General features: G+C 44.3%; 5 protein-coding genes and 1 long non-coding RNA gene across 8 annotated transcripts in view; 1 reads left to right on the forward strand and 5 right to left on the reverse strand.

Moving 5' to 3' along the window:
* Nucleotides 1-21032: 21032 nt before the first annotated feature.
* ASB9 (ankyrin repeat and SOCS box containing 9) lies at nucleotides 21033-47461 on the reverse strand. Its single transcript, XM_032331332.1, has 7 exons — nucleotides 46733-47461; nucleotides 38887-38966; nucleotides 31329-31436; nucleotides 28119-28269; nucleotides 25703-25837; nucleotides 24336-24527; nucleotides 21033-21252 (listed from the first exon to the last, which is right to left on the reverse strand). Exons 1-7 carry the CDS (start codon nucleotides 46821-46823, stop codon nucleotides 21128-21130), a joined length of 882 nt encoding a protein of 293 aa, XP_032187223.1. The 5' UTR covers nucleotides 46824-47461; the 3' UTR covers nucleotides 21033-21127.
* Nucleotides 47462-54852: 7391 nt separating this feature from the next.
* On the reverse strand, nucleotides 54853-79533 carry ASB11 (ankyrin repeat and SOCS box containing 11). Of its 2 annotated transcripts, none has more exons than XM_032330355.1 (7): nucleotides 78922-79533; nucleotides 70204-70283; nucleotides 66628-66735; nucleotides 62867-63017; nucleotides 59885-60019; nucleotides 58341-58532; nucleotides 54853-55211 (listed from the first exon to the last, which is right to left on the reverse strand). In XM_032330355.1, the coding sequence occupies exons 1-7, from the start codon at nucleotides 79100-79102 to the stop codon at nucleotides 55087-55089; spliced, it is 972 nt and encodes a 323-aa protein (XP_032186246.1). In that variant the 5' UTR covers nucleotides 79103-79533; the 3' UTR covers nucleotides 54853-55086. The 2 variants fall into 2 exon arrangements, with proteins under 2 accessions (XP_032186246.1, XP_032186247.1); XM_032330356.1 differs by lacking the exon at nucleotides 78922-79533 and adding an exon at nucleotides 77842-78894.
* Nucleotides 70562-72587, forward strand: LOC116582688. The gene is made up of 3 exons (XR_004282493.1): nucleotides 70562-70730; nucleotides 71330-71410; nucleotides 72067-72587. It is a non-coding gene; the product is annotated as an uncharacterized LOC116582688 (long non-coding RNA).
* Nucleotides 79534-81604: 2071 nt separating the features above from the next.
* PIGA (phosphatidylinositol glycan anchor biosynthesis class A) lies at nucleotides 81605-94603 on the reverse strand. Of its 2 annotated transcripts, XM_032330353.1 has the most exons (7): nucleotides 94236-94603; nucleotides 91438-92212; nucleotides 87077-87209; nucleotides 86040-86172; nucleotides 85667-85873; nucleotides 83731-83934; nucleotides 81605-83298 (listed from the first exon to the last, which is right to left on the reverse strand). In XM_032330353.1, the coding sequence occupies exons 2-7, from the start codon at nucleotides 92153-92155 to the stop codon at nucleotides 83254-83256; spliced, it is 1440 nt and encodes a 479-aa protein (XP_032186244.1). In that variant the 5' UTR covers nucleotides 92156-92212; nucleotides 94236-94603; the 3' UTR covers nucleotides 81605-83253. The 2 variants fall into 2 exon arrangements, with proteins under 2 accessions (XP_032186244.1, XP_032186245.1); XM_032330354.1 differs by having other exon boundaries at nucleotides 81605-83934; nucleotides 94236-94602.
* Nucleotides 94604-100597: 5994 nt separating this feature from the next.
* Nucleotides 100598-137851, reverse strand: VEGFD (vascular endothelial growth factor D). The gene is made up of 7 exons (XM_032330888.1): nucleotides 137288-137851; nucleotides 121302-121512; nucleotides 113685-113875; nucleotides 110028-110176; nucleotides 107800-107897; nucleotides 102082-102277; nucleotides 100598-101255 (listed from the first exon to the last, which is right to left on the reverse strand). The coding sequence occupies exons 1-7, from the start codon at nucleotides 137375-137377 to the stop codon at nucleotides 101129-101131; spliced, it is 1062 nt and encodes a 353-aa protein (XP_032186779.1). The 5' UTR covers nucleotides 137378-137851; the 3' UTR covers nucleotides 100598-101128.
* Nucleotides 137852-138317: 466 nt separating this feature from the next.
* Nucleotides 138318-143683, reverse strand: part of PIR (pirin) — a 127960-nt gene continuing 122594 nt past the window's right edge. Inside the window, 3 exon segments of the mRNA XM_032331689.1 lie at nucleotides 138318-138474; nucleotides 138477-138543; nucleotides 143237-143302. Of these exon segments, the coding sequence (XP_032187580.1) occupies nucleotides 138428-138474; nucleotides 138477-138543; nucleotides 143237-143302 (180 nt within the window). The 3' untranslated portion in view covers nucleotides 138318-138427.

Below are 143683 nucleotides of genomic sequence, written 5' to 3' on the forward strand. Positions count from 1 at the left end.
CCCCAGTACCCAAACTATGGAAAGAACCTAGATGTCCATCAGCAGATGAATGGATAAAGAAGATATGGTCTACATATACAATAGAACTGGAGGGTATTATGCTGAGCGAAATAAGTCAATCAGAGAATGACAATTATCACATGATCTCCCTGATATGAGGAATTTGAGAGGCAGGGCAGGGGGGTTTGTGGGGTCAGGAAGGAAAAAATGAAACAAGATGTGATTGGGAGGGAGACAAACCGTAAGAGATTCTTAAACTCACAAAACAAACTGAGGGTTGCTGGTGGGTGGGGGGTAGGGATAGGGTGGCTGGGCGATGGACACTGGGGAGGGTATGTGCTATGGTGAGTGCCATGAAATGTGTAAGCCTGATGATTCACAGATCTGTACCCCTGAAGCAAATAATACATTATATGTTAATAAAAATAATAAAGTAAAAAAATTAATCTCCCAGGCCCCTTACACTGTCTCCCCAAAGCCTCGTAACTCCTGCAGTATCAACAGCTTAGAAACTGGCATGTTAAATAATAAAGGATACCCTCCCTCGGCAATGCCTAGAACCAGCTGACAGGTTGGAACAGTAGAGACTGGATATCAGCATTTGGGACTCCCAATGGCAGCCTGACTCACAGGACAGTCCACAGAGAAGAGCTGTTAAACACCTAGCTTGGGATCAACATATCACAGCTCTGTCTTACTTAAGAGTTGTCTGATCTTGGGCTTGGGCAAGTCATCTGATCTGTCTACCCCTTCTTTCCTTCATCTCATGTGATGACCACGATGCTTACTCCATGGGGCTTTTGGTAAGATTGATGGATATGATGTGTCTAAGGGTTCATTATATCTCCCCCAATAAAAGTTGGCTGAAAAGATGTTTTTAAGAGTTTACATTTAATTTTTTCAGCTTTACTGAGGTATAACTAACAAAGGAAATTGGATATATTTAAAGGGCAAAATATGGTGATTTTTTTCCTTTTGGCAAGATTAGTGGATATGATGTGTCTAAAGATTCATTATATCTCCCCCAATCAAGTTAGTTAATGCACTCATCACCTCGCATAGTTACCATTTGTGTGTGTGTGTGTGTACGCGTGCGTGCGCACGTGTGTGTGTGTGTGTGTGTGTGCTGAGCATACCTGCACAAAGTCTTAGCAACTTTCAAATACACAACATTGTATTATTAACTAGAGTCACCGTGGTGTATATTAGATCTGCAGACTCCCATCTTACAACTGTGGGCTTACAAGCCTCTGGCCAGCATCTCCCCATCTCCCCCACCCCCAGGCCCTTGTGGCTACCATACTACTCTCTATTTCTATGAATTTGGCTTTTTTTTTTTTTAGGATTCAACATATAAAAGATTACACAGTATTTGTCTTTTTCTGTCTGGATAATTTCACTTAGCATTATGTAATTTTTCTAATACGTTGATACTAAAACAATTACCTTCATGCTTAGGTTCGAATGTTGGCTTTGCTGCTTTGAGAATGTGGAACTATGTCTTCCTTTTCTAAGACTCAGTTGCCTTGACTTGAACCTCATAGAGTCAAGAAATTGGTCTCGAGAGGTCACCATTAGAACCGGTTCTCTGCACAATGTGAGCCACACATTAAGTTCTTCATACACAGGAGCTCTTTTTATAATGGACTCATGTGACATTCAAGTGACATTATTTCTATCCTGATGTTTTAAGGAATGGAGATTAATTCTAAATGACATTCCTGGAGGACTGTTCAACCAGGCACAGCATACCTCAAACTCTTGAAGATACAGTAGAAATGACCAACTGGTGACCTTTGGACATAAGGCACTTCACTGATTTTGAAAGGAGCTGATGAGGACAGTGCCGGAGGATATGGAATCTTCAGACAGTCCGATCGGAAAGGTGAGTGTGGTCCAGCCCTCGCCTATGGTCCAGCAGCCTCCTGGGGTGGACACTCCCCCAAGCATGCCCTGTCCATGGTCGGCAGCCTCACATTCTGTCACTTGTCTCTGCCATTTCCGGTCTCAGAGGGGCATCTGCTCACACCACTCAAGGTGCATTCCATCCTGACCCCTTTGTCCCCTTGCCAGCTTAACCCCCTTGCTCTCTGCCTGACCCTGCTTGCCATGAGCACAGTATGAGCCCTGGGTGGATTTTCTTCCAGCCCCCTTAGGGACAGAGTGGTATTTATTTCCGCAAATCGAATTTATTACCTGGGTGTCAGGAAAGCAAGGAGAAAGCTGCAGGACAAGAGAGATCTTATCTCTTTGGCTTAAATTAAATTTGTGCCGCAAATGAGCAAAGGCTGGCATGTGGTGACTGATTTCAATCTATCCACAGTGTTCCCTGTGTTCTGTTGCCCCCAGAATCTCCAAAAACGTCAGTGCCATTAGCCATGAAAATGCGTCTAGCAGAAGAGCAGCTTGTCAGAGGACAGCGACAGCAGGAGGTACATAAAATGCCTGATAAAAAGCAGGCTCCTCCAAACAGAGGGCTTCCCCTGGGGACACGAGGGCTGGCAAGCTCAGGAGCACACTCCATATGCCTCGTCTGCCATCATCAGCCCCGGCCACCTGTGACAAAACGTCCCCACCTTGTCGTGCGCCTCAGGGCTAGGTTCTCCCCAGCTGTTTCCTTCTTCTTTCACGTCTCCCCACTTGCAATCTCATTTTCGCTCTCCCTTCTCCTGCTCTTCGTTCATTTCATTATTCATTGGACAAACATCCCCTTAGCACTGCGAGAGACCGTGTTCGCCCCGTTTCTCCAAATAGTCTTCCTGGTCTACCTGCATCCAAATCTGGTAGGCTGCCAATTAAAATGCATATTCCTGGGCCTCTGCCCCACTCCACTGAATGAAACCCTCTCGTGTGCAAAGCTCAGAGACTTGAATGTGTGACACAGCCTCCAGGTCACAATGGGATACATGGGTGAGGGAGGAAAACATTCACAAGGAATTCCCTTCTGTTCTTTCTCCCATTGCAGAATCCCTCCAGCATCATTCAAGTCTGCGCAATGCCTAGTTCTGCATTGCATCGACTAGACGCATGATCTTTAAGGTGTCACTCCCAAAATGCCCTCCACACGGTGCCCTCCATTCCAACCTACCAGAAGAGGAGTACGGAGGACCACAATGGAGGTTTTTATGAGTTGGGGCTGGAGGTGGCATTTTCCACGTCTGCCTATATTCCGCCGGTCATGCTCGGTCACATAGCAACAGTTAACTTCAGGGAGTGGGGACAAGTGGTCTAACGTGCACAGAGAGCAGAAGATTTTGAAGAAAATGTAATCAGTCTCTACTTCATGCAGCTCATGAAAACAAATGTTTTTCAGTATGGAGTTTCCTCAAAACATTAAAAATAGAAATAGCATATGACCCAATAATTCCACTATGGGGGTATCTACCCAAAGAAAACAAAAACACTAATTTTAAAAGATGCATGCACCTCTATGTTTATTGCAGCATTATTTATGATAGCCAAAATATGGAAACCACCTATTGTCCATTGATAGACAAATGGGTAAGGAAGATATGATACACACACACACACACACACACACGTATATATATATACGGTATGTATATGACATGGCATGTGCATATATATATACACATATATAAACATATAAATATATACAATGTAATATTATGTACCTATAAAAAAGGTTAGACCTTGCCATTTGCAACAACAAGGATGGACCCAGAAGGAATTCTGCTAAGTGAAGTAAGTCAGACTGAGAAAGACAAGTACCACATAATTTCACTCAGAGATGGATTTAAAAAAAATGAATAAACAAACCAAAAGCAAAATCGGACCTATAAATCCAGGGAATAAGCTGATGGTTGCCAGAGGGGAAGAGGGAGGATACTGAGCGAAATGAGTGAAGGGCAGCGGAAAGTACAATTTCTAGTTACGGAATGAATAAGTCTCAGGGATGAAAGTTACCAGCGTAGGGAATGTAGTCAGTGGTATTGTAATTGCGACACATGGTGACAGATGGGAGCTACACCTGGGGTGAACACAGCGTAATGTGTAGAGAAGTTGAATCACTACATCGTATGCCTGAAACTAATGTAACATTGCATGTCAGCTATACTCAAAGAGAAGAATTTGTTTAATGTTTTTTTTAACACCCATTGAGAGTGGCCTTAAACCTACAAACCACAGCAACTCTTTCAAGGTATGTCTCCAAAGGCAAAGGAAACAAAAGTGAAAATGAACTTTTGGGACTCTATCAAGATCAAAAGCTTCTGCATAGCAAAGGAAACAGTCAACAAAACAAAGAGGCAACCCAGGGGATGGGAGAAGATATTTGCAAATGACAGTACAGACAAAAGGCTGATATCCAGGATCTATAAAGAACTTCTCAAACTCAACACACACAAAACAGATAATCATGTCAAAAAATGGGCAGAAGACAAGAACAGACATTTCTCCAATGAAGACATACAAATGGCTAACAGACACATGGAAAAATACTCATCACTAGCCATCAGGGAGATTCAAATTAAAACCACATTCAGATACCACCTTACACCAGTTAGAATGGCCAAAATTAGCAAGACAGGAAACAAAGTGTGTTGGAGAGGATGTGGAGAAAGGGGAACTCCCTTACGCTGTTGGTGGGAATGCAAGTTGGTGCAGCCAATTTGGAGAACAGTGTGGAGATTTCCTTAAGAAGTTAAAAATAGAGCTTCCCTATGACCCTGCCATTGCACTACTGGGTATTTACTCTAAAGATACAGACGTAGTGAAAAGAAGGGCCATCTGTGCCCCAATGTTCACAGCAGCAATGGCCATGGTTGCCAAATTGTGGAAAGAACCAAGATGCCCTTCAACAGACGAATGGATAAGGAAGATGTGGTCCATATACACTATGGAGTATTATTCCTTCACCAGAAAGGATGAATACCCAACTTTTGTAGCAACATGGATGGGACTGGAAGAGATTATGCTGAGTGAAATAAGTCAAGCAGAGAGAGTCAATTATCATATGGTTTCACTTATTTGTGGAGCATAACAAATAGCATGGAGGACATGGGGAGTTGGAGAGGAGAAGGGAGTTAAGGAAATTGGAGGGGGAGATGAACCATGAGAGACTGTGGACTCTAAGAAACACTCTGAGGGTTTGGGAGGGGCGAGGGGTGGGAGGTTGGGGTACCAGGTGAAAGGTGTTATGGAGGGCACGGACTGCATGGAGCACTGGGTGTGGTGCATAAACAATGAATTCTGTTACACTGAAAAGAAATTTAAAAACAAAAACAAAAACTAAAAACAAAACAAAACAAAAAAACAACCCTATAAACCAGAAGGAGCTATCCAAAGACATGAGAACTTCAGGAAGATGAGCTGCACCTGCTGAAGTGAATCATCTAGTCCATCCATTCTCTGTCTACTCCATCCCTCTGCAGGCTTCTGGGAGCATGTTGGGCCCTAAAGGTGAGCCACAGACTTCTTGGGAAGCTCAGGACCAGAAATCTCAGGTGTCCTCCAGCTGCCTTGAAAATGTTACCAGTGGGAAATCTGACCAGAGTTGATCCATACACTAAGAATATTCTTGTCAGACAGGGCTATTCCAGGGAGTCCTGGTCACCAAAAATATAAGATCAAGAGTCTTTTACACTGATAGAGATCCCGAAGCAAATCCAAAGCCCAGACCCCTGGAGAGCAATGATAAAATGAGCAGACATAGTGACAGAAAAGTCAGAACTCGTTATCTGAGCCCCTTCACTCTGAGGAGCATGAGAGAAGTGAAATCTTTGGACTTAGTGACTTAAAACGAAAGAGAGAGACCTACTCTGGGTGACTCTTCCCAATGAGATGGACAGTCGGTAACAGTGAGAAAGGCACCAGGGAGCTGCTGGTTCATGACACTGTAAACTGGAATGTTCTGGAAGGAATCTGTTGATAGGATCACTGGACACAAAATGATGCTACAGCTCCATTTGGGCAGGACACTGAGGGAAACGGTCTTTATTTAAACCCCATCAGAGCCAAGAGTTCGCTCAGTGCTGGTGATGACAAGCTCTGAGCAAGAACATCAGGCAATAATAATCGGGAATGAGGGGCGCCTGGGTGGCTCAGTGGGTTGGGGCCTCTGCCTTCGGCTCAGGTCATGGTCCTGGGGTCCTAGGATTGAGCCCCGCATCAGGATCTCTGCTCAGTGGGGAGCCTGCTTCCTCCTCTCTCTCTGCCTGCCTCTCTGCCTACTTGTGATCTCTGTCAAATAAATAAATAAAATCTTTTAAAAAAAACAATCAGGAATGAATGAGTGAGTGAGAAGAGTGGGACGGGGAAGGAGGAAAAGCCAACATCAAGGCACCTTACTGAAGTCTCCACTGTGTGAAATGGGGGCTCCATTCTGCAAGAGAAGCTGGAAAAAATGACCACCCTACCAGTGGGACGTTGGCGCACTTACACACTAGCTTCCTTCCCTTGTGGTGAGGGTACTTGCCTCTTATTTCTGGGCTGTGCTTGTACAAAGGCCTACTCAGCTTCCTGCAAATCTAGACTGTCCATCTGGGCTGCCTCTGAAATCAGAGGCAGGCCCCGTGGATATGATGCTTGTATCAAGTGCCATCTTCCTAAAGAGATCGGTCACAACCTTCCCTTGCCCTGAACTTCATCGCTGGTTGCTTCTTGAAAGAGTGGCCATCTCTATTGACTTCCTCACCTACCATTTTCTTTCAGCCATCATAGTCAAATTTCAAACTCAAAGCTGAGCTACTGCTTAGTTATGAATCAGTGATGGCCCAATCAGAGAGTCACTTCCTAGTACTTGTTCGGGGGTATTGGTAAAAAAAGGCGGCATTGACAGCTATGGGACTGGATAAGGGCACCCAGGACATTCCACATCAAAGGGAGGGGGAGTGCAGGACACGAGAAAGCTGTGTGGCTTCGGAGAACGGAGACGGTACGCCCTACGGGGTGATTGAAGGGGTTCTCTGAACGCCCCTCTGAGCTCCAAAAGCAATTTCTTGGTGCCTTGAGGACTTTTCTGTTTCCCAGAATCTCTAAATACATTGCTAGGAAACATTTTAGGCTTTCACCAGCAAATATCAGAGCAGGAAGAGTGAGCAGCCAGCCGACCCCAAGATGGCCGAATAGCTGGGTGACAGATTCTGTGGCAGGAAAGGAATCACAGGAGGGGTCCCTCAGGATGATCCTTGCCAGAGGGTCGTCCTTGCCCATCAAGGATGGCACTCATTACCAGTTTGCCCTGCTTCTCAGTCGGCCTGGCCTGAGTCTCATCCCCACGTCCCACAGCCGAAGGAAAACGTGCTTCCTTATGTCTCTGCCACCATTTCCAGCGTCCCTCCATGGCCTTTCTTCTCCGTGGGGTTGGACAGAGTGTCTCTGAGCCCCCGTTGGGGCAGGGTTGGAACAGGGCTTGAAAACCCATCTGTCACCATATGAGGTATGACTGCACTCAAGTTCTTTCTTTGGGCAGGAGCTAAAAATAATATTCATTTGGAGAAGGATGACATATCTCACTATGCAGGATATATTATGACTGATACAGAATAGACCAATATTCATTGATACTGTATTGCTGTTTCAGTATGAGTCACTGAACAACGGAGACCCCAGGGCGGAGGCTTTTCTGGGGGGGGTTACCAGGGGGTTGCCGGAGTGTTGCCGGAGCCCTCCCTGGTCTGGGCTGCCCCGTTTTGTCCACAGGAAACATGAAAGCAGGACAGAAATGAGTGATTTCTGTGCCACAATCAGAAGTCCAGAACAGAGCTGTTTTTGGAAAATGTGTCCAGGCAGACGACATGGTGCACTTTCTCTTGTCTTCTCTCCGTGGCCACTCTGCTCCTGTGTCAAGCCCGTGCTGTCCGTCAGCCTCTCTCCCAGGCAGCTGTGCCCCCCATCCTTGAAACCAGGGTTTCGCACCCTTGCTGCCGCTCACATTCTGGACCAGGGTTCTTTGTTGGGAGGGGGGAGCACAGAGCAACAACCCTGGCTTCTACCCAGTAGATGCCAGCAGTGTCCAGTTCTGACAACCAAAGAGATCTCCATATGTGGTCAAATGACCCTGGGGAAGGGGCTAAATCCCGCCTCGCTCCGGTGTCAAGGAGCCCCCCCACCCTGGACTCCAGAAGATTCCATAGCACAGTGCTGGGTGGAGAAGGGGCTGTTGGGGGAAATGGGGGACATCAGACATGCTGTGAGCCCGGACCCACAACCGAAACAGAACCGAGGGGCAAGTCGGAGTGGACCTTTTGTTCTTTATTGAAATGGAGCCCTGGGCCAAAAGCATCTCTGGCTTGCCAAGCCTTGTCAATGAATTTCCGGTTACCTGGGAGGGAAGAAGCAGGAGAGGTGCCGGCCCCCCGCTGTGTTCACACACCTCCCGGAGCTTTCATTCCGCCCTCAGCCATAACGAGCCGAGGCCAGGCCATCCGTGACCTGCTAATGGGGTGCATTTTCGGATTTATCTGCTCACACGTTGTCTGGGGCCTCTTTGGGAACGCTCCCTGATTGCTCTCCAATCATTTCCCACCCCTTTCAAGAACATTAGGTATTAATTCAAGCTTGTCAAATCTTATATGATATATTCCATTCAGGAGCTAATACCTCATCAACCCTACCTGGCACTGGAAAATTCAATTTCTCAAGATACCAGCTGTTATTCCGGAGACCCTGCATATCTATTTGGAACAGCTAATAGGAAATGTTCTTGCTGAGCATTTTTTTTTTTTTTTGCAGCTGGTAAAGTTTTGTGAATTGGATATGAAGTGTACCTCCATGAATCTAAAACAAATAAGCAAAATGAATACATTTATGGCCTGGTGACTTGAGTGCTTTTTTGTTATCCCCCTAAATTAACGACAAATAAAATAACAATACATGTATGCAAGTTACAGGAGTCTTCAAAAGATATTTTTGTGTGAAGGTGATTGTTGCTTTGCTCCAGAAAACAAAAACAAAAAACCGTGGACTGTAGGTAGTGTTTGGGAAGAGGGAAGGCATGTCCTGTTTAATATCCAATCAATATCATTTTTTTGTTTGTTTTAACAGTCACCAGTATTGAAAAGAAAATCCACAGAGTAACACTCTTATGAACAAAATTAAACTTCCATAGCTCATTTTCCAGGGGGAAGATAATCTCTCAAAGACATCAGAATTCTCTAGAGCTTTTTTTAATAGGAATTCTAAGCTATCATTATTATTATTATTATTATTACTACTTATTTGCTTTTGTAGTGATGCTGTTGGGGTCTTTTCTTGAAGTATAATTGCCATATAATATTATATTAGTTTCAGGTGAATATAATGATTCACTATTCGAATAGATTGCAAAATAATCACCACAATAAATCTAGCTATCATCCTTACTGTACATAGCTTTGATTTTTCTTTCTCATGATGAGTACTTTTACGATTTACTTTCCTTTCAAAAAGGTCGGGGGTAGGGCACCTGGGTGGCTCTTTCAGTTAGGCAGCTGACTCTCGATTTCAGCTCAGGTCATGATCTTGGAGTCAGTCATAGGACCATACCCTGTGCCATGCTCTGCACTAAGCACAGCGTCTGCTTGTCCCTCTCCCTCCCCCTGCTTGTACCCTATCGTTCTCTAAAATAAATAAATAAATAAGTAAATTAAATCTTTAAAACCTAGGGAGATTTACTTTCTTAGGGGGAGCCCGTGTGGCTCAGTCAGTTAAGTGTCTTGATTTTGGCTCAGGTCACTATCTCAGCGTCATGGGATTGAGCCTAGCGTTGGGCTCCCCACGCGGCAGGGAGTCAGCTTAAGATTCTCTCCCTCTCCGGAACGCCTGGGTGGCTCAGTTGGTTGGACGACTGCCTTCGGCTCAGGTCATGATCCTGGAGTCCCGGGATCGAGTCCCGCATCAGGCTCCCAGCTCCACGGGGAGTCTGCTTCTCTCTCTGACCTTCTCCTCGCTCATGCTCTCTCTCACTGTCTCTCTCTCTCAAGTAAATAAATAAAATCTTTAAAAAAAAAAAAAAAGATTCTCTCCCTCTCCTTCCGCCCCTTCACACCCTACCCTCTCCCACACTCTCTCTCTCAAATAAATAAATAAATCTTGAAAAAAGAAAGATTTACTCTCTTAGCAACTTTCAAATCTATTCTCTTAGAATGTTCTGAGTACAACTCCACTTGTGAAAATATTCATTTCCCATTTGATCTGGAAACAGGAAGATCATGGTCATGTGTAATCTAGCAGCAGGTTAATAACTACAGCAATTTCAAAGATGTGAGGAGCATAAAAGATATTTCAGAATATTTGCTACAACTATAATGGGATATAAAAATATCTGTGAGATCCATGTAGAGCCGAGTTAACAGGTACTGTTAATACTACTTTGGTTGCCTGAATTCCTAATTAAAAGAAATGTTTTATTTCCATTTCATGGTATAAAATACGGATTTTTAAAAAAATTAAAGATACCAGCCTCTTGAATTCTAGCCATTGACTCTTACATTAAGAATTCCTGCTCTAATGGACTGACATAGTCCATGGCAACAGGAAGGGGAAAGCAAGGCAGAGTCTGAAAATAATGCAAAGACCATGTGATTCAAGAGTTCCACTCAGCTTCGGTAACTTACCTATTTGATATCATCTACTAAGTTTCCCCATCATTCATTCAGCCTTGACCTCAGAGACCCCTTTGCTTTTCCCTGAATACAACCCTGCCTCAGGGCCTTTGCACTTGCTGATCTCCCTGCCTGAGTGGGGAGAGGAGCTGCCTTCAGATTTGTAGATAGTTCTAGTATCTGCACGTAGTTCTGCCACTACATTGAGATTCTGGCTTAAATGTCACTTTTCAGGTAAACTCCCTGACTTCATATTTAGAATTGTAATCTGTTCTGGGAGAGTTCATTGTAGTATGCCCAGAATTGGCCCAAGCTATTCTGTTTAAGTGAGAAGCCTGTCTATAGGGCAATGACTCCTGGCCAAGGCATGAGAACTATTAGCTAATTGTGCTGCTGGGTGACTGTGGGATGGGGGAGTTTGAAGCAGTCTGTACCAGCTTGTCAACATTATTTATTGATAACAGCAAGACTGACAATCTGCATCCGATCAGAGTGAGACCCTCAGAGCTCTCTGCTGGTAACTGTGGTTACACAGCAGAAATATGCATACATAACTGGCAAAATAAAAAAAAAACTCCAAGCCAAGACTCCATTTGGAGGTTCCTGGTTTCCAGGGGTCCCACGTCCCATGTACACATCTATGGCTCCTGATCGGAAAGCAAGAATGCATTCCTGCCACAGCTCTTACAGACGGAGGGCAATAAAGCCCCAGCCCTGACTTCTCCAGACCCCTTGCTACCAGACGGTCTCCGGTTATGATGCCTAGCCTCGCTTTAATGCTCTTTCTCCATTGCGCCCTCTTCCTGGAATAAATTCCAGATTTGTCAGCACTGTCATTAAAGGTCTTGGGAGTCATTCTTAGCAACCAAACCCTGTTTAAGAGCCACCAATAGTGCACAATCCTGACCCAACTGTCCCTCTTCTTCCTTGTATCTGTGACACTAAGCACCATCTGATATATTGTAAATTTTACTTAATGATTTTGTTTACTACATTACCATATGTATTTGTTATTATTTTCCTTTTATAATTTTTTAACTGTCCTCCCATTAGGGGACTCCAAGAGGGCAGGGTTTCTGGTCTAATTTTTTTTTACTGCTGTATCTCTGGACCATAGTGGACCTTCTGCATTTATTATTTGATGAATAAGTAAGTACAGAAGGAAGCAGAGTAGAATTATCACTTTGAGTTCAAGGCTGTTTTGGCCCAGCTCTGAGGCTGGAAATCAATATACAGAAGCTTAGAAAGATGGACAGTGATAAAGAGCATGTTCGCCTGCTGATTATACTCAAGTCAGTTATCATAAGGCACAGAGATGCTAACTCATGGTCAGTTGCAACAGCAGTTGACGTACCTAATCTACATTGACTCAAAGTCCAAAACCTGATGTCCATGAAAGGCCACAAGTGGCTATTAAGAACTTGCCTTTCTGACAGCTCTTCCAGCCTCTGAAGACAGAGTCACCCAGATGGGGTACAGCTTTCAGTTTCCCTAGTACTTCTAGAACCTTCTGTATTTCACGGACTTTGCTCTAGGGGCAGAAAGAGGAAATGGCCAGCAGCTGGTCAACACCACAGTGAGATCCATTGCCAAATTTGGGGAGCCCGAGGTTCGATGGGGAGCCATTTTGATGGGCCACTGATACAGAAGTTTGACTTCTTATCACCGGCAACATTAATATGTAATTCCCTCTGTCTTTCTAGGCTCCCATATGAATTGCTGATCTAGAAAACACCACATAACTCTCAGGGCTGCTTACCTGAGCACTAACCGAGTCCTTTTTTGAAACACAGGGTCTGCCCTTCCTCTCCACGCCCCACCCCTGCTGGGATTCTCAAGCATCAGGTCTGAGGTTGGGAAACCAGTATTTTTAGAAGTTCTGTGTGTGATTTTACGGTTGGGGAATATCTTTTCTAAACTATACTGTAAAGAATTAGGGAATTCAAAAGTGATGAGTGATTTTAATGAGCAAAGTATGTTCACTTCTTTTGAATTATAGGAGAAAACTCCTTTTTAATGTTCATTTTTCTCTCCAGAAATCTGTTCTTTATTTTTTCCCAGTTGTATGAAGGTATAATTGACCTCTAACACTGTATTGGTTCCAGGTGTACAACACAGTGATTTGACATGTGTGTATATGACAAAATGTACACCACAACTGTAATTCACATGCATCGTCTCACGGAGTTAAATTTTTTTTTCTCGGGATGAGGATTTTTACAATCTACTCATAGAAACCTTCAAATACACAACACTGTGTTATTAGCTACAGTCACCATGCTGTACGTTATATTTTTCAGAGTCAAAATGGTGACATCTTTTCAGAGAAGGCTGCACAGTTTGCTCTGGGCTTGGTGAGTTCGCTGACATCTTATTTCCGTCTTTCATCTACCCCCTTACTGCTTGAACTTGCAGAGGGAGAGTACAGAAGATGAATGTAAAGTGCACAGCCCCACAGACTTGCTTTCGAGTTGCTTTGGAAGAAGCTGGTGCCTGGTTGTTATTCCTAAGTTGTTGGGGAGGCAAGGATGCGGGTAGGCGACGTACGATTTGTCCCAGAGGGAAATGGTCAATTATGGGAAAATCTGGGGAGAAAAGAAAGATCTCTTGCCCAATGGGCCCCACACCCACTCGAACACAAAGTTCTCTCCACAACCCCACACCTTCATGATGAAAACATGAAGTTGGAGGCCACCTACAGCTTACCTGGAGGAGACCAATCAATCTGTATCATTAGGCTGCTTCTCCTTAGTTTGTGCTTAAGCCATCAAGGTGAGGCACTGGTAAAAGGGACAGTATCAAAACACAGGCCCTGAACTCTCCTATCCAGCAGATCTTCTGGAGAAGAAAAAGTCAGTCAACAGGAGCCAGCTTCGTTGTACAGGGTTTAACCATTCCTACAAAGCACGGATGGCTGAAGCCAAGTGGTACCGGCCCCACAGAATCAGGTGGGTGGGCTGAAATGGGCCACGGTGGGCGTATTTCTAGCACAGAAATTGGTAAACACTACAAATCAGATGTCTCTATATTTTTTTTCTGAAGACTTGAATCTTAAAAATTTACCAAGGTACAGCTACTCAGAAGCTATCGTCCGCGCCAAGACAGGCACACTAAAAGGTCGTTACGTTGCCTCCATAAGTCAAGCAAGGTGTTTGCTACAGTGGGTCCTCCACAACCGGAGCAGCGAAACATCAAATCTTGTCCTGTTATTCCACATGGCGGGGGTGGGGGGGTGGACACAAGCCTCCTCCCTAATCTTGAGTCACTCTTTACGTAACTAACACTAATTCAGAGGAGCTCATTATTCCATGACTCTCCACTTAAAGAGGGACTTCAGTGCCCTATGACAAGCCTAAGTGCTTCCATCACTTCTTCCAGCAGAGGACAACCGGAAGTCTCATGTCAAACTGTAGTTTTTCACCCTTCCAAAGTAGCGGGCTGACTCGAGTCCTGTCCTACAGTGGAAATCCCATGAGACACAAAAATTTGCAGCCCAAGGAAGACTACCTGCCAGCCTCATTTGACAACTAATTTGGCATCGCCCACACTGGTGGGGATTCACAGTAGAACGGCTGCCTTCGCTCCCCAGTTTATTGAACTAAAGACAGAGAATGGCTTCTTCATTAATCAGAGGGAAAGGAGTCGCCATTGACTAGGCATGGCGAAGACTGTCCACCTGCAGCCTGGGAACCAAGGCATCAGTAATTCCACTCCTCAAAATCCTTCCGGATCGCTAATACCATGATTTTATTTTGTAACCAGTACTAGCACACGGATTTCTTTCTTCCTCTCTTCTACTGCTAAATCTCCCAACAGCAGAGTGCATTTTCACTCAACCCAATGAACAAATGAAGTGATTGGATCGGAGAAAACATTAAGGAGCCAAAGGGCACAAGAGGGCCCAAGGAGACCATTTGCACCTCCGACGCTCTACAGGCTGTCTCTGGGCAGCAAATAACCCATGGCTCTTGCTACTTGATTGTCAGTCCTTCCTACGAAGACTAGAAAAGTACATCTGTCACAGAAAGTGCACCTAATTGACTCGGCTTTGGCGGTGGGGGCGGGGGTGAGGTGGGGGGCGGTTCTGACTATCAGTGGTTTTCCCAAGAGTCAAGATTGATATGCATTTGTGCTGTTCCCTCCTGAATCCTTTGTCCTCATGACGAACGGCATAAAGCACTACTGGCCTGGGGAACACATCTGATCTGAAACCCTAGAAGAGACGAGGCGAGACAACAGGCCCACTTATAACCCCAATCGTGGCACTCAGACTCCATCAGCAACCATTTAGTCCCAAGGACTAGAAGCTACTTGAGCTAACTGATATACAAGAAGAAAGCTCTTGTGGAAGAGGCAACTGTACAGATTCCGGGTTCCAAAAAGAGTGGAAATGTTTTAAAATAGCTTCAGGAACCCTTCCTTGCAGGTTCTGGGCAACAAAAGACCCTGGAGATCTCTGCTTAACTCTTCAGCGGGGGTCATTTTATGACCACGGTGGAATTTCCAGCTGGGCTGATGGTGGTTTGGGACCAATTAAATCCACTTTAGAGAACTAAAGTCAACAGGGTGCTCCTTACATCGTATGCTGAGGAATAAAACCCACACCTAGCACATTCAATTCTGCACACCGCAACTCACAGGACTACATGTATTGGGTGAAAAGCACAGTGATACCATCACCAGTTTCCGTGGTCATAACCCAATGTTTACAATATAAATACTTTGGCTTCCAACAGCGGTATCTTCTAAGCCCGTGAGGCTTAAACACCGAGAAAAACGTTGCATTAAAATTCCCACACAGGCCTGTAGAGCCACCTGATTTCACTGTACTCAGAAAAAAGAAAAAAAAAAAACCCAAGCTTTCAAAAGGGTATAGAAAGTTGAAAAATCTCATATCGCCCGAAGTGAGCTGAGAGGCCTTGGGTGGGGAGGAAAGTGAGCGGAAATCAATTTTACTTGCTTCGGCCTCACAATGGATTTTGCAAAGTAAAGGGTAGAAAATCAATCTTGTCAAATCAGTGAGAATTTATACACTTGAAGGAGTCCAAAGGTTTTGGAGGGTATATTGGGCTGTAGGACCTTCTCCATCACATGGTGGTGAATATAGCCTCAAGGTGGGACCCATGCCTCAGTGAGTAGGGACTGGTCACTCCCAGTGACATCACCAGGGACTCAGACAGGAAACCAGAGCATGGAAGGTGGGCCTTGAGCAGAAAGCAGACCAGGGGGCTAGTGTCTGTCTTGGCTTCCACTCTGCTGTGGGTGGGGGAGACGTCACAGAGAAATGCTTCAGGGAAGTCAGGTGACGTAAGGGACCCACATTCTCTGCTCAAGGGGAGTTGGCCAGGGGCTGGGCCAGCAGGTGCACCAGCAGCAAACTTGTCCGTGTTACATAAGCATGTTCCTTGGTTCCCTTTCGGTTTTTATAAACTTCAGTGAAGACTCCTGTAAAAGGTCTGCCTGGGGGCGCCTGGGGGGCTCAGTGGGTTAAGCCTCTGCCTTCAGCTCAGGTCATGATCTCAGGGTCCTGGAATTGAGCCCCGCCTTGGGCTCTCTGCTCCGCGGGGAGCCTGCTTCCTCCTCCCCCCCCCCCCCCCCCCCCCCCCCGCCTGCCTCTGCCTACTTGTGGTCTCTCTCTCTCTCTGTCAAATAAATAAATAAAATCTCAGAACTCTGTGAGGTCTCTTTCATAAGAGCACTTAACCCCAGCATGGGGCCTCCACCCTCAAGATCTAATCACTTCCTAAAGGCCCCACCTTCTAATATCATCACCTTGGGGCTTAGGATTTCAACATGTGATCAACATACGTTTGGGGGGACACAAATATTCGGTCCATAACATACCTAGACTTACAGAAGAGTCATGAAGACCAGCGTAGGAGAGAATAGCATGCTCCCACCTCACCCTTCAGGCAGGCACGCCAGTGACCTTGTAGTTAGTAAGCAGATCCCAAAGAAAATGGAGTCGAGGCTGAGAAATCCCACCTCTGGGTCCCATCTGGACCTTCATTTGTTATTGCCAAACTTGTTGATGTAGGCTTGATGTGATTAAAGGAATAGGTGGCTGTGTGACCTTAGGAAAGTTACTTGACCTCTCTGTGGCCCTTTCTTTAGCTGTGAAGTGGACATAACAACACACCCGTATCAAAGAATTATTACACGGATTATAGGAGTTGATGTTTGTGAAAACCTGAGAGCCACGCCTGACATACAGTAAACACCATACACGTGTTCGACTTGACAAAAATAATCATGATCATGTTGTTATATATTGGACTTCAACACAAACCTGATGGCAATGAGCCATCAGCGGTGTGGTAGGCAGAATTCTATGATGCCTCCCAAGATTCTGGGTCCCCGGTATCCACACTCCTTCTGCCAGTTTGCAGATGTGACTAAGGTCCTAAATCAGGAGATGATCTGGGCAGTCCTGACTTAATCAGGCAAACCCTCTAGAAGCAGAGTTTCCTCCGGCTGGCCACAGCAGAGGAGCTGCAGCAAGGTCAAGCCACCTGGCCAGGAAGGAGGTCAAGCCACCTGGCCAGCAAGAAAGCCGTATTGGCTTCCCTCCTGTGAAGTTCCTAGGGAGGGGGCCCTAGAGCAAGGGACTGTGGGAGGTCGGTAGATGCGCAGGGCAGTTCTCAGCTGAGAGCCCGCAGGAAAGCAGGAAAGCAAGGGCGTGAGTCCCGCAGGTGCAAGGAACTGAATTCTGTCAACAACCAGTGATCTTAGAGGAAGACACAACCTTCACCCCAAGCCCCAGAGAAGAATTCTAGCCTCGGGCAGCACCCAGATTTCAGCCCCATGCGACCCTGAGCGGAGATTCCGGTCACACAGGGCCTGGACTTCTGACTTTCAGAAATTAGGAGATCGTAGATTTGTACTGCTTTAGGCCACTACGTTTGTGAGAATTCAGTATGCGGCACTAGAACACTGGTATAGTGAAAAATTAAAGCAAATAGGTACACGTAATACATGATCAGTTAGACGATTTTGTTCAAAGCCCAGGCAGCCTACTTTTCCACCCTGCCACATTACAGGTGAAGATTTTTGACGCTGACCGAGTTATTACAAAGTACTCTCCCCGTTCAGGAAAAAAAAAAGGACTTTGCCGCTCCCGGGGGAAGGCACTGTTAGGTACTCACCAGCATCCCTGGCCCCGCACGGCCGAGCTGCCTGCACCAAGAGCAACAGGTCTGGAGCCCCCCAGGCGGGTTTCTTTTGGTTGGGGAGAGGGCTAGGCAACCTCCACCTTAGGCAGGTGCAACCTCCTACAGGTGTGTCCCGACCTTTGACCTACGGATGAGGCTCCACCTCCACTTCCAAGGCCAGCCTAAAATGGGCAGGCGGTTTTAGGACCCAGGGATCAGAGCTCTGGGATTTATCAAAGAGGAGAGAGTGCTTTGCAGAGGAGCTCTGGCCTATCTATGCCCTAACCCCCCCCCCCCCCCCCCCCCCCCCCCCCCCCCCCCGCACAACCACCTACTGTGTGAACTTTTGTAAATTCCTTAACCCATCTGCACCCCCATCTGGAAAATGGGGGTAACAGCGGTGTGAGGGTTTGAGGTAAGGCTTACAAATCACGGCTCTGTAGGGCCCAGCCGTTAGCAAGCCCACTAAAATGAGAGGTGGTGTTTAATTGCTTTTGATGCTGCCTGAGTCTTATACTCAAGCTCTAAGGCTAAGCGTTCGTCGTATTATAAATACCCAACCCAGCACATCTCCGTCCCTTGTCCCAGAGCCCCAAGTGTCTGCTTAATGACTAACCACTCCAACCCAGTACACAGAGTACCGGGCCACATCAGTCAGCCCCAGTACAAACCCAGAGTCAATCAATTGTCCTTCCCCGCCGCCTTCTCTTTGCTCACTTGTTTCATTAGAACAGGAACTGTGCTACAGATGGGTACCAGACAGTCAGCATTTTCTACTGGAATAAAACCAAGGGAATGCAGTCACCGACAATAGGAAACCGGGCTACAATAAAGAGAGGAGTTAAGTTTGCACTCTAAAAACAGACAAAGTAATTACCATTTTTAAAAGACGGTTTCCTGAGGCTAAAAATCTACATCCCTCGTGCACTGGGGGGAGGGGGGATCTATTAGATGTCATCGAACCAGTCTGATGACAGAATTTATGAGGCTGTGCCAGATTGTGATCAAGTGTTCAAAGGTATACGCCACTTATAAATATAACCACATCTAGACTCATAAAAATAGACTCCCTATTTAAATTGAATCTTCTTTCTGAGCATTGCTAAGCGAGGTAATGTGAAATTTTCCCAAACTGCAATGAGGGAGGTGGTGGTGGTATTTTTCCCATTTGTGGAGATGACCATCTATTATACGGATTTGCAAATTGGTTAATTGTCTGGAAGATTTAAGAAGAAAAAATGCTGTTCTAGTAATTCTGTGCAGCCCTGCGCTCAGAGGATTTTGGCCGAGGGAAGATTAACATAAGCGAGAGTTTGCCTGATACATTTTAAATGAGAAACCAGGCTATTTTTTGAACTAATGTTTTCTGAAAGAAAATTATAGCAAAGAGTCTATCATTCCTTCCTCCTTAGCCAATGATTCCCCCAACTACAGTGTTAAGATCCGGAAAGTCAATATACTATCTTCGCCTGTCTCCTTTGCTGTGGCTACCGTGGGGTCTAGAATAGGGCCTGGCGCAGACACGGGCATGGAATATTCCCTGAATAAATGGGTTAGAGAAATTAAATGAATTAGCAAGTAGCAGGATGCTGATGTTCTCTTTCAGTCTGAATTCTGAGCAGTTATAAATGGCAACGTGATCAGATTGAAAAGGAAAACAGAGGAGCAGGGAAGTGGGGTTCTGTAGAGTCATATTTGCATTTGGGGGTACACGGGAAGGGAAGAAGGAAACCCAGTGGCAACAGAATTTATCACTACAAAGTTTTTGTTCCTGGATGGAAATTTCCAGAGCTCGTGTTGTAAACTGTCTTACAATGGGTCGTTTATGAGGAACAAGCCTTTCTGCTGAAGTCACTGTGGCAGCAGCGCCATCTGCTGGGGTAACTAGTTGGGCATTTGAGAACAATATTCTAGTCGGCTTTTTTTTTTTCCCCCAAAAGCAAATTGAATTTAGAATCACAGAAATTATCTCAGAAATATCTTTAGAGATAATCGAGGCCATGTGTCATCTTACAGGTAAGGACTGGCTTTAAGTAGGTACAACATTTTCTATCTTTCTGTTAATACAATGGAGCCCCAAATTCATCTCCCCGAGACAAGACTAACTACAGCTATTATTACTAAACTGTATTACAGGTCTCGTGCAAATCAGAAACTGAAAGGCAGTTAAAATCCACTTGTTAAGCTCCGAAGAAGAGTGCTGTCCAATACAAACGTCCACAACAATGGAGCAACAGAACTTTCTGCAATGATCCGTATCTGTGCGTGCTGTCTGGTACAGGGGCCCCTGGCCGCGTGTGGTTATTAACATCTGAAATGTGGTCAGTGACACGGAGGAACTGGATTTTTAATTTTATCCAATTTTAATTAATTTACGTTTTTAAAATTAGCCAGCCACAGATGGCTAATGGAGCGGTTCTTAACCTGGGCGCTCTGTGCATTTTGGACTGCCTGCCTCATTCTCTGTGCTGGGGGCCTGCGCCGTGCCCTGTAGGCTGCTTTCGCAACAGCCCTCCTCTCTACCCACAAGATTCCGGGGGTACCCCCACCGCCCCCCCACAAAGTTGTGATGACCAAAAAATTCTCCTAACATTGCCCCAGAAATGTCTCCTAGGGGGTAAAATCACCCCTGGTTGAGAACCACTGGGCTAGTAGCTGCTGGAGGGGATGGCACAGTTCTAGAACATGCTTAACATATATATGACATTTTGATTAAGAAAATGAAACGGCCCCTAGGTTGTACTATAGCAGTAGTGGTTTTGTCATAAGAATGGGGAAGCTTAAAAAAAAAAAAAAATAGTCAGGGGCGCCTGGAAGGCTCAGTCGTTAAACGCCTGCCTTGGGCCTGGGTCGTGATCCCAGAGTCCTAGGATGGAGCCCCAAGTGGGACTCCCTGTTCAGTGGGAAGCCTGCTTCTCCCTCTCCCCCTCCCCCTGCTTGTGTTCCCCCTCTCACTGTCTCTTTCTCTTTCTCTGTCAAATACATAAAATCTTAAAGAAAAAGAGGCTGAGGTAGACAAAGAAATCTCTTTCTTGTTTATCCTCCTGCCCACGTAATGGATGGAGCCCAGAGAGTCGTGTCTGAAAATTCGGCCTTACACCCAAGTCCCCGGGTTAGCCTCAGAAAACCCATCCTGGAATCTGGCTTCCCTGAACTCAGCGTGAGGAACTCCACAAACGGACCACAGGTCCTGGCTCAGCGGTGGCTCGAACAGGAGTTGGGATTACCCCCACCCTCTACTAAGGAGCAGGGGGAAAGGTCTCAGGCCTCCCAACCAATAACACAGAAGTTCCCAGCGGGTCTCCATCAAAAATAAAAATCTAATTGACAAACCGGCCAAGCTCTATAAACCTGATTTTATTCCAAAACGCCAGCGGTTGCAACACTCCGGAATCTTGGTGGTTTTTTTGTGACTCTGGTCCCTTGACATGTTTACATATGAAGGAGAAAACGTTTCAGCTCCTCGGGAAGGATGAGTCCCTTGATCTTGTGATGCTGCTGGGTCCTGAAGCACTTCCGGATTCTAAGGCGACAGAGCTGCAGCAAAGAGGGGGGTCCTGGAGAGAGATCGCAAGACAAGCCACATGTTGGTGTCACTGATCTAAGGCTACTTCTCCTTAAAAGCAGACAGGAGGTAACCCTGTCATAGGGAAATAACGTAGTTCTGCTTAACACCATTTTCAGGGTTTTGTAGTAGGAGGCATTTTTAGGGTATGTTCGCTCTTTTCTGGTATCTCGCTAAAACGAGCTTATTAGCTTTTGATGTAAAGCAGACTGAAAAAAAAATCAAAGCTTAATCTCACTAATGGAGGCTTAAGGCAGCTAATTTTGGAATTAGGAAGTCACACAAAATTCCCAATATTGAAAATAAAATTCACGTTCAACAGCTTTCTTGTATTTTCCCTTTAAAAATAAGGTACTTCTCAAAAAGTAAGGCATGTCTAGATACAAAGACTTTTATAATGAAGCCATTTTAAGATATTCAAATCTAATGAGCCATCAGTGAAGCCCAAGCGTATGTTATCTTAAGTCCCAGTTGTTTTTTATTCTGCATTCAGAGGAGCCCAGTGCTTCTACTCAGAGCTCAACAGTAAACCAGCACAGACTTCGCGCCCGGAACCAGCCAACAGTCCACATTTTAGGACCGTGGTTCTCAGCAGGGGGTCGGGTGGAAGGGAAAAGGTGGGACACTTGGCCAACTGTAGAGACACTTCTGCTTGTCACCACTTGGGGGAGACGTGCTACTGGCACTTGGCGGGTAGAGGCCAGGGACGCCGGGAAACGGGCGGCCCCAACAGAAATAAATGCAGTCTTGTCAACGCGGACCTCGGAGCACATTCCCAAGGCCCCCCGGGTCGGGATCGGGGGCACCTTCTGGACTCTGCTTAGTAGACTCGAGGCATCTCCTAACGAACTTCCCCAGTGGACTCAAGGCACATGTTAACCAGCTGTAAAAAGTAGCCGGTGGGAAAACTGAACTTGAGTCCCTCTCAGTAAGGAAGGCCAAAGGACGGGGCTATAACCTATGCGCTAGGCACGCGACCGGGAACCACTGTGGGCGCTGCGGATAGAGAAGTGTCCAACGAGGCAGAACAGCAGGACATCCGAGCAAGCTCAGCGCAACTACTGCTACCAACTGGCTACCTGCTGTCCACTCGAGGTGGGGCGACACACGACAACCGCAGCCTTAAGTCCACAGGATTAGAGCTGAAAACCCGCTATAGCTCTGCAGCCGCTTCCTGGCACCTGCAAGTGTTCAGGAGTGGGCTCTCCTCCATTACAAAACGGGCAATTCTTTATCTATGAATTGGCCTATTGCTTTCATCTCCATGTCTTTTTTTTTTTTTTCTTTCCCCCAGCAACACTCGTGAAGCTTTAAAGCCAAAGCGGGTTTGAGGGTGGCTCCGGCCATGCTGGGCGGGGGGTCATCTTTCGTTTTCATGGTGAGTCATGAGTAAACACTGCTTTAGACGCTTTTTGAAGCTACTGGGGTAGGAATACTCCAGAACTCCTTTCCAGGGATGATCGGAGATAGAATTTGCTGGGTTGAATCTGCAGGTCTGGCTCTCTCTGCCCTTGGCTTGGCCCCGTGTCCTGTGGCCTTCTAGACTGCTGAGACGTGACCTCACCAAAAACCCCAAAAATGAATCATGGGGGCAAAAGCAGCAGTAATTCTCTGGAGGAGAAAATGACATTCTACAAGCCAGTGGGATCACGGATCCCACTGTCGCCAAAATGCGAATGAAAGGCAATGTAGGTGCCAGGAATGGCCTGGGGACATCAAGTGGAAGGGAGGAGTCAGGGGAGGCAAACTGAAAATCCAGTGCGATTATTTGCTGAGGCAGGGGATGAGGGACTGTAGATAGAGGTCGAGATAGATACACACGTGTGTGTGTACATGACACACATGTAACTTTGTAACTTTAGGGGGCCATAAGGCACTTTTGCTTTTGTGGATCTCTTTCTCAGTTTAAAAAAAAAATGGTATTTTGCCACCATGTTGGTATAAAGGCAAACCTAATCCAGGTTGAGTTTTATCCCTTTCTTCATTCGGATTTTAAAAGAGATGAACATATTTCTGTGGGCCCTAAAAACATCGTGGGCCCCAAGCATTGTGCCGTCTGTGCCTGCTGGAGAAATAGGCGATAGATAGATAGATATAATTTTTTAAAAGCAAATCATCACAATGCAGGAAGAGCTGCCTGGAGAGGACCGCACAGGCCGCACCTGCGGGCCCCAAAGTCAGGGCTTTGGCTGCAAGTACCCTGGGCAGTCAGAGTAGGAGGAAGAAGATTCTGCAGCCACTTTACAATTCTACCCAGGGCGAGGCCTAATTCTCAGCAGGCGGAATATAACCCGGTAACCTGCCGTCAGAACCCGTCGGGCAGGGAAGCCTGCTTCAAAGTCCCACCACCTTGAAAAACTTAACAAAGTCCATACTCTAGTAAGAAAGCAGGTCCTGAGCTGGCTGATCTCTGTCTAGGGACAGATACGAATACCATCTGAGGGGTCTCTGCTTCTCCCCCCAGCCAACCCCGACCTCACAGCCCTACCCCCTCGCACAGCACTCAAGGATCACGTTTAGTTGTTTGGGTTAGAAGTGTCAGCTCTTCTTTGTGGAAGACTTAGGTGTCGATGGACTTGCACCAGTAAATGCCCTCAGACTGCTGTCGATCATTAAAGGAAGACTTTCTAGCACTATCTCGAGTAGCAACCTTGCTCCCAGCAAGCAAGCGCCCAGTAGTCTGGTCCATGCGTAGGGCAGTTAAGGCACCCGAGGGGGGCTTTGTCCAACCCCGAAGAGAATTCTGGTGCATTGTTCTAAACCATATTCTAGAAAACTTTCATATCAAAAGCTGAAGATCGTGTTCATTCTTTCAAAGCTGGCGTACCTCACACGGAGTATTAGATCAACCAAAACAACTGGTCTCCAACATTGCAAACCACAGGTGGTTCCTGACCACGTGACCAGGACCATACCTTGTTGAATAGTCAATGAGCCCAGCTCCCCACATGCGGCGAGGGCAGAGAAGGATCTCATACAGTCTCACAAGTCAGAGCTCGGTCAGCACCTGCCTCCCGCGAGAGTCCGCAAGAGCTGCTACGGATTAGGGCTTAGGTTCGGGCAAAGGAGAAGCACCTTCTCGCTGCAGGAAGAGCCGCGTCAGAGGGCTCTCAGGGGGCACCAACTCCAAGGGGCGTTTGCCTTCGGCGTTCTTGGCCCGGGTGTCCGCTCCAAAGTCCATGAGCAGCAGCGCCAGCTCGCCACTGGACACCCTGGCCACTGCATGAAGGGGGGAGTCCAGACCTCGGCCTTGGTTCACACTGGCTCCTGAAAAGTCACAAGAAGGAGAGAGTCATCCAGGGAGCTGAGCCCAAGTGTCCCCCTTCTCGAAGCACGCTTCGACAGTGGGCCGGGCAATCCTGGGAAAATGGGAGATGTCTTGATTCCATCGAATACGATGGGGAAAGTGCCATGTGACAACACGACTGAAGGTACAACACGAGCTATGTAGCATATGAGGTTATATATATATGCCTCTGAATGCTGACCATAGGTGTGCTACATTCTAGAAAAATCCTCCTCTTCTAGGACCATCCCAAGCCAACTCCATCCCTACGCTCTCTACAGATCCCCACCCTAGCCAGATGGACTGGATCCCACCGTGACAGGTGGGGACAGATGGCTTTGCCTGAGCTGCTGTTCCCCTAGGAAAATGGAAACCTATGTCCACCTAACACACAGTAGCCAGATTGTTCCGGCACTCTTCTTGGTTTTGTGAGGAATGGGAAACCCTGCCCCTTCCTGACTAAAACTTAAAATCTACCTAGAACATGAGGGGAAAGGGGTGGGCTGAGGGAGAGAGGGAGAGAGACAGAGAATGACTCTCCTAATCCGTGACCAATGGCTGTCACATGAGCAGAAGGCAACAAGCACCACAGGACAGTCAAGGGAAGGGAAGGGTTGCTGGAGTTTTAAAGAATAAGCAGGACTCGGGTCATTACAGGGGTGACGAAGTGGTGTTCCGAGGTTGCAGAAGGTTCTGGATAACACCAAGGAGGTGCAAAAGAATGATGTGACATAGGCCTTTCCGAGGAACACAGAAGATCAACAATGAGCTAAAAACAGGGCAAGTACCGGAGAAGAAGTTCCCAGGGGGGAGACCGAGCCAGGCCCCAGCAGCCGGGCCCGTCCTGCTGGCCTCAGACATGACTGGCTGCAGGAGGAGGGGAGAGGGAAGCGCGGAGAACAGATAATCACCGAGCACCACCCTGGGAGCAGATGGGCTCACCATCCTTACCCTCACTGCGAGCGACAGAGCGGGAGCGGAAGTGCCAACAGGGTCAAATCTATCCCCCCCCACCCCGCCCCAGAACACAGCCTCCGCGAACCCTGACCTTGCCTGACTCCACGGCCCACACTCTTTCCCATTACAATACAAATGGCTTTTAAAAGACCTTCCATTTCTCATTCTCTTTCCTTGTTTCGTGTGCTTTTAGCTTTACCTGACTCCAGAAGCTTCCTGGCACAGGCTATCTGCTGGTTTTCACAAGCCAAATACAGCGGCGTGCCCAGGTGGCTGATGTTATGGTCCACGTCACCCCCGTGGGCCGCCAGGGTCTCCACACACGCCGCGTGGCCTGCAGCCCAGGGCACAAGAAACATGGTTGCAGCACACGTTCTCTGAGCCAGGGGCACAATACCTTTCCTCTCTCCTGCAAGCTTATGTTTGCCACGGACCAAGAGCTGCTCTACTTAGCCCAGGGAAGGACTTTACACACTGCCGTCACTTGATGCGCTGACCGTAAGGCATGATCCCTCCGCAGCTCCGGAAAGAAGCCCGCTTGGGTTTGTGGGCCACGGAGAGCAACCAGCAGCCTGCTCCGAGGGTCTGTGGCTTTGCAACCAGACTGAATACAGAAATGGAGGGGACAGTGAGGAGGGGGTGGGGAACAAGGACTGCAGGTAGGCCCGGAGAAGAAAGGGCATAGTAGGAGCCATGGGCCCGGGGACGTAGCCCAGAAGCTTGCCAAGGGCCGGCCCCGGGAAGAAAGAGGCCACCGTGGACACAGGCGAGGCTGAGAAGCACCTGCCCCATCCAATCCAAGTGGGGCCTGTTCTGGCAAACTGGGTTTGGTGAAAGCCAAATCATTCTTGCTTGGTCTAGAATGTCATACTTTAAACACTGCTTCTTTGCTTTTCTCTCTCTTTTTTAAGATCGTATTTATTTATTTATTTCTGAGAGAGAGAGCACGCAAAAGCAGGGGGAGTGGCAGGCAGAGAGAGAAGCAGGCTCCCAGCCGAGTAAGGAGCCCGACTCGGGCCTCCATCCTAGGACCCTGGGATCATGCCCTGAGCCAAAGGCCGACACTTAACCCACTGAGCCACCCAGGCGCCCTGCATTTCTCCTTCTATAAAATCATTTGAGTTCCACGCACCCAGGGAATATGATGAGTTGACAGGTCTCTTAACAAAGAAATGTCAGTGCCTTGGGAGATGATTATCATATGGATGGATTCGGTCAAATAGGGCTGCTGTGGGGAGGGCTCATGGGGAGCCATTCTGGGAAAGCCACTGAGGAACTAAAAACTCTTCCGTCAATGTGGGCTCACAATAGTGACAATGACGGTCATGGGCACTGGGGAGAGGCAGAACTTGCCATTGTATTTTTTGTACCAGAGTTAAGAATATCAGGAAAACTGTGGCTTTATGAAAAGAATTACCCCGGCTGAAGGAGTTCTGGGGATCTAACGTACAGTATGGTAACTGTACGTGCTAATGCCATATGCTTGAAATGTGCCAGGAGAGTGAACCTTAAGTGTTCTCCCCACACACAAAAAATGGTAACACTGTGAGACAATGGATAGGTTCATTAATTTGATTGGTAACCCTTTCATAATGTAGGTACCTATCAAGTCATCATGTTAGTACACCTTAAATATATACAATTTCATTTGTCAGTTAAATCTCAATAAAGCCAGGTGTGGTAGAGAATTACCCCGAGCTGTATGTAGCATCTTGTATTTCCAATAAAAATGGAAAGTTTGTTTCACTTAGAAAACCTAGGTGAGGAAGGCGCCTGGGTGGCTCAGTTGGTTAAGGGTCTGCCTTCAGCTCAGGTCATGATCCCAGGGTCCTGGCATCGAGCCCTGCATCAGGCTCTCTGCTCAGCGGGGAGCCTGCTTCTCCTTCTGCCTCTGCCTGTCTCCCCCTGCTTGTGTTCTCTCTCTCTCTCTCTCTCAAATAAATATAATATTTTTTTAAAAAAGAAAACCTAGGTGGCCATGAGACAATATTCTTTAAGGCCCTAAAACAAAAGAATAGAATTTATTTTATAAAATAATTTGAGAGGCGCCTGGGTGGCTCAGTCCATTAAGCGTCTGCCTTCAGCTCAGGTCATGATCCTGGGGCTCTGGGATGGAGTCCCATATGGGAGGTCCCTGTTTAGTGTGGAGTCTGCTTCTCCCTCTCCCTCTGCCTGCTGCTCCCCCTGTTTGTGCTCTCTGTCAAATAAATAAATAAAAATCTTTTAAAAATTAATAAAATAATCTGATTTTTCTGGGGTCATGTGTCTAACAATGTATTTCACAGATCTTGATGGACAGTCTACCATAGGCCAGCCCCCATTCCAGAACCTACAGCAGTAAACCACATTCCAGATGCTCTGAAAGGGTGGTTCCCAAACTTTTTGTGTGCATCAGAATCACCGGGATGCTTGCTAAACAAAACACAGATGGCCCGGCCCCACCCCAGAGTTGCCGCGTTAATGTGCCTGGCGTGGAGGCCAAGAATTTGCTGTTGCCGGCCAGGCCAGGCCCGTGTTTCTGGTCCCAGGGCCCCACACGGAGGAAAGATCCCTGAAAGCTATCCCTCCTCTTACAACAGTGAGATGTCTGGACGACAAATTCTCAGCAGATTTACCTCTCTTAGCTGCTTCGTGGATGGGGGATGCCAGATCGCTCACAGCATGGGGGCTGGCCCCATGTTGCAGAAGCAAATTCACGCAGTCACGGCTGCCACTGACACACGCGTTAAACAACGGGGTGTGCCAGTCTGTAGTGACCCCATTCACCTGGAAAAAAAAAAAAGCCCCAGGCTAAAGGCAGGTAATGGGCTGTCCTGGATTCAAATCTAGACTCCACTACTTTAAGCTGCTTTCTAATGTCTCTGAGCCTTCTATTCCACTGCTCTAAAATGAGGACAAAAATACCAAACATCCACAAGGCTGTGAAAAGCTGAATGATGTAAGGCCCCGAGAATGTTACCGAATATTTTATCACTTCTACGCCCCCAGGAATATGAACTTCGAAACTAGTCAGGATAATCCTATAGGGCTTACAAACTAATCTCCCTGCTTTAAACATTCCATTCCAGACCCATCCCGCCCCAATCCAGAGTCTTGTCCAGCAGCGAGAGTAACCGTTTAGAGTTGTTTGCGTGTTTTTTTTTTAATTTTAAAACATGACTTGTACAGAAATATAGGGTTAAGGTGTGCCAAAGATTTTCTTCAACTCGTTCATGAATTAGAGAACCTGTAAGATGGTAAGGCTAGCTCAAAGGAGAATTTATATCGTCAGTCAATTAAATGCTGAAATGATGCCACTAACAGTTACAAGACTGGTTAACGTCCTAGAAAACTAGAGTCTTTGGCGCTGTCTTTCACACATTGGAAATCTGACTGAAACTTACAAGTTCACATCTGACTTCACAGTGTTTGGGCTATAAGCAAATAGGGAAGAGCAAAGTCAAAAGCACATTTTCTACACTGTGAAGCAAAGATATTATGAAGACAATGAAATCATTCTCACAAGCCACCTACAAGGAAAGCGACAACCAGTGAGGCCCAGATGTCCAGGGCACAAAGTTTAAGGAGACACTCCCTCCCGGGGGTACGCAAGTACCCCACAACCCTGAGAGGGAGTCACTCGCTATAGATGGTACTCTCGGTGCCTCTCAGCCTCTCCATCATCCTGGCCCTGTTTCCACATGTGGAGTAAGTTTTCGTAACCCCAGTATAGACCCGAATGACCGTGTTCACCTACAGCTCTCTACTACTGCTCTCAGGACAAAGCCCTTTTCTTTGCAGGGACATTGAGGCTATTTAACTCGCCCCAACCCACAACTCGGCTGACAGATTTCAACAGGTCCTTCGCATTTCAGCTTACACATCACTCCTCCTAGGAAGTGTCCCTTCGTGACACATCATTGCAGTTCCTGCCATCAAACATGGAGACTCCTTTCTCAGTCCTTGAATCTGGGCTTGTCTACGGGACTTGCTTTGCCCAATGGGATGAGAGCAAATGGGACGCAAGCCAAGAGCTTGCCTTCTTTTGCTACTCTTGGGATGCCTGCTACCACGGGCACCAGGCTAGGCTGCCTGGGAAAGGATGAGAGACCACATAGAGATTTCCTGTCTGCCCAGCCACAAAGCAGGATCATCACAAAGCAGCCTGCCCCAGCGAACTTGTCAGCTAACCTTGAAGGCCTAAGGAAGCCCAGCCAAGGTCAGCAGAACCAGGCCAGACCTGAAGAACTATCTGGCCAACATGAAAAACTGTGAGATAAATAAATGGCTCTTGTCTCTATCAGATAAAGGGCTAGCATCCAAAATCTATAAAGAACTTATCAAACTCAACACCCAAAGAACAAATAATCCAGTCAAGAAATGGGCAGAAGACATGAACAGACATTTCTGCAAAGAAGACACCCAAATGGCCAAAAGACACATGAAAAAGTGCTCCACGTCACTCGGCATCAGGGAAATACAAATCAAAACCACAATGAGATATCACCTCACACCAGTCAGAATGGCTAAAATTAACAAGTCAGGAAATGACAGATGCTGGCGAGGATGCGGAAAAAGGGGAACCCTCCTACACTGTTGGTGGGAATGAAAGCTGGTGTAACCACTCTGGAAAACAGTATAGAGGTTCCTCAAAAAGTTGAAAATAGAGCTACCCTATGACCCAGCAATCGCACTATTGGGTATTTACCCTAAAGATACAAATGGAGAGCTCCGAAGGGGCACATGCACCTGAATGTTTACCGCAGCAATGTCCACAATAGCCAAACTACAGAAAGAACCTAGATGTCCGTCAACAGATGAGTGGATAAAGAAGATGTGGTCTATATATGCAATGGAATACTATGCAGCCATCAAAAGAAATGAAATCTTGCCATTTCAGTGACATGGATGGAACGAGAGGGCAATTATGCTGAGTGAAGTAAGTCAATCAGAGAAAGACAATCATCATACGCTTTCTCTGATATGAGCAATTTGAGAAGCAGGGCAGGGGCTGTGGGGGGTAGGGAGGGAAAAAATGGAACAAGATGGGATCAGGAAGGAGATAAACCCTAAGAGACTCTAAATCTCACGAAACAAACAGGGTTGCTAGGGGGAGGAGGGTAGGGAGAGGCTTGCTGGGTGATGGACACTGGGGAGGGTATGTGCTATGGTGAGTGCTGGGAAATGTGTAAGCCTGATGATTCACAGACTTGTGCAATTATATAACATATAATACAGTATATGGTAAATAAATAAATAAGTGGCTCTTGTCTCAAGTCACTAAGTTAGGGTGGCTTGTTATACGGCCAGACATGTAACGGGTAGGAACAGTGTTTGGTCGTCGCCCGCTGAGGCAGACATTCCGTGCGTGCCACAAAGCTCGTTCCTCTCTCCAGGGCACACAGCTTCATTGTTATCTTCCCCCCTCTTCTCAGACATGGACTCTAAAGCTCAGAGCCCAAGTAACTTATCCAAGTTTCCAATATTAGCAAATGGTAGACATGGTTTGGAACCATTATTCAGGTCTCACGGAGCCAAATGTTCCACGTTTTCTGTAATATTTCATTACCTTCCAGCCACGGGAACGAAGGCAGAAATCCATTTCTGGGTATTTATTAGGAGTGACTGCTAAAGAAATGGCTGTAGACTCAAACCATTCCTTCTTGGCTAAAAATTCGGTTCCTCCTCTATCGCTAAGGCAAAGAAGCTTGATGGATGTCATGCTTTTGAAAAACACCCCTCTTCGACCTTCCAATCAGACTAGTCAAAAATGCCGGAAATGACTCAAAAGGGATGGAAACAGGCCTTTGTCACGGTCCCTAAGACATTATTTGAGCTGCACTTACCTGAGCTCCATGCTTTAATAAAACGTTTGCACAAGAGGGATGACCTCCGAGACAGGCCTCATGGAGTGGGGACACGCGATCGGCCGTGATGAGGTTCACGGGCCAGCCCTGCAGGAGAGGAAGTGAGCAGAGACACGGATGTAAAGCCACAGTCCCATACGGTGGGGATTCAACCCCGATGCAGCCCTACAACAATTCTCTTTAAGTTCACTTGGCTCCCGGTCTGCCAGTGTGCTGAGGTGTTGCTAATGATGTCAAGTAAACAAGGAACCTTCATGCAGCCCCTGGGGAAAACAGCTGGAGAGTGTCCACTAGAGTTGACGAGATGCGTCCCTGTGACCCAGCCATTTGACTCTTGGGGACACACATTCTAGACTGACTTTTCTCTCATTCTCACTCTCTCCCGTCCTCTCACTTGCTCGCTTTTTGTCTCGAGGAGGTCCACGGCAAGGGACAGAGAGCGGTCTCCAGCCAACAGCCACCCAGGAGCTGAGGGCCTCAGTTCAAGAACCAGGAGGAACCGAAACTTGCCAACAGCCATGGAAGTGAGTTAGGACCGAGGTCCACCTCCAGTTGAGCCTTAAATTGTCTCCGTCTCTGGCCTTCACCTTGACTGCAGACTCATAGGAGTCCCTGACCCAGGTTAACTGTGTCTTGATTCCTGACCCACAGACACTGTGAGCTAATACAGGTCTATTCACGAAGCTTCTGAGTTTGGGGGTAATTGGTTACACAGCAAGAGATGCCTAATCTAGGGCCAAAGCATGAGGTGAACTTGCACAGACAGAGGCAGAAAAGTCCTAAGACAGAGGGGAATGACATCCTCACTCTAGGTACTCGAGGTCCGAAGAGCCAACAAAGTTGTCAGAAGGCCATGCGTTTCATCAAACTGTGGGGAAAAATTGCTCTCTCCAGGAGATGGATTATGAGCCCCATCCACGCAAAGCAGCAAAAGAACTCCAGGAGAGACACCCCGAGATGCCCTGATCATGGAATACATTATCCTCGACAGGAGGAACCTGGGTACAACAAAAGTTGTTTTTCTTGGGACACATTAGGTAACAATACGGTTAACTTAACTAATGACTTGGTAATATGATTGTACCTTTTCTTCCCACAATAGTTAAAATTTGCCTAAAATCATTCCCATGAACTGCCTCCCCCATCATCATTCCTAACCATTTGTAAGTCAGTCAACCTCCTGATCATCTGATCCTGTCAGCTTTTACACTCTGATGGGTGTGACCTCACAGATTTCAAGAGGTCCAATCGTTCCGGACATACACCTGAGTCAACTGGGTCCTAAATCTGGAGCCTTTCTTTGGGTGGTTCTGGGGAGGGGTTCTGGAAGACTCACTTGTAAATGAGAAGTTCTGACATCCCTTACAGTATTTTGCCCCCCACCCCCCCGCCCCGGGCCTGCTGTTCCCAGGGAGGGAAGTGACTACACCTTCCCCTCCTTTGTAACCTCGCATCCCATCTGTACCCAAAGAGTACTCAATAAATGCTTACTGACCAGCGACTCAAGAAGAGCTGAGTTACTGCATAGATACCGTCACAAGTTTTGCCCATGGACTTTAGTGTGGCATCTGTTATTTTATTTTATTATTGTCATTATTATTTTATTATTTAATTGGAGGCATCCCCTCAAAGATGTGCTCTTAGATCCTTTCTTTGCCCCCCTCAATGCTCTATATTTGTGCAATCGCTTCCCCTCACACTACTAGAATACACATAAAATTCATAACTGGGGGTTCCTTTCCCTTCAGTTTCACTTTGCCAATGTAGGACTGTGCATACAGTTCCTCGTTCAGCGACGGCACTACCTTAAATGAACGATGGCCATCAGTCAGAATTATCTAGGATATTCTAGAATATCTTGAGGTAATTTTTAACCCATTCCTTCACACAGGGTCCGTCCCCCGTGGGTTCTCAGGTTTTGAAAACATGGATCAATGGCTTCTCTTTCATCTTTCTGTAACCAATTGTCCCTAATCTCGGCTCATCCTCAGACCCTCTTTTAGACGGGGCCTCGGGGCTGGGCGATGTCAGGGCGCCCACCGTGACACAGTGCTCAGCACCTGGCAGCTTTCTGTCCCAGCTTCAAACCACATGCCCATCCCCGCATGAACCAACCTGAAGACTACAATAAGGTTCGGCTCTGTCCTTTGTCCTGTACAGAACTGACGGGTCATTCTCTATACTCAGGGCAGAAGGAGGTCACGAGCAGCCTTCTCCTGCATGTTCATCAAACACATCATTTCCTTCTACTGTAGCAAGGAGACCAAAGCCACCTGATGTGAGTATTTCACACATTCCCCTCTCCCCGCCCCTAAAATCTCTCTGCACGTCGCCGGTCCTCTGTTCTGCCATTGCTCCTTTCTTGGAGAAAATCCTCTGAGCTCGCCCCAACAGCCCGGGACCTTAGGCCGCCCCTCCACCACTTCATGACTTGCCTTCGGCCACCTTGTCACATGCATTCTCCACCTCTCCCCTCCTCTGCGGGCGCACTGTCCTTTGGTGTCCTGAAGTCTTCCCGTGGTCATTCCTGACCCTCTACCACCCCGCACTCCCATCCAATCCTCTTCTCGCCTTTGCTTGCCCTCCTTTCTCCTCTCGTCCGAAGCAGTCTGTCCCCACTGTCTCTGCTTGTCGCCTTTCTCCCACCTACCAACCCAGTCCTGCTGAAACTGCTTTTAAAGATCACCAGAGACTTCCTCCTTACTGAATCTAATATACATCGCTCCTTCTCCCGTCTCCGTCCACCTCTGAATTGGCTCTGTAGTCATCTCAAGCTCACGAAACCTCTCCTCTGGCTTCGCAAACCAAGCTCTCCCTGAGAAAGAAGTCCGTCTCTGACCTCCTACTGTCCTTTTCCTGTCTCGCTCACGAACTCTGGCCTTTTTCCTCCTCACAGCTCCTAAGTGCAGGCGTTTCAAGGATTTGTCCTCAGATCCTTTCATTTTTCTCTCAATACTCTCTACATACTGTATTTGGCTTTCTCTGCCCCCGATGCATGTCTCCAGTTCCCCGCTAAGACGTAACCACCAAGAGAAGCAACTCATAACATAAACGCAGCCTCTGCCAACAAGCAAACTCTCCCTGAAAAGGGCTCCTTGTCTTGCTGGCCCAACTTCTCTGAATGGCCCCACTATCTTGTCTCATACCTCGGATGGAGACCTCAGAGGGAGGGTAAGCAGCGTGATTCCCAAGTTCAAATGCCGGTGCCATCACCTAACACGCAGCGTGACCTCGAGCCAGTGACTTCTCTCCCTAAGCCTCAGTTTCCTCATTTGTAAAATGGGGACAGTTGTAGCTACTGTACAAGGTTGTTACGAGGACTAAGAAACAATGCGTGCTTAGCAACCTGTAACTTGCAGGGAATCATGATCTGAGACTTCTTATTCATTACCACTTTGCCTTCAATTAGCTGCCACATCAGAAAGATCTGATGTTTCAGAACACCGGGGTCTTTCCTTATTTCCACTTGGTAGGGACTTAGCCCTTTGAGGATTTCAGAGGGGGGCTGCTGCATAAGGAATTTTATTCAAGGAACGGAACGGCTGGTTTTCACCACTTGCTTTCGGCCATACCTTATTGCTAAGGTTCTCGATCTCAGCTGTGCCTTTGAATCCCTTGGGGAGCTTTTAAAGGCTTGATACCCAGGCTGAACCCCAGAGCATTTGCCATATAATCAAAGGAGGCTGAAGTCAAGCACCAGGATTTTTAAGAACCCCACCTTATCCCAGACAGCTCAAGGCAATCCTAACGTGCAGTCCACATTGAGAACCACCACATTAAGGTCCCACTGTGGTCAAGGAGTATCAGGATTGCTTTCGGCTGACCTAACAAACACTACTACTTTTTAAATAAGTTTTATTAAAGTGCAATAAAGTCCATAGAGCCTAAGTGTGAATTTCGGTGAATTATCATGAAGAAAACATGCATATTATCACTACACAGGTAAAGAAACCTGGTCCTATCTGTCTCTTCACATTTAACCCCTCTGCTGGGAGGAGCTGCTAATACCATCTCCTACTTGTAATCTGAATTACCCCAATTACTAATCAGCATAGTTAGATAATTTTATTGAGCATTTGCACAGCCCTTTTTATGAAGTGCCAGTCCAAGTCTCTTGCTCATTTTTCTGCTGGCTTACCTATCCTTTTTGTATTGATTTTAGACAAGGAATATGGGCCCTTCATTGGATGGATGGACAGATGTACAAATATACATAGCAAATATTTTCTCATCTGTGGCTTGCCTCCTTGCTTTTTAAATATTGCCTTTTGATGAAGGAGTTTTTAATCTTAATGAAATCCAACTTATTTGCCTTTTTGTTTCTTTCTTCCTCCTATTTGTTTCATGTCCATTTGTCTTTCTCTCTCACCTACACTATCATACAGTTCTCTTTTATTTAAATAAATCCTTGAATGCAGTGGTTCTACAGGAGCGTTTAAAAAACTACCAAAGCAAGGGGGCACCTGGGTGGCTCAGTCGGTTAAGCATCTGGCTCTTGATTTTGGCTCAGGGCATAGTCTCATGGTCTTGGGATCGAGCCCCGAATTGGACTCTGTGGGGAATCTGCTTGAGATTCTCTCTCCGTTTCCCTCTCCCTCTGCCCTCGCTCCCCCCATTCGCTCTGTCTCTAATAAATAAGTAAAATCTGAAAAAAAAAAAAGTAGTAGTGCATGAAGACTGCCCTAGTTAAAATTAGACTGTCTGGCGTGAAGCCCAGGCATTGTTATTTTTTAAAAACATCCTGGATATTTTAATGTGAAGCCGTGGTGAAGAATAGTTATGGAATGAGTTTCTCCCTTCTTGGGCCAAAACAAATTTCTTTTCTCTTCTCTCTTTGTTTTATAGACATTTGAATGTTGGTCTTATTTCCCTCCCTAAAATAGGTTTGGTTTAGCAACTGTGTTTGTCATTATTCTTTGATTAGCCAAAGTGTTATTAGTGTAATCAGAAAATAAATACCATGAGTGATGACGGTAACTGGAGTAGGTAATTTACATGTCACCTCAGTTAATCCTCGCAGACTCGCATAAGGTAACCTAATAGACAATTTTGGGTCTTAATTCTTCACTCTCCCATAGCAGTGCAATACATTCACACCTTTGCCATCACCTCATACTTGAAAAAATGTATTTCCTTCATCCTTGACTTCAGACGTGGTCCTCCGACTTGCTTTGGCCAACAGGATGTTGGTAGATGTGACATGAACAGACCAGAAGTACTCCTGCACGGCTGGGCTTGCCTGCTGTGCTCCAGCCTTTCGGCATGAGGACAAAATTCATTTTATGAAGGCAGAAACTGAGGTTCCAAGAAGATAAGTTGCTCAAATAATGTCACAGAACTTAGATAAAGATAATAGTTCCATCTGATGTGCAATAAACATAAATACTGAATATAAATGAATATCGGTCCATTTTAATAAGTGATATATAAAAGCTACAGTGATCATGTTTCTTCCCATCAAAATAGGTAAATGTTTCATTTTATCCGAGAAGCAGCTTAACTGCTTTTAGCTAGAGTTATGTGTTACTATCTAGATTTCGATTTATAATAGGGCTGGTGCTACTACAAACAGCTTAAGATAGTGGCTTAGGTAGTCTGAAATTTTTCTTTAGAAATTGTTATCTTATAGGAGGACTTCTTAGTCTAGATAGGTCCATGAAATTGGAAATTTTTAAAATGTAAAACATTTATTTTCACTAACAACCACCTAAAATGTCTGATGTCCTTCCATTACAAATCCAGACAACAAACCACAGTGGTAATAGCAGTCCATAGGACTAACACTGAGGGCAATCGCAGACACTTTTCTTGTATTACAACTGTTATAGACATCTCAAATATCTCAAAATACGCACTCAACCTACCTACAAAATACAATAGTTAAAGGAATCGCCACTAAATCTCATTTAATGCAGTTTATATCACCATGTCACATTTGTTCTTTTACTAATTTTTTTTCAAGATTTTATTTATTTGTCAGAGAGAGAGAGCACAGGCAGGCAGAGTGACAGATAGAGGCAGAGGGAGAAGCAGGCTCCCTGCAGAGCAAGGAGCCCGATGTGGGACTCGATCCCAGGATGCTGGGATCATGACCTGAGCCGAAGGCAGCCGCTTAACCGACTGGGCCACCCAGGTGTCCCTCTTTTACTAATTTTTAAAAAAGATTTTATTTATTTATTTGACAGACAGAGATCACAAGTAGGCAGGGAGACAGGCAGAGAGAGAGGAGGAAGCAGGCTCTCCATAGAGCAGAGAGCCCGATGTGGGGCTCCATCCCAGGACCCTGGGATCATGACCTGAGCCGAAGGCAGAGGCTTTAACCCACTGAGCCACCCAGGCACCCCTGTTCTTTTACTAATTTGATAGGTCTTCTCAGTACTGTGTTCCATGCATTTAAAACGTTCATCCGAGAAGGGATCCATAGACTTTGCCTGACTGCCAAAGGGTCCATGGTCTGAAAAGAGTCAATAGCTCCCACCTGGAAAAATCTATAGTCTTTTCAGAAAACAGAACATTCTGAACAAAAACTTTTATTAGGATTTTGAATGGTGATTTCAACTGCTTTTTTTTTTTTACAAGTATCTTAGCTTAAGTTCCCAATAATTTCAAAGAAGCAAAACTCAAATTAATGTGTACTGCAAATTACACCCGTAGAGCAGAAAAACTGATGTCAGACTGGGCAGAGCCACTATCAGCTAGAGGTTCCATAAGACCGAAAATATCTTTGAAATGATAAGATGACATATTTAAAAAAGACATCTGCAAGCATTTATTTTACATCCAGGCTTTTGAACCTCAGTGCTACTGGCCTTTGGGGCTGGGATAGTTTCCTGAGGTAGAGGGCTATCCCGAGCAACGTATGATGTTCAGTGATATCCTTGGTCTCTATTCACTCGACGCCAGCAGCACCCCCTACCCACCTCTACTCCCAGCTGTGATAACCAAAATTGTCTCCAGACATTGTCAAATGTTCCCTAAGGGGCAAAACTGCCTCAGTTGAGAAAAACTGTTTAGTGTGATAATTTTCAAGAATACAATCTATCGAGTAAAACGAGGGCAACTTGGACACACTCATCTGCCTATTATTCACCTAGGAGGTATAATAGTGCCGATCATGTACACAGAATTGCACTAAATTCTAGTATTTACACCAGCCTCCAGATAAAGAAATGGTTAAAGGGGACAGGATTCACCTCATTTTGCCAAAGAGGAAATTTCGATCTTAAAAAATCAGACTATGATTTTTTTTCTCAGCGTGGTGAGCGATAGGATATTCTTTTTTAAAATTTTTTTATTTTTTAAAGATTTTTATTTATTTGACAGACAGAGATCACAAGTAGGCAGAGAGGCAGGCAGAGAGAGAGAGAGAGGAGGAAGCAGGCCTCCTGCTGAGCAGAGCCCAATGTGGGGCTCGATCCCAGGACCCTGGGATCACGACCTGAGCCGAAGGCAGAGGCTTTAACCCACTGAGCCACCCAGGCGCCCCACGATAGGATATTCTTAATGTTTGTCTTTTTTTCCCCAAAAAGCCACGTACCTGGCTGATGAGGTTCCTCAGAGAGAGAAGACGTCCGTGGATGGCCGCTTCATGCACAGGAGACCAATCAGACACAACATCTGCATGGAAAGGGAGGACCGGGTTACATCCTGTCACCGTGCTAGAGACCCGAATGACAGCCCTGCTGTCCGTAAGAGCCTGAGGGGTCTTCCTGGATGGAGACATGGGAGTCCATCAGTCAAGACGCCCACGAGCCCTTCAGCATCTCTCCCCTCCATCGATGCTCCCAGTACACATTTTATTTGAAATGTCAAGGTAGCTAAAGAAAGAACTACAGCCAGTCTCCGGCCTGAGGACAAAAGAGGTAGACTGGGGTGATGGACCGCATGGCTTTCAAAGGCAAATGGTCCATTTACTTCAGTGAGAGCTTCACTAATCACCAGCATTCGCGTGTTAAGCTGCGGTTGCCAGTCTAGCTTCCTGCATGGACTCCAAGTTCAGTATCTCAGCAAACAGCGCCATGTACTAATAGCGGTGATCACATCATTACGTACGCCATTAGGTTTAAAATCCGAGCTAAACTGAACGGTATCTATTTCTGGACTACCGCCCATCCCAGTATCAAGCACAAAGCAGAGTTCAGTCTGACCTTGTAACAGGGACATTATTTATCCCAAAAGGCAGCATGGCAGTGTGGTTAAGAGAGCGCTGAATTCAGACGCCCTTGGTTGCTTCGAAGCTGTGGGTCCCCAGACAGGCTCTGAGCCTCAGTTTCCTTCCCTGTCATGTTAGGACAGCAATGAACTTACGCACACGTCAATAGCTACTAGCTACTATCATTATCCTGCCCTCCCCTTAAGCAGAGTCTTAATTACACCCCATCACTGCTGCTGTTGCAAATAGCAAATGTGTTCCACGACCACGCAGGAAGAACACACGTTCTTCGGAAGAAACCCTATAAACCCTATCCCAACACATTAAATGTTTTCCTCTCTCTGATTGAATGTGGAGGTAATGTGAACGAGGCAGAGACCTGCATTTTCCTCATCTCACGCTGTGACTGATTTCCAGAACAAGCACAGGAAGTCAGAATGTGACAAGGCAGAATGGTCTGATGGCAGGCATTCCTTGTAAGGAACCAGTGTCTCCTAAAAACTAGGGAGACCTGGGGAACCAGGGAATTTACTAGTACCTTATCAACCAAAAAGCCAGAAAGGAGGAGGCTAGAATACTTTGTACTTAACACAGTAGCTGAGGTCCACCTTGCTACCTGGGAGCTATCAAGACCCAGGAAAGTGTGTCCCATGGAGCAGATTACTATCATTCCAGATGAATGCCTAAAGCATTTATGGGGAAGAGGAAGCCGAATGAGCCTATCGACACGCAGTCCATCCAATGCTCTCCTCCTGGGGTCATTACGAGTACCTTACATGAAACAGCTTTTCTTACCTCCCAAACCTTATGCTCAATCAATAGAAACCTCATGGCCGCACAGAATTCTCCGAGGTTCCTGATTCTCTCAGGAAAAAATTGCTGTTTCTAGTACTTAGAGCCTACCCTCCAGATGGTAGCTATGGAAAGATTTCTCTCCAAATTAGAATTAAAAGGGCAACTATTTCTATACCATCGGAGCAAACACAAAATGCAATCGGCACAAAATCTTGGATGCAAAGGAAGAGCCAAAAATTAAGATTTTGGGGCTGCCTGGGTGGCTCAGTGGGTTAAGCCTCTGCCTTCAGCTCAGGTCATGGTCTCAGGGTCCTGGGATCGAGTTCTTCATCGGGTTCGGGCAAGCAAGCAGGGAGCCTGCTTCCTCCTCTCTCTCTGCTTGCCCCTCTGCCTACTTGTGATCTCTCTCTGTCAAATAAATAAAATCTTTTTTAAAAAAATTAAGATTTTGAAAATCCATTTTAAAAGAAATTTGCAAGTGTATCCTAATGGATCACCATGTGTGTGATGATTAATGCATTTTTTTTTCCCTCCAGGTGTTCAGGGGCTAAGAAACATAGCTGGCACATTCCCCTTTCTTAAAGCGAGCTCGGATAATCAGAGCTGACAGCCTAAACAGTCCGGGCAGGTAATCTGGGTTCTAAATTGTAACTCTGTTCAGGTTTCATAAAAAATGATGCAATTATACTATCAACTAGAGACAAAAACAGGCTTCACTTTCTATTCATTCGTCTTGAAACCATTCCTCCTTGCGCTTACGGTAAATCAAGAATTGTGTACTCCCCTAAGAGGAATAAAAAAGGCTACCTGCAGTGGGGTCCCCGTGCTTGAGAATGCGGCATTTACAAAGCAGACACAGTCCGTGTCACTGAGAAGCACAGGGAACTGTCCAGGTGCACGTGGTGGGGGGCTGAGCAGCCACGTCTGTCTATGCGTACAGTTCATGTAAGTGGAATCGTATGGAACATGGTCCTTTGCCACTGGCTTCTTCCACCTAGCATCACGTCTCAGGGTTCATCCTCGTTACAGGAGGGAACAGCACTTCATCCCTTTCCACGGCCAAATAATACCCACTGTAGAGACAGACCGCATTTTCTTTATTCATTCGTCAGCTGATGGACACCTGGCTTGTTTTTGCTTCATGGCTCTTATTAATGACGCTGCTGTGAACATTCATGAGCAAGTCCGTGGGGGGCTGTTTTCAGCTCTCCTGGCTTCATACGTAGGAGTGGAAATGCTCTAGGACAAGGTCATCCCATGTTTAGACTTTTGTGGAACTTCCAAACTCTCTTCCAAAAGGGTCATACCACTTCATATTCCCATCAGCGGTGTATGAAACTTTGCTTTCTAATTTAAAGTCATGGGGGGGGGGCACCTGGGAGGCTCAGTTGTTAAGTGTCTGATTTCAGCTCAGGTCATGGTCCTGAGGTCCTGGGATTGAGGCCCGCCTGGGGCTCTCTGCTCAGCGGGGAGCCTGCTTCTCCCTCTCCCTCTCCCCTGCTTGTGTTCCCTCTCTCGCTGTGTGTGTCTCTGTCAAATAAATAAATAAAACCTTAAAAAAATAAAGTCATTTTAGACTAGGGTTCGGTAAGCCTATCATAATGTGTCTATCACTCCCGCCCAGGAGAAAAACCTGGGTCCCGACAAAGCCAAAATTCATCACAAATTTCCACGAGGATGTCAGCCTCGCAGGTCTTTGAACAACTGAGTGATTATGGAAAGACTTAGAATCGTGACCGTGGGTAGCGTGACATTTTTCTAGCATCAAGAGCATGGAGATAGGAATCTTCATGCATACATACACACACGGTTGTAAACACCATACTTTGCAACAGGGACTAGTCCCCACACACTCTCTTTAGCTCTTGAAAACACTGAAGACACGGCTGAGACATACATCTTGTGTGGATCCTGCCTGGGAAGATCAGGGAGGGGGCTCTCCAGGGTTTTCCAGAGCCCACACCTAAGCAGGCAATGAGCTACCGACAGCATGTGCAATTCCCCCCAGGGGGAAGCTTTGCCTGCCTTCCTGCTAAGCACCAGAGCGAGCAGACAGGGCAGGAAAGGGGACCTGTTGCCTCCAGAACACGGAAATGCTCCCAGTAGGAGACTGGATGAAGACGGGGCTCAAGGTCACCATCCCCTCCTCCACTGACCCCACCACCACCTTTGCAACTCAAGGGTCTTTGCCTGTACACAGCACACCGGCCAAGCCCTGAGTAGGCATTAGGGATTCTTCCCCAACACTCTACTGGTTTTCCTGCCAGGAAATCGATGCCAAATGGGGTCACTGGCAAAGCCTCAGACACAGCAGCGGGGCTCGAGGTAGAAATGGGGCAGGCATCTGCCAGTCCTCTGATGACTGCCATTAAACTCACCTTTCTCTTAAATCGAGTGTCCGGCAAACCCTGCAATGCATTAGGAAGGTCGCCGTTTCATTCTTCTTGCTGTTCTGGAATGATTTTTTTTTTTTAATTTCCATTATTTCAGAAGATATTTTTAAAGGCATTAATTGATACATTCTGAGGAGAGCTGCTAACAGAGCTCTGGGCTCTGAGGCAGTGGCATAAATCTGTCTCCATCCTGGGAAACACTGTGTGAGGGGAAGAAGGGGAGGTTGGGTGGCCGCGGGAGGGCAGGAGCGTCTGCCTTCGGCCTACGGGACGTGGTAAGGGGAGGCCCAGGGGTGTTCACCGACACAACAGAGGATCTGGGGGCTGGGGTCACAATTACGATGGACCCTGGTTGGATCCTGGGACAAATGAAAAGAGGAGGAAGAGACACAGAGCCTCATGGTCCGAAACAGGAAACAGAAAGGCCCACTGAGGCAGCTGTTGGGCAAGTCCGACCTGTCCCCTATAATTCTTTCTCCAGCCTCTTCTTTCTCGGTCTCTGTCTGTCTCTCTCCACAGGGACCTCACAGCAGCACCCATTCTGTCTGGTCAGGCAGGTTTCCCCGGAAAACCTGCCCCTGCCAAGGCACCCCGATGTCTCAAAAGCCACCATGAACACACGGGCTTGCTTCCTTTCCGGGCCTGTTCGTGCCTGTCTCCTCTTTAAATGTGAGCCCACTCTCTACCGGGTGGGCTCGATTTTGTGAGGGAAGGAATTTCCCTACACAAACCTGCAGGAGGGGGGGTGGTGGTTAGTTTCTCCTTCAGCACGTTCTCCTAAGCTGCTGTGGGGAGGTATGCGTTGGTTTCCTAGAGCCGCCCTATCCAAGTGGTCTCAAAACGACGGGAATCTATTGTCCCGTAGCTCTGAAGGCTAGAAGTCCCACAGGAAGGTGTTGTCAGGACCAAGCTCTCCCCGGAGACTCTCAGCAAGAATCCTTCCTTCTCCGCCCCTTCTAGTTCCAGGTGGCAGCCGTCCATCTTTGCTGGGGCTTCTGGCTTGCTGGACGGGTTACCCCAGTCTCTGCCTCTGCCGTCAAAGGCCTCCCCCTTTTCTACCCTCTTCTTCTTCTGAGGACACCGGCCATCGAATGAGGGCCCACCCTACTCCAGTAGGGCCTCATCTTAACTAACTACATCTACAAAGACCCCATTTCCAAGTAAGGTCACATTCTGAGGTACTGGGGGTTGGGGCTCCAACCTATCCTGTGGGGAGACTCAATTCACCCCATAACAAGGTGTTTTCAGGAAGAAAAAAGAAAGATACTCTTTTTTTTTTTTTTTTTGCTGCTGGCAGAGGACTGAAGCCTTAAACCCATCTCTCCGAAGAGCTGGTTGCCATCTGCATAAGCTTTGCTCCCTTCCTTCAGAGGAGGAGGCGAGAGAGGCCCGCAGGCGAGAGCGGGAGCCGCTGAGCTGCCCCAGACGAGCGGCACCCGGGCCCCTCGTTAACCCCTGCCGAGCCCCGGTGCCCGGGACACGCTTCACCTGAGCTGACTCTCTCGGGGCTGTTGGGAAACGGCAGGCGAGTACTCCGCCTTCCACACCTCACCAAGGTCAGGCGTTCAGAAGCATAAACAAGGGCAATTCGCTTGTGCCCCAGGGGCAGGGCTGCACAGAGCAGGGGGAGCCGGGCTCCGCTCAGGAAAAGGTGCATTGGAGAGCCTGGGAGGGCTTCATGGTGGCAGCGGCCAGGCTGGAGGTGGCAGATGAGGGGGACCTGACCAGTCAGAGGTGCGCGACAAGGAAGGAGGGGAGCAGAGGAGTCCTGTCTTCTGCCCTTGCGACTTCTGCTTCTCTGGAAACTTCTCTTCTTTTAGTTCCTGGGGAATGACAACATCCGAAGCTCTTTCGGCTTCTCTAACTCACTGGGCCTACGTGCTCACCTGCAGGCCGGGCTCCATGCCTGGCTCTCAGCTCTGGGCCATCGGACTAGCTCTCCTTTCCCAGGATTTCAGCACAGCCCCGGCAGAAGGCTCGGAGGTCTCAGCTTCCTGACCTGTTGCTCTCCTAGTCTGGGCCACGTGGGCGCGCTGTGCACTGGGCACGGCCACTGAAACTCTGATGTTCACAACAGAAGCCTCCGTTCCTCGGTGGCTCCCAAGCCAGCTCCCACCCCCAGCTTCTCTCTCACCTACCCCCTTGGCTGACATTAATTTAGACTTCAAAACGTTACAGTTTCGGCTGCCCTGCCTCTTTCAGTCCCAATACTGAGTCAAGCAACATAGACGGACTGCGCTCTCCTTTGAAATTGTCACCCATGTCCCCTTTCTATGTCATTCCCCAAGTTCGATCCAAATGTAAGCTCCATGCTTAGACAGTGAGTGCACGGTTCTCCCAGCACCATCAGCCTCACCTGGGAGCTTATTATTAGGAACGCAGACTCCCAGGCTTCACCCAGAAGCCCGGGGTTGGGGGTGGGGGGACAGCCATCTGCATGTGCCCAAACCCTCCCTGCACGAGACAGGGCTCCCACCCTCCATCCTGACTGCGGCGACCAGATTCATCTGCTTACAGTCTTCCTTACTGCCCGAGCTCCACTCCAGAACCATCAATGGCTCTCAACTCCCTGCCTCATGAAGGCTTAATGCCACCAAGCCTTTTGCAGCTCCATGACCAAGTTCCAGCTCTCCAGACTTGTCCTCAGTTGACTCCCTAAGCCCCGCCGCCCCCTTACTCTTCACTTACAGAGTGTTCACTTTCTAAGCACCAGACCTTTGAGGATATGGGCAGCTGCTCACCTTCACCCAGCAAAGGATCCTGCCCCAAATGGGAGTTAGAATAGGACCCTAATCAGTGAAAAGAGGCTGCCACCCCACTTTGGAGTGGAAATAAAAATAAACGTCATACCATGTGGAAATCACCCAGATTACTGAGACTTTCCCATATGAACTTGGAAATACAATTTGCTGCTTTCAAAGCATATTTTTTGGGGCGCCTGGGTGGCTCAGTGGGTTAAGCCTCTTCCTTCAGCTCAGGTCATGATCTCAGCGTCCTGGGATCGAGTCCCGCATCGGGCTCTCTGCTCAGCAGGGAGCCTGCTTCCCCTCTCTCTCTGCCTGCCTCTCTACTTGTGATCTCTATCAAATAAATAAATAAAATCTTTATAAAAAACATATTTATCTAATTCCTTTTTTTAAAAGCCATTTTTGGTGCCACTCTGCTTTCTATTGCTCCAACTCTGTGCTCCAAAAATTTGATGAATCCAGTTCTGCCTTTGCGAACCCGAATCCTGCTTACTGTCGAGGGCTCTGCTCCTTTTCCGAGCAAAACTGGATACATGCATATCTGCTGGGTCAGTGGGAGGGAAGGCATTTTGTTATTTTATTTCTTCTGGGGGTTCCCCCCCACCCCACACCTTTCAGCAGCTGTAGCAGAGGAAAGTAATAAATCCTCCCTGACTGCTGGGTCCCTGCAAATTGCCCCTATGACGGACAAGTGTTGTGGGCAGCCTTGCTAATAACATGAGTCTCAATGTCATTATCGCTCCTCTGATGCTTAGACCCTTTTCTCAGAATCCTTTCGGTCATCAGGCACCTGCTGAACGCTCACCAAAAAATGACAGTTGCCCAGAGGCACGAGACTCTACAGTTAGGAAAGACACCACGTGACAGGTGACAAGCATCCCTAAAAGATGCTTCTCCAAAGGTTAAAAAGAAAAAGGTCTCCTTTTAAAGTGAATCAATCAGTACTCAGTGTTTGGATGTCATTTAAAGCCCAGCCCCACCTACATGCCAAATACCTAAGACCTTTTAATAAACGACTTGGCAGTAGAAGTATCCTATTTATAAGTAAGCTTTATACCTCTATTCTTTGGAGCTGAAGTTTCTACTGGTGAATGAACTGTGTCAATCGACTTTGTCCAGTCTCTGGGACTCTGCAGATAGAGGTGTACAGCTTTTTGAACAACCATGGGAAGGATACAGACCTTCCAAGCTGTGGACACACCTCAGACAGAGCCCCTGACCTCACCCCGCCCTCTCCTCCCCGACGCACGGTTTGCAGCCTCCCCAGCACCCTGATGCCACTGCCCGGCGACTCACCCCCCATCCACGAGTTTGCAAGGAGCCGCGTGTCAGGAAGGTCCCCTGGCCTCAGGGACTTGCTGCTCCTGCCCCGTGGTTCGCCATCCATGGTGCTCTCCTGGCCGGGCAAGCTCCACTCTCCACTTCGGTCGCTCAGTTGAGTCCAAATTCCATGCTCCCCCTGCTCCTGGGAATTCCAGTGCTGGGGCTGGCTGAACCGCACGGTCCTGGCCAGACGGGAGAGAACAGCACAGAACAGAGCAGGCACGGTAATCTGAGCACTACCTGTGGTCAGACAGACGCGCTTTGCGCCCAGACACACAAACACACACACACACACACACACACACACGCGCGCGCGCGCGCACACACACACACACACACACACACACACACACGCTCCACCTAGCTGCCTGGAGGTTGGCCAAAGCTCACAGCGGCCCCCCAGCCCCAGTCTGCAAAGCTGCTGATGTCACGTCCCTTTCCCAAACTGAGACCAATCAGTGAGGAAGCCTTGGTTTATCAGGAAGGAAAGCCAGTTTGTAACTTTTTGGAGAGCAAAGGGAACAAGGGGGGGGGGTGAAGGAAGCCACTCCCTGCACTCAGCTGAGGTCGGCTGGCTCTCTAGGGGCTTCTCGTTGCAGAGAAAGCCCCAGAACCCGAGAGCTGAGAGAGCAGGTTTCGCTGCAGCCCGCCTGAACCGCTTGCCCAGCAACATGCACAGCACGCCCTGGCCATCTGCACATGTGGTTTCAATTTTTCTGGGAGTTTCTTATGGGAAAATGTGCCTATATGTTACAAAAATGCCCCTTTGGACGGAACTTCTGTTTTCTTCCCTCTGACTGCTAGGCTTTCCCTCTGTGTCCTGCTTCTCCCTTCCCCCCAAAACTATATTTTAACTTCTAAATAAATAATTGATGGTTGCTACTGGAAAATGGGTTGCTGCCTGGCCCTGGGGTGCCGGAGACACCTACTACTTTGTTAATTATAAAAAGTTTTCCTCTGGGAAGGTCTCGCCTGCTCGCCTTTAGGAAAACAGTGGGTCCTTGTATGTGGGTCTCCTCAGGTGGACCCGGGTTCCCCCGCACTCCTGGGTGCTGCTTGGGGCTGACGGCCGGCCTCAGGGCGCCTTTCTTCCCAGGGAGGGAAGGACCTGACTTAGTCTCAGGCACAGTCTGTCTCTGAAATGGCTGCAGAGGATTTGGGGGTTTTGTTCATTTGTTTTGTTTTGTTTTAATGCCCAAAAGGTAGCCACACGGTTTCAGACTTAGGGAGTCCTGGACGGAAACACTTGGCAATGATGCGAGGAACGGCCTTCACATTTTAAAATGCATTTCTGGGCAGACATATGGACACACATTCATCCTTTCCATTTTTCACAGAAGTGTAATTATATTACCAACTTGTTCCATGACTCTCGCGCTCGCTTCATCTTGGAGCTCTCCCCACGGGGCTCTGTGGCTGTCCCTTTCTTCATTACTGTGTAGCGTTCCAGGTCGGGCCGCAAGTATCTCCCTCTTCCCCGATGATGGAGGCAGACCGTTACCATCTCCGTTAGGACCACGGAAATAGCGCAGTTCATGTTTTGGTCTCAGTGGCTCTGTGCACAGCTGCAAATGTTTCTGGAGGAGAGATTCCTAAGAGGGGAAAAGGCCGAGTCAGAGGTGTGTTCCCACACTGTCCAGAACTAAAGACACACGCGGAAGTGACTACAAGCCAAATGGGAATTCTGAGTGAGGTCGGGGGCGTGGGGCGCGGTTGAGCTTCACGGTACTGGAGGTTTCCAGAAAGCCGTCGTTGCAGCAAAGTAGGCAAAGGCGTGGGAGACCTCTCTGTATTCCTGCTTACAGCTGCACACACAGGCTCAATTATCTCAATACTCACTTCATTTTGGAGAAGGATTGAGAGAAACTTCAAGATTGTTCCTTCAAGATGGAGAGAGACTCTGCCAAAGTGCCCTCTGGTTCTCTGCAGAATTTACCGAACGGGCCGGAGGCATAGGCATTGTTGGCTACAACATCAGGACAGATTCAAAGAATTGGAAAACTTGCATTCGGCAGAGACTGAGAAATGTATTCCCATCGTAGACCGGAGGACACGGAGTTAATATGTGAGATGATCCTCGTTCTTTGAGTAAAATCTTCATGGTACAGCTTCTTTATTTACTTTTAATTAAACTCCGAGAGCCCTTTTCCATATCCAGATTTCAGCTTATTGTCCAAAAGGGCAATAAAGAGGATTTCCAGGTTGTTGCCTTAGTACCTGGGAAGGAATTACTCAGCTTTTAACCTTCTCCCTACATTTATAACGTTGGTCACCTCTTGTGAATAGGAGAGGAAGGGAACTGATTTTTTTTTAATTTATTTTTTATTTTCAGCATAACAGTATTCATTATTTTTGCACCACACCCAGTGCTCGAACTGATTTTCTTTTAACTGCTCAACCACACCTCCAGTCGGGAATTCAAAACAGCATTACAAGTCATGCATTTTGAAGCGTCTGTGTGAGGGCGAAGCTGATTTACATGTGGATGAGCTGTGACTACAGACGAACAGGTGGGCTGACACCCCGAGAAGGGCAACTGACAAATTTCCCGTCAGTCCTAGTGTGTGCGCGCGCACCTGTGCTCAAGACACTTGGCCCAGGTTAGGTAAGAAAAAAGAGTTGTGGCCTGCAGTAGCAGTAAAGGCCACAGTCATTCTTTATCAAGTGCAGTCTTAACACTAGCCAGTGCCACTGTGCGCCACCTCCCACCTAGATGTCCACGGCTGACATCACTCATGGCCTCTTTCCCCCCACCCCAGGCCTTGGGGAGCTTTGAAAGTCACCTCCAATCAGTCAAAGTCGGCCCACGCGCAGAGAAACCTCTTGTCATTCCAGCCAGCAATTTTTCTAGCACAAAACCTTTAAAACCCCAAAGCTACACATCTCCTCTGATAATTTGGAATCCTCTGCGCTTCCCACAAAAAACCTCGCTGTTTCCTTTGTTCTGGCTTAGGGGTACTTGGGACCACACTCACTCATTGCGGCTCTATCTAGCAGTACAATAAGATTCCAACAAGGATGTGTTCTTTAAAGTCCCGCATAATGCAGTATTCTTGAGAAAAACAATCTGGCAAATCAAAATTGAAGGAGATGGTTTGCATCACAATGGGGCTGGAGTCTTGAGAACTGCCAAGGGCAAGGAAGACAAAAGTGGGGGTGGGGCAGCTTTCTAGCTCCAAGGAGAAAACAGCCCGTGATCCTTGATCAGATCCTCACTAGGGGTGTGTTGGGGAGAGGGGGGGACAAGACCTAAAAGACATCAATGCCATGACTGCAAAAATTTATATATGGACTAAAATCATGTCACAAAAGCATCACCGTCAAGCTTCCTGCATGTGATTACTGCGCCAAGGGGATAGGAAAGAATCTCTGGGCTCCAGGAGTTGCTTGCTGCCATACTCAGGACAGAACCACATGCAGCTTGTACAGGGAGGAATGCCTGCCCCTGTGGACACACTGTGCACTGAAGACAAAAAGCTCATGCAAGTTCCACAGTCAAAACACACAAGTATATGCAAAGCCCACACTGCCCAATCTGTTCACAAGCCACTGCCATTCCTCATAAACCCAACAGCCACACGTCCCAGCACCTCCGGCTGACTAGAAACACTTCTCTCCTTGTGCAATTACATAAGCCCATAAGATAAACAACTGCCCGTTTTTACTAAAAATTTTTTTATATTTTTGGTCATCAGGGGCTTTTTTCCATAATATCCAATTTTTAAAAAAATATTGCACCAAAATATTTACTTTGACCATAGAGTTTCTGGGTGGCCACTTACATTTCCTGCAAAACTCGCCTCAGCTAACCCTGGTCTTGGGGAAGAATCATGGCCTCCACGGTTTATTCACAAATGGCTCATTTAAAATGATTTGTATAGGGGCGCCTGGGTGGCTCAGTAGGTTAAGCATCTGGCTCTAGATTTGGGCTCAGGTTGTGATTTCGGGGTCGTGATCTCAGGGTCATGATCTCATGGGGTTGAGCCTGTATTGGGCATGGTGCCCAGTGGGGTCTGCTTGAGATTCCTTCTCTCAAAAACAAATCAATCTTTTAAAAAATTATTGGTATATGTATTCATTATACATAGCTTATGTACACGTGTTCTACAGGCATGTGCACACACATGCATACATGTGTACATACAGATTCATGAGTGCGTGCACACAGATAAGCAAATGTGGCAAAATGCTAAAAATGGGTGAACTGAGCTGATGGGTATCCGAATGTTCATGGTATTATTCTTGTCATTTTTCTGTAAGCTGGGAAAGTTTCCAAACAACAGTGGCAGGGGGAAACATACTACATAAAAATCAAAATCCCTAGCAAGCTGTTTGTCCACCATTCCTCCCTCACCATGCCAGCTCCAGGCACATCAAATTGTCTCCACCATGAGCACTGTTACTGAGAAAGATATCATCTGTAAATCTCAGGTATCTTTGACAAGGCGATATTAGAAATATCAGGGAAGGGAATCACTTCAGGAGAAACCGTTCCTTAATAAAGGACACAGAAAAAACAGATGTTGAATGACATACCTAACCTTTTAAATACTTTAAGGGATGTCAAAAGAGTTGAGGCCTAAGTCTTCAAATAAAACAGGCAAGTTTCCTTTTTTAAAATAATGGCTCAAGGCAGATGAGGAATATAGCCAGATAAATGATGGATGGACAGACAGAGGAGAGACAGACACAGGGTACAGAGACTGACGTAGTAGGTGTCTCTGTAGAGAGACACGTGGTACCTGGATAGGTAATACTGGATGTTTGTGTGGTTACAAAAATACTTTTCCCTGAAAGTGATTTATTGTGTAATATTTCAATTATTTTTAACTGTTCCTTTAAATAGTTTTTTTAATCAGTCGATAACTCTTTTGAACATCTAAGAAATACTTCAAACATTTAAAAAGATTTATTAAAAATTGAAGTACATTAGCAGTATTTGCAACAGTAAGAAATTAGAAGTAATCTAAGTATTCCAACAATAGAGAAGTAGCTAAGAGATAGAAGGCAACCATTTAAGAGGATAGAGTCAAAGGGTTTGAAACTGAGAAAATCATTACAGTATGGTGTGGGGGTAAGGCAAGAATCAAAAATACTTTTACGACAGGATCACGACGTTAAACCAAGCAAAGAAAGCAAAACAAAACAAAAAACATGATATTCTGAAAAAAAGTCACTAAAATTTCATGGTAAAAATAAACTAATAAATTTTAGACACCTGCCCAAGGAGTTCTTTCACAATTCAGTCACCCTGCCAGGGACCTTGCCTAATCAACTTACCTAAAACAATAGCTGTCATCATCACTCTTTACCCCAATCTGCTTTATTTTTCTTATCACTTTTCTGACAGGATGATACATATGTATGTGTTGCTTAGTCGCTGTTGCCTCCAATAATACATAAGTTTGTCGAGGGCAAGGACCTTGTCTATCTTTTTCAAAGCCTTAGTGTCTGGTTCATAATATAAGCCAGGTAAAGGGTATTGAAGGAATTAACTGAAAAGTTGTCCTACAGCACTTCAAATATGATTGTAATTGTAGAAAATTACACCATTTGGAGAATAAAACATCCTACATCCTATGAAAAATGAAATAATCCAGATTAGTGTTAAGAACCCCCAAAAGCAAGCAATATAATAGCATATAAACCTGAGGATTCCATCTGATGGTCTAATTCTAGCTTGATGGACCGAAGGACTCACAGGAAATATAAAGATCACCTCATGTCCAATCTCTGTATTTATAAATCATAAAACACGGCAGCAGCCCCAAGACACAGGGATCTGGACCTGTTCTGCATCCACATCCTTCTGGAATCAGAAGGATCGGTCTGGTAAGTGGTCTCTTGGGGCTCAGTTTGGAATTAAAGTGCCCCCCCCCCCCGCCACACACATGCAAAACACACTTACCAGAGCTGGGAGGTCCATACAAGTGATTGGTGAAATTCATGGTCTGCGGTTTCAGAAAGTGGATGGAACAGCAGGATCCTCAATTCCTTGGAGCCACAGACAGAAGGAATATCCTAGGACATCCTGGGGCTTAACACAGAGCTCAGACATTGAACAAGATGCAAGTTGATATAAAAAACGTACTCAGGAGAACACTTTAAAGATAGAAAGCCTCCAATTCCTGAATGTTCTATGATATATATTTTAATTACTGAATATATATGATATGTATTTTAATTTAAGAGTATTTTCTTTTAAAGTTTCTGCCTTTGATATTGGGCTTAGAAAAGACCTTCCCTTCCGTGTACATTTCCTTCTAATATTTGAGAGCATTTGAAATTTTCTCACATTTTCCAAAAAACCAAGATTTGTTTTTGGAATGTGATGTTAAATAGGAATTTAAAATAATTTAATCTTTTTTCCCTAGGTAGTTAACTAATTAACTTACTTGATATTCCAAATTGTGAAAATTGGAAAAAGGTCTTGAACAGTACTAACAGAAATATGCTAGCCACACCTATAATTTAAAATTATATGGGAATCACATCAAAAAAGTAAAAAGAAGTGGAATTAATTTTCATGATGAATTTTATTTAACCTAACATATTCAAAATATTATCATTTCAATGTGTAATCAACAGCAAAATTATTACTATTTCACATGTTTTGTACCGAATCTTTGAAACACGGTATGCTTTTTTATACTACAGCGCGTCTCAATTCAGCCTAGCCACATTTCAACTGCTCCAAAGCCTCATGTGGCTTGTGGCTTCTGTACCAAATAGCCCAAGATTATAGCAATGTTTCTCAGTCTCACCACTCTGACATTTTGGACTGATAATTCTTTGCAGCATGGCTCTCCTGTGCACAGGAGGATGATTAGCTGCCTCTCTGACCTCCAGCCACTAGATGTCAGTTGCACCCCTCCCTCAGTTGTGGCAACTAAAAATGTCCAAACTTTGCCAAATGTCCCTGGGGGGCTGGGGGAAGGAGCCAGTAGAAGGAAGGACAAAATTGTCCCCAGTTGAGAATCAAAGGGCTAGAAATACTGGGGAGAAAATACATGTTTGGAACAAACCTTAGGAACATTTGAGAGAAAAAATTTTCTTCTTAGAAGCTAATATTAACTATACTCACTGAACCATGACAGAAGTACTTACAACAATTGAAAGTCTATCCAGGTTCCAAGTTCCAAATTCACAAAAAGGAAGAGGAGATAAAGAAAGGCTAGCAGTGGGAAAAGCAGAAGGGGAAGGAGTGGAAAAAAAGAAAAAGAGAGGGCGAGGGGAGGGCTGTGTTTTCTATTATAATCGTCATGCTTATTTGGGGCCCAGACTCACAGAAATAGTATTGACCCAGCATTGAGCCCCTCTTAGTGACAGCATTAACATGTCAGAGAAAAACCTTGAGGCTCTTGACTTTGAAAATAAGCTGATGGATGCTTGGGCTGCAACAGGCATCAAACGGGTCTGGGGGTTCAGCTAGTTGGGAGACCCCGGTGTTGCTCGAGCCTACAACTGTTTCCTGGGTGCTTGGGTGGCTCAGTTGTTAAGCATCTGCCTTTGGCTCAGGTTGTGGTCTCAGGGTCCTGGGATCGAGCCCACATCAGGCTCCCTGCTCTGTAGGAGTCCTGCTTCTCCTTCTCCCACTCCCCCTTCGTGTGTTCCCTCTCTTGCTGTCAAACAAACAAACAAACAAACAAAATCTTTAGAACTGTTTCCTTCAAAGAATAGCATTTAATATCAAAAGTGATGAGCAATAGACCCCAACTTCTGGGTGAGCTAATCTCTTCCAACATCTCCCTTATCAACCAGGACCTCAGTAACTGGAAGTCTCCATTAACTGTGATGTTTTTAATGTATTCAGCATATGTGTGTGTGTGTGTGTGTGTGTGTGTGTGTGTGTGTATACAAATAACAAGGAAATCAAAATTATAGCAGAGGTTTATTCACAGAAGCAAAGGAAGAAAGGAGAAAGGGGGAGGAAATAAATCAGGAACACACCTTAAAATACTTACACTCATCGCAATCTTATTTGCCCAGATTTACATGTGTCTGCATGATGTTCAGAATATTGACCCTTAGATAATTAAAGATCATGAATCTTCAAACATAGATTATTTTCACTCTCCTTCACAGATTTTTAAAGTTTCTTAACAACAAGGGCTAAAAACAAAAAGGCTCTGTGTTGGTTGCCCCTTGGTTAATGGGGAGTTTCCACTCCTCAAGGGTTTCGGTCTATCAGGGACCTACACTAACTGACTTAGCTCATCCAAAGATAGTCAGAGTCTAGTGGTTGGGCATCTATCTACACTAGGTACCCTGGATACAGCAGGCAACAACTTGCTTATTTCCAGGTATCTTCCCCCAGCCAGCTGGGACTACTGGTAGAGCAGGAATCTTTCCAGCAGCTCTGGCAGATGGAGTTCACGGATGGCTTGATGACATGCTCGACCCAAGCACTTCCGGACACACAGGCGGCAGAGCTGAGAAAGAGCCGGTGGGCCTGGGGAAGAAATTAAAATGTGTGAAGCTCCTAGTGGTGGTGGCGGGGGACACGGGGAGACCAGAGAACTGGAAGAGGCTGAAATGTTCTGCCAGCTTAAGAGAGGCTGGATCTGTACATGGATTACAGAGTGACAGAGCCGACACTAATACACACAGGGACCCCAGTTTTCCCCCCACCCCGGGGTGGGGACATATTTAAGCTGACCCTCTAAAGTTAATTGTATTAGTGACACTGAAGACTGAGGCTAAGCAGAGGCAATCCAGGAATGAAGCATGAGGTCTAAGGGACTGCATTTCATGTCACAGTAGGCAAACTGTGGAAAGAGCCCAGATGTGCCTCAGTGGAAGAATGGATAAAGAAGATGTGGTGTATACATACAATGGAATGTTACTCAGCCATCCAAAAGAAAGAATCTTGTCATTTCCAACGACGTGGGTGGAACTAGAGGGTATTATGCTTAGGGAAATAAGTCCATCAGAGAAAGACAAATACCATATGATTTCACTCATGTGCAATTTAAGAAACAAAACAGATGAACAAAGGGGAAGGGAAAGAAAAATAAAATAAGATGAAACCAGAGAGGGAGGCAAACCATAGAGACTCTTAACTATAAGGAACAAATTGAGGGTCACCGCAGGGGAGGTGGCGGGGGGGAAGGGGTAGCTGGTGGATGGGCATTGAGGAGGGCATGGGATGTAATGAGCACTGGGTGTTCTATGCAACTGATTAATCACTGAACTCTACCTCTAAAATGAATAATACACTATGTGTTAATTAAATTGAATTTCAATGAAAAATTTGAAAAATAAATAAAGGGCACACACTCCATTCATGCACTGTATGTGTCAATGAATGTGATAATGCTGGCTGAGGAGAAAATCTGAATAGAGGCCCTCAGCAGGCAGGAGCCTGAGACAGAGCTGCCAAGCAAGGGCTAAGTGCCGAGCAGGTACTGGGGCCTGTGTGGTCACAGAGGCCTCCAGGACCTCCTGGCTCAGGCCGCTCACAAGGTGGTGCTGGCTAGGTGCCAAGTCCTACTAGAAGAGGCCCTCCATTTGCGCTGGGCTCCCAGCTCAATAGAGGACCTAGCGAATGGACTCAACTCGCTTAACCCCCATTATGCCCAGGACCTCAGTGTCAAGGAGGTTCATGGAGTCATCACACCCATGGCTTTGAGTGGCTGAAGGAAAGTAATGAGAGCCAAAATATGGTTGAGTAGGTCAAAGGAGATTAAGGTGGAATACTAATTATAGCGAGGTATTTGTAATGGCCCATTATTCCCTGAGCTGAATGTACTGGTAAAGATCTCTTCAGGTAGACCTGTGTGGTTAGCAGATGACACAAGGTTGTCCTTGTCAAGAAGATCCTACTGTGCCAGGATCTCGCACCCCACGAGAAATGGCGCATTGCATAAGCAAATGACTAGATCACATTTGATTTGATGTTTCCAAGGACCAGCCATGTGATAGAAAGAGCGAATAACTGCTCTCAGTTAAAATCTTGGGCAGCAAGAATGGAAAGCCTCTCTACCCGTCACCCAACTAAAGCTCCTCTGGAAAACAGTAATGCAGACAGATTGTCCAGTTTGCCTACAGGAGCTCAGATACCAGAGTGACTTCTGACAGAGCTGGTGTTCATCCTTCCGGAGGAAGCCACTGTATTTTTGACAACAGAAGATAGAAGAACCCGCTTAGAAGAAATCTAAATCCTGGACCTGGAAACATTTTTGATGGAAGAAAAGAGGAGATATGGCAGGTGCTATAGGACATCTTCTCAGCTGAGACTTGGGAAGGGACCCGGCATTTCCAAACAGGGAGATGGAAAGGAAGATCGTGACTCTTCAAGAGGAGGTTCAACTAAAAGAGTAATCACAAATGATCTAGACTATCTAGATCATCTAGACCAGCGGTACTCCAAGCGAGGCCTCAGACCAGGGGTAGCAACAGCATCACCTGGGAACCCAGTGGGTGTGCCGAGTCTAGACCCCAATGCAGACCTCCTGGATCCAAATCTACATTTTAATGAGACACCCCCCTTGGTGATTCATACTCACAGCCGAACTCAGGAAGCACGGACCTCAAAAGTATGCCTAGAATTATTGAACCAAGCATTCCACTTGGAAGGTGTTAGAAGACAAGATGATTTCCTAAATGGGAACTGGTGAGTAAAGTAAAAACCGTCTCCCCCAGAAACTGTTTCAGAAGGTTCGGGATAGGATCGGCACGACATAAGAGTGCGTGTTGAGGTCAGACTGCTGGGCTGGAATCCTAGTTCTTCCGAGGAGTCACACGGCCTTCGGCAAGCTGTTGTCTTCAGATTTCTCTTTTCCCGTCTGGAGCTGGGCTACCACCAGTTACTCGAAAGTTTCCCTGCTTTCAAGTTTTCACAACTCAGGGAGATTCATCTTGGTTTCCAATTTAGCTCAGTGCCTGACACATGCATAAAGCTGAATAATTACTATTATTTCTTAAGAGTCTCCCAGGCACACAAATGATCAGGACAGGCTCGGGTGAAGTTCTCTTTCTGGGCGGACTTCGCTTGGCTCACTTCTGAATCTGGAACGCAGCACACTTTAGAGATTTGCCTTCTCTCCTCTGGCATCCATAGCTCTATTAGCTCACGGTGGAAATGGGAGCAAGACAATGGAGGGCTCAGAGCCAAGTACTCCCCGAGCTGGAGAAACAGATCAGGCAAGCAACTTTGCCGTCTAGTCCAGCATCTGAAATACACACTCTGTGTCCACCCTACAGCCTCTAGCTCAAGTACTGCTAATTCCCCCAAATACGGCAAAGCAGACTTCTGGTCTACACAGTTGCGCACATAGACCAGGACAGATGTGGCAGCTCAACCTCCTCATGGTGAAAACCAAGTTCTTGGATTCTTTTCTCCTTATGGAAAATACACAGTGACATACCAGCCATGTATAAAGGCCATTCTGTGATAAGTGAACAGACAAAACCTATAAGATCTCACCTCAGCGACACAAGTGCGACCCGCTGTCTACCACATGCTACTTGCAATCAAATCGAGAGAAGAACAAAGGTCGGGAAGCCTGGCGGTGAGACAGGAAGGAGAGAGAGCCAATGTGCTTATGGAGGAGAAGTGGACACCCAGCCCGTTCCTTACCCTCCCGGAGCAGGAGTGCCTGCTCCACGCTGCTGTTGGGAGTGGCCAGATCCAGCGCGCTTTTGCCCTCTGCGTTTCTGCACTTTAGGGGGGCCCCGTAGTCGGCCAGCAGGTGGATGACCTCCGCGCTGGACCGCCTCGCTGCTGCGTGCAGGGGAGTATCCAGACGTTGGCCGCGGTCCACACTGGCTCCTGAAGAGAGCAGATGACCACAAGCCAGCATAAAATGTTACCATGGGAACACCAAGAGTCAAAAATACAGTAGCTCAGATCAAGGCATCTGAATTGTCATGATGTGTTTGACAGATCTTTGAAAATATATGACATATGCCAAGAACCTCATGTACAGCTACTCAGACTACGTAAAGCTATTTTGATGAGAAAAGTGAAGAAAGGTAATTTTAGTCATTTAGAATACGTTACTTGCTTTCCCGTATGAACTGTGTGACAAGTACAATTAAATATTTGCATCGCCTTTTACAGAGAATTATTATTTTGGTTTTTGGCAAAGGGTAAAGTGAAGTTTCTTTGGTATTTCTCTTATTCTGGTCTCAAAAAAAAAAAAGATTTCTGAATTACTACAGGGAGTAGTAACTGATGGGGGATGGACAAGAGAAAAAAATATCTTAGAGATAAAATTTCTTATTTAAAGGTTCATAGTACAGACTACCTTTATGTCAGTAGCTAAGTTTGGAGAACCTTTAACCAAGTAATACTTCAAAACACTCTACCTTTTCCTGGACTCTCAGTTTCTATTATGCCTTTTAGAATTAAAAAGGTTACTAAGGGGGCACAGGGGTGACTCAGTCAGGTAAGCGTCTGACTCTTGATTTCAGCTCAGGTCATGATCTCAGGGTCATGAGATCGAGCCCTGCGTTGGGCTCCCTGCTCAGCAGGGAATCTGCTTGGGATTCTCTCTGCCCCTCTCTCTGCCCCTCCCCTCATGCTCACTGTCTCTCTCTCTCTAAAATACATTTTGAAATCTTTTTTAAAAAATAATTTTTTAAAAAATTAAAAGGTTACTAAGGATCTTAGCAGGATTGATCTAAAGGAGTCTATGGCAAATGTCTGTTATTTTTGCTATCTGGCATCTTCCTAATAACCACACCTAGATTTCCATCTGGAGAAACATCCCTTGTGATTCCCAATTCATGTGCTTCCAGTGAAACCCAACAACTTCAGTCTAGACTGAAATTTAGGCCTAAGCCAATCAGTGCATTGTACTCCTCTGGCCACCATGACTGGCTCAGAGACAGGCATGTGACTCAAAAAGATCCAATGAAATAAAATTGTTTTTTCCCACTAGGACATATGGGAAAGAAACTCTAATTCTCTCTTGAAACCACCAAGGACAACCATACCAGGTAAATGGAGCCAATATCAAAGGAAGTAGATACTCATTTCTCTAAAAGTTCTGTGATTTCAAGCATTCAGACATCAAATACTGTCAGGATTTTGTCCAGCCTGACAAGAACTTTGTCTTTAAAGCCATGGGAAACCAACAAAGACGTTCCTTTCATAAAAAAAAGCTTTCTGGAAGTTACCTAATTCTAGAAGTTTCTTCACACAGTCTACCCTCTGGTAGGTGCAGGCCACATACAGGGGAGTTCCAAGCTGAGGCAGTTCTTGGTCAATGTTAACGTTATTTGCCAGCAGGATCTCCATGCACTCTCTATGACCTGGTGGGGGAAACAAGATAACCTTACTCAAGTGAGGGAAATATTGACTATTTGTAGAACTATAGAATTGCTTATCTGGAATGGGCTTTAGAAATAACCTAGATTTTTTTTAAGCAGAAAAACAAATTGGGGGAGGAGGGGAAATCTTTGGAAACTCCAAAATCAAAACCATTAAAAAGAAAAGCATGCTCATAGCTCCTCGCTCAAATTCCCCTTTGCCGCCTTGAGATACCTTCCAGCTAGACGAAGGGCTCCAAGGAGCTCAGCTGAAATCACTCTCTACAATGAAGCCAGTTTATAAACAGAGGCTGCAAGGTTGCAGAGGGGTGAACAACTCATCCTCCTGCCCCCCTGAAAAGCCAGCACTCCGATGCAAGGCCCAACCCCGATCCTTCTCTGCTACAAATCTCTCACTCTCTGCTTCATCCATGTATGGTCGGCCCTCGTTATTTTGGTTAACCTGGAAGACACCTCTGAGAATAAAAAGCCTTGAATATAGAATATATTTAACTGCACCTTTAAATCCTCAAATATAAGATATATTTAATTGCACCTTCCCATCTGGTGGCTAACAAGAAGTATATAGACAAGCGTTGTCTTTGGAGAGGCTGCCCAATGAACAGACTTGATTAATTTGCACCATATGAATGATTTGATCAGGAGCAAATACTTCTGAGGAATTGATGGGCGCTTATAAAGAAGTTGTTCTCTTAGAAGATCTAAGTGTTTTCTTAAAAAACAACTCTTACCATCACTTCACCAGTCTTTTCTTTATAACATAAAAGCAAGCTTCATCTCAAACCTGGCTGATTTGTCAGAAATGCTAAATCAAGTAGAAATATACATTAAAATGTACAAATTAGGATCCTATGGATCCTATGGATCCAAACTATCTGTTCACATAAGTAAATATTATACTGGGATTATGGCATCAATACGTCAAAGTATGGACTCAAACTGACCTAGTCTGTTCGCAGAGGTTTAAAGAATCCAGAAATAATATGTAATCAGTACCTCAAACTGCCTGGGTATCTAATAAACATTTTTAAATAATTCCTGTCCTTTTAATTTTTTCTTTCTTTTTCTTTGCAGAAGAAACTGAGCCTGGTCTGAGTTAAACTCAAGTACTCACAGGAAGTTTTATAAAATTAACATATAAACGATTAGCACTAATATCACAGTATCTAAAACAATGAATTTGCTCTTCTTTCTTCCATTCTGTGGATATTGGTCCCCAACATGCTTGTAGATACAGACCAAAAAATACAAAGAGACCCATGAATTGATGTGTTTATGATAAGTTTGTATATATTTTGTAAGTACGTAGATACCAAACACTCCCAATATAAAACCATCCAAGTACCACAGAATAGCTTCAGTAATTCAAATCATTCCCAATATTAATCCATTTTTCAATATTTGGATGGAAATGCAACTAACAGATGAATCTTTACTTCAAGTCAACATTAAAAAAAATTTTTAAGACTTTTAGATCATTTCCAAAGTAGACCATTTCCCTTCAACTTAAAGAATGTACTTGGAGTTTGGGAAATGGCCGGCATCAGTTATTTAATCAATAAATGTTTATTAAATATGTCTAAGACATGAAAATCATAGATACATTGAGATTTGGGTCTTTTGTTTCATTTAAATTAATCCACAAAGGGGAAAAGAAAAGACAAAAAGCCAGACTCAAATACAGAGAACACACCGCCAGTTGCCAGAGGGGAACGGGGTGGGGGGCTGGGTGAAACAGGTGAGGGGGACAAAGGGTACACGTGGGATGAGCACGGGGTGGGGAATGGGCATGTTGGATCACTATATTGTACACCTGAAACGAATACAGCACTGTGCGTTAACTATACCTCAACTGTTAAAAAATGGGGAAAAAATAAAAGCACAGGAAAAAAAATAATCCACTGCAAAAGAAAATGACCAAGTGACGTGTTTAATAACCCGGGGCAAATCTTTCATTATTGCCTTTGGAAATAAAGACTTTCATCCCCAATTAGACCAGCAAAGATCACTGTTCCACGGTGTTCTAACTTCCCCATTTTATTTCTTATCTCAGTGAAAGAGAATAACTCCACCACTGGGTAACAGAAATGTTGCTTTCTCAGTGTGACCTTTGACAAATGGCCTTGGCCTTTCAGTGACATCTCCTGGTTCACGTCTAGGCGATGCATGGAGTTTTTAAAGACCTTCATCTTACTCTCTTCCTCCTTTCAAAAGTAACCGAGAATACAGGCGTCTAGAATCAACTTCAAGGTTTCTAAAGGCCGCTTTTTAAAGTTGCAACTTTTTTTCAATAACCAATGACCCTGAAGTCAGCAGCTCATCTAGAAAGAGTATGTTGCTTGTTGTGGACAGCTACGTTTAATCTTCCATTAAGAATCCGATCAGCCTTGGCTTTCAGACGCTTTCATAATTTATTTTAGTGGTCGAGGTTTTATGGGCTTTGGGAGATGAGCTGTTCTCTTCTAGTAAAGACAGAGACATTAGCAAAGTACTGCTCATGGAAGTCACCCCTACAGCCCTGACTGGGCCAGCTGCCCCCAAAACACCAGCAAAGAGCTTCCAGAAAGGCCTGCCGAGAGACTGACTCCCCAGGAAATGTGACGTCTGAGACAAAAACCCATTCCCAGGTCCAAAGAAGGGCGGTTGGATGCCCCACCAGCCTTTCCAGAGGATTCGGGCACTCTGAAGTTGCTGCTCTGGGACCCTAAGCCACACACAGCCTACCAGTGACGGTCTGGGCATTTCTTGCACGGTGACACGGTACCGCTGACTCGTGCGGTTTGCAGTGAGCCCACCAATGTGATTTGTGCAACGTGACGGCCCACTTACCTCTCTTCACTGCCTCATGGATGGGTGAGGCCAAGTGCACTTCCGGCTGAGCCTTGGCTCCAAACTCCAGCAGCACGTTGACACACGCAGCACTGCCGCTCCGGCAGGCATTGAATAGGGGCGTGGCTCCGTGCACCGTCACTCCGTTGACCTGATGGTAAGAAAGAGACCCAGAGAATTCCTGTGCATCTCCTGGAGGAATGTCCCAGGCTGGTGTGTGAGCGAGGGCCCCCACATCATTACGGTATTACATTTTTTTAGATATACCAGTAGCCTATCAACTATCACCTCTAAGTAATATCCCAAGTGGCAAAATGGGAGAAAGCTTTTCAAATGTATTCAGGGGTATTCCAGAACTTCTAAGGAGCCTCCTAATCATTGAGGAGTTGTCCAGTTTGCTGGTTAAGAACATGGCTTCTGGAATCATTAGCTTGTGTTCAAATCCCAGCGCCCTCTCTTCTATCTGTTCAGAGATCTTGGTTGGGAATACTAACTTTCTGTGCCTCAGTTTCCTTAAAGGAGGATCATAACAGAATCTACCTCAAGAGGTTATTGGGTGGATCAAGTGAATTACAACATGTTAAACACTTAGAACGTTGCCTCATGCCCAGTAAGCATATAAGCGTTTGCAACAATTTTCTTCACTTTCCACAAATAAGGGTCTGACTCCGCCTCCCAATCAAGAACCAACATGGCAGGAACCAAAAAGGCTGGAGAATCCAGGTCCCCAAATCTGTGCCTGAGGAGATTTTTGTTGCCACAGATTTCCTTACTGGTCTACTAGAATTCGTACGAGCTACATGTGTGGGCAGTGACTCCCAAAGAGATTGTGATCCAGTCAAAGGCACAAAGAAAATAGCCATCAATATGGCATCTCCAGCCACCCTCACTGCTTTCTAGGGGTGTGGGAGGCATCTTTGAGTATCAGCAATGGATTGGGATGAACATCAGGGAACCAAGACATTCTGGTGGGGAGGCTCTGACAGGACTGAAATGGAGGACAATGAAGGCTTGATGTCAAAGCGTTTGCCTCAACAACTGAGGATATATGCTTGTGATAATCAGGACCCTAAAATTTCTTGTTTCAGAAATCAGAAAAGGGGTGGCTCAGTTGGTTAAGCATCTGATTTTGGCTCAGGTCATGATCCCAGGGTCTTGAGATCAAGCCCCGAGTATGGCTCCCTGTTCAGTCGGTCTGCTTGTCCCTCTCCCGGTGCCCCTCCCCCTACTCATTCTGTCTCTCTCTTTCTCAAATAAATAAATAAATAAATAAAATCTTTTAAAAAAGAAACAATAAAAGATATTTCTCTACAGTGCCAGGATAGCCCCTGTTAAATTGGAAAGTTAAAGAGGAGATGCTAAGGTGGCAGAGACAGGCAAGGACAGGCCAAAATGTGTGTGAATTCATACAGTCTAGGGATTTCTAACCTATTTACATTTACCAAAAAACATTCAGTAGGGCTGGTTTCATTTGATTTGTTCTTATGAAAATCATCCTCATCTTCATTCTGAAAGTCTTCAAATTTGATTTCCTAAGTTTCTCAGTTCAGGTCAGCAAACATTTATTGAGCACCTATTAGGCACCAGGGTTTCAGAAGCCAAGGCTAGTAAGAAAATCGCTTTAGATCACCCTTAGAAGCAAGACAAAAGAGAGTACAGGCTTCAGAAATATTTCGGCAGGAAAAGGAGCAGGATGTGGGCATTAATTAGTGGGGGAGAGAGAAGATCTAGGCTGAGCCCAGGTTTGGAAAATGGAAAACAGGAATGTATGTCATCAGGTCTCTGAGGAGGGGACGTCCCCCAGGGAGGAATATCCTAACCAAAGCTTCGGACGCACTGAGTTTGAGAAAACCACAGAGCTGCCAATTCTGAAGAATTTTCTTCTTTTTTTTTTTTTTAAAGATTTTATTTATTTATTTGACAGAGAGAGATCACAAGCAGGCAGAGAGGCAGGCAGAGAGAGAGAGAGAGGAGGAAGCAGGCCTCCTGCTGAGCAGAGAGCCTGATGTGGGGCTTGATCCCAGGACCCTGGGATCATGACCTGAGCCTAAGGCAGAAGGTTAACCCACTGAGCCACCCAGGCACCCCTTTGAGGAATTTTCTACTGACTAACCAACTTGCTTTGATTCTTTCTCTCCTTCTGATTTAAATGTTAAAGAATACAATATTTATCGACTCTTCCCTCATAAGATTGCCACAGCCAAGGGACTGTGTCTTACTCTCTTCTTTGTCCTCCACAAAACCTCCCAGTGTTGTACCAGCGCACACTCCTCTACAATTGGATGTTGTTTGCCCTTTTCCACCAACAGAAGGAAAGGGCCCTCTGAGGTGCCTGGGTGGGGCAGTCAGTGAAGCGTCCGACTCTTGGGTTTTGGCTCAGGTCATGATCTCAGGGTCGTGAGATGGCGCCGCACGGCAGACTCAGCATGGAGTCTGCTTGCGTTTCTCTCTCTCTGCCCCTCCGTCCACTCCAAATGAACAGATACATCAATAAATGAATTTTTTAAAAAAGATTTCATTTTTATTGATTTATTTATTTGAGAGCGAGAGAGAGAGCAAGCCCAAGTAGGGGGAGCAGCAGAGGGAGAGCGGGAGAAGCAGGTTCCCTGCTGAGAAGGGAGACTGATGTGGGGCTTGATCCCCAGAATCCCGGGATCATGACCTGAGCTAAAGGCAAACACTTAACCAACTGTGCCACCCAGGCACCGCTCAATAAATACATCTTAAAGGGAAAAAAAAAAAAAAAAAAGGAAGTGGCCCTCACCGAGCCTCACAGTCATCATTACGTGGGATTTGAGTAAGCGGTAACCTAAAGCAGCACTACCCAATAAAAATACGTGCCCGCGATGGCATCCGGAGCAACGCTTTGCCCAAGAAAGACTTTCCTATTGAGTTCTACAGTAGAAACCCAACTGCCACATAAAGTGCTAAAGAAAATCTCCTGAAACATTGCAAACTCCAAACATTGCAGCTCCAGAAACAACACAGGCACTGAATTTAAAAACCAAAATTAGCCGTAAAACGATAGCTGGCAACTAAAGAAACAACCCTGAGATTTTCAGAAGTTTTAATTTTACAATTCTGTTGTGATAGCTCATTACACACAACACCCAAGCCCCTCCTTAGCCTTGAACTGAGGCTACGGGGTGATGTGTGGCAACGATGAATCACCATACTGCACACCCGAAACTAGGGTAATGCTGTATGTTAACTACACTAGAGTTAAACGACATAAAAATAAAATAAATCTGCAAAACAAGAAGAGAAATAAGGGTAGAATTTTAAAATAAAGTTCATTCTGTTGAATTTTTTTCCATGTATTTTTTACTAAGAAGCTCACATGGTGATTTTGCTCAATGAAAATAGTGGGTTTAAGGTGTCGCATTAAGAGTGTTTGTTGTTGTTCGTTTAAATTGTGTTCTTTTTTATGTTTCCCGATCCATTTCCCAAGAGCTGTTTTCAACTAACTTCAGTTCCCATTGATCTTTTGAAATTCACCATCGCAATTTTCAGAGTCCCGTGAATTACCTTATCAAACATTCATCCACAGGCACAGACACTGAAGAGGGGAGGGACCCGCAGTGTGTCACGGGCTCGGGAATGTGCATGTGGACAGGGCCTGACCTGCCTACACCCGCAGAGGGTGCGCTGTCTGGAAGGCAGCATCTCTGTAGACGCTAGCAGGTGCACCTGGGCAGACAGAGCCGCGGGGTGCGGGGACGTGGGGGGCGGGGGCAGGAGTCAGGGAAGGCCGTACTCACGTGTGCGCCCTTTTCCAATAAGGCTTTCGCGCAGGCTACGTGACCTCCAAGGCACGCCTCGTGGAGCGAAGAGACCCGGTTAATGGTCACAAGGTTCACGTTGACACCCTAGAATTTGGAGAGAAGGGGCTAAAGGCTGCATTAGTAATAGCAATGGCAGCCAGTCCTGGGCCGGAGAGTGCCGAGTCAAGGAGACAAGCTCCTAGGATCCCTGTGCCGGAAGCACACTGCGGGGGGCCGCAACCCCACAGCGTGGAGGGTCTCTGCAGTACCAGCATCTAGGGGCCCGGGGGCTTCCCCCAAACTTCACCTCCTTACCCAGTGCCAGCACATCCCCCTCCTCTTCCTGCCACACTCTACCTTCCTTCTCTCGGAGTCCATGTGACGGATGACAAGATCAGCCTAGCTGTTGGTCAACTCTGACTTCATGCCCTGATTTTCACAACTTGGTCCTTACCATCCCCGCCCCCCCCCACCATGACCGCTTTCTGTCTGGGAAATGAGTTAGGTCCCTGCCAGTCCTGCCCAGCCAAGTTCTGCTTCTGATTTCCTGCCTCCTCACCTGCCCACTGAAAGCTTCCAAAACCTACTGCGTGACCCTAAACCCCAACCCCCCACCTAAGTTCCCACCGACTCCTGCCAGACTGCCCTCAGTGCCCACAACTGCCCACGACTCCTGCTCCCTTCATCTTAGGGCCTCTCTATGCCTCCTTGGTCCTGTCCCCGCTCGTGTCCTGAATATGCTGTCATTACACTAGAGAGGTGTTATAGATTTCAAATTAGGTGATTATTACAATTAGAAAAATCTCTTCCTTTTCCTAGATAGGATTTCCTTTTAAGAAAATAAGAAAAACAGGCTCATCCACAAGGTGGCAGAAGCGCACTAGAAAAGAAAAACTTGCATCCTTGGCAAGGTGTTAAGAATCCTTGCATTTGTGCATAAGTAACACCCAGATGCGCCTGAAAGACCATCTAGAGTGAATCCCCTCCACTGTGCATGAGAAAATGGAGAGGCAGAAAGTTCAAATTATTCGTAAAACTCAAGCTTCCCAGGGGTTGATGATAGCCAGATGACTCTGAAAGTCAGGAGCTCCTGATGCCTGGTTTAATGCTTTTCTCCACCCCACTGTACGTGAAATATAGTAAAAAATAAAATAGAATAATACATTTTGCACTAGGGTGTAAGTGTGAAGAATTGGGCATGCGCAGTGAAAAAGTTGAACTTCCCTCTGAAGAACACTCCTCATACATTTAAGCACACTGGTTTACAGAAACCAACATGCTTATCGAGTATAGTTAAAAATAGAGAGAGGTGGGGCTGCCTGGGTGGCTCAGTGGGTTAAGCCTCTGCCTTCAGCTCAGGTCATGATCTCAGGGTCCTGGGATCAAGTCCCACATCTGGCTCTGCTAGGCAGGGAGCCTGCTTCCTCCATGATCTCTCTCTCTCTCTCTGCTTGCCTCTCTGCCTACTTGTGATCTCTCTCTGTCAAATAAATAAAATCTTTTAAAAAAAATAGAGAGAGGCACCTGGGTGGTTCAGTTGGTTAAACGACTGCCTTTGGCTCAGATCATGAGCCTGGAGTCTTGGGACTGAGCTCTGCATCGGGATCCCTGTTCAGCAGGGAGTCGGCTTCTCCCTCTGACTGTCTCCCCCTCATGCTGTCTCTCTCTCTCTCTCTCAAATAAATAAGTAAAATCTTTTAAAAAAATAAAATAAAAATGAAGAAGTACTAAAGGCAATGTGGGACCCTGGATTGGAGCCCGAGACAGAAAAAGGACTCTGTGGGAAAATGGGTGTATTTCTAATAGTCCGTAGTTTAGTTAACGCTACTGTACCAATGTTATTGTCTTAGTTTTGACTGAAGTACATGCTTATGTAGGATATTAGCACCAGGGGAAGTTGGGTGAAGGGAGGGAAGTATCTGCACTCTCTTCACAACGTGTCTTTAAAATTATTTCAAGATTAAAAGTTTATTTTTAAAAAATACTAATAAGGGGCGCCTGGGTGGCTTAGCCAGTTAAGTGTCTGACTCTCGATTTCAGCTCAGGTCTTGATCTCAACGTCATGAGACCAAGCCCCACGCTGGGCTCCATGCAGGGTGTGGAGCCTACTTAAAAAAATACTAATCCTGGTGATTCACAGACCTGTACCCCTGGGGATAAAAATATATGTTTATAAAAAATAAAAAATTAATTAAAAAAAAATACTAATAAAAGTTTTGAGGAGGGCCGAGAGGGAGGAGGTGGATGCAAGACTTTTCACCTTTAAGTATCCCTTTAATTTTCAAACTATGGGAATGTATTACATATTAAAAATAATCAGATCAAATTTTAAGTGCTTAAGAATAAATAAGCAAGTGATAAAAAGAACATACAAAATCCACTTGATCATTATTGGCAGTACTGTTTTCCTTTTGCCTCTACTTCCTTAAGAAGTAACCCAGCTCATAAAAGAGGAAGTAAAAAAAAAGTGTGTGCACGTGCATATGTGTGTGTACACGTGCATGCACATGTGCACACACACACAACTGCGTACCCAACTGCTTAAATTCAAAATGATAAGGAAGCCAGGTTCGGTGGTAGCTAGAATGTATAAAGAAGATATAATACATCACCTCCTCTATACACATGCAGAGTCTAAAACAAACAAAGTAAATGGAGCATGTATACTTTTGTTCATTCATTTTACAAATATTTACTAAGCCGTTACTCATTGTTCAAGGTGCTAGGAGATACACTCATCAATAAAAACGAAGTAGACTTAATAACTAAGACTTTCACAAATCTTCCCAAAGGATTTCATAAATCTACGTCAACCTATTGTAATGTTTGCTCTGGAGATACTCTCCGTGACCCCGGATTCCTGGGTTTGGCTCACCGGGTGCTCCTCTCCTGAATGTGGGCTGGATGCACTGACTCCCATCTAATGAATAGAATATGGCAGAAGTGATGGGCCATCACTCTGGAGATTAGGTTATACTAGGACCTGCTTCTTAGGCACTGTCTCGTGCTCTCTCTGGGGGAAGCCAGCAGCCATTTCATGGCACAGCCCTGTGGAGAGGCCCTCATGGCAAGGAGTTGAAGCCAGCCCACAAGTACATGAGTGAGGTTGGAAGCAGATCTTCTGCCACCAAGCTGGGAGGTGACTGCAGCCCTGGCTGGTACTTGGCTGCCCGTAAGAGACTCGAGCCACAACCATCTGGCCAGGCCACTCTGTAGCCCACAGCAGGTTCGAGAATCTATGCTCCTTGTTTTCAGCCACTGTGTTTTTGAGGTCATTTGTTATGCGGTAATAGCTGACGAATGCAAGTTCAGGGCCATTGTTACTCATGCAGGCTGGGAGAGTATATGGGGAGTTAATGCAAGGAAAATTTGAGGGCATCTGTTGTCCCCGTCACAGGGAAACTGCCTCTGGGGTCAAGGCAGGCCCAGAAGGGGAGGGAGTGATACGTACACCTAGACTGGCCATGCGGGCCACCAGATGGGGCGAGCAAGACCTCTGCCACAGCCAAAGCTCCGGAAGCACAACACCAATTATAGCGGAAGCACAAAGGAACACGTCTGTGGTTTACTTACTTGTGCAATTAGAGTTTTAAGGGCCAGTAAACGCCCCTGGGCCGCAGCTTCATGAAGAGGGGATCGATCAGCCCAACAATCTGAAACACAAATCAAGCAAAAGTCAAGGTCTGGAGTCTTCTTCTGGCTGTTCCATTCTGCAGCCCACCCACCATGGGAGAGGGCCTGGGGATGACAGTGGAAGCTAGACCACACATCGGGCTCTCTCATCAGCTGCTTTCAGGGTAACACACCAGTGAGTGTACAGCCCATTGGTCTAGTGGTGTGTGCAGACAGGGAGCACAGAGAAGCTTTCTCACTCTTTGGGGGGCTGTTTTAACAAGCAATAGATTTACTTCGAATACATTTTACCCCAGGCCTGGATCTGATAGCTCCAAATAAGGCAAATGATGGGCAAAGCTACTCACTGAGCCTCCCTGCTTTCATCCTGCCCCCACCTCCCACCCTCACCTCTACCCTGTACCCAACAGCCTGTACCCATGGAGGCTGGATGATCAGGGGAAATGGGTTGGTTCTCTATGCTCAAGGTAATTGTCTCGGTTCATTTTGGTACCACGGCATATCTATTACCATGATGCAGAATAGGTATGGTTTTTCAGACGACACATCTTCCAAAATTTCCTTTGCGCAGCTGAGCGGGATTGCTGAACGTGGAGCCTGTGGGGCCACACTGCCTGGGGTCAAATCCGACCTCAACCCCTTTCTGCCAAGAGGGGCAAGTTAACTAAAATTATTTCGACCTCAATTTCGTGATCTGTAAAGTGGCGGGGGGGGGGGGGGTGGGTGTCTAGTAATTTGGTATTTAGCAAGTGCTTTGGTCTCTAAGTAGGCCAGTAAAACACATCCATAATGTTAGGTACTCAAGCAACTTATGATTAATAAGTACACATGGTAAGGCGAGTATTTTTTACCCTGTAATCGTTTGTTAGTAAACAAGACTAACCAGCTTCAAGGGGCATTTAAGAAGTAACCCTCTTTAAACATGCCAAAGGGCAATCATTTGTTTGGGACAAACACCTGTTCCAGTTTGTAAAATTTCAAACATAATTGTGCTCTTCATTCACTGGATAGCACGTGACATAATTTGGATTTCACACGAAGGGTCCATCTTATCAACCTTTTCTAGGGGATCCTGATGGTGCCAAGAATTTGGGTTTTCCTATACCTGCAACCTTGGCAAACACAACCCCACCAAAGATGGGATTATGTAAGTATGAAATGGCTCGAGGCCACAAGGACACAGTGAACTTCTCCAACAGATGAGAACCAGGGCCATAAACATTTCATTAGGCCCCCTAATATTGCAATTTCATTTTTAGCTTCTCTTACCTTTGGGTGAGAAAAGGGTATGAAAAGACGGAAGGCTAGAATGAACTCTACAGGGTTGGATTGAAATTGGACTAGTTAGTACAAAAATGTGATTTTCAACATAGGTGTATTTATGTTTCTATTCAATTATTTTAACAAGGTTTTGGAGAAATGGGTGATTCCAGGGCTGGGCCAGGAAAAATTAAGATGGGCCTCGAACACCTTGCCAGAAATATAGTGAATGATGGGCCATGTCAAGAAGATACGGAAGCTGGCTTGCAGGGGCCTCCACTGGTCAAACACGAAATGACCTAAGCATTGAAATAAAAAAATGGTAGTAGGAGATTATACCCTATCAAATAAAATAGGAATCTCTAGGTCCTCGCTGATATAAATTAATATATAAATAGCCAGGCGGGAGCTCTACCTCACAGTAGAACACCTGCTTGGAAATGGAGAAGAAATCTGACTTATTTCCTCACAAAATAATTATTAGCTATAAAGGAAATATGGGCCATTTTATGGGGAACAAAATTATAGACCCACTCTACACAGGGGATCAAAGTTAACATCAGAAGTGATGGGACAGTTCAGCACAGCGAACCATGGGATGGAATGTGAGGGGTGACCTCATGTACTCTGGAAGGAAATGCAACGAAGAAAACACCATAGCTTGTGCAATATTCCTGCTCGAGATGTATAACCCAAACCCAACCCGAGGACACTGTGAACCAACTGACTGAGGGGTGTTTTGAAAAGTAACTGGCCTGTAACCAGTTCAAGGAGGGGCTGCGGAAAGACTGCACAGGGCAGAAGGCTGATGAGACAATATTAGGACAGTTGAGTACATAGGAATGGGGTCTCTAGGCAAAGAGGAGTAGGAATTCTTTGTTCCACTCTTGTAACTTTCCTGTCACTTTGAAATTAGTTCCAAAATTAAAAAGTGTATGTGTGTGTGTAAATTGGAATGAACTTCTATACAAGCTTACCTATATACACATATAATCACTGATGTTTTCATATTCCTGATACAAATGGGGGATGTTTTTATAAGAAAAATGGATAAAAATTTTAACGTGGAAAAAATCTTGTGCTTGTATTTCCATGTGTTCCTGAGTCCGTTAAAAGCTGATGGAGTATTTTTAAATCTCTTCTGACATTTATAAGTTGCATAAGCTGAGAATAATGAGATAATGAATGCACATAGTCCTTAATGAGTCAGCCTTGGTTTTCTTCTAATACATCTCTACCGCATTCAACATGATCTGTGTATCAGACACGTTGCCCTCTTGCCTAATCGCTCTTGGAAAGGACCACGGGCACTGGAGTTGGAAGGACAGTCTTCATCCACGGACAGCAACTCAGCACCCTGACCAATATAAGGAGGAAACCCACAGCCATGGCTTGGTTATTCTTTTGTTCCAAGAAAAGCCAGTCTTGCTATTAGGAAATTAGGATACTAGCATGAATTGGCTTTATTATTTTTAAAACTTACCTCCAGGTAGGCTGTGGTGTCCCCCTTCCTTCTGAGAAGCAGGAACCTTAACCACATCCTCGTCCTATTTCTAGTAATGTCTGTGACTCACCAGTCCCATAAGACCCACTGCTGCTCAAAACCTCATATTGAGTGAAGGAAACCAGACACAAAACGGCATGCGCTGTGCCGTCCCTTTCTGTAATGTACGAAAGGGGCCCCAACTCACCTGGGGTGTTAGGAGTCAGAAGGCCCCCAAGGAGGGGCGGGGGCTGCCTGGAAGAGGAAAAGAGGAGGGGCCGGACCGATTACCTGCGGCTTCGGGCTCGTGGGAGCTGACACCTGGTCACGGTCACCTTGTGAAAATTCAGGTAGATGTTCGCTTAGAATTGGTGCCCGTGTCTGTATTTACAAAGCACTTCAGCAAGGAGATTTTCAAACTAGTCTACGGGTCAGTCCACTTTCAGACTGTCACTTCTGCTCCTCGGCCTTCTCCCAGCCCAGGGGACGGCCCTCTCTGCTGCCCCAGCGGCTGCGGATGGGAGAGCGTTCTCATGTGTCCCAGCGTCCTTCCTCTAGGTGGCAGATCCTCCCGAGCCGGGGCGGGGGTGGAGGGGTGGCAAAAAGAGAGGGAAGACGTCTCCCTGGGTCCCTGGATGAGGAGGCGGGCTTGCGGCCTCCACTGCACGTCTCATTCCTGGTCTGCAGGCTCGCCCTTCCTGCCGAGGCTCACTTCCAGGCCCCTTTGCTATGTCTCAGCTTTGGGCCACCTCTCCTAGTGTCCCCTGTCAATGCAGCACCCTCTGACACCCCCGACTCCCACGCCATGCCTCTGACATCATGGGAAGCCTGCCATCTTCCATTGCACCATGACAGCAGGAACAGGGAGCCGTCCTGGGCTTGTCTCTCAGCACAGGACTGCTCTCGGCTACTCTTTTCCCGCAGGCCAGGCCCCGGGGGGCAGCCAGACCCAGGGGCCATCAAGGCCCAGGGGGCAGCTCAGTAAACTGCCTGACTTCCACCTTGAGAGGGAAATACCAAACTCCCCTCCTGCCAGAGGCCTCTTATCTCAACTTGGATTTCTCCTGGAGCCCCAGCCCTTGGCCTTCCAGAGACCAGGGAAGGAAGAGCCTGGCTTCACAATGGGAAAGACCCCCCCAAAATGCACGCCAACCCATTTGCCCCAGAGGAAGAGATCTCACTTGCAGCAAGTGGCCGGAAAAGAACCACATTTCAAGGTTTTGGGACCGAGGACACCCCCTGCTCTGGTGTTCAGAACACTGGTTTTAATTCCCGCTTAACCTGAGGCCCATTTATTGGCCCAGGATGCTTAGCTCCATCCACCATCTCCTGATACACAGCATGAAATAAACCCATTCCTGTCACCAGAAGTGCAGAACTCATTTTTCCTTCCCAACTGGGAAAAGGACTCTCAAGGAAATCTCCTTTCCAGTCACATTGTTTTCCAACACTTCAAAGGACCTTGAGTTTTCACACAAAACCCTTTCCGGCAACTCTGCCATGGTGGGCTCTCCTGTCTCCCTCTTTTTATTCCCAACACGCAGTCTCTCACTCGTATAGTTCTTGTTTTGCAAATTGGCGCTAATTGTGAGAAATTAAGGATCAAAGTTTTTTGGCAGCTAGGGAGTTTTTCCATTCCTTTCAGGAAATATCAACTAAGCTCTCCAAATAAATGAATGCCTAAGTAGAAATCAGCCATTCTCTTCTAAGGCAGCCTATTTTTAGTCCCTTGGCGGACTGCCTGGGTCACAGGATTGCAAGCACGTTAGGAAGATAGTTTACTGGACAAATATGTTTACTTGTTCCTGATGAGGTGTATGGAAAATGTTCAAGTACTTTTTCATTCCCCCTCTTTGACTTTTTCTCAGAATATGATTTATATCTCTAGTTCTCAGAATCTTGGAATAACAGTTTCATGACAACTTCTAAAACCACAAATTTCAATCACAAAATCGGTTCCGAAGGAATACAGTTGTCTGAGTGCCAAGTATTCAAGATAAAACCCATTATGACTATTTAAAAAATATTTTTTTGCAATTCTCCCCTTCCTAATTCCAACAAGTATTTAAATTACTGGTTTGCTATTTTTAAAGAACCACCTAACGGGTTATCATCTCTGGTGCACATGGAAAAATCTTTATTCTCTTTATTCAAGTTCCAAAATCATATGAAGCAATATCTTCTCTTGTAGCATCTATCAAATAAAAATTTTAAAAGGAATCTCAATTCTGAACCAAAATATACACAAGAACCTGGCAGAGTTAATGGTATTTCAAGTCAAACAAAGATAACTGGCAAAAACCCATATTATAAATAACTTCCTGAGATACCTAAAATATAATAAAATTGAGTTAAAATGCGTACTCTCTAGAATACACGGTTCTAGTCGGGAGACACACCGTGGTTAACGAACATCTTTCTGTAGGCTGTTAGAAAGAAGGTGCCCTTGAGCCCATCAGGAGCAGGGGAGCTGACCTAGAGGTGACAGGGGGTGTTAGAGAGCCCCTGCTGAGGACGGGTTGTCGAAATTTGGAAAGGCCAGGAGACTCCTGTGAGAGGTCACTCTGCGGAGGATGGCTGGGCTGGTTTTGGAGGACAACCAGCAAAACTCAACAGGGTAGAAAGCTAAATAAAGGATGAGGCAAGAATGGGCCAAAAGCAGGAAAAACCTGTTGGAAGGGGAAGGACAGGAAAAAGGAGTCAGGACGTTGAGTCAGACAGAGGCGTGGCCATCAAGTCAAGGTGAGTCTTTTCTGAATTTAGAACAAGGACAGTTGATTCTAAGTGTTAACACTTAGACTAGAACTAATCTTTTAGATATGGTTTAGCATAAATTCTTTTTTTTTAAAGATTTTATTTATTTGACAGACAGGGATCACCAGAGGAAGGGAGGCAGGCTCCCTGCAGAGCAGAGAGCCGGATGCTGGGCTCGATTCCTCGACCCTGGGACCATGACCTGAGCCGAAGGCAGAGGCTTAACCCACTGAGCCACCCAGGTGCCCCCAAGTTTAGCATAAATTCTTAAAAAAAAAAAAGAGAGAGTACAATAGTTCCACAATCTCTTATCTGCAATTGTAAAATCACCCAAATTCTGGAAAACCAAGATTTTCCTCAAGTTTAATACAAACTCTCTTGGCAGCAAAACATGGTAAGGACTCAGGTTAAGCAATTTATTCTCTTTCATTTGTATTTCCACTTAGTGTCAAATATCAAATATAATTCAGAAATAGAAATACGAAAAAGTCTGACAACGGGAGTGCTGTGTGATAGATGTTATACACACCGTGAGATCTTTCCAGTAGCCTCAAAACTCCTGAATCTTGAACCATGTCTGGCCCAAGGGTGGTGAAAACAGATGATCAACCTGTAGCTATTTTTATATTTTTATCAAGTTTGATGACCAAGCCCTGGACTAAAAATAGCTTCAATTCTGGCCAAATTAGCAAAGGCAGAAAAATCATATACCACATCTGTCACGAGAAAGTGCCTGCAGGAATCTCTAGGGGATGAAGGTGGGATCCAGTGATTCATCTGGTGCTCAAGCTGCAGCACCAAGAGCCAATGACAATGTTTTAAACTTAACTACGTATGTATATATAATTGGCCAATTACACAAAGAAGCCCCCCAAAATAAAAAAAACCAGGCAGCCACAGTTCACCTCAAGTCTGGTAAGTTATCTACAAATGCAGTAGTTTAAGCCACAAAGACATATGGAACCCTTAAGTCCAGAATATGAGAGTCGAAAAAGAAAACTCCGCATTTTGCAGTCCGAGAAATGATATTTAATGAGGGACATGTTTCTAGGTGTAGCTTCCAAAAGAAAGCGTGCCAGCAGCTATGACAGGCTAAACTCTGTCCTGGCTTAGTTTTTATCTCCCTCCCCTTGTTTTTGACAGCTCTGATGATAGTTTACAGGAACATAATATACTATCGGAATCAAGAATTTTAACCTTGGACTGAGACTTTTCGAAGTCAATTAGCTAGCTTACTGATTAAAGGTCACATATTTTCCCAACCGACATTTGCCTTAACCGTGAGCGGTAAAGAGAATTTCAGGTTTGAGCTGAAGACTGGCACAAAATTTTGTTCTTTAATACATTTAGCTTTAAGTATATAGCAACTGACTCCCTAACAGTGTCAAAAGAAAAAAAAAAAAAAACACTGTTTCTGGCATGCTGCTGCCTACATTCTTATAGAAAGCCTTGTTTACTACATCTGCATATACTATTATACACACGTCGGGGGGTGCCTGTGTGCATTCAGATACACACACAGTCACCCACCCACACATATATGTATACATAGAAAGGAAATTAAACTGAGAAATTGACATGTACTATTCCCCCCATCCGCCTCGTTGATGATAATTAAGACACACATTTTTTATTTTATAATGCCATGCTACTTCCAAATTAAATGGAATATTATCCATTTAATGACCAAATGAGGACAGCTGGGCTAAAGAATGAATGAGCTCTACTTAAGAGATCTGTATTATGGCTCCAGACCTAAATCCAAACCATGTTTTTACATGGGTTTTGACTACTATCGAAACTTTTTAAGAGTGTGCTTAATTCAGCATGACGAAGACAGAAACAATGCAGGTGAACAACAGGACAAAATATTTTTAACACGTTCCTGTCAATATTTTGTTGCACTTTACCTCATTTAAACCGTAAGGAGGATCAATCTACAAAAACATCCATTCTGTGTGACCGAAACTTTCAGAAAGCCCCTGCCCACATTTACATATGAAATTAGAAAATAGATTTCCAGATCACACTTAACTTGAAATGAAAGAGAAACTTCTAAAAAACCAGTCTGCGCAGCGTACCTCCCTGAAATGCGTGACAAATGTAGTCCCCAAAACAAACCTCCTTCCACATTCCCGGCCTTCGGACACTTCCTGAAACGTCAAGATTCTCCTCATTTCCCCCAGGGAACTGAAGCATTCTGAGGCTTTGAGTCTTTGGAGGTCTTATTTGGGGGGGTGGGGGGATGAGACTGCCGTCAGCTAGTGTCTTCAAAGTTGTCTACTGTATTGGAATCACATCGCACAGGTCTATTTTGAAAGAGAATCCCGGGTGCAAATTGACATGTATACTAGATCAAGAATGACGTCATCCTGGAATCCCTATGAACACTAAGGACAGAAAGGGAAATTGTGAACTCTGTTTACAAATAAATACTCCTCTATCAAGTGACCACTCCAGCAGTGACAGTTATCCAATTCATTTACTTTTGCAGCAATTCACTCCAATTAAGGTGAATCATTTCTTGAGAGAACTGGAGACTAAATCCTACAGAGCACGAGACTTAAAATGTTTTTCCCGAATGCTGGCATTTCATATTAGGAAACCTTTGTTTGCAGGGCTTTGCACAGTGCCGTGTATAAATGGGTTTAGCGCAGGGTTTTTTCCTGACAGCGACGGGTAGCTAATGGATTCGAATTGCATGTGACAACACAAAAATATATATAGCATGGCACATTTGCTGCTTTAAATCAGATTTCCTGGTCATTCTATTTCTGGAGGAAACTTAGTCTTGTTAGAATGCATTGTTAAAGTTTGCTTAAAAATATTAAAGAAAATAATCCCATGTAAGTCATTCTCTAGGTTAGTAGCAATGAGGTTTCTCCACATACTCCAAGAAAGCCACTAACCTATTTACTTAAATAATAACCCCTAGAAGAACTACAAACTTGCAAAAAATAAAGCTGAGAAATCCTTCAAATTGGTGCAGTCAACATCACTTGCTACTTTAAATAATAATTCTTAATACTACCCACACAAAGCCAAAGTATAATAAAATCTGCCCTCTAGAAATATTATTCACATGAACTATCCAGGAGAGGTTTTTCTTTTCTTTTTTTTTTTTTTTTTTAAGTTTTACGAGCAAACCCGGGTATTTTTACCTGAAATTCCACCATAGATCTCTTCTGCTATCCTAGCCGCTTCTTTTCTATTTCCTTTGACGATATAGAAATGAGTCAGGAGAGCCAAACAAACTTTAATTAAAAGTTTGAAGAAAAAAAAGGTAGCAAACATTGTAATAAAAATGTTTTTAAAGCCATAGGAAACAGGACCGTCTTCCATTTTGGCTCACCCTCTGTATAGGTTCTTGGTACTGCAAAATCTCACTGAGTTATAATTGGTATCATATGACATCTATTTTCAACTTTCTAGCCCTTGCTGCTCCTGTTACTGAGAACTCACTCATACATTCTAAGCTCACTGTGATTTGGCGGCTGCAGCGCTGACTTCCACAGCAATGGGAAATGAACTCAAGAAACTTCCTTTCTGACCCGCATTCCTCAGTGCTATTTAACACACCGGATTCACGGCTGGATCTGTTCTGTTCCTAAATCCCAGTTACATGGAAGGCAGCGTTGGAGAGAGTAAACAAACGGGGGCGGGGTGGGGGGGAGTGAGTTATCTGAAGGGGAAAGAATTGGCCCCAGACCATTTCGTTTTCTCTTCCTCCTGAGGTTTTGGGGAGAGAATGCCCCAATCTAAACTATGACCGGTTAAACAAGATCATTTACTCTAAGGCAGTATTTAGTCAAGGGCTCATCCTGGATGCCTCTCCAAGTGGTTGTGTCACATCGAAAGCATTAGACCACTTGCTCTAATGGTCTTGTCCGTGACAAGGTCTGCTAGCAAAGCCCATTGTTCATTTCCCAGTTCAAGTATTAGTAAAGATGGCACCTCGGACTGGAATATGGGCGCTTTCCTTGACCATGGAAGAGTTACAGCGAAATAAAGATGCCTTATGTTCTGAGTGAATTACCCAAAGATTCTACATATCAATACCTTCCCACATTGGACAGTATTCCCTTACAACCCTAACCCTTCAACATATGTCGGGGGCCGACACAAGGGAAATCGGCTTCCTGTTCATTTCCCTCACCTACAAAAATTAGATGAGGAAAATCCAGGTCTCCTCTTCCATTCTTGGCTATGTTAGATTTTCAAACATCTCTACAAACTATTGAAAAAGGCAAACCAAAAAAAAACTGCCTAGAGCAGACTAAAGAAATCTTACTTACTAAATGCTTTATGCACAAAATACGGGAGTTTCTTATAGCACTCAGGCAAAATGGAATGATGACCTCTAGGAGAACTGGCTCCCCGTAGTCCGGGGAAATGTTGACGTGCGAGCACACAGCTTTGGGTCCCAGTACATACTGCATCCATCTCTGTGAACTACAGAACCAGGGAAGACCCAGTGCAGTTCCCACTCCCAAGGACTGAGATCAACATACACGGTTTCTTGACCCAGCTTAGTACCGACCTATAGCTTGCTACCTCCAGAGTGCCAACGTAGGAGAATCCGTGAACACAGGCATCTGTGAACACAAGAACACCGCCCTCTAAGAAGCCTGTCCTTTTCTCAAGTCAGCCCAGTGACATATTATAGCACATTAGTCAATCTTGTTTGGGCCTTCATCTTCATTTAAAACATGGATATACTTTCTGTGTTGGCCATGAGGAGTTCGGCTCTTTTTTTAAGGTTCAAACGGACATCTGTGCTATTTCTGAGAAACCGTCTTCAACTGTTTGAGCATGACATTTGGGATGGGCACAAAATAAGGGGTTAACTCACAGCAGCCTTCAGACGAAATCCTCTGTAGCACCAATCTCTCAGCATCAGCACTACTGATATTTGGTACCAGATCATTCTTTGTTTGGCGGGGATCCAAGAGCATTGTAGGATATCCAGCAGCATCTCTGCCCTCTGCCCACTTGATGCCAACACCCCCACTCCTACCCAGGGCTATCAACCAGAGATGTCTCCAGATACTGCCAGGTGTCCCCTGCGGGGCAAAATCGCCACCCCTCTTCTCCCCTATCCCCCTACCCATATTCAGTTAAGAACCACTGAGCTGTAGCCAAACATAAAGGATAAAGGAAAATCAACTCCCCGAAGTACTAGTGAATACAAATTAAATTTTGTACAGAACTTGAATTTTTAGAATTTTGTATTTAAAAAAGCCCAGCCACAGGATGATACAATTTACCATCTCACCATCTTCTTTCAGGAATGTGAAGGAAGAGAAAGAGGACTTGAAAAAATCCTGTGCTCAAGTAAACACAGACCTATGATGCCCCGGCTTGGCCAAAAATAAGTTTTGGTGCAAGATAAATCAGAACATACCAGCATAGAGAACTGCTCTCCACTGCTTCCAACAAAAGGGGTGGGAGAAGCTGGGCTCCTGTAAGTGAAATCAAAATTCAAATTCCTCTTGAAATAGCTTACAAGACAGAAAGCATAATTACGTAGTTCGCATACACAATAGCTTCTAGATGTATTCGCTTGGCTCATGCGACAACTCCAGTGCAGGGAAAAACGGGGCTTGTGCGGATCAGGAAACAAAGGCATAATTCAACGAGCTATTCCATGAGTAAAGACAGAGAATGTACTCTAGAGAGAAAAGATGACAGAGTAATTCATCATCTGAAGGACAGTTCCTGTTTAACTAACAGACCAAGCAACATGTCTAATCACAGTGAACGAGCACGCATAAGAGGGAGGGGGTGCAGGGGCACTGTTAAACGAAAAAATCATATTCTCTTCATAAAACAAGACAAACTCAGAAAATTGTCAAAATGTCATTTTGGTCTTTATTTTTTGGACGTGTAGCGTGTTTTCATAAATCAGTTTCATATGTGCTAGTTTGTGTAATATCAAGAGAAATACAGTATTATTTTTCATAAATTCCTCGTCACTGCAAGTTCACTTTCAAATTAATGGAAGTAGCAGGGTCGAACAATATGTTTGCGCATACTGACCAGTGCAACACCGACAGTTACAATTAAGGTATCCAGGAAGCCTGAAAATTAAGATTTACTAGAACAAGCAAATTTACCTCCATTTGTTAAAACCAAAGGAACTAATTTTGATTTGCAAATTACATATTTTACATGCAAATAGTTTAAATCCCATTTCCATCTGAAATAAATGGCCATCTTGAAAATATGCTGAGAAACAAAAATGTAAGAACCAACGGTAGTATGCCCTTAAAAATTGCTGAAGAGAATAAATAAAAACACGGGTTACTGTTTCTTGCTTTTTCGTGATTATTGGCACTGCTTATTTCATATTTATATAAATCAATTTCTGTGCAAAAAAATCCCTAAGATTTTAATGGTTTGGGTCAGCCCATTTTTAACAAAAGAGCCCTCAACTTGCAGGTTTTAAAAATCGCATTGCATTTGTGTTTTAGCACAAAACAAAAATCGTATTTCTTATGTATCAGTGGCAACCGGTTAATAGGCATGTTAAGATACCTTTTTAAAAAAGAAGCTTTGTGAGTGTTGTCGTTAAAAAAAAAGGAAACCAATCCTGTACAGAATCCCAATACTGCCAGCATCTTCCTAGTGCGCCACGAGCGCCTCTTTCTTTTGACTTCACAGTCCTTTATCACAAAAACGTATTCTAAGGAGTTCAAGGAGTTAATAAGACACACCATGTGGATAATTTGGGGTTTAAAAACCCATGGCTCTGGGCAACAACGATTACAGTTAACAACAGACAACCACAAAGAGACTGTGTTTCTACAATTTTCAGACTCAATTTGCTATAAATAAAACATTCTGGGGTGAAGATTTCTGCACACTGACAATACTTCTCAGACATCAGCTAGGCCACAAGTGAAGGGAAGTGACTTCTATCAAAGGTCGAGGAGATTAACAGCTGAGTTGGAGATGGCACACCTTGTCCGTTCTGCTCGGAAAATATGAAGGCATTTACAGGGGACTCAATTATGCCTGGGAAGACTTGGAGGGTTTCTCTGCACTATTGTCAACAGTGATATCGGTCCCTAGTATTTCAGAAGCAAAAAGGTTTTTCATAAGCACAAATTAAGACGAAGGCTCTACCTAGAATGCATATGACCAGATCAAAGAAATCGGAGTCTGCCGATCATTTTTTTTTCCTGGCATTGGAAGCCTGAGTGTTTTTGGCATGTTAGACAGTTTACCATTTTGTTAACTGTGACTACGGTGAAGTGAGCCACCCAAGTGATACACAAAGAACATCTGAATGCGCCCCGGTCCTTAATAGCAGGATGTGTCGAGTTCATTGTTCTACACGCAGTAGGTGCTTAAAACATGCTCATAACTGATGGACCATTTTGCTCAAGAATCCCGCTGACGGTCTGTAACACTTACTGAGCGCACCAAATGAATGTCTAAGAACACGACTTCAATGACTAAAATGTTTATGAAAAGGACTCAAAAACAGTTCATATCGTTGTTGTACTTCCCGAAAGAAAACCTGTAAACATCTGGTGAATGTCTAGTTAATGGTAGAACATTTAAAATTGGCCAAAAAATGCCCAGAAAACATTTGGCCCTTCAGCACCCAAAAGCTCCCAAAATATAATTTTAAAACATCTCTGTTAGAGGGACTTCAGTAGTCTGAAAAATTTCATACCTGAGTGGCTTCAATGTTCTCTCCTAAATCTTAAGTAAGTGCAAGGAGTTTCTACACTCAGGAATTGCATAAGTTTTTATCTTTCCTCAAAATAAAACATTGAATGATATAGAGGTAGCATAACTTACTAAAGTAACGTTAAAAAAAAAGCAAGAAAAAAAGCAAAGTTATTTTCAATCATCTTACTAGAACTATTACAAATGTGTAAAACCTTACAATCCAGGCTTTCTTCTACCTGGGTTTAGACATCTCATTATTCTCGCCCCCTTTTTTACTTTAAGGATATTGATGAGTCCAGGAGCCCTGTGGCATCTATTGCGACATCGATGACAGAATCCGGAGTCATCCATCTCAGGAAAAGGAGGAAGAGAAAGTTGAATACAGCCAACAAAGCAAAAATGCAGCCTGTTACTGGGCCACAGTGAGAGATGAGTCTGTCCAGTCGTTTGTCCATCGGTAACACAGCTTCTCCTGCCACGAGGTCGTACACCTGGCGGGAGAGAGGCCGAGAGTGAGCGCTCTGACCCACAAGAAATGACGACCTGCACGGACCAGGAATGCGTTATAGATGCAAACGGGAGGTGCTTGCATTTCGTTGTCGTTGTTTTAGTAAGGATGTGATTAATGAAACCAAAGTAATTACTGCCATGTGATTCAACGCTTATGGAGTGCTGCTTCTGGACAAAACACGGGGCTAGAAACTGCATCACACAAAGACGAATAGGCCAGGGTTCCTGTCCCCTAGGAGATCGCCATCAATTCTAACCAACTAAGAGAATTCCAAAGTCCTGAGAAGTTGGAACCGTTTTTCAGGTCACCTCTGTCGAGGCCATATTTAATTCAGCAGTGACTTCCTGAAGCAGGACTGGCCTTCTAAGATTCCTTGACTTGGCTAAGCAGCTCTTCTGGCTGGCTGGCAGACATCAACCACCATCAGAGGGCTCTAACCTAGGGCGCTTCTGGGTACAGAGAGGCTCTTCTTTCCACAGCCTTGTGAGGCTGTGTTGCTGAGCACGGATGGTGAGACTATACAGAACCACTTTGTGGACTCCAAATAAAAGGGAGGGGGGAAAGACAGGGGAAAGTTTAGCACATGGCATAAAGTCAGACGGTTTTGGCAAACAAAACAACGTTCACTGCTGCGAACCGGTATAGTAGGTGCCTTGCTGTTTGTTTGGAAGCGTGGCTAAGCACGAAACTCAGAAATATTTTAAAAACAAAGATCCATAAACATACTTAGTTTCGAACACATAAATGAAGCCAGCATTTATCTGTTTCGATTGCACTGGAGCATGACTTGTGGTCATTGTCACACAGTGGACCTGTGAGCCATCTCCTTTGGAACTCAGGACGGCTGGGACATGCAGGGCGGGCTCTACACGCCAGCAGCCTCTGGAAAGGTACAGCCTGTTTCCAGCTAGCTCTTCTACCCTCAAAACATCTGGAATACATTTCAGTCCGTAATTGTGCTGAGACTGGTGAATTAGAACAGTTGACAAAATATATTTCCAGCATGAACTCCAATTTAATTTCTTTCATCAATTTTCTAAATAAGCACAGTTAAACTATGGAGGAGGGTTGCAAAGGATCAAAACGGCCTGTGCAGAACAGGTAGAATTAAGAGAACGACTATAAATTCTCTATTGCCGCTTTTTATCTGTGGTCTTTCCAACATCTGTCGTGAGCATTCTGACTCCTAACTTACTATGTTCTCAATCAGTGCAGAGATGCAAAAATCCTTTTCCCATAGAAAATCAAGGTATTTAGCCAAGGTGACGCAAGAATTTTGGGAAGCAGCCTGAATTAAACATTTGTTTTAACATCGCCGCCATTGGACTAAGCAAAGCCAGGTGTTTTCTAATAGACTGCCTGATTTAGAATTAGAAACAGCCCCAAGAAAATGTCTAAGAGTAGCTATTAGTATCAGTCTGGCCCTTAATGGTTTTGACTTCTAGAAAATTCGGTAACTTCCTTACGCCCACTTTAATGAAAGCTCTAGATGGCATTACTGCTATTTTCAGATGTCAAACGCAACAAGTTGACTAGAAACTCAGCCCAGCATATACCAAAAGCAGTACATAGTACATTACTTTTCATCTGAAGAGACTTTATAAACTTAAGCAACAGAAAGGGTAAACCTATGCAAGAAAAAGCAAAGATGTACGTGAAATGCCAAGAATTTAGACACAACCTTCAAATACCCTCTGCTTAGCATGACATACTTTTTCAGTTCTTTCCGCAACATTCCTCCAGGTGTAGAAAGTCTTTACTACGTTATGAATATTTTCGGGAGCCGGCAATGCTCCTGACTTCAGCTGGGAAATCGCTTTTTCCAAACCCTCGCACAAGGACTTGACAGAAGGCTCACATAGAATGATAAGATTTTCTGGAAGTACTTCAGGAATTCCACCAACCCTGGTACTTACAACCTTAAAAAGAGAAAAAGAATATATAATATACCATAATTCCTAAATTCCTATCTCAGGAAAATCAGCAAAACCAACTTAAATTAAAAGTTAATACAGAATGTATGTGCTTGTTTTTCAAAATACAAGTATAGGAACCCCAACAATGTAAGCCCTCAAAGATTTTTACCTGTAAACCACAACTGGCTGCTTCCACAATTGCCATGCAGAATGCTTCAGTAAGGGAAGTGTTAAGAAAAATATGTCCTTGAACTAAGACATTTCTAACATCCTTGTGTTCTAAGGCTCCCAAAAGACGCACTCTGATTTTTGAAATGAGAGAAGAAAAGAAGGGAGTGAAAATCATGCTAGAAAAGAAATATCATTTAGAAGCCAAGTGTGCTATTCATATTATACTTAGATTATTGCTGGTTCTAGTATCTTCCACCGTAAAAGATTAATACCCCAAATTCTGATCTAAGAGAGTCTTTTTAAGCTATGTGCTTAAAACTCACACAGCTAACATATTTCTAACTTTGGTCACGCACACAAATTTCAACTTCTCCAAAATTCGTTGGCATTTAGTGAGAATATCGATATACTTTGGACAGGACGGGGGAGGGAAGAGAGCCAAGGGATGGACATCTTGTCATTTTTTTTTCTTTGAATAAATGTCACTCTTTGAGGCAAAAGAAGGAACTGCGAAAAAAATATATATACTTTGGAGAGTAAATATTAAAGAGTCATTTCTAAACAGAAAAAGGCCTGTTTTAAATTGATGCTTCACAGCAAACATCATTCTAAGTTACTGAGAAAGGGAAGCATTTGAATCTGTATGTGCAGGACAATTTACATGATTTGGGTCATGCTATATACAGCAGAACTCAGCAAGGCTTGAAAATCTACGAACATTTCCAAAGTGGTTGTTTTGTGTGTGTGTGTGTGTGTGTGTGTGTGTGTGCACGTGCATACACACGTGCCTTCTAGGGTACTTCCAACCACTGCCCCCAAAAGTCAAATAATACTGGACTAGCAAAAAAAAATTAGACTGTGATTTTTTTTAAACTAAGGTTTCCCGTTTTATACACATTAAAAAAAAAATAGGCCTTGCATTACATTTTTACATCAAGTGCATGTAGGAGAAGCAGCCCACTTAACAGACACACGGAGCCAAAATGGAATTTAGGTAACATATTTTCTCATCCAAGACAATACAGAATCCAATACCTGTCATGTAGCTGGTACCTTTCTCGTACTTCTTCCAAAATGATTCTCTTAGGTCCCTCTCCTCCAATTATGAAATTTAAATCTGGATATTTCTGACAGAGTTCAGGTATTATACCACTAAGCAAATCAGTCCCTGAAAATATAAAATAGAGTTGAATGCTGGAAATATTAACATTGAAACTTAAAAAAAATTAATCAGAACTGAGAAACCACTCACTTTGGAAAGTATTAGCTATGCCCTCCTTAAGTGGAGAAGCTAACTCTCAAACCTTTCCTAGGAAGGTAGAATGTCCCAACTACCAGTGGTCTCCTAAAACTTGCAGATCTTACAGATACATCCGTTGACATCCACTGTTACCCAATACGGGGACTACTGTGTTTCATTCTAACATAATATTCTTAAAGTTACTCACTCGCATTTCTGCATTACCTACATCTAAAAAAGGTATTTGAGCTAGCTAATGCTTAAAATTTTCTACACAGCCGGACAGCTGACTGGAGATCTAGGTCGTCTCGACCGTTTTAGAAGCAAGCTCTTTGATCATGGGGAAGTTTTCTGATATAGAAAATGAAGAGACCGGATGTACCTGAAGTCCAAGGTCTCTTTCAGCAACGAAATTTCTATGTCTGTGTTCCACTTCCCACCACAGGAAGGGGCTAAGCCACAAAGTGGAACCACAGCCTTGGCTTTGGTGAGAAGGCAGTTTGTAAGGAGGGTCTTTTAATGAACCCCATACTATTAGCCAAATGTAAGAGTAGTCTGTCCAAACCTGCCGAAGCCCACTTCCCTTGAATGAGTAAATGCAGGTGGCAGGACCTCAACTGCCAGATCCTTGCAGTACGGAGAACAAAAGGGTGCATCTTGGTTCCTTTGTTTCTTTAATGAAACGTTTTTCTTACAATACATAAACCAACCTCAGGTGATATAAAGCAGTAGCAAAAACCATGCCCTACCAGTCTGAAAGTGGCTATCCAAAGTGACAGCAATATTGACACTATTTGGGAATTTAGTTCATTAACAACTATAAACTGGACACATTCGAAAGTAAAAGTAAATGTAAAATAACCCAGTTAAAGTTTATTAATTTAAGAAATGCATACATACACACGCACATACATAAGAATTGCACTTTTTCTATCCATCTTCCCAAATACAGGCAGATGAGTTATTTAAAAAGATGGTGGGAGAAATCATTTATACAGGGTCCTTTTTATTAAATAATTCAAAGTAGGATTTAAGTAAACTCCGCCAGTATTTTCCAAATATGATTGCATTAGCAAACATAAATTCACATGCGGCTTTTCTGAATTATGAAGGCTTCTCATTAAAATCTCAGCTACCTTTGTTTCGAGACAATTACAAAATCCATCGGCTGGATTTCTACCTAAACCAGAAGGTGGCTTAACGACTTTTAACATTTAGCTTCCTTTAATTCTTTCATTTTTCTTTCCTTTCCTTCTCCCTTCTAATACGAAGGTTAAGAACCCATTCTTCAACTGAAAAGTGCAACGCATACACAGTAATAATCCTAAGAGCTGATAAAAACTAGTCACATCTGCTGAGTGCTTACTACATCAGGCTACGTCCCTTAAGTGCATCATGTCATTTAATCCGGACAACCACCTTATAAGAAATGGAACTGATGAATATTATCAATGATCTATAATATTATTCTAAGAATAAAAGGTTTTTCCCAAATGATAAAAGATACTCTCCTGACTCTGAGAAGTGTCTAACACAATGGAACACAGAAAAGGGCTTTCAATTGCCAGAGTCACACAAAATGGACAAAGAAAAATCATGATTCGAACTTTTAAAGCTCAGTCTAACAATATTTTAAAGACTCGAATCAGTCTGCATATACCTAGACGCTGGGCCAGAGGTGAGGGGAACAGGAGCCCTTAACTCAAGAGCTGAACTCATGTTTGTCATCTCTGATACTTACTGTGTAACCTGAGCGAGTTACTTACCCTCTCTGAGACTCAGTTTCTTTGTTACATGCAGATAACATCTACCCTACAGATGTTGGGAGAGTCAAGTGAGGTACTGTACCATGCACAGGCTTTATCAACTGCAGAATACAAATGGAAGTTGTCATTACCACCGCAGCAGGAAGTGGGGCGAGCCTGCGCGCACACGGGAGCACGGTGACACCCTGACTGAGAGCACAACGGGCTCTAGAGAAGAGGGAGGACAGCAGCCAGAAGACCTGGGTGATAAGAACTGGGACTTAGCCTCTCTCACTCAATACGTGGCAGCGGGCCTTTGAGAGCTGGTCCAAAGGAACACCTCCTATGGAAATTAATTAGTTAATAAGTAACGGACCATAAATACAGCTACTCACTTTTGGGCTATGGACGCGGCCATTCCTTCTGAGAATGTTAACTTTTTGCACCGTGTCTGGCATACGGAGAGGGTTCAATATTTGTTAAAGTACTAAATTGAGAACAGGACAGGCCATACCTTCGCTCTGTGGCTGGTGGTTAACTCAGCTGGTTAAAATACCATCGCTCGCGAAGTCAAGGTAACAGGTTTAATCTTTGTACAAACTGTTTTGCTCTGATTCTCGACCACATGTGTATCACACGCTCAATCGGCTAGCTAGCTCCCGAAGGTGATTAAAAGACAAACTAGGCACGTTTTCTAAGTCATGACAAACACATCACCAATATCCCAAGAGGGATTCAGACCAGAGAATGCCAGTCCAGTTACATCTTCTTGATTCAAAAAAGCAAGCACATCACGAGAGCATGCCTTCACCCCAGAAAACGTTCAGTGGTTTTCCCACCAACCTGCTCGATCAACCAAGGCTCTGTTCCAAATGGAAAGCCTACTGACCAAGGCCCGTGCGTGGATTTCGGACCGCTCCCTAGCGCACCGGGATGCTGCTGATCCCACCGCTGCACTTCCTGCCCACCAACAATCAGCTGCATTAGTCCACGCATCTGATGCCAGCTACACTTGCTATCGCGTTGGGACATTTAGTTAAACAGCACATAAACAGACGGAATAAGTTTCTATGAAACTAATCTGAATGGTTCGAAATATTCAACAAAGCGAAGTTAGGGAGAAAAGCTCTAGTCAGATTAAACCACTACATAAAACCAAAAACCAGTTAAGAATCCAGAAGTACGTTACTTCATACACTGTTACGTTCTCGCCCCACTTACAAGGAACCCAAATTGGCAACGATAAATTATCCTTTTTGAAGGAGACTGTGCCAGAAAGTTGATGCAGCTCCAAGCGGTAGACCAGTACTCTTACGCCTGCAGGCCAACCTCAGACTATTGGCAATTCAGTGCATGTTAATAACATTTGGGGTTAAACTCAAGTATTTAAGGAAGGGTACCTGTTATCTTTTTAATAATTCCCTACTTGGAGTGACAGTTTTGATTACTAGACAAGTTTTCAAATACTACCCTGAAGACCAGTTAGGTTTTGAACCAGACTGTTCCAGGCTTCTAGTACATGAGGCTCTATGAATGCTACTGCGGGGTCAAGTGCTGCGGAGGCACTAAAAAAAAAAAAATATCCTCCTTGGTAATGGCAGACACTTATCAAATACCAACTGGCCTAAGTACTTTAAAGGAACCATCACTGAATCCTCACAAGAGTCCCCTTGTGGCCCAAACCATACAAATGAAAAAACTGAGACTCAGAGATGTTAAGTAGCTTGTCCTCAATCACACAACAGGATGCAGCCAGGATCAGACTCCAGGCTGTCTAATCCCCTGCCTTCACCACTTACCTGCCTACATGCTCTTAATGTCTAAATCTGCAATGAGATGAAATAAGCAAGCTGCCAAAGAGCCACGTGGGGGACAAGTTCATTGATTTTGAGGATACCGATAAAACACAGGACAGTTGTAAATCAAAATATTCATGAGGATCACCCCTGAACAGTATAGTTACAGCTGATTTTAGTTTCACCCCTGTGCTTTTCTGAGTTTTCCAAAATACCTACAATGAAAGACATGACTTTTGCCATTAGAAAGAAATGGCTAGTGGTGGGCTCAGCCTTTTACTTCTTATCACACATATGGGGCTGTTTTAACTTTAAAAAGACCTGACCTATTAAACATCAGATTACTGTTTTTATCTTTAAATAACTATTAAAGCATCGAAGGTGGGCAGGCACCGGGGGGGGGGGGGGGGGGGGGAGTGGGCAGCATTCACTACCACTCCAGAAATTTATTTTTGAATGTATATTACACCTTTCTTTGCTGTATTTAATGCAGAAGTAGTTATGAAACCATAGAACAAAACGAAAAGCCAAACAATCATTACATTCAAGTATTCAACAGCTTTCTACAAGAAAAAAAAAGTCTGTGCAGTGCAATTGTAGCTATCATTTCATTACCTTTTCTGTAAACAAGTCTGCTGACAACAACAATAGTTATTATACTATCATGCCTCCTAAATGGGTCTGGAGTGAAGTCAGTAGGATCTACAGCATTAGGAATGACGGACACTATTTCAGGATTCAGTGCTGCTCTTAGCACAGTGTTTTCCTTACTAGTATAAGAGACACAAATTATGTGGTTTGTGTCACAAAGAGACACAGTTAGAAGCTTGTTTGTAAGCACCGAGCTGACATCAGCAAATCCGAAAAGGGAATGGTCCGTGAAGACTGTCTGGAGCCCCATGGTCTTGGCGTGGAAGAGGGCATCATGGGCCATGGCAGAAAAAGAACTATGTGAATGGATTATCGTGACTCTCTCCCGAACAAATATGTACCTGAGCAATGGCAGACTGTGAAAGAGGGTCGTGGCTGTAGATTGGTTGTACATGACTTTCAGAGGCAAGTAATAGACTTTGAGGCCATTAGTGAGGTAACGGATGCCTTTCCGATTTCCGTAAGCATGGGTGACAATTATGACTTTATGCCCTCTTTCAATCAGGCACTGAGAGAGCTGGTAAATGTGGCTTTCCACGCCTCCCATGTTAGGATAGAAAAAGTCCGACACCATGCATATATTATGGGTACGGGTCCTACATGTGGAGAGACTTCCAGGGCTAACACAGGAGTGCAGAGACGAGGAGGGCTGGCCTCGCCCACCTCCTCCTCTATAAGCCATGCGGAGATGGTTTAGGCATTTGTCCTTAGAGCAACTTGGTTATGTGTTGTCTAGTACCTGAAAGAGAGAGTAAAACAAGATCTCAGCTCAGCGACAAAATATATTACATTTTCCAAATCCAGACATAAACACTGTTTTATGCTAATGTACATTTGCTAGCTTTCCCCCTAGAACTAAAACACAAGCATATAATGAAATGACTCATCTGACATTTACTTGCTTAGTACTTCCTCTGCGCTCTACAACAAAACTTGATTCCACAATGCCCTTACATTTTAATTTTGCTTTAAAAATACTGCTATTCCTAATTTTTAAAAACTAGTTTGTTACATCACAGTGTAGAAGAATGTGCTAACAAACCAGTTCATTCCAATAATTAAATATATGGCTCTTTCCAGAAAAAGTTTGCCCGCCCTGCTCTAGAGCTTAAGCCACTGATGCGGCGAATCCCATACAATTTTGCTATTCACTTTTGTGGCTTATACTAAAATATACCTGGCATCCTAAGTATCTTTCTGACAGTAGCTTTTTCAAGGAGCGCCTACCACACATGCTACAAGCATCCATCTATGTTTTCCTCTTCCTTCTTCAAGAATGGCGATAAACTGCTTTCATTTTCTTTCTTAACCTTTCTTTCAGTTACACAGGCCTACTTCCAGAACTCTCTCTCTCTTTGGTTTAAAGTCTAAAGATAAAGGCTCAATTCGAGGTAGAGCAGATCTGGGGCTATTTCCTACATCTAAAGTAGGAAATATTGATCTCAGGGGTCCCCTAGATCCTTATCAGCACAAAATTCAGTCTTATTCACCTTATTCACAAAATTCACTCAATATTCAGTCTTATTACAGATTCTTAGTTTTAAAGCTAAAGAGTGTTTTGGAAAGCTAGTGACAATCTTCCTCAGATTTACAAATAAGATTTTCATACCTCCATAAACTGAACTACACAATGGAAAGCCATCCTAACGTTCTGTGTTTCTGATTTCACCTACAAACTAAGGAAATGCAAAGTAATTGCCTTTGTAAACTCTTAATTATCTATTCCTGCCAACAAAGTCATCTGTATTTTAAACACAGTCTCAGAAATACTCAGTAAGTGTTTGTTGACCTCAATTTATTAATTAAGATTCAAGATTACCAAATACTGCGATTCTTCCGTTTTGTACTTTGAAGAGGTTTCAGTAACATTTTCTTACTGTGGTTTGTCACCTAAACCTGAATTTCCAGTTGTATTCAATTTAAAAAGATGAGTGATTAAAAAAAACAAAGTGAGCAAAGAACCATCTGAAATTATCTGAAGTTTTGTCATTAACCTGCAAACACTTTGGAGTCTGCCTACTTCCATCCGGTTATCACGCCTAACATCTTTAAGGCGTAAAAGCTCAACAAACGGAACAATCACAGAATCTTAGATTTTAAATCCGACGAGAGGCTTGGAAATCCAGGAATACCTCCCTTGCTTTACAAAAGAGAAGCCAAACAAGTTGAGCGATTTGCCCAAGGTCTCCACCCAGACACTTAAGTGGCAAATGCGAGACGGCCGTAAATTTACAACCAGCCACGGTCAACGAATCCCTGGGCAGTCAGCAGTAGCCGCTCCCGAGGAGCCTTAGGAAGACCCCGCGGGCGCTTGGGTCAAGAGAACGTTGTTTCCACACCAACACCCACACCCTGGGCAATACCCCGGCTTCACTCCCGGCTCCACTCACTGGAGAGGTCACCGGAGAGCGCCAGGGCCAAGGAAGGGACGACCCCGTTCAACCACCGACCCCGCTGGAGTCAAGCGGGGTCTCGCCAGGCCCAAAAGGAGGATGATGGCCAGACAGTAGGCAGGTGTCTGAGGCTGGGGGTCCCGGAGCCCTTCACCCTGTCCGCCTCAATCTCGGCGGAACCGGCTCCAGCGCGGCCGCCCCAGCGAACCCTCAGCCCCGCTCGACTCCGAAGGTTCTCGACCCCTACTTCCGAGCTTCTAAACCTCGCCGGGTTCGCCCCTTCCATCGCCAGCCACACTCCCACGGGTGCTGCCCAGTCCCATCCGGAAGCGGACAAGAGCGCCGGCGCAGGGTCAGACGCGCACTTACCGGCAAGTCCCATGGCCGCCAGTGTCCGGACCTCCCGCGGCTGCAGCCAAAGTCCCACCCCGCTGCCCCGAAACACCAATCCGAGGCGTCCGCGCCCGAGCTCCGCGCCCCCGAGGCGGCCAATCGCAAAGATGCGCTGGCGTCACGTGCAGGAGCGCCGCTCGGTCCCCACCCTTCAGCGCGGGCGGTAACGTCAGCGCGCGTAGGCACATGTTTTCGCAATGTTCGGGGAGACTTGTTTTCTCTACATCGAAAGTAGTAGTCGGCGGTGTAACCTTTCTTATGAATTCTTAGTGTCACGAATCTCTAGAAGCCGTCCCCCGTCTCTTCTGACACAAGCAGCCTACCAGCAGCCTTCCTCAGGCTAAAGTCAGAAATCCCAGCGTGACTCGCTGCGAGCCTTTAGGGCTGCTGGGAGTTGTAGTCCGGTGGCTTTTGGAAGCGAAGCAGAACTTAGAAAACTCACTCCCAGGATGCACCGCACCTCTAAACCTGGATTCTGCTGGAGGTCGGGTGGGTTCGCGTCCTGGTTACCTAGTTACAGCGTCTCTTCTCTGGAATCCCGTTCTCTTTGGCTTGGGACTGGAGAGACTTTTGGGGCGGAAGGCTACCGGGGTCGTGGCGGCGTTGTGTTTGTGGTTATCTGTGCCAGCAGCAGAACCGAGCTTGTTCTTGAGCCCCCTGCTAGGGTTGCCTGATGTAGCAAATGAAAACACACAGCTAAAGAGTAAAATAAAATCAAGTTTTATAAAAATTTGAATTTCAGGTGAATACAGGTTATACAGGTATGTCCCAAACACTGGAGACTTTTTACTAAAAAAGTACTTGTTGTTGATCTGAAATTCAAACTTAACTGGGTATCTTGTGTTTTATGAGGCAACCCTACACTCTGAAGAAAAAACTCTGAGGTCTGACCTGAAATAGCAAGTCCCACTCAAACTGGTTCAACTGGCTGTGGTGGTGCTTGGCCAGGAAGCTAATGAATCCGTGGAAGTGGTCTGATGGCCACCCACCGCTTCTATTTGGTGCTTGGAGTTCCTCCAGCTCTGCCATGTGTACAATTTTGGGAAGAGATGCCTTCCTGAGCACTATCACTGTCATCCCTTTTAAGCCTGTAGAAGTCCTATTCATCCCCTGAAAATTTCAGCTCCTCTCTGATGCCCTCCTCAAGCCTCCTGAGGGAATCAGATCCTCTCTCTCTTTTGTGTTTTGATAATACTTTGGCCATATGCTGGTATAGCAGTTATCAGGTGATATTCAAGTTGTTTGCCTGGCTGCCAGGCCCTGTCCCCCTTGACCTGATCGTGGAAGACCTGTCTTCTTGGGCTCTCACACGGACATCTTTCTGAAAACTGGCAATTGAATTTGCTTGTTGAATGTCTGCCCTCCTGGCCAGATAGTAAGCTGAGTCAGGATTTGTTCCTGGTAATAGACATTGAGTAAGTTTTAGTTATATTAATGGACTTTTTAATCCAATACCAGTACAAATACATATACCCAATAAAATGTATTGAAAATATTTTATGGTGTGTACCATAGAAACATTACAGGTCAGGGGTGCCTGGGTGGCTCAGTCGGTTAAGCGTCTGACTCTTGGTTTCAGCTCTGGTCTTGATCTCATGGGTCATGGGATGGAGCCCAGTGTATGGCTCAGCACTCAGTGGGGAGTCTGCTTGAAGATTCTCTCCCCCTGCTCTTCCTCCATCCCTCTAAAACTAAATAAATCTTTTTTAAAAAAAATTACAGTTCAGTGATAGAATTCAAAGAACATTATGGTTGTAAGATTTGAAGTGCATCAGTGAGCTAACTTTCATGAGTTAAATTTATTTAAGTCAAGTAGGAATAGATACACTGCACTGGTTTAATATTGAAGCATCAGAAATAAAGATAATGAAGACTCAAGGATACTTAAAAGCTTAATAAAGTGCAGTTAGTTGCACAGACCGCACCAAACTACAGCATTGCTTTGGTCTCCTTTTCATTTTTACAATAGGTTTTAAGACACAGGGCGTGGGCAGAGACCCCAGAAAGCATAATAAGCCATTCACTGATCCCCTGGCTTGCCAGTGCCATAGTTCTAATCACAATACACATTTGAAATTCTAAGATCCTGGTGCCAATACTCCTTCAAAAGCGTTGTGATCTTTTTTCAAAACAGCATATTTTCTACCTTTATCATCAAACATTTACTGAGTGCCGACTCTGTAGAAGGCTTAGTGGGGAATACCAGAAATATTAAACATAGTCCCTATGTTTTAAACGTTTTTTGATTCCTTCTGTGCTTTTATATACCTTTTGCCGATGGTAAAAAGCAATCCACTTTCCTTGAAAGGTTCTTTGTGTTTTAAATACTGTGGAATAGGCTGACCTTTATAAATAATTAATAAAGGCACATGGTTGCTGAGTCTCTGTGGCAGGGGAGAGGGCTGAGAAGACTGCAGGCTGTTCCAATGAAGTGTGTAGGTTCTAGCAGTCTGAAAACATTGAAATCCATTCATCATGCTCCAGTCTCTGACATAGGCACTGAGCATTAAAGACAAACAAATCGTAATTCTGCACGTGGCTCACAATCTCAGGTGGGTATGAGACTCCATTTCTAGTCCATTAAAATGTAAAGCTGCTTTCTGAAAGTCAGAGCAAAGTTGTAGCATCAGGATTCAGCTATAAAACGAGGGATCATTCTAATTATCGTGTGCTGCCTAACATGTGGAATCAAGGTATGCTTTCAGAGAATTTTCTTAGAAACTACTAAAATGAAAGTGAAATACTTACCTGTGGTGTATTCTGAAGACACTGAGTGAAATATGAGGGCAGTCAGGACCAGTTGGGATATAAAATAACCTATACATGGAGAAGGTATAAAATAAAGGTCGATATCACCTTCCCTTGAAATCCAGCTCTTTGTAAATTTGGCTCCAAGTTCCCCTGGGTAATTTTGGAGTGGGAAGGCCACACATTTGTATCAAAAACTTGCTATCTATATGTAAGACACGAGGCAGGGAAATTCAGGCATGAATTTCCAAGGAACCAAGATGGCAGTAAGGCATATGTAAATACCTGTGAGAAAAGGTAGGAAATGGTAAGCACTGCAAAAGAAATACAAGAGAAACATTGGGAGTTCAGAGGGAAAGAGTATTTCTAGCTGGCAGCCTTTAGCATAGAAGTAAAAGGTGGCTCATGCAATTGTTGGGCACAAGATCATTCCAAGAACAACAGGAACAAGGTAGAGAGACAGGTGCTGACTGTCCAGTGTATACTGCTGTGCAGTCATACAGGGGATGAGGAGGGGAAGGGTTCAGGCAGGACAAGTGTGGCACTTCCAGCAAAGGTTGAAGCAAACTGGTGGAGGATCTTACTGAGCGAAATGGACTTATCTTGAGCCAGACTTGCAGCCAAAATAATATTTTCAATTACCATCTTGAGACGATTCACTCCTCCTCATTCTGCTTCAAAAAGAAAAGGAGATACAAGAAAATCAAAATGTTATAGCTGGGAGTTCAAAAAGAACAAACATTTCTGGGTACCAGAAAGAGAACCAAAATGCAAAATGGTAATCAGATCAAAGCCACCATAGGTCCCGGACTCTGTATGTGGAAGCAGGAAGACATGAACTGGGTTCGGCTCTTGAAAAATGACAAAGACTAGGGGCTCTGCCTGTGGCCAGAGACAGGAACCAGGCTTGTAGGAGGCGTTTACAATGGTGGCTTTCAATGAACCACCTTCCAAGGGTCACACTCTTATCTTATTCCCTCCCACACTGGCAGCAGGCTGGGCCACGTGACTTGGTTGTCCAGCAGGTCATCAGTAAAGGGGAGGCAGCAGAAGCTTAATTAGTAAGTGCTTTTGCATGGACGGATGTCCTAAGGATACTCTCTTCTTGATCGCCAAAGGCTATGCAGCAAAGAAACTCAGGCAAGATGCTGAATGATGAAAAGCCACCTGGAGAATGAGAGCTTGGGCTTCCACAAAATTAATGCGATACTTCTTTCTTATTTATTCGGTCCCTAATGAATGTAAGACATTGTTTTCACACTATGGATTATGGGTAAATTAGACAAAATCCAGCTCTTGATGACCAAATGACCCAATCCATTAAGGTCACAATTTTCACCAAACTACTACTTTCCTTGAAAGCCTTAAAATGGGGGCCTCCTGGCTGGCTCGGTCAGTAGCGCATGTGGCTCTTAATATCTGAGTCATGAGTTCAAGCCCCACATGGGGGATAGAATTTACTTAAAATACATTCTCCAGCCTTGTGTCTTAAATAATCAGGGACATCATGAAGCACTTGAGTTTACTGTGTTTGCTTTAAGCTCTTGAGGCTTCCCACATATTTTTTATTTTGCAACAAGTTGAGAATTTTCAGTCCACATTCCAAAGCTGTTAGTATGAAAAAGACACGGGTGTCAGTAGGCCAGTTACCCACCTCTACCCTGAGGACCAGCCCCATCCCAGCTCAGACACAGCCTACAGCCCTCGGGGATCCAAGTGCAAATCTCTTGGCAGTTACGGAGGGCTCGGGGCGCAAAGTCAGACAGCAAATAGTTTTGTCCCAGCCCAGAATTCTCTATTATATCCCCCATCTAAATGGCAGTTAGGAAGCCAGAGCCACTAACCAAAACACAGTTTTTAGGTGGTTTTAGGGGGGATCCAGGAATCCAGCATAAGCCAAGAACTTTGCTCACAGTCATGCCTCTCTCTTTCAGGATGATCCCTTTAATTTATAAATTACATTGTATTTTTCAAATTGTTTTCACGTATGGTAACTCAGGTGAAGTTAGCAACTCTGAGAGCAGGGAGATGGGATTATCCCCCACATTTGACAGGCGTGGAAACTGAGGGCCCATAGGGTTTCTCAGCCTCTTAAGATGAGGTGACAGAGCCCGTGCTTGGATTTAAACTCTCTTTATACCAAAGATGAGCAAAGTGACTCTTTCGTGCAGTGCCTGCTGTCTGCTGCCCCAGCTCTCAACGGAATTTGACCAACTGCTGCAGAGGAGGAATCAAATGAAGGAATGCAGCTAGGAATTGAAAGCTGATGCGTTATGTACGAGCCCTTTCAGAAGGCTAGGAATCAAACAGTGAAACTAGAAGGAAGAAGGCACTTTGGGTTGAAGGTCATAAGGCAGGGACAAGAGGAACAGTGACAGGAGAGGAATGACTGGGCCAACGCCAGCAAATGACAGCCATGATAATGGCACCACGCTGGGGACTGGTCCCAAGCCAGCTCCAGATCAGTCGTGTCCCCAGGGCAGGGACTGAGAACTAAAGCCAGGAAAGGAGCAGGGGTCCAGAGCCACAGGCCACAGAGGACTTGCGTGAAGGGGAGGAGAATTCAGGAACTGCTTAGGGACCAAGAGAGGAAGGGCAGGGATTTGGGCCAGGGTCCAACAATTCTACTGTGGGCATCAGAAACAAAACTACTTTGCTGTGTTTGTTGATCACCACCTTCCCCCTTGTTATTGTCCAGCTTGGGTCACACAAAAATTTGATCAGGAGCATTTCCAGTTGTAAGGAGCTCACAGTGTATGGAGAGAGAAGCGTGAACACAGCCCTTTACAAAAGTCTGCGATGATGTGTTGTAATAGATTGTGGATCTATCTATCTTTCTATTTCTGCGAGATGCTAGGGAGGGAGTTATTTGCTAAATAACTTAATTCTGTGCATTAACATTTTAATTTGCCAAAAGCCTTAATACCCATAAAGCTGCCTTCATTCTGGTTTGCCAAACGTGCAGTAAAGTCAGAAACGTGCAGTAAAGATAGAAGAACCCCTTAGCCACGAGAGGGGAGATGTGAACAACCAAAGCATGAGGACACAGAGTTAGAGCTGGAAGCGGCTGGAAGATGCAAGCTTTCAAAGACATCAGGGGTCATCACTGGACTCTCCTTCATCACGAGACACGGGTCAAGTGAAATCAAATTGAATCTCAAAGGAAAGACAGATTTCAAACTAATTCTTGGGTCACATTTGCTTCATCTCATTCATTCATTCATTCATTCAGATGTTAGTTACCTGTGAGAGAGAGAATGTGAGCATGAGTGAGTGGGGCAGAGGGAGAAGCAGACTTCCCTACTGAGCAGGGGGCCAGATGGACAGAAGTGGGGCTCCGACTGGGGCTTGATCCCAGAACCCCAGGATTATGACCTGAGCCCAAGGCAGACACTTAACTTCACTGAGAATCTTAAACATTCTGAGAGCTGCTTTCTGGGCTTCCCCAAACTGACATCAAGGTTTTTTTTGTGCCCATGTCTCTCCCCATCCCTCCCCCTTCTCAATTCCTTTCTCTCTTTAAAACATGCTATTGCCTTTGGCATAAAATGTAGAGTGATACGATATTAAATAACACAAAATCCCATGGCTTGAATAATGGTATTTATTTTCTTTAAATACACTTAAATATGAAACAACAGAACAGTAATTCAGTAAACTCAAACTACAAGCTGGACAACCATCAGAAAATCAGTGCTGATCCTACAAAATCAAAATCTGCATAATATAGAGTCAGAATAATTCACAAGAGAGTTGCATTAGCAAAGGATTTGGAGACTATAAAATCATCTCATGGGCTTTGAGCAGTCAATCACATGGCCCCCGCTGATTCTAGGATGATCAGACCTTTTTCATTCATTAGGAGAAAAAAAAAAGGTTCACACAGGTTCCCTCCTCTCCATTCTCCTTGTTCGGGGGCATCTTCAGTTGCAAGACATCTGTCAGTGAGCAGGGCAGGGAATCCTCAGCTGGTGTGTAATGGAAGAGTGGTCTGGATTCACTGTGGCACTGGGTAAAATGGACCATTTTTAGTACCTGGGGAGGGGAGGAGTGACAGCAACTTGGCAAAGCAGCACGCTATTTAAAATGTCAGGGCTGGGGAACTTCAGAACAAAGTTGAGTCAAGGATTTTCTTGACCGTGGAGCCCATAGGCAGCTTTCTTCTCCTTTGGAAAGCGGCAATGCTTCGCACATGCTGGTTTTCCATTTGCACATGTTCTGGTGTGAAAGGGACATCTGTCCTCACAGCTGTTGCAAAAGAAAATAAACACGAAAGTTCTGAATCAAGGACTACATTCAAAGGAATAACTCTGTTCTGATTTGATTATGTTTTCCAAGTGAATTTTCCAGATATGTATTTAAAATGTCAACATAAAATCCTGAGTGGTTATTCCACATGGATGCAAAAATCTATGAAAGGCCAAACAGTAACCCATAAAGGTTCTATTTATCAACAAATTTCTTGTGATATAAATCCAGTGCCATGTCCGTCTTCAAAGAAAAAAGAAAAAAAAAAAAAACAGAGGTGGATGTATATTGAGAGAGATGGAACCAAAGAGTCTGCTGATTTGAAACTCAGCCCCCAAAATAATTGTTTAAATCTCATCAATTAAAGTTTTTGCTGAAGATCTATACCCAACAATAGCAGGCAGGATTTTCTTTCTTTCTTTTTTTTTAAAGATTTATTTATGTATTTGAGAGAGGGAGTGGAGGGGCAGAGGGAGAGAGAGAGAGAGAGAGAGAGAGAGAGTCTCAAGCAGGCTCCCCGCTAAGCACAGAGCCTGACACGGGGCTCGATCCCAGGACCCTGTGATCTGGACCTGAACAGAAACCAAGAGTCAGCTGGTTAACCAACTAAGCCACCCAGGTGCCCCATGACTGTCTTGCTTTCACAATTCATCATCACTCTATATACTCTCACTTTGTTCTTAGTTGCCAAAACCTCCGTTTTACTATCTAAAAAAGGGGCACTTCAAACAATGCCTCAACAAGAAGTGTCACCACATCAAAAGAAAGGGCATTCACATTCAATGTCAATGGGTCAAATGAAGGTGAAAGTGAAAATGCACTTGACCTGCAGGTGTCTGCGTGAAATATCTTGTGCTTCTGGCAGCAGCTCTCCAGGCTCTCTCTGCACTCCAGGCAGCTGCAGTTTTCTGGGTGCTGGATGAGATCTCTGGGACATGGGGTCTTACAGACACACTCACACCGGTCTTCGTCAAACTTCATGTGTGGCCCACAGAGAGCCAGTTCCTGGAGATGAGAGTGGTCTAGACGGAAAGAGAAAAGGGTTGCTCGAGTGGCTGCAGCACGGATCATATGGCACTGGAGTTGGCTGTATACGCTCCATTCATGGGAAAATAACTTGGATTCCCCTCATCTCCTTTCCTATCGATTTTTGCTTCTCCTCTTTCCACGCAGTGAAGGAGGTTCACCTCTGATTTCATCATACAAACACCGAATGCATGTGTTCTCTTACGTTTGTGAAAAAGAGGTTTTGAGCTGAATATTTTTGATCGGATTTTTAAAGAGATTTTTTGGTTGGTGGATGACTTGTTACACAATGCAATCTTTCACAACCAAGTATTAGGAATAAAACATAGGATAGCTAAGCATTATGAGGCTGATCCTTCCTAGTTTTGAAGCAAAGACTAAAAGGAGGGAGGAACAGAGGTATTGGCATGATAGAAATACACCTTAGACCTTCCAAGCTGTGGATAGAAAGAGTGATGTATTTCCTCACCACAGATCACAGTGCTGTTATAAAGATACACCAGTGATGATAAACTTTGATTCCACAGACATCTGTTGGAAGAATATGTTCAGCTGAGAGGAGGGTCTGAGAGATTTTTTTAAAAGATTTTATTTATTTGACAGACAGAGATCACAAGTAGGCAGAGAGGCAGGCAGAGAGAGCAGAGGAAGCAGGCTCCCTGCTGAGCAGAGAGCCCAATGCAGGGCTCGATCCCAGGACCCTGGGATCATGACCTGAGCCAAAGGCAGAGGCCTTAACCCACTGAGCCACCCAGGCACCCTGGGTCTGAGAGATTTTTAACACCCTTGGTTGACAACTATTTCTTCTAAAGAGTACACACAATTGGGTAACTATTACTCCATGTTCAATTCTGATCATCAAGTTGAAATCCAGTCAACCTGGAAGGAAATGGAAGAGATAGAAACTCGGGAACAACTTGACTGTGACATCTTTCTTAAAGGTTCTGGAGGCAAGTATGTGGTTAATTTCTTCCCCAAACCCACTTCTTTCCAAACCTACCTCATTTAGGGAATGATGCCATCACTCCGCACTCTCCTGCCATATTGGGTCTCATCGCTTTGTCCACCCGGTTCTGCCATCCTGAATTTGTTCTATCATTTCCATCAACACTGTCACAGATCTTGCTATCACAAGTTTTATCCCTTCTATCTATTTTCCACAATATTATCCAATGTAAATCTACTCACATCGTTCTACTGCTTTAAGTTCCTTAAAAGGTTCCCAATTTAAAAAAATGGTTTACCCACCAGGACATATGAGACCCCAGATCTTGCTAACCTCCCAGACTCATGTCTCTCCCTCTCGCCTGCCCCTTCCACATATATCCTGTGTTCCCTCCGTACCAGATTATTCTACTTTTTGTTCCCCTGATATGCCAGGATCTCTCAGCCCCGTGCTTTTGGCCTTGCCTTTCTCCCTGCCCATCACCTTTCTCCCCAGTATCTTTCCCAACTTCTATAAGTTCAGCTAAGCGCCCTTGCCCTCTGCATATTTCCATCCTGTCCTTTCTTACGCTGCTTACATTTGTCCATTTCCTTGATGAATTAAAAGATGCTGAAGGTTATAGGAATCGGAGCTCATCATTCTGACATAAAATAGGCACATGATAAATGTTGAGTTCATCTGCCCTAATAAAAGGGTCCCAAAACAGGCAGATATACGAAGACTCTGAAGAATTCCATCCATCGTTCCAAAGACATTGGGTTAAACCATATGTTCTTGTCAGTATCTGACTACTGATAGTATATCAAAATGGCAATCTCAGGTTGTCTAATCTCATAGTTTTAATTTCTCTTTGGTTGATGATATTCAAGGAACCATGTGGAAAGCATGTTGGAAGGCCAGATCTGGGGAGATTCTTGGAGGTGTGTGAAGAGGAAAAAGGTAATCTTTATAAGCCATATGCCAATGAGGCATATGTCACTTTGGGGCAAGATGAGAATACATTGTTCCCATTGGATAGTTTTTCCTGCTTTGTCAAAGATTAATTGACTGTATAATTGTGGGCTCATTTCTGGGTTTTCTATTCTGTTCCGTTCATCTATGTGTCCATTTCTGTGTCAGTACCATACTATTTTGGTGACTACAGCTTTATAATGTAACGTTAAGTCTGGAATTGTCTATTGATTGATAAATGGATAAAGAAGTGGTATATACGAATACCGTGGAATATTATTTGGTCATAAAAAGAATGAAAACTTTCCACATGCAAGACGTGGATAGAGCTAGAGAGTATAATGTTACATGAAATAAGTCAGGCAGAGAAAGACAATTACCCTGTGATTTCACTCACATATGGAAAGTAAGAAACAAAACAAGCAAAGGGGAAGAAGAGAGGGAGAGAGACAAACCAAGAAACAGACTCTTAACTCTAGAGAGCAGACTAATGGTTACCAGAGGGGAGGTGGGTAGGGGGCTGGGGGCGGGGGGAAACAGGGGATGGGTATTAAGGAGGGCACTTAATGTGATGAGCACCAGGTGACGTGAAATTCAAAAGAATTGCTGAATCACTATATTTCACACCCAAAACTACTATAACAGTGTATATTAACTATATTGGAATTAAAATAAAAAGTAAAAACAAAACAAACCGATTATTAAAGGATAGTTAAGTAGTTCTTAAAAGACCCACACGAATCACTAGGTGGCGGTAGAGATTCATTTAGACCCCTTCGAGTAGCACCAACGCCCTTGAGTGGTTTAGGGAAACAGTCCACTAGGCGTTTGCTGAGGTAGTTGGCAGAGGCTGGCTTCAATCCCTACAGACATTAGTTAAAGGCAACAGAGACTGTGGGACTTGGCTAGCTCAGGCTATAGAGCATGTGACTCTTGATCTCAGGGTCATGAGTTCGAGCCCCACTTCGGTGTAGTGATTACTTAAAAAAAAAAAAAAAAGTAACAGAGATTGGGTGTGGGAAAACTGTGTGAAGCAGCAACTAGCCAAGGGTGATACCCGAAACTATTATATACTGATCTCAAGCCTAGGGAGGTTGATGATGGAATGCCATGAGTTCTGTTCCCAGTCTTGTTTCATTCATCATTTTTATCAATAAGCTCGTGGATTTTTTTTTCCAAATAAATTCTTAAAGTTGTGGCTACCTTGAAGAATTTAAAATATAACATAAGGACTTCCCAGTTTTCCTTTTCTGCTATTGTTTGTTGTAACACTTTAAAGCTATCATCTGAATCCAATGAGATGAAATTAAACTGGTCTTGGATTCCCTAAGCCACATGCACTCATTCAAGAAGAGAAGTCATTGTAGATGTAGAAAAGGCAGTTGGCTTAACAGTCACGTGTGTGCAAAGGGTGTTTAGTGAACAGTAAATTCAGTGTATGTCATCAGTTTGATGAGCTTACTGGAGGAGTGACCGTGAACTAGCTACCCCATGTCTCTTGCTTCTATCCCGGCCACCACATCCCCAAAGGCCCTTGCCTCCTTTCCTACCCTGGGCCAACACATCCTCTTCTACCCTGTCACTGGCTGATTGTGTTAAAATTCAAACTGGTGCTTCCTTGGGGCTCCTGGGTGGCTCCGTCCATTAAGTGTCTGACTCTTGGTTTCAGCTCATGGTTCGTGATCTCATGGCTCATGAGCAAGAGTCCCTGGTGTGCTCCGTGCTTGGCGGGAAGTCTGCTTGAAGATTCCCCCCCCCACGCCCCTCCCCCAACTTGTGGGCTTATGTGCACGCACGCGTGCTCTTTCTCTCTCTCTAAAATAAATAAACGAATCTTTAAAAAATTTCTAATTGGTGCTCTTGCTCTCCTGCTTGAACGAGATGAGGGGTTCCCTTTGCCTTAGCATCACATCCAGTGTCTGGGACAAGATGCCCAACGTTCCCTGTGAACCTCTCCAGCTTCCTCTCTCACATCTACCCAGCCCCCTCCCATTATGTTCCCACCAGGCTGAACTGTTTTTAGCATGCTGACCTGCTACCTTCGCTCGCTTCCTGTCCCGAGCACTCGTGTTGGCCCTGATCAGAGCACTTCTGTCCTTTCCCGCCCCCCACTCTTCCCACCCTAGGCACACTCAAGCACCCGCTGAGTCTCCCCCCAGGACAGCTCATTGAGGAATTGCATACAGAGACCATGCTGAAATGATTCTATTTTGATATGTTAGATTAAATAAAAAGATATATATATTAAACGGACTTGTTCCTTTTGACCTTCTTAATGTGAGTACTACAAAATGTGTGTCACATCGGTGACTCTCACTGTCGTTCCATTGAACAGTCCTGTTGTGGAAAGACAGACGGAGGTTCAATACGGTTTAGTAACCAACAAGGGTGAGCCCAGGGTAACTGGGCTGCCTCGGCGGGTGGCAGGCTTCCCCGGGACGGAGGTATACTCTAGCGGAGGATAATCTCAACACTTGGTGGGAAGGATGCAGACCACGTTCAGGACCCGCATGAGCTTTCAGGAAAACATTTAGAAGGAAGCGGAGGGACGGAAGTCAAGAAAATGGAATTTTATTTACAGTTTCTAGGACAGCATTGTATAGAGTAGTTTAGTCCTTACAGAGTCTTGCTTGTAGATCAGCTTAAAACAAGCAAGGTTCAAAGCGCATGAGTCCTTGTGATTTTTTTTTTCCAGTGGAATTCTGTCACGTTCTCTGGCAAAGAAATTTTAACAATGCATCCATTTTCAGCCAGAGTCGTCATCAAACGTCACAGCACTGCGACTTTGAGCAGTGATGGGATTGGCTACCCAGCTCCTCTCAGCCCATTAGCTAGCCATGTTTTGCTTTTACTTTGCCCTAGTTTCAGAAAAAGTTTTCTCCCACTCCCCATTTTTTTCCCTCAAGTAATTGGCCTGTTTCCACATGCCACTGTTGAAAGAAACCAACAAGTCTAAAATTACTTTATGTTCCTGTGAGACTTTTAAACAAATAAATTAGTAACATGTGGTGGACTAGTGTTGAGTTTGGAAGTGGCTTTCATGAAAGGCTGCCACTGCCTTTCAAACCCAGTGTTGGGGGTTGCTCTAATCCCTGGGCTTTTCTTTAAGATTGAAAGAGTCCTGCACTGGAAGACTTATCTGTATAATGAGAGCAGAGAGGACTCTGGGACCTGACTGCTTCTGTCACTCTTAGGGGTGTAATCTGGAGAAAATGACAAGACATCTTGGTGTGTCCATTTTGTCATCGTAAAAGAAAGGGATAAGAATAGGACATTATGGGGGCGCCTGGGTGGCTCAGTAGGTTAAGCCTCTGCCTTCAGCTCAGGTCATGATCCCAGGGTCCTGGAATGGAGCCCTGCATTGGGCTCTCTGCTCAGCGGGGAGCTGGCTTCCTTCTCTCTCTGCCTGCTTCTCTGCCTACTTGTGATCTCTGCCTGTCAGATAAATAAATAAAATCTTAAAAAAAATAATAGTACATTATGGATTGTTGTGAGGATCAAATGAGTTAATGCATAGAAAAGGCTTACAAAATTGCCTGGTCATTGTAAGCACTTGGTAGATGTGAGTTACAATTGTTATTTTTATTATTACTGTTATTATTTCCTGACTGTCATCATTACCTTCCATTCCGAGTGGATTCTCCTCTTGTAAAACACATTTGCATTTGTCGCTGTCCCACAGCATGTCAATAGGACAGAGTTTCTTAGAATGGGAGCAGCTAGGAAAAGAAAACAATAAACCAGATTTAAAATCTTTCAAGGGTAATCACACCTTTGTGGCTTTTTTTTTTTTTAAAAAAGACTGAATACATTTCTGAGGGGGAGAATAGTTAAGGTTTTTAAGGAGCTTAATCCATATTTATGAATTGCTTGTTATTAGACAGCAAATCTGTAAGCACAAATACTCTATTTGGAAACTAAACTGTAATTTTGGACAGTTATAATCTTTTTAAGAAGGCTGCTGTTAAAACTGTGCAAATTAGCTGTCACAGCTCTTAAACACTTCCTTCTTTAAGACGGAGATAAGGGGCAACTGGGTGGCATAGTTGGTTGGGTATCTGACTCTGGATTTTGGGGTCAAGTCATGATCTCAGGGTCATGAGATCGAGCCCATGTGGGGCTCCATCCTGGGCGTGGTGCTTGCCTAAAATTCTTTCTCTCCTGCTTTTCCTCCTGCCCCGCACACATGCTTGCTCTCTGTCAAATAAATAAATAAAACTTTAAAAATAAAATGGAGAGAAGAGCACTGGCGAGGGCAGCAGGAACACGAGGATAAGCCATCTTTCCCCAGGAGCTTTCGTTTGTGCTTAAGAGCAACAGAAGTGTCTTCTAGGCTGGGTAATAACTAACGTAAGTACCAGTTCAGTCCACTTGCCACTCATCCAACACATTCACTGCTCCACTTCTACAAGATCGAAGTATCTAGCTTACTCACTTTAGATTTTCATTCAGCGGCGTCTACCCTTGGTTTCTCTTTATGGAATTCCTTCCTCCTCCCTCCCCGCAAATCCGTGGTTCTTACCTTAGATTTCAGGACATCAGGGTGTCATAATTTGTTTCATAAAGAACTACAGACTACTCTCAAGAAATTTCAAAGACAAATCAATCTTAAGCCATTTTAATTGAAAATAAGACTTTTCCATTTGGGACTCAGAAAAGGAAAGTCAGAATAATCACCAAACACAGATGCAGACAGTTTTGTCACTCTCAGGGACTTTGGGAACCTTCCCCCCACTCCCCCCACCTGCCAATTTGGGGACTTAAAAGGATAAACAGCCAGAAATGAGTTCCATGTAATGCTTGTTCTGGAATAGGGACATGAGCCAAAGCTAAGGCTGAAGAAGAATTATACAATTCCACTGGACTATGCATATTAAGATCGAAGGTGTGAGGGCATCTGGGTGGCTCAGTCAGTTAAGTGTCTGACTCTTGTTTTCGGCTCCGGTCGTGATCTCAGGGTCATGAGGTCAAGCCCCGCATGTGGCTCCATGCTCAGCTTAGAGTCTGCTTGAGTTTCTCTCTCCCTCTCCCTCTACTCCACCCCCCATCCACCCATGCTCGCTCTCTCTTTAAAATAAATAAATCTTTAAAAAGAAAAAAAGGTGTCTAGGCGTGCCTGGGTGGCTCAGTTGATTAAATACCTGATTCGTGATTTCAGCTCAGGTCATGATCTCAGGTGGTAAGATCGAGTCCGGCATCAGGCTCCACACTGGGTGTGGGCATGGAGCCTACTTGAGATGAGCTCTCTCCCTCTCCCTCTGCCCCTCTGCCCCCTACCCCACCCCCTGATCTCACATGCAGGCATGTACTCTCTCTCTTAAGAAAGAAAGAAAGAAAGAAAGAAAGAAAGAAAGAAAAAATAACAAGAATTATTTTTTAAAAGATTACAATAATGAAGTTATTTTAAATATTTAATTATTTTAATTATTTTTTAATTATTTAAAATAATTAAGTTTGATTTAAAATAATTAAAAAATTATTTTTCTTAGAGATTTTATTTATTTATTTGACAGAGAGAGATCACAAGTAGGTAGAGAGACAGACAGAGAGATAGAAAGGGAAGCAAGTTCCCTGCTGTGCAGAGAGCCCGACACAGGACTCGATCCCAGGACCCTGGGATCATGATCTGAGCCGAAGACAGAGGCCTTAACCCACTGAGCCACCCAGTTTCCCCTAAAAATAATTTTAAAAAAGAGCAAAGGTGTCTGTAAGTAGATGGGTAAGTTCATAACCACTGAGCTTTTTGGTCCTAATGCAATATCCACCTAACACCTAATTAAGGAAGAATTCTCCACATACAACTTTAGCAAACTCAAGAACAAGCATAACTGAATACAAGAAGGGCTTACTGATCTTCTTCTGGGGTCTGGATGGATCTTCTGATAATAGTGTACGGATGGCGGGGAGCCGTTGGCAAGCACTTACAACCTGTATGGTTGGCAACTTTAACAGGCACTAATTCAGGTACGGAAGTCAAAGGCACTGATATCTCAAACAGCTGGAAGAGAAAAAGAACCACAACACACATATATTTTTAGATAATAATTTCCATAGTCTGCATTTTTGCCTTTGTCCTTTATGGGAGTGACTTTGGCAAAGCTGTCCATTAACAACATTAATTAGATTATTAACTAATAAGGATAAGGGCTGGCATGATGGAAAGGATGCTGGGCTGGGAATAGGGACACTGGGCTTACACAACTTTAACAAGTATTTAAGCCTGACTGAGTCTCTTAACTTTTTGGTGTCACTGGTACTCCTGTAAAAAGCACTGTTGGTATCTGCTCCTGTCTTAAATTTGAGTGTAAATTATACAGACTGAGTGAAATTATAGCTCTGACGTTGGAGACCATGGTGAATAGATTATTGTCCAGAACTCTTTACTTATTCTTTCTCATATCATCTCCACTGAAGGAACAGTTCCCTGTTCGTTGACTTTGGGTGTGGCTATGTGACTTCCTTTGGCCAACAGGATACTAGCAGACATGACACAACTACAAACTTGAACTGTGTGTGCTTTGTAGGCTCATTTTCTCCTGCGTATGCTGTGGCCATGAGAAGAGCGTGATTTGGCAGGTGTGCTGGGCCAAGGGATGAGAGACTCAGGGAACAGACCTTCACTTAACCTGTAGCCTGGAGTCAAGTACACTCCAAACTAACTGATCTCTGAATACATGGGTAAGGATAAGTTATTATCATTTGAAACCACATTTTAGGGTGTATATTATACAGCATTACCCAGTAATAACTGGCTGATACAAGATCACCCTGCCCAACCAGATACTATAGGTAACATGAATAGCATTCTTTCTAGGTTTCTATATGCCGGGTCCTATTTTATATTCATTAATTTACCCCTTATAACAACATTATAGGGTGGGTTTTTTCTTCATCCACCCCCAACTCTATGGGCGAAAAAACAGATACACAGAGAGATTACATAACATGCCTAAGGCCACATAACTATTTATTGGAAGAGTAGGGATTTGAATTCAGACAGTTTGCTCCAGAGTCAGAGGTGATACTCTTAAGAATATGCCTTATTGGGGCACCTGGGTGGCTCAGTTGTTAAGCATCTGCCTTCAGCTCAGGTCATGATCTCGGGGTCCTGGGATCGAGCCCCGAGTTGTGCTCCCTGCTTGGTGGGACGCCTGCTTCTCCCTCTCCCACTCCCTCTGCTTGTGTTCCCTCTCTCGCTGTGTCTCGCTCTGTCAAATAAATAAATAAAAGCTTTAAAAAAAAGAATATGACTTTCTGGAAAAAAATGTCTGTGACCTGAAGAAGCAAGATGGGATCCTGCCAAGTAGAATTCAGAGAAATGTCAATTACTTTGTTTTTAGACTGGTTCTAGGGTGTCTGTATAAATTTGAACTTGATTTTAGTGTTCAGTCCCCATTCCATGTAGTCCTAACTACGCCGAGTATTCATTTATTCACTTAGTTTCAAAGGTGTATTTCATCAACCAGTCCATTACTTTGGGGTGAAGGTAGTTTTTTTAAGCCACTATTAAAATGTTCAAGTGTGCATATTTGGAACAGAAAACTTCTGTAGGCTTATACTTAAGTACATTCTTTAAAACTAATTATTTGTTGAGTACAACAAAGTACTCAAGTCTCTATTAAGTGGAAACAATCCATTAAAGTTGTGTTTATTCTGACCCTTTGATATGTGTTGGACCCTCTATGAGTCTAAGTAAGAAAACATTTTTAGAGTGTTTACTTTGCATAAACTTCATATCCTTGTGAAATTTTTCAGCTATGCTTTAGGGAATAACATGGTCATGAACCAAAGCCTCTTATGTTATGCAAGCTTGTTTCTACTGATAGTTGGTGCTTAGCCATGCTTACGTCACTTTCCCCTGATTGTCAAATAGTGAGAGGTCAAATTTTTTACAAGTTCCAATATTCTCTAAAAGAATTTGGGAAAAAAACTGAACAGTTTGTGGAATATTTTAGGAGGTAGGGGAAACAAAATTAAGGATAAGTTCAACTATTATCAAATCAGCATTCCATCCTTTCTACCAATAAGAAAAAATTCCTCTAAAAAAAAAAAAAGCAGGGGCGGGGGGATGCTGGGTAGCTTAGCTGGTTAAGCATCTGCCTCTTGATTTGGGCTCAGGTCATGATCTCACGGTCCTGAGATCCAGCCCTGCACCGGTCGCTGCACTGGATGTGGAGTCTGTTGGAGATTCTCTCTCTCTCTCTCTCTCTCTCTCTCTCTGCCCTTCCCCTTCCTTGTGTCCTCTCTAAAAAAATTTCTTTTTTTTAAAAGATTTTATTTATTTGATGATCACAAGTAGGCAGAGAGGCAGGCAGAGAGAGAGGGGGAAGCAGGCTCCCCACTAAGCAGAGAGCCCAACTCAGGGCTCCATCCCAGGACTCTGAGATCATGACCTGAGTCAAAGGCAGAGGCTTAACCCACTGAGCCACCCAGGTGCCCCTAAAAAACTTTCTTAAATAAGATAACTTCCTACCGTGGATATATATTCATTGCGTATGTCATTTTATTATTCTACCTCTGTTCACAAACCGAGACTAGATGGTGTCCGGAATGTGACCAAGTGAATGAAAGTCTGAACACGCATAAGGAACATGTGACACCGAACTCAACGGAATGCGCTCGGACTTACAGCCTATTCATATCTTTTCCTACGTTTGTTATTACTGCTCTTCAATGTAACATTTCTTACACCGGACAACAATATGGTAGAGATAGAAAGAAAAACTTACCTACTGGGCACAAGAGATTTTACAAGATAGAGAGGGAAGAATGATTTCTTTCATGGGGGCTACAGACTACTTTTCAAAGATCTTTTGTGCTAAGTGCGCTCCACGTCCCCTCCAGAGATGCTGCCCTCTCTCCTTCCTCCCCCACCGGGCCCTGGGTCTAAAGATGCGGACCCCCACGTCTCCATCTAGAGGTCCTCTTGCCCCTCCCCCCCAAAATTCTTGCCGCCAGTCCTCCAACCAGTCTAGCAGCGCTCTTCTCCCCTTTCTCTCTGGGTTCCCGAACTGCTCCAGCCTCTTCGGCCCAAGGATGGCAAGAGCTCCCCACTCTTGTTAGCACTGGGTACTTCCCAGCCCTTCCTCCTTCCCATAGCCCCGCCCACACCACCCATCCAACTCTTCTCAGCCGCTCCCCTCGAACAACACAGCCCCCAACGGATACACAAGGTAGTGCAGATGTCTTCATTCCTTTTATCGTCTGTTCTAGTGAACTCCCACGTGATTTTCTGATTCTGGACATTATAGCATCAGAGAGACAGAAGCTGATAAGCCGTTCAGGCCCTGGAGTTGCACAGGCCTGGGTTAGAGTCCCAGCTCTGCCCCAGGTTAGCTCCCTGGGCTCCGACAGAGGCAGATACTAGGCTACCCTCTGAGCTGGGTTCGGGAATTAAATGAGATCATGCCCACAGGGCATTTAGCCCAGCAGCAAGCCTCGCTGTAGCTATCAACACGCCTGTCCTCGGGGCTTCGTAAGGGCCACACTGGCGAGTGCCCCCCTACCTGCTTGGAAACGTAGGAGGTGCTCGTGTTCATGCAGACGAGGCTCTCCTCATTGCAGCAGCCGCCGCACCGGAACACGCTGACACAGGGCGGCTTGAAGAAGGTGTCGGTGCTCCTCCCGAGCTCGCTGGCCACCTCCACGCACGTCTCTCGGGGGCTGCACTGAGTCCGCTGCCATTCCTCATCTATAACTGCGGAGAGGAAGCTCCTGGGGGCCGGCCCCGGAAATGGCCTTGACAGGCCAGCGTGCGCCAAGGTCAGGCCGCACGCGGTCACGTTCACGTGGGCAGGGCTGGTTATCTTACGAGATGGATATTTTCTGTCTATCCCCTAGCGAAAGACTGTTTTCAGAAAAATCAAAACCAAAATCTGTGCTCCTTCCCACGTATACAATACCTTCTCTGGTATAAACCTACACCGGAAAAGCTGCCTAGTAAGAAGGTAAACAGAAGCATGCAGAGAAATAACGTGTAAGTGGCATTTGTTAAGCAATTTAAGGACACAGCTGGATAGCTTATCTTCCACTTGAAGTCAGGTGTGGGTAGGTCTTCACGCTGTCAAGAAATATATTTCTGTTGGTTGTTTCAGTAACCACGGTAGGATTCAAAGTGGGTCAGTTACATGAATGGAAATTTAAGTGGAACTAATCTTTCCTCGAGCGGGGATTTTTTCATGGGCGAGTGCCTAATACTGATGTTTAAGTAAATAATTGAATATGCCAGTTCCTTTTGATGGCAGGGCCAATATTCCGGCCATTCTAGCGAATATGAGAGAAACAAGAAAAAGAGACAAGCCTCTGGGAATAAAAATATTACATACTATAGTACTAGAGGGCCTCGTCTCGGCAATTAGACAACAAAAAGAAATAAAAGGCATCTGAACCGGCAAAGAAGAAGTCAAAATCCCACTTTTCGCAGATGACATGATGCCTTATGTGGAAAACCCAAAAGACTCCACCCCAAAACTGCTAGAACTCATACAGGAATTCAGTAAAGTGTCAGGATGTAAAGTCGATGCACAGAAATCAGTTGCATTTCTATACACCAACAGCAAAACAGAAGAAACAAAAATTAAGGAGTCTATCCCATTTATAACTGCACCCCAAACCATAAGATACCTAGGAGTAAACCTAACCAAAGAGGCAAAGAATCTGTACTCATAAAACTATAAAGTACTCATGAAAGAAATTGAGGAAGACACAAAGAAATGGAAAAACGTTCCATGCTCATGGATTGGAAAAACAAATATTGTGAAAATGTCTATGCTACCTAGAGCAACCTACACATTAATGTAATCCCTATCAAAATACCATCAACTTTTTCCCAAAGAAATGGAACAAATAATCCTAAAATTTGTATAGAACCAGAAAAGACCCTGAAAAACCAGAGGAATGTGGAAAAAGAAACCAAAGCTGGTGGCATCACAATTCCAGACTTCAAGCTCTATTACAAAGCTGTAAACATCAAGACAGTATGGTACTGCCACAAAAACAGACACATAAATCCATGGAACAGAAGAGAGAGCCCAGAAATGGACCCTCAACTCCATGGTCAACTAATCTTCAACAAAGCAGGAAAGAATGCCCAATGGGGGGACAAAACCAGTATCTTCAATAAATGGTGCTGGGAAAATTGGACAGCCACATGCACAAGAATGAAACTGGACCATTTCCTTATACCACACATAAAAATAGACTCAAATGGATGAAAGACCTAAATGTGAGACAGGATTCCATCAAAATCCTTGAGTAGAACACAGGCAACAGCCTCTTCGACCTCAGCTGCAGCAACTTCTTCCTAGAAACATCACCAAAGGCAAGGGAAGCAAGGGCAAAAATGAACTATTGGGATTTCATCAAGATCAAAAGCTTTTGCACAGCAAAGGAAACAGTCAACAAAATCAAAAGACAACCGATAGAATAGGAGAAGATATTTGCAAATGACATATCAGATAAAGGGCTAGGATCCAAAATCTATGAAGAACTTATCAAACTCAACACGCAAAGAACAGATAATCCAATCAAGAAATGGGCAGACATGAACAGACATTTCGGCAAAGACAACATCCAGATGGCCAAAAGACACAGGAAAAAATGCTCCAGATCACTCAGCATCAGGGAAATAGAGATCAAAAGCACAATGAGATACCACCTCACACCAGTCAGAATGGCTAAAATTAACAAGTCAGGAAATGATAGATATTGGCGAGGATCAGAGAAAGGGGAACCCTCCTACACTGTTGGTGGGAATGCAAGCTGGTGCAGCCACTCTGGAAAACAGCACAGAGGTTCCTCAAAAAGTTGAAAATAGAGCTACCCTATGACCCAGCAATCACACTACTGGGTATTTACCCTAAAGATACAAATGTAGGGATCCAAAGGGGCACGTGCACCTGAATGTTTATAGTAGCAATGTCTACAATAGCCAAACTATGGAAAGAACCTAGATGTCCATCAACAGATGAATGGATAAAGAAGATGTGGTATATATACACAATGGAATACTATGCAGCCATCAAAAGAAATGAAATATTGCCATTTGCAATGACGTGGATGGAACTAGAGGGTATTACGCTGAGCGAAATAAGTCAATCAGAGAAAGACAATTATCATATGATCTCTCTGATATGAGGAAGTTGAGAGGCAACATGGGGGGTTATGGAGGGTAGGGAAGGGGAAAATGGAACAAGATGGGATCAGGAGGGAGACAAATCATAAGAGACCCTTAATCTCACAAAACAAACTGAGGGTTGCTGGGGGGTGGAGGGGTAAGGATAGGGTGGCTGGGTGATGGACACTGGGGAGGGTATGTGCTATGGTGAGTGCTGTGAAATGTGTAAGCCTGACGATTCACAGACCTGTAGCCCTGGGGCAAATAATACATCATATATTAATAAAAATAATATAAAAAATACATCATATATTAATAAAAATAATATAAAAAATAAAAAAGTTGAAAATAGAGCTACCTTATGACCCAGCAATTGCACTACTGGGTATTTGCCCTAAAGATACAAATGTAGTGACCCGAAGGGGCACATGCACCCCAATGTTCACAGCAGCAATGTCCACAATTACTAAACTATGGAAAGAGCCTAGATATCCATCAGCAGATGAATGGATAAAGAAGATGTGGTATATATACACAATGGAATACTATGCAGCCGTAAGAAGAAATGAAATCTTGCCATTTGCAACAACGTGGATGGAACTAGAGGGTATCATGCTGAGCAAAATAAGTCAATCAGAGAAAGACAATTATCATATGATCTCACTGATACAAGGAATTTGAGAAACAAGACAGAGGATCATAGGGAGGGGAGGGAAGAATGAAACAAGACAAAACCAGAGAAGGAGACGAACCATAAGAGATTCTTAATCTCGGGAAACAAACTGAGGGTTGCCGGAGGGGAGGGGGTGGGAGGGATGGGGGTGCTGGGGGATGGACACGGGGGAGGGTGTGTGCTGTGGTGAGTGCTGTGAATTGTGTAAGACTGATGATTCACAGACCTGTACCCCTGAATGTAATACATGTTAATAATAATAAAAAAAATTACCTACTTTCTTGTAAAACAGGACTTGCTTTTCTCTCATCGTTTATTTTTAAAAACTAGATTCTGACACTTAGATACTCAAAGCTTTAGAGGCTTTCTACAGATGTTTTTGGGAAATGATTCAATTTTATGTTAAAGACGATTTTAAAGATTTTCTTTTAGCTTGTCATACAACTGTAGAGTTTATTATATGTTGGATAGGGTGGTGAAAACCTCCTGTGGTAGGAAGCTTTTAAACTGACTGCCAATGATAATGATACCTACCTCCTGGGGTTCACACCCTTGTACAATCCCCTCCTCTGTATGGGCTGGGCCTAATGACTTGAGTCTTATGAAGAGAATACAGGAAAAATGATGGGATGCCACTTCCATGCTTAGGTTAAAAAGACTGTGACTTCTGTCTTGCTAGCAGTCTCTCTCTCTTGCTGGCACACTCTTTCTCTTCCTTGTCAACTTGTAGGCTCTGATGAAGCAAGCCGCCATGTTCACATGGCAAGGAACTGAGAGCGGACTCTGGCCAACAGCCCTGTGAGGAACTGGGGCCTCAGTTCAACAGCCTGTGAGGAACGGAGTCCTGCCAACACCCTCTGAGTGAACTGGGAAGCACATCCTGCCCCGATTAAACCATGAGAAGCCGCCTGCAACCCAAGATGACACCTTGCCTGCGACCTCTGGAGAGATCCTGAAGGAGAGACACCCCGGTAGGCCATGTCTGTATTTCTAAACAGAAATTGTGACACAAAAAATGTGTTTCAAGCAGCTAAGTTTGAGGGTAATGTGTTATACAGCAATAGATAAACTGTTCTCCATTTTCACCGTATCTTCAAGTCTGTACTGGTCTCTTCCCACATTATTCTGAATTCCCACAGATGTGAACATATTTCCACTAGAAGGGGCAAAGAGAACTTCTGCTTGAAGTACACAGATACATTGTTGTTGGAGATTTGACCCCAGTCAAATTATTAATTATTCCCTTAAAGCACCTTTCCATATCTTTACCCCCACCCCAGCCACATCTTAGTACTCCTTAGAAGTTGCTCCTTTGATCACTGAAAACACAAAAGACAAGATGTTTGGCTGCCTCAGAAACATTGTATACACCACACAATTTGCCTTAACTTTGTTTTTTCATCATAAAATCTTCTAACCCAAGAGACCCTTTTAAATTTCCAATTATGAATATTTATATAAAGAGCCTAAAGGCTATAACCATGAGAGATAAAATACCCAATTAGGTATTAATATGAATATTACTTAATTCACTGTTTTTAATCACGAATCCTGGGAAAAACAAGCAGTCAACTTATGAAAACATTCATTGTTTAAAAGTCTACTTAAATGTTGCTTTCCATTTGCTTTTTTGTAAAACTAAGTTTTGAAAGTTGGAGTGGTAAGACTTGAATCAAAATTGTGTGGAATTACGTCTAATGCCACACTATTCTTTCCCACTGCCCAGCATGACTGCTCAGCCTCAAGGAATCACCCCCAAATCTGTGGGGGGAGATGTTAACCATTTACAATTGGTGTAACACATCGATTTGATTATTTACTGCTTCTAACTTAGTAAATCACTTCAGATGATCCTCCATGTAATAAGAGATGTTTTAATTAGAGTTGGCAAAATTCCATATTTTTTATGTTCTTTAAAAAAATATTTTTGGGTGCCTGAGTGGTTCAGTCTGTTAAGCATCTGCCTTCAGCTCAAGGTCACAATCTCAAGGTCCTGGGATGGAGCCCCGCATTGGGGTTTCCTGCTCAGTGGTTGGGGGCGGTCCTCCTCCTTCTCCCTCTGCACCTCCCCCAACTCATGCTCTCTCACTCTCTTTCTCTCTCTCAAATAAACAAATAAAATCTTTTAAAAATTGTTTATTATTTTTAAGGTTTCTTCTTAGAGAATGTCAATGTCACTTTTTTTTTTTTCTTAATCACCTCATCTTTGTTGTATGGTAAATGCTTGTCTCTCTATTCTCATAGAGTATCTCCAGGCTCACCTCAGACTTTCAGACAGGCAATCTGGTTAAGGCCTTGGATCTCCAGGTGAGGTCTGACCCCTTTGTTGCCATGAAGTCTATGCCAGTTCACCACACAGAAACAGCTAGAGCCTCAAAACCTCCAGCCAAAGTGGGTTCTAGGCCTGAGTGCCAACTACCTCAACTCACTCAGACACACAGTCACACACACAAACACAAAGAATCCTCTTCACACTCCTGCCTGCTGTGCTGCCAAGGGATTTGTCCCAACCTCACACAGCCTTCCCCACAGCTGGCAACAGGGGCCTGAGCAACATCATCTTTGTACAAATGGAAAAAAGACAGATAATTCTAGAAAAAAAGAAAAAACTAATTTTGGCTTAGTGGCCAGTTTGCATTATGTGATAGATACAATCCATTACTAGATGATCATATAGTAATCGAGTCTCAGATGCTAGATCAACAACTCCACAGTGGCTTCTTGTGCTGTGTTGCTAAATCATCCAAAATGTTAAATGCTTATCAGAAGCCACACCATTGTGCTTGGCAAGCTTCATTAATTATGGCACAGTACATATACGACAATGGTTTTCTTAGGAAGAACCTCCATACCCTTACTAGGGAATAATCATCCCCCTTGTTTCAAATTAGGTGATTTCCTATCTGGAGTTTGGATTCTTTTGTCTAGCGGATTCCCCACCTCTATCACCTAGGAAACTCCATATGCAATATTACAACTCAGCTTCCAACTTCTACTTTTCATTGTTACTAAAAAAAGAAAAATTACAGAATTTTGAAGAAATAAAAAAGCCATGCCTCTCACACTACTGGGTATTTACCCTGAAGATACAAATGCAGTGATCCGAAGGGGCATGTGTGTCCAAGTGTTTATAGCAGCAATGTCCACAATAGCCAAACTATGGAAAGAATCTAGATGTCCGTCAACAGATGAATGGATAAAGAAGATGTGGTATATATACACAATGGAATACTATGCAGCCATCAAAACCCCCGAAATCTTGCCATTTGCAACAACGTGGATGGAACTAGAGGGTATTATGCGGAGCAAAATAAGTCAATCAGAGAAAGACAACTATCATATGATCTCTCCATATGAGGAACTTGAGAGGCAGGGCCGAGAGGCCGTTGGGGGAAGGGAGGGAAAAAATGAAACAAGTGGGATCAGGAAGGGAGACAAACCATAACAGACTCTTTAATCTCACAAAACAAACTGAGGGTTGCTGGAGTGCGGGGGGTTTGGAGAGGGTAGCTGGGTGATGGACATTGGGGAGGGTATATGCTATGGTGAGTACTGTTAATTGTGTAAGCCTGATGATTCACAGACCTGTAGTCCTAGGGCAAATAATATATTATATGTTAATAATAAATAAATAGATAAATAAACATTTTAAAAAGCCATCCCTAATCTATTGGTTTTTATTCATGTAGGTATGGCAGTAGAATGCTCCTTGCTGACGAACCCCTATGTCATTTTATGTTTTCAAGTAACTCAATGATATATTTTTTTCTATTAAGAATGGCCTTGGGGCGCTTGGGTGGCTCAGTGGGTTAAGCTGCTGCCTTCAACTCGGGTCATGGTTCCGGAGTCCTGGGATCGAACCCCACATTGGGCTCCAGCCCCACATCGGGCTCCCTGTTCAACAAACAGGAAGCCTGCTTCCCCCTCTCCAACTCCCCCTGCTTGTGTTCCCTCTCTCACTGTGTCTTTCTCTCTGTCAAATAAATATTAAAAAAAAAAAAAAAGAATGGCCTTTCTGGGTTTGTTTTACATTCGCATCTCTGAGTTCAATATATTTCTGAATTCTGAAGTGTTCTTTTGTGTCTGTTTTAGATCTCAAAATCATATTGAACATATTTCTCTATAAACACAGCAAACCAGGATTCTTTGCTAACACCCAGGCTATGAAGTTAAAGACACCCTTTTCTTCTTCTGGACACGTGCCTGCCCTCCTGAAACCTCTGGAAGAAGCTGCTGCCTGTGTTGGTAGCTGACAAAGAGTGAGAACTGGCTTACACGCACACACACGCGTGCACACATACACACACGCGCGCGCATGCGCAGGCGCACACCTACCTTTTAGAGTCTCAATGTCATAGAAAGTTGCCGCAAACCTGGTGGCCCGATGCGATGCGGAGCGAGAGTCTGTGCTGGTCAAACTTTTGAGCTTCAGTCGGCATCTCCACAGCTTCCAGTCCTCGAGGTGGGTGATTCGCAGCAGTTCCTCCAAACCAGAAGCTGCCCTAATCTGCTGTTCAGACCGTTCTAACGTTGACCGAGATGCCCGCTTTAAAAAAAAAAAAAAATACTGGTTTCAAAGCCAGTTACTAAAGTTTTAGTTTGTTTTGATAACCCTCATTGCTGACGCTTAAAGACGTAAATAGAACTGAGAAGAAATTAGAGGGATTATTCAGATGCACACCAGTATCTAGGAAAAATACTAGTTAGTATTTCTGATTCACATTCTGCTCATTTATGATTGAATCAAAGAAATTGCTCTCCTTGGGGCGCCTGGGGGGCGCAGGTCATGATCCCAGGGTCCTGGGATTGAGCCCCACATCGGCCTCCTTGCTCTGCGGGAAGCCTGCTTCTCCCTCTCCCACTGCCCCTGCTTGTGTTCCCTCTCTCACTGTTGCTCTCTGTCAAATAAATCAATACAGTCTTAAAAAATAATAATAAAATAAATAAATATAAATATAAAAAATTATTCCCCTTGGGTTCTTGGAACAAAAAACAACATCAAAGTGGGTTGAATGGTGGACCTTAAAATGATATGTCCCCCTACTAACCCCCAGAACCTGGGCATGTGACTTTATTTGGGCAAGGGATCTTTGCAGATGTCATGAAGTTAATGATAAACATCAGAGGCGACCCTAGGTAATCTGGGATTACCCAGGTGGACCCTAAATCCACAGACAAAATGTCCTTGTAAGAGGCACGGGGGGAAGACATGGGCACAGAAGTGTTGTGAAGACGGAGGCAGAAGTTAAAGGAATGTAGCCATAAGCCGGGAATGGCCTGGAGCCCCCAGAAGCTGGATGAGGCAAGGAAGGCTTCTCTCCAAAAGCCTTTGGAAGGAGCACAGCCCTGTCAACACCTTGATTTCACAATTCTGGATTCCAGAACTGTGAGAGAATCTATCTTTATTGTCTTAAGCCACCCACTTTGTGGTAATTTTGTACAGCAGCCACAGGAACCAAATACAGGTTTCAAAATCATACTATTTTTGTGACAGGAGCCAGTGATAATTGCTTTCGTCCCTGAGATCTGAGAAACTGGCCCACAAGGTCCCAGGGACCCTGCCTGCAGTCACACGAGACAGGACGGTTTTAAGATCCTGAGGCTTTTTTTGGAAAAACCTGTTTACTATTTCAAAGACATCTTTCTTTTTCTGAGAAAATGCACTTCTAAAGTTTATGTTGAAAATTTGCTTTCCACACTGTTGCACGAACTGTATTGGCTGACACAATGCATGGATTTGTGCATGTGTCATGCACAAGTGACAAATGACCCCGCTAACACAATGTTTTCAGTATGGTAGCTCAATTCTTTAAAATTTGGGGCTACGTTATATAAACAATGATACTTACATACAATGAAATACTGCATGGTCATCAAAACCAGTGACAGAGATATGTACTAGGACAAAATTATACAAGCTCCTCCCTGGAACATGCTAGAAAAATCGTACAGGGGTCTGTCCATGGTTGGGGACCCAGATTTTCTCCTGCTGAGCCTGGGGTTACTGGATCTTTGTTTTCCTGGGCAGCTCAGACATGCGGGCTGAGGGGATTTTTAGAGCTGGGTGAGGGGGGAGCCGAGGGACCAGGGCAGCTGCAGGATGGTACTGAGAAAGGTTGACAGAGAGGTGGAGATCGGCTGCCTGCTGCAGGGGGAGGCAGAGAGGGGAAAGAGAGGTGAGCAGATGGGGCCTTTAGGAAGCTTTATGTTGAGTGGTGTGATGTGCGCAATGCTCCTCCACTGCCCCTCAGAAACTTTAGTTAAAATCTGCCTCATTCATCAGTATTTTAGGAGTAGGACTTTTTGTTTTTAGATATGATGATGGATACTGAGTGTTGTCCAAAAGTGGGTGCTCAGAAGAGCAAGTGTGGTCCAAGTCATGTATGATTCCGTTATGATGTCTCTTTAATTTATGTGTGTAAGACATACATGATATATATATGCATAAACTATTAACCATTATTAATCATGTATATAAAATTATATATACAAAATCTGGAGGGATTTACATGAAAATATAAACAATGGTTCCTGCTCTAGACCAGGGGCTGTCAAACTACAGTCCCCTTGCCTAATTCAGCCTGCCACCAGCCTGTTTTATGACTAAAGTTTTATTGGCACATTCATTTACATATTGTCTATAATGGCAGGGTTGAGAAGTTGCAACAGAGGCCTTCGCAGCAGTTTGAATCTTGAGGCCATTCCAAATTTCAATTCTTTATCTTTTCAAGCATTATATTTTTCATTATTCTATGTATTACATTGTCTCAATTATTTCTGAAATACTTATCAGACATGTACTGGAGTCTGTTAGTAATCTTACAGGCCTCCTAACTGTGCTTTTTCACCTTTATGTTTGGTTCTCCCTTCATCTCTCTTCAATGTGTTAAATTAATTGGTTCATCTTCCCAATCACCAGTTCCCCAACTGTGTGAGCCTATAGTTTATTTTGGTAAGTTTTTAATTTCAATCACCATATTTCTAATTCCATTTCACTTCATTTCTGTATGTTTCTCCTAATTTGTCATTATATCTTATATTATTCCTTTCTTTATCTCTTTGAGGGTCCCCAATACACTTATTTCTTCAAATTCTATTTTAAATTATTAGATATATGATTTATATCCTGGTGATAAACTTTATTGGCTATCTTTCTTAGGAATAATCACGTGTATGTGCTTTGGAATTTTGTTGAGTAGTTTCACCTTCACTGGGGACGGGGTTGTCTTTCTTCTTCTCTATTCTTCCTTCACTGAGAAGTTCTGTGGTTCTACCCCCGACTCCCAGAACCCTGAATCCAGAATCTTGCTGAGTATTTATGACTCAGGGATCAGCTTAGTTCAAGTCCTGGTTGCCAGGAAGTATCTGCTTCCTCCTTTACCCCTAGTTAAGCAGCTTCATAGAAGACACGCTCCGGGCAGCAGTGAACAGCACTGAATGGGAACCCTTCCTTTGGCTTCCAGGGAGCTGATGGAATGCACTCCCAGAGCGTCCTACCCACTGACGTTGAACTCTCAGGGGCCTCCACCTTCCAGACCCAGCTCTGCAGCTACAGCTTCATGTTTCTTGAAAGTTTAGCTGTACTGAGATATAACGGACATACCACTTGGCATAAGTTTAGGGTGTACAATGCATTGATCTTTTCGGCTTCATGGTCTTGGTACCATTTCTGCCAATGTTTGCCATCTGCAGATGTGTACCAGCATTAGATCAATTTTTTAAAAGATCTTCTTTATTTATTTGAGAGAGACGGAGATAGCGACAGAGATAGTAAGAGAGGGCATGAGCAGGAAGGAGATGGGGAGGCAGGCTCCCCACTGAGCAGGGAGCCCGAACTGGGGCTCAATTCCAGGTCCCTGAGATCATGACCTGAGCCGAAGGCAGACGCTTAACCCACTGGGCCCCCCAGGGGCCCTTTGAGCAATTCTCTATTTTACCTATCATGGCTATGGACTAGAAAAGATCTCAAAACATAAACTGAGAAGGTCATTCTGCTTGGAAGTTCAGATATGAGTGTGTGTGTGTGTGTGTGTGTGTGTTTAATAAAAGTGGGGGAGCCTTGGAAAATGTTTCTAAGCTAAGGTTAAGTGCCACAAGAGAGGAAGACACGGAACACATATGCAGGAAAGAAAGCAGAGGGGCTGGTTTGACCTAAGTTCCAGAGATAAATGCATGAATGGATGAAAGGGTCACTTTCCAGAATAGGAGGCCTACAGAGAATGACATGGGTTTGTGGACAGCAAGGCTGCTTGACACCTAGGATTTCTCACTTCTCTGTGAAGTTTAAATTGAGGCAGTTTTTCAAGGAGCATGGGTAGGAGGAAGCTTGAAGAGCAAAAATAGGGTTTGTGGAACAGGCATCAAGTTTAAGGGGCAGGCCACAGTTTCTTCATCTAGGGAATCTGGGGATGAAACTGCCTAAATGTTCAACTGTCAACTCAGAAAAGCAGTGATTCTCCATTAAAGACTCATTTGTCAATAGCCCCCTTTTTTCCTGATTATTCATTGCCTCTTCTGGTTGGACAGTATTACTATTTCATACTCAATGTCATCCTTGAAATAAAATTTTGTTACACCATTGCTTCCAGATGAAAATAAACCAAATACCTTTCTAATGTTTTAAAAGTCATGCTGTATCTGAAGGAGTTTTATTTATTGAGGCAAATTTCATTCAATACCATCCATAAATATAGAGCGATGTATGTACGCATAGCTCTGACAGGCTTCAATTCAATCTCAGAAATGGTTTTAAACTACCCAACTGAGAACTCTGCAGAAAGATTTCAAATCTCTGGATTGCATGAAAGGCGCTGAGCAGCTCAAGACTTCCCTCATCATAAAAAAAAAAAAAGAAAGAAAGAAAAGAAAAAAAAAGCAGCGTTTACTCAAATACTCAGAGCTATTTAAGCTCTTTAAGTCTCATAATTTCAAATTTAGTTTGAAACCGCTGAGAAATTGCAGGTGGTCATTTTACTACTACATGTGGGAGTACTAACCACTCAACATCAGCCTAAACCTGAAAACTCATTTGTCAGTGGATACGTCTACAACGGATCGTGAACGGCGGCTGGGCTCCAATAGACTTTCCGCACTGGTTGGTTTTTGTATAATTAACTTGATGCTATCTGCTTGGGGAAGACAAAAATTAAAATTGCCAAGTGTAAAATAGAGTCCCGAATATATATTTAAACCATTGATTTCAACGGTTTTAACTACCAAACATTTGCCAAATGAGCTGCTCGTAATTTCTTTCTCTTTTTTAGTGGAAGTCCTAGTCAAAACTAAAGTAATTAGAAAGCACTCAGCGAGAGGAAGAAGTGAAGCCAGCTTGCCTGGTCTCTGCTTTTTGTTACAGTGTCTTTTTATTCATGTGTATGATAATTGATCTGATACTGTTAGCAATTTCACTCCTAAATAACAAATCATTTCTGATATCCTGGTGACCAGGGCCAGTTTCTAAAATGTGAGGCTTAAAGCCTTTGTAACAAGATCGTACCCTTATTTAAATGTATACCGGTCCCCGCAGGGCAAGAGGAAGGAAGGGGAACCATTTTTCCTTTTGTTAATTGCTAAGGTCACAGGGCATTCTCCGTGTTGTGAGGAAATCAAAGGCTTCCTGCGTGCCTACTAGTTTAAATTCTAAATTTCCATCCCTGCTTCTCCTCAAAAGTATCTAGTCAAGTAACACCTTCAAAGAGTAAACAGGGGCATGATCTGGGGATTTCAAGAAGCCCTACTGAAAAGAACAGTGGGAGGGTCACTTTGGGAACAGAGCCAGTTGATGAGTGGGAAAACTGGGAATAAGATGAGGGAGGGGCTGGCGCTAAGACGGTCCACTTCACATCCACTGTACCAATTCAGGAAGCAATGGAAAATACTGGCGAGCTGAATATTACTGGACATCCACTTCACTGATGCGTTCTTTTGTTCCTTTCCTCTTGCTCTGGCCTTGGTCCATGCTGTTCCCTCTGCTTGGGAGTGCCCTCCACTCTCCGTCCCATTGAGCCTTTCTTAGCCAAGTGTTACGTTCTTAGAAACCTCCCCAACAGCTCCCGACCCCACCGGGGTCTCGTCCCTAGGCCACATGGATTCACAGCACCGCATTTTTCTCCTTCCCAGCGCTTACCACTGCTGACACTAATGAATTATTTGTGTGATTACTTGCTTGGTGTTTGTCTCTGGACCTCTGTGAGAGCAGGGAGTCTGAGCCTGGGATTCCACGCCTCTTAAAAACAGTTGATGCTATTTTGTCAAACACATTGGCAATATCTTCAGGAAGTTCGATAATAAGGAGGTGGAGTGACTAGAATTTATATATTGGGAAAATCCAGAAACTTCAGGGTGGGCTATGGAGGAAACACATTTCACACGACTTTCCCTAGATCTGCTTAGGGATTTACAAGTGTTGCCTGGGGACACGGTTCTATTACTTGCCCCTGGAGGTCAGGGGCATCACAGCAGTCAGCAATTTCCCTTTGCAGTGGGTTTGGGTTTGTGGATCAGGTTGCAACACAAATATTTCTGCGTTCCCTTCACCTCTTAGTAACTTCTGTTTTGCGGCAAGAGCAGCTGGCATTTCAGTTCCAACAAAACGTTTAAAGCTTAGCCAAAACCACCAAATTTTTCCCAGTTTGGGGTCCAGGCGGCACAGACATCCTCCCCGAATACAGTTCCCCCTGTCCCTCGAGTCCCTGGGCCACGTTACCCTGATGAGTCCAAATGAACTTTTCTGCCTTTGCCTCCCGCAGCTCCCAAGTGAAAATAATATTCCCTGAAAAGAAGCTTTGCCTGATATCCGTAAACCACAGCTAACTGGAGAGGGGAATGCATGGAGTTGAGTTGTTGATGGAACAGCACTCTGGAGCACGTGTTGGCAGTTTCTGACAAAGTTCAGCAGACACTCACCATATGATCCAGCAGTCATACTCCTGGGAATTGACCCTTGATAAAAGAGGACTTAGGTTTACCCCAAAGCCTTTACACGAATGTTTGTTTACAATAGCTTTCTTCATCATAGTCCCCATACTGGAAACAACCCGTATGTCATTCACTGTGTGAGTACTTAAGCAAACTGTTCCATCCAGCCTGTGACATACCACTCAGCAAGAAAACAGAACGATCTGGTGCGCCCGGGGACTCAGATGGGTCCGCAGGGCATTGGCAGTGAAAGAAGCCAATCTTAAGAGGTTATGTACTGTATGACTCCATTTACGACATTCTTAAAAAACCCCAATGATCGTGCTGGAGGACAGATTGGAGGCCGCCAGGGCTTTGGTGGGAGGGTGTGACTTGGAAAGGAGAGCATAAATGAATGTTTCCCTATCCTGATTACAGCGCAGCGGTTACGCAGATCTCTACAGTGTGTTTAAATTCATGGAACTGCCCGCCAAAAGGGGAAAAATGTTAATGACTTTAAAAAAAATAAAAAAATAAAGCAAGCAAGCTTCGAATCAAGGCACTGCTCCTTTTTAGCTATGTGATTGAGGGTCAATTATTGAACTTCCTTAAAGCTGGATTTCCTTTCCTCGTTTTATGGCTGGCGATGCTCCCAGTGCCCACCTCAGTACCTGATGGGGAGATTCACGAGGTCTGATGGGGGAAAGGGGCAGGCACCGAGTAGGCATTTAGTGAAGTTAAGGCCCTTTCTTTCCTTTCTCTGGCGGTGGGGGGTTGCGGCATCTGGGCCTGCGCTGTGGTTCAGAAATTTGTGTGTCTTCTGGCCCCTGATCTCCCTCAGTAACCGGAGGCAAGTCTGACAAGAGCAAGATGGCGCAACTTCCCTCACAGTAATTAAAAACGGAAAAGAGAAAAACTTTCCCAGGGTAAAGCAAGGACAAGTTTTTTCATCTTCTTTTTTAACATTTGTTGGAAGGGTTTTCAGATGAAAGGCCAATTTCAAAGTAATCTGCCCAGGCTTTACGTATATCTGTATAGACGGAGGAAGAAACAACCCACATCTTAAACCTTTGTATTCTGTTATTGGGAGTCTGGTCTTACCCAGAACAGATGGTATCTAATGGAATGGGGTGCACCAACCGAGGGCAGAAAGGAGAATGCAGCCTTGCTAGAAATTACTGCTGGGGCTGCTCGGAGGGAGCCGAGGGCCTGGTCCTTCTGTGAAATCCAGGAACCTGGTCATCTGGGGGCCTCATGTTCTTGGTGGCTCGTTGACTTATGTAGTTCTGTACCAAAATGCATATCTGTAAGAAACCCTGGGTGTTTAATTAAACTTGATTAGGGAAAAGGATTACAAACTCAAGGAAACCATGTACATGCATTTCTGTGTGTGTGCAAAGCCGTCTGGGTATTTTAGGGAGATACTGGAGAACTAAGATGCCTGGGACCTCCACATCCTCCAGTTTGATGAATGCTGTGGGTGGTTTTCTACCCAGCCAAATGTGGAGATCTGGGGATACCTCTATGCCCCCTTTACATTTTTTAAAGTCTGAATATTAAAAATTTTTTAATTTAAATTCAATTAAGTTAACATCCCCCTTTACATATTTCATTTATTTTTATTTTTTAAATAAATAGGCTCTACACTGGGTGTGGTCCCAGTGTGGGGCTTGAACTCATGACCCTGAGATCAAGAGTTAGAGACATAACTGACTGAGCCACCCAGGCACACCGCCCCTTATTTGTTTTAAATCCATGCTCTACTCAATGCCTCTGCTCCCATCTGATGTATCTGTGCTTAGGAAATGTGGGGCAGATGACTGTGGGATGCACTCGAGTGGCAAGACTCAGAAGGATGCTCTGAATAACTCCAAGGGTATATATTCCTGAGGTCTGTTACAGTTTCTTTACACCGATGTCAAAGATCAAGGGCCCAATTTTTAAGAAAACAACTCAAAGCCTTCATGGTAATTTGGTTATTGTTAAAAACAACCACACAGGGGTGCCTGGGTGACTCAGTGTGTTAAGCCTCTGCCTTCGGCTCAGTTCATGATCTCAGGGTCCTGGGATAGAGCCCCACATCGGTCTCTCTGTTCAGTGGGGAGCCTGCTTCACCATCTCTCTCTGCCTCTCTGCTTACTTGTGATCTCTCTTGGTGTCAAATAAATAAATAACATCTTTAAAGAAAAAAAACCAACCCCACAGCTCCCCACAAAAATGGAGAAGTGTCTTTCTAAGCCCTATTGCTGTTGGGTCATGTGACTTGCTCTGACCAGTGACGCATTACAAGATATGATACAGAGAGTTGAAATGTACGCATGCGTGTACACGTCTACATTTCTTCTATCACAGGTACCTGCCCCTGCTAGCCCACTGATCCAAGGAGGATGAGAGACATGTGGGGCAGACCCACATTCAACCAATGGCTCGAGCCTTGATCCTGACTCCCAGCTGACCCACAGCAACAAGAGTGAGAATAGATTATTTAAGCCATTGAAGTTTGGACTGATTTGTTACGCAGCATTACTGTGGCAACAGTTAATTGCTATAGTCCTATTTTAGCCTAAGTATAACATAATCTGTTGGCTGAGCAGAGAATCTTTATGTAGATCCTCATGTCTTTTTGGCAAGGCACCCCACTATACTGCTGGGAGTCAGTCCAGTGTGTCCCCCTTTTCCCTTCTTCCAAAGATGCAGTGGTCCCACGTCAACATCCACGGCTCTCCTCTTCCTTGCCAATACCCTCTGCATCATCGAAGATGCCCAGTGATTCCCCAGTCTTGCTGTGAGGGTGTAGTTATGAACCACACACACCACTGCAAAGTCTACTTTTACTTTTTCAGCCCATTCTCCTTTTTGGGGAATCTTAATTTAGGACGAATTCAGGGCATTCACCTAGTCAAAATTACACCCTTCCTAACTCTCTCCAGAATGGAACCGTAAGCAGCAACAAAATATTTGTCATGCCTGTATCCCGCAAATGTCATTTTCTCTCTCTCCAGAAACAATTTTCACCAAACCTAGACTTCAGAAAAGCAATACTTTTGTCAAACATGTGACTGCTATGATTGTTTAGGTAACAATGAACAACAACCAAAAAAAGACTCCTAAAAATTGACATTATTACCTAAAGTTCCAGGTCTTAAAATTATCCTTCATGCAGGCCACAACTGAACTCCTCAGTCATTGGTAAGACATGAAAATAACTAAGACATCTTTATTTCATAAAAATATCATTTCCACTCATGTGCCTGGCACACAGCAGACATTCCACAAATACTTACTGAACTGAAATGTACAGCTGTTCTTTCTCCAGGGACAAGAAGCCAACTCTTGAACAGCAGAAATAAACTTGAGTGTCTTCCTTCAGCAACTCTACCCAAGTAGCCAACCATGGTTGTTTCCCATCTCAAAGACATGTTCAAAAACATTTAGAAGCAATCAGATCTGGGCTGCTGGTCATTTATCCTGTTCACCAAATATTTCCAGCTCTCTCTTCTGAGCACATGGAAGGATTGCGCACTTCCTGGCCCCTTGTGGTTCGATGGAGTGTGGTTCGATGTGACCAGAAGTGACATGGGTCACTGCCAGGCCAGAACATTTAATTGCCAAAGCAAAACTCTCCGGGGACTCTCCTGCCCTGTCACAGAGATTGATGACATTCAAGATGTGGATGTTCAGCCAGTTTCATCCTGAGTTAGTGATGACCCTGAACTAACCCAGATGGTTCTGCGGTAGGAGAAATAAATAAACCTGTTTCTGTGTCACCACGATGCAGGGGGTGCTTGTTTTTGCAGCATACCCTGGCCGATGCTGACTGACAAAGTACTGAACCAGAGTGTTTTGCCATAATCTACCACATCCCCACAAATCACCACATGGAAACATGACAGCACTTCTCAGGAATCCCAAAGATGAAGGAAATCTTCAAGGTGTCTGTGTTTTATCCAGATCTGCCAGGTGGCCCAAAGCGGTTTTCCTTGCCTCTCTTTCTATGACCACTAAGGCTAGAAAATGGGTGAAGGGGACATCCTTCTGTAACTGGCTCCTAGGAGTGAACACCTTGCTGGAGGGCCTGTGGCTATAAGGACATTGCAGTGTTCTTTGATACCGTCATCTGACCCCTCTCTAATCCCCAGAGGAAGATGGCACATGGTGAATCAACTGCCTTATCAAAAACGCTTCTGAATGTAAACAACAGAAATCAGACAAGCTACGATGAGAGGAGACATTGGAGATGATTTAATGTGGCAGTTTGTAAGCTGGGTATGTCAATATGCCAGAGGCCTTGTCCATCAGTCCATCCACACACACTTGTTAGTATCTATTCTCTTACAGGCTTTGTACTAGGTGACCGAGACCCGGTAGCACGCAGTGCAGTTTCCCCGGACTCAGGGTACCCTGCAGGGGGTATGAAGGATGTGGCTGCCTCATGGGCAAAGGAACTCTGGCTGTGGTTGGAGCAGCGGCGCATGCCCAATGCCAGAGAGCATAAGCAACTTCTTAAAACAAAAAACAAAGGAGGAGAGAAAGAAAAAAAGAGAAAAGTCCCTATTGTTAAAAAACTTTCCTTCTAGCAGAGGATGACAAAACACTAAACTTAGACACCAATTAAAAATGTCGGGTACCAGTAAACAGACTGCAGAGGATAAAATCATGTAATGATATAGATCAGGGTTGGCAAACTATGACCCACGGGCCACATCCAGCCTACAGTCTATTTCACTACCGTTTGTGAGCTAAGGATTATTTTTAATAGTATTAAATGGTTGAAACAAACGAAGAGAAGATAAGGATTATTTCATGATGTATGAAAGTGGTATGCAATTCCAATTTCAGAATCCATAAAGTTTTACTAGAACACAGCCACATCCTGTATGATCTGCCCTGGCTACTTCTCCAACCTCAACAACTGTGGCTCTGGCCTCTGCCTCTAATTCCACCTCCACTGGAGCTACAACCCAAACACCCAAGTCACTTCCCGCCCCACCCCCCATGGCCAGTGCACAATGGTTGTCCCAGCCACCTCACTTCCTTCAGGGCTCTGCATAAGTGAAATCAGACCCGGTAAGTCTCTCCCACCCATCACTCTGTGTCTCCTCCTCCTGTTTGATTTTCTCCATGGGACCACCTTGAGATACTCCACGTTCTAGATTTGCTACTGCCTGCCTCTCCCCGCCATTGGAATGTAAGTTCCATGAAAGTCAAAACACTGTCCTCTTTCCTGTTGCGTTTCCAGCACTGAGACCAGTGCCCAGACATAGTACGGGCTCAACATTCAGTGAATGCACTGTCAACCACGGTTAAGTCCTAATGAGAAGCAAAGGAGATCCTTTACCAACTGGGATGTGATGATCGGTCACAGCTTTCACGACATGCGGGGAGGCCTCAATGTGTCTTGGTTTTATAATGTCCTAATGTCTTGGTAGAGATTATAAGAACTAGTGGCAAGAGAGACAAAAGTGGACTTCACATGCAAGCCACCTAAAAAGAAAGGTCTCCTCTCCATGCATCTCAATCACATTGTCAATTACATGTAGTTTTCCATCCTCACTGCTAATCTCGAGTGGTAGGAAAGACTTAGGTTTAGAAATGTGCTCAGAAACAAGGTTGCTCTCATGTGTGTCCCGATTTCTCTAGGACCTCGAGCCAACTGTGGTGATGATACATGTGCCCAGGAGTTCCAGATATTACCACATCAGGTTCTACGTGGAAGTGTTCATGTGTCCGAACACTGTATTTTTGCTCCATAAACTATCTTTTATAAGCTGCTCCCAAAAGGGAGTTCCATAATGGAACTCGTTTAACATTTAGCATTACTGATATTGTTTTTCCTAGCACTCATAGGGGTCTACAGTACAGGCTCATCCACAAGTCCAAATCAGGATTTTTAAAATTAAAAAAAAAAGTCACACAAGGAAGACATAAGATACAGGGGGTGTTTGACTGTATCCTGAATACCAATAATACGCTACGGAGATATGAAAGCTTCAACCACCATTCAGGGTGACTAAGTAGGGGTACAACAGATCTGTGTATAGAAGCAAGTAGTTCAACCCATTTAGCCACGGGGTCGTAAGTAAAGAAGTTCATAGAAAACATTTCAAATGTCTTTTGTGCCAAGGACTGTGCCTGATCGAAAAGTGAACAAGAACTCAGTAGGTCATGTGATTAGCAACAGTCAATGGGCTTCCAGGTGTGGGACTTAGGACGTGAAAAGAGGGAGGGGAATGGAGGGTCCGCTTCCTGAAGTGAAATATGCAAGATGCACTCAGTTCTTGTTATTCAGGTCGCTCTAGAGTGGATGTCAGGAAAAGGCGCGTGACACCAGGCTTACAAAGTCTTGTCAGCCATGGGACTTCTCATGAAAGTTAAGAGGTACCCCACATTCCAGTGGGTCTTGGTATCACATACAGTTTGAATGACCCCAACCCCCAGCAACATTCATCCACCAATGAAGAAGGACGGGGCTATAAGGTAGTGTGGAGGAGAAGGAAACCAGTTTTGCCAGAAGAGAGTTGGGAAAGCCTATCATAACCTGGAGTTCCTCTCGTGACATCACTCTAGTGATATGTCTGCATCAGTGACGCTGAAAAGATTTAGGGAGGCTGGCGTCATAGGAGTGCTTAAGGAGATGCCAGGATTCCCCATGACAGGAACTGCTTATCAAGCAAACCAAAATAGTGCTGGCCAGACAGTCAGTGTGAACGACTGGACAGTGAAAATTGTAGGTATTTATTACCAAATGCCCAAAATGTCAACACTATGGGACTCAGGGCTGTCACAGACAGAAGTGAGTTTATGTAAAGCTTCCTAGAGTTGGACAGTGCACATCCGGTGCAAATTTACAGGACTATCCCAACTGTAGAATAAAAGCTGGAGAAAACAGACACCAATAAATCCCACATCTAGATGGTTAATCTGATTCTATTAGTGAGCCAAGATCAGGCACTGGGTTAACCTTGTTTCTAGAAGAAAATGTGTTCTGCTTAGATTGAGAAACTTAGCAGCTAAACAGCATGTGCAGATTTGAGTTGAGACTGTCAAACAGAATTATCTCAGTCCACAAAGTCCATGCACTGCTGTCCCTAAACAGCTCTCCTAAATACAGGTGGCAAGCCTAAAGAACATAGGATGCCTCACCCTAAAGTGGCATTAAGTACAATCGTCTAGGGTATCAGTGGCTCGATGCGTGGTTGTTGCAGAAAAAATATTCACAGACTCATACAATTAGGGTAGAGGCAAGGCTAGTCAAAGCGAAGACAAGGACAATGTTTAAGGACAGAGAGTGAGGACTGCACGGGAATGGATCCATTTAGGAACAGCCAGGGCTGTGTCTAGACAGGAGGATGGAGAGAAGAACAGGCTCACAGACCTACTACTGAGAAGGACCGTGAAAATGTCTCATAATAAATGGAACATTTTTAACCCCAAAAGCAAAAGAATAAATTCATATCCCAGTGTTCATTACCATCTCGAATACGCTTCCATACCAAATATTCCTTTAAACAAGTAGAACATTAAGAAGGTTATTCCATCTTAGATTTTCTCTTAAGAAGAAGGGGTTAAAGGAAAAGCCTAATAACCTATACCGTACAGCTCCTCATCCCTCACAGGGTCCAGACTCATCTTTGTCAAAACTTCTGTTTACTCTAGCCCCCCCCCACCCCTTCACATCAGAAACATTTTATTTAGCTGGGGGTTGGGTAGACGGAAGCGCCATGTGTGTAGCTGCACTTTTTAAATGAAACTCAGACATATATTTAAAAAATTGCTAATAGTATATTACTAAGCAAATGATGCTGCATCTTCCATGTAGAAGGTCATGTCTTGTCACCTGCAAATTCACACTTTCTTCCTCCGCCCCAAGAAATAAGTTCATGTGTGATCAGTACATGTGAACCACTTCAAACCTCACTGTGCCCAGGACCCCTAGAGAATTCTTGGTGTGTGAGTTCTTTAAAAGAGCGGAAGAACCTAAAACATATTCCTTCTTTCCAACAATTCAAAATCTTCTCTTGTACTGTCAAGTGCAGTGACGTTCAAAGTCAAATGGAAACATTTTTAAAATCTATGCATAACGCTGGGGGGAAAAAGAAAGCTTCCATGAACTCAGTGCATCTGAAGGATTTCTGAGTTTTGTGGACTTCAAAAAAGCTGAACAGCTTGAGAAGTCTTATTTGCTTCAAACAAGTCCAATTTCCCCCCCTGTCACTGAGGCTCAACAGTGGGTTCCTCTCTGCCTACCATCTGGCACTGAGCTGCAGCCCGAAGGCTGGCAGCAGTGAGGTAGGGCTGCACGGCTGTGAGTTCTCCGGAGTGCATTCGGAATTTGGAAAGCCAGACTTCCTTTTTTTTTTTTTTTTTTTTTTAAAAGAAAGATCTGAGTAGACTGCCAGACTACTCAAGGTGGCTGTTCCCCGGCACAGTGTTCAAACTTTACAAACTGTATGTCTATTTAGGCACCGTATGTACATCGGCATTCCACATGGAATGAGAGGAAGACTGGTTCACCCCAAGGACCAATCTTCTCCTGTTGGGGGCGCTATCACCCCTGCCGAAAATATATGTCCTAACAACAGCTACAAAACCTCAAGTTCACATCTAACTTGTCTATTTGCGGCCAGAAATTCCTAAATCAGTAACGATTTGCTATCTCTTCCATCAAAACAACGAAATCCAAATCATTTTCAAAATAGAGAGCTGAAGAAAACAGTCTAATCTGCAAAATACTTGAAACTGGGTGAAATATTGCTCAGCCAGTAACAACCCAATTAATTCTTTTGCATTACTCTCAACTCGTCTGGTTCCGAGGCTTGCAGTTAAGAACCAAGGATTCAATTACTGTTGAATTTTACACACTTTAAAAAGCAAAAAAACACACAAAAAAACAAAAAAACAAACGATTTCCAAAAAAACATTTTTCTAGATGGTAGCAATGGGTATTTTAGAAAACCAGATAGAAACCATCTGGATAAAGTACTGCACTTTGCAATTTACAAAAGAAATTAACTAAAGCAACCAAACTAACGTTTGCTGCTTACAAACAACATGAATAAATGGCCCACACAGTTATCCATGTCACAAAAACAAATCAGTGCTTCATTAGAAAATCACTGTGCCATCTGCATATATAATTGAGGCAAAACTTATCCATCTGAAAAGTGTCTAGAAGGCTCATTCATGTTCTATTACAGCTCCAAAATTTAAAAAAACAACAACAACAGCATTTTCCAACACGCATGGCAAGAATCTTAGTAAGCTTAAGAACCAGAACACTCATTAACCAATGAAAGATATCTCTGGTCCGCTACTAGGAATGTTCTGTATTTTAATATTGTCTGGAAAATCGGGGGCAAAGAAAGAAAGTCCTCTGTATAAGCCATAAGAAAACTCTGCATCACACTAAAAATTAAGGCACCTACCTTCACTGGTCCATGTTCATAACTGGAACCCTGCACCAACTGCAGAGAAGACATCATGAAAACATTCAGCACGGCCCACTGTCTGTACATTTTGAGTATTTTAATATCCACTGATTACCAAGCAGTTGACATCAGGCAGTGAGAGCAAACTGTTTCAAAAGGCATTCTCCAGAAGGAAAGTTCGAAACCCCAAGACACATGGGAAAACACAAATAATCAGTTGTGATCAAAATCCAATGAAATGACTTCAATTAGTCAAGGAACGTTTTTGCTCAACCTTATGTGGGGAGAGACTTGAAAAAAAAATCTAAATGCTCTCATGCTCCAAAAATAATCAGGAGGTGCATATGACTTGCCCTTGACATGAAAAAGCACTAGCAATTCACTTCACATCTAGCAAATTAAAACAAATACAAAAACAAAAACAAAAAACAAACTCTCCACCCTATGCCCCAGGTTCTAGTTGCTTTGTGAAGAGGTGGTGTGGCCACCGCAGAAGGCTGGAACCCAACTCTGGATTCAAACTTTTTTCACAACCCTTATGGGAGATTGCGGAAGCATGTGTCTGAAATCTGACAGAGATTTTGGCAGAAAATGCAGGGAAGTCTTGGCTATAATCCTGTCGTGTCCCTACCAATAGCAGGGCAGTTTTGAAAACTGACTCAAACCGTCAGGACTGCTGTTATTTTACCTGTAACGTGAAACCCCAGAGCACAGGCATGAACGTTGCATGGAAACTGCATTGCTTGGGAAGGGACCTCAGATACCCACACATCGACTGCTAGGGACAGGCAGAAAGCGATCACATATGCTCACAAAACTCACCCGTGAGCAAAAATCACAAAACATTCAGACACACACGAAAAGGGAAACAATACACAAAAATGATTTTTTAAACCAGAAACCTAATAACTTAGATCAAAATGAAGAACACTGATTTTTAAAGAAGCAACAATTAGGTTTATTTGCATGTAGCAGGAAATATCTCATGTGCGTTGCTATAAAAACTGTGTTATCACTTCAGGGTAGAATTCATTAGAAGCATGGGCTCAGTCAGCTCTGGAAACTCGAATGTGCTGAATGGACGGATGCCACCACTGGCAAAATTCTAGGAAGCCCAGAGATCTGCTCCTGGGCTCTTCACTGGTTTCCAATCTTTGATTTCCAGGTTTTGGCTCTTTCAAACATTTTTTTGCATTTCTGAAATCAAGAATGGCCTGAGAAATCTCTTCATTGGTGTTCATCACAAATGGGCCTACGGCAGAAAGAGACGTTCACAAAGTTCTGATTGACAATATTTTATCACTAGAAATGGTATGTATTTCTGGAGTCCTTAACCTGAAACCAATCCAAGCATATGTGAGCAGTAAAAGGCTTTTTTCGCAGCGTCCAGTCCCTGAGGACTGTAATACAAGTTTCTTGACTAGGATCGTGAAGGATTACAAAAACCAGACTTCAGATAAACAAAATCAGATAAATGATTGCCTCCCACTCAGCCACTGTTGCAATCTCTTCATTCAAAACATTCTTGCGCTTGGTTCCGTTACAAAGATTTTGAGAGTTCTGAGGTTTTTCTCTCCCCCACCCCCTTTTTTTTTTTTAACTGAGGGGTAATTGACATACAACATTATGTTGTATTTTCAGGTGGAGTTTCAGGTGGACAAGTAATGATTTAATATTTGTATATGCTGCAAAATGATCAGCCTAGTAAGTCTGGTTAACAGCTGTCACCACACACAGAGAATTGTTTTTCCTTATGGTGGGAACTTTTAAGATTTCCCATCGTTGTTAGTTTGATAGCAGCAGTCGATGTCAAGAGCTGAACCGATCTGATGCCAAGAAATGGCAATGTCGTAGTTTGGATGTGTCCATGGCAAATAAGGCTGTGCGCTTACATGAAGAGTTTGAGTCATTTTTGAAAATTAGTGGCAACTCATTGGCCATAAACAGAAGATTACAAACATTTTGAGTCAAGAAACTATCATGTTTTGGATTCTCTAGGGGTTGGCAAACCTGTTCTGTAAAGGACCAGACAGTATGTATTTTAGATCTTGGGGGTCAAACAGTGTCTGTCTCCACTACTCAAATCTTCTGTTGAAGCATAAGAGTAGACACAGACCATATGAAAGTGAATAGGGATGGCTGTGTTCCAATAAAACTTTATTTACAAAAACACGCAGTGGGCAGATTTGGTCCATGGGTCAAACCCTGTTGGCGCCTTTGTCTAATTCCTAGGTTTGAACTTGAGTTTTGGTAAAAGCGGAAGAACTGAGGACAGGGGCACAGTGCTGGAAGGAGAGATTGAAGCAGGAAAGAAATGAGGGGCCTGCCTTGTCAGAAGAGGCCAGACCTCTGTGGGATTTGGGTGCGGTCTATGGGAATAAGTTTGGGCATAATTCTGCAGATGATCAAGAGTCACCGAAGGGTTAAGTAGACAGTAACGTGATCTGATTTCTAGTTTTTCAGACTCTGGCACCAGGGTAGAGAAGGGGTCTGGCCTGGGGGGCTGAGTAGATGGTAGAACTGTTAAGGGTAGCTGAGATCCCAGCCACAGGAGGGTGTGGTAGAACAAGAAGGCCAGCTCTGGCTCTGCTGACAGGAAGGAACTGGAGAGACAACAGTGGCTTCCTGGCAGGGGTGCTGGGTGTGTTGTTGGAAACACGGATCTGGGGCTCATGAGAGAAATTTCATCTGGAGACAGAGAACTGGACTCTGTCAGGTAGGAAAGAATGTCGACAGAGAGCTCATATGCAAAATCAATCCAAGAGGGCACCTTGGAGATGTCCGCTTCTAAAGGACACACAGAAGAAAGGGAAATGGAACTCAAAATGAGAGCAGATCTTGGGCCAAGGACCAACTTCTTGCACGTCATAATATCGCTACAGTTTAGATTTGTGAAGCACCTCTCCCATCTCCTGATTACTTTTCTGAAAAAAACGGTGCACTTCTCGGCTTCCATTTTGACACATTTCTACAGTACGATGTTCTTCTCAATTTCTAATGTGCACGTGGGCCACCTGGGAATCTTATTGAAATGCATATTCTGTTTCAGGGGTCTAGAGTGGAGTCCGAAGCTCTGCATTTCTCACTGTTTTTCCGGTCACGCAGATACTGCTGGTCTGTGGACCACACTTTGGGAAACAAAGGAAGCACTGGAAGTTTGGAGCCCTCCAAAGCCAAGCCGAGGAAGCTTGTTTCATTAAATCCTTAAGATGAAGAAGAAAACTAAACCCAGAAAGTATGTTTTGTTTTTCTTTTCCTTTTGTTCTTTTTTTTGCATAGTAGATCACTAAATTTGTTTTTTTTTAAATCAAGGTATAATTGACATACATTTTATTAGTCTCAAGATGTACAACATAATGAGTTGGTATTTGTACATGTTGTAAAATGATCCATCATGGTAAGTCTAGTTAATATTCATCACCACACAAAGTTACAGATTTTTTTTGTGGTGAGAACTTTAAGTGTGTGTGTGGTGGGGGAGAGGGCAGGGAGGGGTGAAGGGGCAGAGGGAGAGGGAGAATCTTAAGCAGGTTCCATGCCCAGTGCAGAGCCCGATACAGAGTTCCATCTCATGACCCTGAGATCATGAGCTGAGCCGAAACCAAGAGTCAAACACTTAACTGACTGAGCCATCCAGGCACCGCAGTCTGGTGATGAGAACTTTTAAGATCTATTCCCTTAGCAACTTTCAAATAGGCTCTACAGTATTATTAACTGAAATCATCAAGCTGTACATTATATCCCCCAGAAAGCGTACGCTTTATAATTGATCAACTATAAGGGTTATAAACAAGAGACTTATTTGATAGTTATCAATTATTTCATAAACACTCTTTCAAACTCCGGGTTTCATCTTTTCTCTAGTTAAACCTTTACACTCCCTCCCCAGTAATAAAAATGGTGTGAGTTCAAGCTCTCATTAGGTAGAATCCCCTAGTACAGTGGAGAGCACAAAGCAGGGGGGCAGAAGACTAGGGTTCGTATCTCAGCTCCACTACTAATCATAGCTTCCCATCAGAGAAGCCACAGAGTGGGGGTCACCCCAACACGGTGAGAAGCAGAAGGGCAGGGTGGCTGGAAATCAGACAGCCTGACTGTGAATCCAGCTATGTGGCGGTGGGCAAGCCAGTGAACCTCTGAACCTCCACTTCTTCATCTGTAAAATGGGGATGAGAGTACCAACCTCATAAGTTTGTCCTGAAGATTAAATGAAGTAATCGATGGAAAGCACTTTGACCCTTCATAGTAATGATACATACTACCCAATTATCTGTTATGTAAATAAATAAAATATATTGATTTCATTTTCCTCATTTATAAAAAGGGATACGACTACATCGATGTTAAGGACATTTCCTATTTCAACATTCTGTGGTGGTCCATGCTTAATTTGTAGCATATTATTACAGACAATCTCTGATAAGAAAAACAAGGTCCTCAGCTAGTTCATTAAATTGGTATGGTTCCCAAACAGCCAAGAGATGGTTGTGGCTGTCTTTAAACATACACGGGTAAAAGAAAAACTTCCTAGGGTTTAAAAAGTAAGCAAAAACAAACAAACAAACAAAAAACCCAAAAAACTACAATAAACAAACGAAATAAAATGCTTTGCACCTTTCATTAACTGAGATGTCAAGGGACTTATCTATCTTGTCTGGTTAATCTGAGTTTGAAGGTGAAGGCTTAGTTATGCAGTGTTCTCAAGACCTAAGCCTCGGAGAGAGGATTTCCATAACACAGATGGACGGTGGCCTCGAGCAGACCCTCCCGAGCAGACCCTCCCTTTCCGTTACCTAATCTGGTCGGACTCTCACTTCTCATCCTCAGTGCACAGCTGATTATCAAACTCAAAAGACTTACATCCCACCCTTCCTTTCCCCACCTAAATTCTAGCCACTATGAATAAAGATTATGACCCTTTATGATCTGTCTTCAGGCTTCTAGAACAACACACCATTTCAGTGCTCTTCATTCAAGACGAAAGGCAACAAGAACCATGGACCTTTGGAGTGGAAACTGAAGCACGCAAAATGGAGGTCAACTGCTATCGGCTAGGTAGAGTATTAACTTCATGTTTTCCCCTGAAGTTATTAATAGAACAAAAAAAAGGAATCTTTTTAAAACAGTATGTTGTTCTTGAAATGAATCAGCTGGGCTTTTTTTCTCATTGTGTATACCTGGGAATTCATGCAAGGCAAGCTGATACGATGGGATTTTAAGGCATCCCAAATTTCATAATCAGATAGGTAGACTCATGTTTTATAGGCATTTATCCAAGTAAGTCGGCAAAAAATTTCTTAATAAAAATAAATATGAAGGTGGATTCCAGCTGTTTTTAGATGCTCTTCATTTAATAAAACAACAATATTATGAGGAAGTCAAGACAAAGTGAAGTGAGTAGGTCCTTATTCCAGGAGATTCTGCCTCCAGCTAAGGTCTTAGTCCTACGATACCACTGTCCCCTCTATTCATTTTTGTTTTTTAAACAAAGAAGGAGTGACTCAGATATTTTAGAAACTGCTAAAGAAATATTCTTAAGAGGTACCTGTTTTTCACTAAAAATACAATGGACTACAAACAGTATTGAAATCACTGAGGTTTTTGATAAAGATAAAAATGATATTCAAGCAGCAGGCCACAAAACCTTTCTCTAAGTTCAAGTTCCCTGTGACAAAATGCCAAACACGATTTCTGTTTCCCCATAGTTTGGTATTCAATGTCCTACAGGTAATAGGTATTATTCCTTTAAAAGAAGGAGACAATGAATATAGAAATAAATGCCATGTATGTATTTTCCTCTGATGATGGCACAATGAAACAAAATCCTCAAATTTGTAGGTAAAGAAGACAAAAATCCAGCCACTCCTCCCTATAATACTATCCATGCATACTACTTTCAAAGAAAAAGAAAATCAACAGGAAAACTGCTGTTGTTTGGGGCTTATCATGTTGGACAACTGGTTCTCTTAGTGACTCCCCAGCAATTAGAACAAAGTGGCTTCTCTCAGGGTCCTAAAGGTAAGGAAGAAAACATCAAACAATAAACATGCTTCCTTTTTTTGAAGATTTTATTTATTTATTTGACAGCACAAGTAGGCAGAGAAGCAGGCTCCCCACTGAGAAGAGAGACCGATGTGGGGCTTGATCCCAGGACCCTGGGATAATGACCTGAGCTGAAGGCAGAGGCTTTAACCCACTGAGCCACCCAGGCACCCCTAAAATACTTTTCTTTCAAATGTCTGTTGATTCACACTTAAATTTCACCACTCCACAGTCATTAGGGAATAAAGCTTTCTTTTTTTTTCTTTTTTTAAAAAAAGATTTTATTTATTTATTTGACAGACAGAGATCACAAGTAGGCAGAGAGGCAGGCAGAGAGAGAGGGGGAAGCAA

This window comes from Mustela erminea, chromosome X (genome assembly GCF_009829155.1).
Source record: "Mustela erminea isolate mMusErm1 chromosome X, mMusErm1.Pri, whole genome shotgun sequence".
Lineage (NCBI taxonomy): Eukaryota > Metazoa > Chordata > Mammalia > Carnivora > Mustelidae > Mustela > Mustela erminea.

Coding starts and splice junctions, on each gene's coding strand:
- ASB9 (XM_032331332.1), bottom strand. CDS start 46,823: ATGGATGGCGAACCACGGGGCAGGAGCAGCAAGTCCCTGAGGCCAGGG. Junction 24,528..25,702: donor CAGGAAGCTTCTGGAGTCAG/GTAAAGCTAAAA, acceptor GTGACTTTTCAG/GAGCCAGTGTGAACCAAGGC. Junction 21,253..24,335: donor GCTCTTCCTGCAGCGAGAAG/GTGCTTCTCCTT, acceptor ATCTCTCTCCAG/GACCCCCCTCTTTGCTGCAG.
- ASB11 (XM_032330355.1), bottom strand. CDS start 79,102: ATGGAAGACGGTCCTGTTTCCTATGGCTTTAAAAACATTTTTATTACA. Junction 66,736..70,203: donor TTAAAACTCTAATTGCACAA/GTAAGTAAACCA, acceptor TCCAAATTCTAG/GGTGTCAACGTGAACCTTGT. Junction 58,533..59,884: donor GAAGAAACTTCTAGAATTAG/GTAACTTCCAGA, acceptor TGCTCTCTTCAG/GAGCCAGTGTGGACCGCGGC.
- PIGA (XM_032330353.1), bottom strand. CDS start 92,155: ATGGCTTATAGAGGAGGAGGTGGGCGAGGCCAGCCCTCCTCGTCTCTG. Junction 86,173..87,076: donor AGGTACCAGCTACATGACAG/GTATTGGATTCT, acceptor TTCAAAAATCAG/AGTGCGTCTTTTGGGAGCCT. Junction 83,299..83,730: donor CAGGGCTCCTGGACTCATCA/ATATCCTTAAAG, acceptor CTAGACATTCAC/CAGATGTTTACAGGTTTTCT.
- VEGFD (XM_032330888.1), bottom strand. CDS start 137,377: ATGTACAGACAGTGGGCCGTGCTGAATGTTTTCATGATGTCTTCTCTG. Junction 110,177..113,684: donor CCTCCTACGTTTCCAAGCAG/GTAGGGGGGCAC, acceptor TTTCTCTTCCAG/CTGTTTGAGATATCAGTGCC. Junction 107,898..110,027: donor CAGACCCCAGAAGAAGATCA/GTAAGCCCTTCT, acceptor TTCTTTTCCTAG/CTGCTCCCATTCTAAGAAAC.